Below are 125,127 nucleotides of genomic sequence, written 5' to 3' on the forward strand. Positions count from 1 at the left end.
AAATTATTTTGTCCATTTCCCCAAAAGCCAGATGCCTTTCCATTCCTGACAATCAGTGAGCGTCCCTGGGGACACAGAGTCCCCTTAGGCACTCCCTCCCATTCCCGGATCTACCCACACACCCGTGTATCCAATCTTCAGATCATTTAAACCCACGTTGCTTAGTCTTACATCACACTTGGGGGAAGAAAGCACATCAACTTGAGGAAGGCACCTCTCTCATAGCCAGCACTTTTCAAAGGGACAAATTACTCATTCTAAATCTCACGAGAGGGAAAAGGAAGACTCAGTTGGAGACAGAATGGCTTTGTTTGGCTCTTGTCATCTGTCATTCGCCTCCTCTTTCCTGCTCTCAGGTACTTCCCAAGATTAACAAATGAACCTGGAGTTCCCACACCTCTCTGCATCACACCTCTCCGAGCTCAAGCAGAACCTACCAGGCAACTAAGCTGCTCGGCATGCAGTCACCTATGGGTCCTGACCCCGCCCTCTGGCTGCTGTGTGAAAGAGCAATACGTGGGCTTAGTGCAGTTTTCAAAACTTCAAGAGCTGTCTAAGCTCCTGTGTCCCCCTTGTCTCATTCCCTGTCCCAGGGAAAGCTACTAAGATCTGGTGAATATTTTACAAACTAAAAGATGAAAAAATCTGGGGTTGGAGAGATGAATCAGTGGTTAAGGGCACTTGCCATTCTTGCACAGGACCTAGATTTACTTCCCACCACCCACCTAGCAGCTCACAACCACCTGTATCTGCAACTTTGGGGACTCTGGAGCCTCCTTTGACCTCTCCAGGCTCCTGCACCCTGTGCACATGTGCACATACACATAAATAAAATGCATATTTTAAATAATAATAACAACAATAGTAATAAATAAAACCCTGGAAGGAACAAGGTAGACAACACAGGGCAAAGTGGGGAGTTAGATGAAAACGACCCAAATGGAGGATGATGTCATACAGGTGAGGCAGGTGCAAGATAGAATGAAGCCTGTCATTGGACAAGAAGAGAAAGGATGGGTGGGAGAAAAGTTTGAGGGAAGAGGAGGAGATTGGAATGGGAGGAGACTGAAGGACACTGCAAGAGAAGCCGCGGAGAGAACATGGAAGCTTACGTTAAGATTCCATTCTGTATATTTATAGGTTATTATGAATATTCTTAAGGGATGGATGTGCATAGGGCTTTGTATGTTTAGGTGGTCAATTATATCTTATCAGTTGGGTCAGAGGTTATTGTGTTATGTGTTATTTCTTGTGTTCTTTCTTGAGTTTTGTGTGGTAGCAGAGACACTAGGCCTCCACGGAGTTGGGATGTGTGTTTCTGGCAAGATATCTACCAGATATCTTGGAGCACTACAGTGCCAGACCTAGCAAGGTAAAAGACAGCCTTTTTTATAATTTTACAATAACACCCAAACATACGTGTGACATGTGAGCTACATTGCAATATTGGCTATGTTCAGGTCAAGTAGGGTTGTGAGAGCTGAGCAGAGAGAAAAGCATGTTCTGAGGAGACTGAGGACACTGGACACTTCTCTGAGAAAGTGACAGGCCATGGGCAGTGGGAAGGCTATCCTGATGAGAGAAGTGAGTCGGAAAGGGTAGGCAGCCTAGAAGCAATCACTGATGACAGGAAGCAAACAGGAAGTGAGACAGCGATACTGAGCAGATGGAAGGCACCTGGGGGGAGGTGATGGAGCCTCTGGGCTCTGCAGTAAGCCCTGGAACCTTCATGCCTACAGTTCCACCCGAGTCCCTGTCAGAGGGAGCCTCTAGACCCTCTAAAGCATGACTCAGGAAGCCTTCTCGGTCCTCCCATACCTCAAGCAGAAACATTTCCCTCCTTGAGAACCCCTGCACATTTCTTGTTCTGGCTGCAACCCCTGCACATTTCTCATTCTGCAATCTATGCAGTGACTTGTGGGCTTCTTCAGCTGTGTTCCCCTCACTTAACCTTTATAAAAACCTCCCATTGTCTAGAATTACCATCTTCACTTGCCAAAGGGAATGAAGAGGCAGAGGCAGTCGCTAAAGGTGACTCAGCACCTTGGAAAGCGCAAACCCCATCCTTTCCCCTTAGTCGGGACCATCTGTGGGTATGTGCATCCACTATCTGTCTGTATGTGAATGAATGAACCATCTTAGTACGTATGCCTCGCCTCTGGACTGCCGGCTCTGTATTCACAAGAACAGCGTCAGCCTCCCTTACACACCACCTACAGCAGAGCTGGCTCAGCATCCATGGAAAAATCAAGGCTCAAGCTTGCCAAAACCACACAGCAAATCAGGATTGGTGCTGGGTTACAGCCCGGGTCATCTGACTCCGAGACAGAACCTAGGCCTTTAGAAACTAGAGTCTACTCCTTTCCTTGTAACTATCTAATTATATACCTACTAATCCTATTACATTCTGCGTGTCCTGAGCCTTGAGTTGGAAATCCACTTCAGGGCCCAGGGACTGCCAACTCCACCTACCTGCTCACAGCAAACAAACGAAGTTGCTACTCAACCTTCAGCCCTGGTAGATTTGGTTTAGGGACTATGCCTACAATCCAAAGGTCAGCCTGGGGTCACTAGAGAGGACACAATCATGCATGGAAACCCAAAAAGAAAGGATGGCATGGTGTAGATGTGATTTGTGGAAATAGCTACAGAGCCAAGACCTGCAAGATAGAGACAGCCTGAGGGGGACAGGGAAGGGGAAGCCTTTCCCTCTGAAGAAAGGGAACAGCAAGAATAAAGGCTCAGAAGTGGAAGAGAGAGGAAACTGTTCAGAAGCCTGCAAGTTTGGGGTGATCGTAGTAAAAGCATGGAGCAGTACAGGGATAGAGGGGGAGAAGACAGAGTGTTAACTGAGCAAAGCCAGTCCTTCCCACATAAGGAAGAAAAGTCACTTCAAGTGAGGGGAATAGAGTAAGCTGTCTTTTCTCACACTCTACACATCCTTCTCATCTGGAGAAAGCCCAGGACAATCTGAATCTAGAATGCTCTCCCCAATTAAGACAACAGCCCCATTCAAAAGACTTCTGCTGCCCATGCCTGTAAACAGTCTCTCTCTAGTTCCTACTCTAACATTCCTAAGGGCTAGTGTACACCATAGTTCTGATTACACAGCTCAGTAAATACATAACAGAATGGGCAAGAATGCAATTTTAATCTGCAGTCTTTCCAATTGGCCTAGATAAACAATGGACATGTTTCTAAGATAAGAACATTCTTTCAGTTGAAGAAAAAAATAAGAAAAAGAATTTTGAGATAAAATTACCCTGTCCGTAGATTAGCTGTGGACCAAGCAAACAATGAACTGTGATGTTTACTTCCCTCCTCCCCTCCACATCCCTCTCCAGCAGCTAGTCCTGTAGGTCTTTTTAATCAAAGTGAAGTTTTTGATTTGAGAATTCAAAAGCCTAAGCCTGAAGATTTGAAGCATAAGCCCAAATATCAGATTTGGAGAAATGTACGCTAGATTGGAGCCACTTTCCCACGGATAAAACCAAAACAGAACTTAATGCCCAGCAGAGAGAAGACGAAATGAAAACCAGTAAGACCAAGAGAAACATTCTTACAGTGTGTGTGTGTGTGTGTGTGTGTGTGTGTGTGTGTGTGTGTGTGTGTGTGTGTGGAGCAGGCTCAGGCCATAGACACATGACAGTTAGATAGACGGTGGCTGGGAAAAGAGTCCCCTGGAAGGTTTGCTCTCTCATACACCGCAGCGCACATGTCCCCCTGAGACCTCTGCTGCAGGAGGACCTATACCTGGCTTTTCTGTTTAAGCTAGCGTTCCTCATCACGTGGCACTTAGACTACAAAAGCAAGCATCCAACGAGAGAGAGCCTAACAGAGACCTACTGTGACAGCATAGTCTCAGAAGCAAGCAGTATCACCTGGGCCTCCTGTGTTTATTAAACGCAAACCTCACGGAGCATTTCATACCAAAAGAGGGACAGGACTGAGCTCAACCCCCATTTAAGATTTCTTTGTGTATAAGAGTTTTGCCTCTGTGCATTGGCCTGATACGTGTATGTCCGCGGTGTGAGTGCCTGGCACCCATGAAGGTCAGCTGTCAGGTCCTCTAGAACTGAAGTCCCAGATGACTTGTGAGTCATAGTGTGAATGCTGAGAACTGAAGCCAGAGCCCCTAGAAGCATAGCCAGTGCTCTTGACCTCTGCGCCATCACTCTAGGCCAGACCTCTTGGTAGGAAGAGGCCAAAGAAATAGAGATGGGAAGGGTGGTGCTGGTTTTCTCCGACCACACAGTGAAACAGATCCCAGATGATTGTCTTTGAGAACCAAAGGGCACAGTGACCTCAGAGAAAGAGGACTTGAGGAAACCTTGCCATGAGTGTCGGTTTGCTTGACTGATACCACTTAGACAATGACTTCCTGCCCTGGTGCCATGACCAATCATCCCAGAGCATCCAACTCTGCAGCCTTTGGCTTCCACTGGTGCATACACATTTGCTTTAAATCTGAAAACATGTATGATACCCCAGAGTTCATCCCTGCAGGAGCAGACAGGCAACTTGGAGACTTGAAATATTCTTTAGAACTGACTTAGAAACTGGCTGGAGCTCTGCCACACACACTCGGGGGTGGATAATGGTTTCCCAGTGTTCGAAATCCTAAGTTGGACATCTGTCAAGAGCACAGGGAAGTGGAGAGTGAAAAGCAAACTTTGCACTTTCTGTAAGAAGTGCGCAGCATGAGAGAAGCTGTCAGTTTGTGGGGTGAAGAGTGACAGGGTTGTATGGTCTGAATCAATGGGAAGGACATGTAAGTGTGTCCCATGAAGCAGAGGTGTCTTGATGCACAGCAGAGGGTGCCTGCTGGGGAGTAAAGAAAATTGTCATTGTAGACCAAGGAGAGCTAGAGAAAGGATGCACCAGTCTATTGGCAGATGTCAAATTGAGTGTTTTCAACTGGTGTGTGTGTGTGTGTGTGTGTGTGTGTGTGTGTGTGTGTGTGTGTGTGATGGTGTGTGTGTGATGGTGTGTGTGTGATGGTGTGTGTGTGTGTGATGGTGTGTGTGTGTGATGGGGTGTGTGTGTGATGGGGGTGTGTGTGATGGGGTGTGTGTGTGATGGGGTGTGTGTGTGATGGGGTGTGTGTGATGGTGTGTGTGTGTGATGGTGTGTGTGTGTGATGGGGTGTGTGTGTGATGGGGGTGTGTGTGATGGGGTGTGTGTGTGATGGTGTGTGTGATGGTGTGTGTGTGTGATGGTGTGTGTGATGGTGTGTGTGTGTGATGGTGTGTGTGATGGTGTGTGTGATGGTGTGTGTGTGATGGTGTGTGTGTCTGATTGTGTGTGATGGTGTGTGTGATGGTGTGTGTGTGATGGGGTGTGTGTGATGGGGTGTGTGTGATGGGGTGTGTGTGATGGTGTGTGTGATGGGTGTGTGTGTGTCTGATGGTGTGTGTGTGTGTGAGAGAGAGAGAGAGAGAGATGGTGTGTGTGTGTGTGTGATGGTGTGTGTGTGTGATGGTGTGTGTGTGATGGTGTGTGTGTCTGATGGTGTGTGTGTGTGATGGTGTGTGTGTGTCTGATGGTGTGTGTGTGTGTGTGATGGTGTGTGTGTGTCTGATGGTGTGTGTGTGTATGATGGTGTGTGTGTGTGTGTGATGGTGTGTGTGTGTGATGGTGTGTGTGTGTGATGGTGTGTGTGTGTGATGGTGTGTGTGTGTGTGTGTGATGGTGTGTGTGTGTGTGGTGGGGTGTGTGTGATGGTGTGTGTGTGATGGTGTGTGTGTGTGTGATGGTGTGTGTGTGTGTGTGTATGTATGTATGTGTGAGGGGGGAGAATATTATATATCCCTGGACTGACAGATACTACTGCATCTCAGCAGCTAGAGGTCAGAGGAGCAAAGTCCAAAATCTTTTCAATCTCTCTGTAGAATATGATGTCCACCAATATGTATTCAAAGAGCCCTTAAACAAGAAAGATTAAAAAAAACAAACATGGACTGGAGCACCCAAGATTCAGAATCTTGTGACTCCACACATTCTACAATGCAAATGCTGAAGTGTTTCTCTGAAGAAATCGTCATTAAAAATCCAGGCAGTCATGGCCCATGCCTTTAATCCCAGCACTGGGGAGGTAGAGGCAGGTGGATCTCTGTGAATGCTAGGCCAGCCTGGTCCACATAGTGAGTTAGTTCCAGGATGGCCAGGGCTATGCAGAGAAACCCTGTCTTAAAACAACAACCAAAAAAAAAAAATTAGAGTGAGACAGAGACAGAAAGAGCCAGAGAGACGCACTAAGACAAGCAGTGGGGAAGCTGCAGAATACATTAAACGTTTGGCCAAGAAAATGGAGGAAGCCAGAGAAAACTGCCAGGAATAGATTGGGGGGGGGTATAGGCTGCCCTCCCTGAGAGCTTCTACTTCAAAGTCTGATTCCTGTCAAGAATAAGTCTCTAAGAGTGACAGACTTTGGAGCGCTCACTTAAACAGGATGCCTTCATCAAATTCTTCTGTAAGGGCTCATCAATCTACGCAGAAAAAGAGGCGGGAAGATTGTAAGAGCCAGAGATTAAGGCTGACTCCAGAAAACATCTTCCAGACATAGCACAATGCCACACATATGAACTCAGATACTATGGCAGCCCACACAGGGCTTGCCTGCAAAAGTTCAAGGCAAACACGGGGTCCCAACATGGAGAGAGGGAATCAGATTAGGATCCCACGCCTAATCAAGAAGATTATGTGCCACTGATACTTGATGGCAAAGGAGAAAAAAGCAGTTTGCGCCGGCGGAGTCTCACTGGTTATGGAAACCACACTTCAGGGCAGGCCCCATGCAAGGTGGTGGACAGCAGCACAAAGCAAACTCAACAGTATCTTTGTAGATTGTTTTTGTCTCACTTTGCTTTGTTCGGGCATTTTTCTTTTAACTTATTGGCCTTTGGCTTGTGTGTTTTGGTTTCCATTTCTATGTTTTTTTGTGCTGAGGGTGTGTGTTGTGTTTCTTGTTTTTCTTATTTTGTCGTTGTTGACTTTGTTTGTTTTTAAAGAGAAAGAGAGGGGCATGGAGTTAGATGGGGAGGTGGGGAAGATCTGGGAGAAGTTAGGGGAAGGAAAAGCACAATCTGAATATGTTGTATAAATGTTTTTCCATAGAATTAATAAATGTTTAAAAGTAACAGATAAATGATAAGATCTAAAAGCAAAGACGAAACAAAACTCCTGAACTAGGATGTTATAAATCTAGCCAAAAGGCCTTGGCTGCAGAAGTCGTATGACCTATTAGGAAAGCAGCTGGCATTGTTTTGCTAAACAGATCTGCTTCTCCATAACTACATTGATGTCTGTGGAGGAGTGCTGCTGTCAGCTTTGGTCAGAGGGCTTCTTTGCAGTCCTCAGTGGTGATTGCAGAGACTGGGCCAAGTACAGATAACAAGTTGAATGAGTACCCAGCCAAGAATTATATAGAATTAATAAATGTTTAAAAGTAACAAATATGATGAAGCTAGAAAATGCATGCTGAAAGAGACCGGATATAGATCTCTCCTGAGAGACACATACAGAGCATGTCCAATACAGAGGTCAATGCTAGCAGCAAACTACTATGAACTGAGAACAGGACCCCCTTGGGGGGAATCAGAGGAAGTATTGAAAGAGTTGAAGGAGCTTGCAACCCCATAAAAACAAAAATGCCAACCAACCAGAGCTTCCAGGGACTAAACCACTACTGAAAGACTATACATGGACTGACCCAGGGCTCCAACTGCATAGGTAGCAGAGAATAGCCTTGTTGGGGCACCAGTGGAAGGGGAAGCCCTAGGTCCTGCCAAGGCTGAACCCCCAGTGCAGGGGAATAGGGGGGGCCAATAAGGGGGTTGTATAGGGGGCATACCTGTATGGGGGAGGGGGAGGGGAGGGAGTGGGGGCTTATGGACAGGAAACCGAGAAAGGGAATAACATTTGAGATGTAAGTAAAGAAATATATCTAATAAAAAAATTTTTTTTAAGTAACAGATAAACAATAAGATCTAAAGGCAAAGACGAAACAAAATTCCTGAACTAGGATGTTATAAATCTGGTCAAATGGCCTTGGCTGCAGAAGTCATATGACCCACCCATCCAAGGATCAGGGAACTGTGCAGGAGAAGAATGAAATAAGGGATCCATGGAGCATGCTGAGTTCTGCTCCTGACCCCATGGCAGCTGTGAGCACCTGCACAACATCTGCATTAGATTAGGTCCTTCAACACCTTGTCGTAGAGGAGCACTATTCCTTCAACACCTTGTCGTAGACGGAGAGGGCTCACGGAGCACTATTCCTCCCGGAGGACTTCCATGTAGTCAACAGCTGATGAAGGGGAGATGATTTCTTCAGTCACAGGTAAGGCAACCATGCTCCCTTAAGCAATTCTTCAGCCTTGGTCCTGTAATCAGCACTGAAGAAACTCTCTGGGTCGTGAAAACTTTAGAAAGTAAAGATATGAGAGAATTACAATTTTTGATCTAAAGAAGTGAAGGCTGCAGGTCCTGGGCTTCAGACATACGTTGTGCCACTAAGTCACCAACATTTGTTCTGAGTCTCTCTATGAGGAAGGAATAATCCTCAAGAACCAGACAGCCTGGGCCAAAATTCCAGGCAAGCCATACGCTAATGCCAAGGCCACAGGCAACTGACAATCTCCGAAACAGATTCCGTCTGGGAAACGGAGACGGGTATCCCTGTAAGGCAAAGTTGTTTAAAGTTAAGGTAAGTTATGACTTGGACCCACTGTGTTCAGTAAATGTCGTTTATTATCTGCCTAAAACTCTGCTGAAGCTCAGCTCTCAGGAGAAACCGAAACCAAGCCACTGAGCGAGATGTTTCCGTGTTTCAATGCTTCCCTCTGCTGGCTGACGGGAGTAGCTCCACGGGGAGAGAGGATGCTGAAGGCAGGTGTAGCACATGCAGTCCCAGCAGTGTGGAGGTTCATGCAGCCTCTGTGAGCCTGTCTGCCTGGCTGTAAGAATCGTGTGACAATCCCTACTGTATTTCAGAGTTGCAATGAATCCTAAAAGACCATGCCTCTGGGACAGTTCCCTAAGCTTACCTCAAGTGCTTTGTGGTCAAGTACTTTGATGCTGGGCACCCAAAACCCCAAGGAGGAGCTGCACATCAGCAGTTCCTCTCCAGTGGAAGAGGAAAGTTTTTGTCTATGCCTATATCTTGGAGTATTTCTCCTATATGTTCCTTTAACTGTTTCATACTTTGGGGACTAGCATTAGACCATTTTGAATTCGTTTTGGAGGAAGGTACTTTGTTTGGCAGAGATGCTTTGTTTTTCTAAGAATGAGCTAGGATTTGAGTGAGAACTTTCACCCGCAGGTTCACATACTAAAAGACTTGGTCCCTGCTGGTGATGCTATTTGGGGAGGTTATGGAATCTTTGGAACATGGAACATGGACCATTGCCACAGGAAGTATGTCATTGGGGGTGGGCTTTCAGTTTATGGCATCACCTTACTTCCAGTTCACTCTCAGCTTTCTATATACAGATGGAGATGGATGTGATCTCTCAGCTTCCTGCTTTGGCCGTGTGCTGCCCTGCTTCCCCTGCCTCCCCTGCCTCCCTACCCTGCCTCCCCTGCCTCCCCTGTCTCCCCTGCCTCCCCTGCCTGCCCTGCCTCTCCTGCCTCCCCTTGCCTCCCTACCATGCCTCCCCTGCCTCCCCTGCCTCCCCTGCCTCTCCTGCCTCCCCTTGCCTCCCTACCATGCCTCCCCTGCCTCCCCTGCCTCCCCTGCTTCCCCTGCTATTATCAACTCTTCCTCTGGAACCAGAAACTGAAATAAATTCTTTCTCCTTTAAGTAACTTCCAGCCCTAAGAGTTTTATTACAACAAAAAGTAACTAATACATTTGACTATCTCATTTTCCCAGCATTTCCAAAACATTGAAGGCACTATCTTTTCTTTGATGTATGTTTCTGATGTCTTCATCAAAATTATATGGCTAAAAAGTCCAGAATAGATGGAGGCTGGGTGGTCTCAGGCCACATCCTGACTGAGGAGCTCTTGACACTTGCAACCTTCTGGGGAGAGAGAATCACTCTTTCTTCTTTTCCCTTTTTAAAATGTGTGCCACCAGCAGATTTCCCATGCTCCAGTGGATAGTCCCACACCCCAACATCCAAGCACAGTGTGCACAGCAGTAACTGGGGCTTAGTGGATTATTTAAAAGAAAAAAGAAGTTGGGAGGTAAATGTTTGGGGAGTTTGAGGGAAGTTGGGGAAAGTGGGAGGTGGATATTACCATATATATACATCTATATATAATTTCTCAAAGATAAAGAAAATTACTATTTTAAAAATTATGAGTTTAAGGCTGGAGAGATGTCTCAGAGGTTGAGAGGACTGACTGCTCTTCCAGAGGTCCTGAGTTCAATTCCCAGCAACCACACAGTGGCTCACAACCATCTACAATGAGATCTGGTGCCCTCTTCTGACATCTATATATGTGGGACATTGTATGTTAATTAAATAAATAAATAAATAAATAAATAAATAAATAAATGCGTTTACAGCTGTGTGGACTTAATTTTAATTTGGGGTCTTCTATGCTATTCCATTGATCCTGTGTTTTAACCACTACCATGCTGGTCTTATAACTGTGGCTCTGTAATATAGTTTGGAATCAGTTATTGTGATGGCTCCAGTCAGTATTGTTCTTTTTGCTCACAATTGCTTGGGCTATTCAACCTTTTTGTGAATTCATATGAATCCTAGAGATTTTTTTCTATTTTATAAAGAATGTTATTGGAACTTTGATGATGATTAAAGATTAATATCTAGAACATATAAAAAAACTAAAAAAGAAGAAAAAGCACCAGAGCTCAAACAATGCAGTCAATAAATAGGCTATTGAAATGAACAGTTCTCAAAGGATGAAGTGCTAATGGCCAATAGACATGAAAAAAAGGTGTTCAACATTTTTAGCAATCAGGGAAAGGCAAATTAAAACTACATTAAAGTTCTTTCACCTCAGTCAGAATCATTGATAAAACAAACACTGGCAAGAATGTGGGGGAAAGGCAAGCCTTCTACACTGAGGATAGGACTGTAAGTGTTCCAGTCACTATGGAAATCAAAACTGAAAACAGAACTGCCATATGACCAACTATACCACTGCTGAGTCTATACCCAAAGAACTATAAGGCAGCACACATAGCTATGTTTATTACAGCACCATTCACAATAACTAAGGTGTCCATCAGCAGATAAATGAATAAAGGTTTTATAAATATACAATGGCATTTTATTCAGCCATGAAGAAGAATGAAATTATGTCATTTCCTGAAACATAGATATGCCTGGAAATCATCGTATTAAGCAAGTTATGTCCAACATACAAAAAAGACATGTCTTTCTTATTTATAGCCCTATAGACACATCAAACCAGAAGGGAGATTAGAAGAAGGGGGAGACTCTCAGAGACTGGGAAGACTAAAAGGCAATAATGGCAGAGGGATGAGTAGTCAAAACACATTATATACTTGGAAGAAGTTGTCTATATGAAACTCAACACTGAGTACAATAAAAAGTACACTCATAACATATTTTTTAAAATTTAGAGCAAGGAGAGAATCTGGAAACAATATTTAAAGATTTCATCTGTAACAGCAAGACCATTACTGTCTCTTCCCAACTAAAAATATGCTTACATCTTAACCAATAAAACTATCACAGCTTAAAACGTTAGAAGTTTAAAATGCACAGTACAACTAATCTATTAAGTGTCCTCAGCTGAGGTTTAGCAGTAAAACACACTACAGACTACTGGCTCTTAATGCTCATGATCCAATAGCTGACAGGGGCTGGAACTTACTGTGACTACCTGTTATCAAAAGAGAATATGAAGCCATGCAACACAATCGCTGATATGATCCAAGCTGGATTCGAATCACTCTCACAACACTCAAAACTCAAAACTCATCGATTGGACTATCCTAGCCTGGCAACTGTCTGTATAAAATAAGTAGGCATTAATATAGAACAAGCTCATTAAAGATCTACAGACAAGTAATTACACTGCAGTACTAAGAAAAACTTCCGAAGTTAGCCAAGTCACCAAAGCTAACACCAATAATTATAAAAAATATATGTTTACCCTTAGGTAACATGTCACTGATAACAACATTCCTGCCTGAAAAGCTGAACCTGAGTCAGTTATGAGGACATAAGTAATGGTTGACAGGATAATAAATGACCTGAATGTCTTACAACCAAATTAAAAGACTTGTTTTTAAAACCGTTAGCCTGTACTTTCAAAGATATCCTCGTAGGCTGGAGAGATTGCTCAGTGGTTAAGAGCACTGGCTGCTCTTCTAAAGGACTCAAATTTGATTCTCAGGACTCACTGTGGCTCAAAACCACCTGTAAATCCAGTTCCAAGGCATCCCATGCCCTCTTTTGGCCTTGGCAGGTACCAGGCACAGAAGTGGTACACAGACATATATGCCAGCAAAACACCCATACCCAGAAAGTAAAATAAGAATAAAAAATTAAGAATCTATCTCCAAAGCCAAGCCTTATCTGGATCACTAACAAGCTGGGAAACTGTTCCAGATTAAAGAAGAAAAACAGAGAAAGCAACCTAATACAATGTGTGATCTTTGATTGGATTCCTAAAGGACATTAATGGGACTTGGGGGACATATTAAAGGGTGGTAATGAATCAATGATAAATTTCCTGAGTGTAATCATTGTTATTGTCATTCAGAAGAATGCCCTTCTACATAGTGGAAATTTCACAATTTAAGAGTTAGTCTCAAACAGTTCAAAATAAAATAAGATATTGGCATTTATGTGCAAATAGAGGGCTAAATAAAATGTTGCAAGAGTGTGTGGGTGTTGATTTTTACTCTTGTAGACGGGTTATAGTCCTAACATTTTCAACAATAAACAACTGGAGGGGGAACTATACTGATAGATATTCAGGAATGATTAAATAAATGAAGACATTTCTCTTGGGTTCATGAATAGATATACTTAATATATGTAAAAAAATTACTCAGTCTGAACAGTAGAAAAATGAAAGTCTAGAACTCCAAAAATTTCTTGTCTTTATTCATCTTATAAAGATTGAGAAGAGTAGCAATTGTTGGAGACTCTAAGTTGACCATTCTGTTCTACTATATGTTGTGTTGCATGCTGATAAATAATTTATTTTCTTATAAAGTTTAATTAGCACTAGCTAAATATTGCAGACACTGTGAAAAATAAAGTATGAAAGTCCTTCAAAAAGCTATTAATAGATCCACCCTATGACCCAGCTATATCACTCCTGGGAATATACCCAAGACTCTGCATCCTACGACAAAGATGCCTGCTCATCACGCTGTCCATCACCGTTCTATCCACAACAGCTAGGAAGTGGAAATAGCTATCAACTGACGGACAGATAATGGAAATGTATCACCTATATAGAATAGAATTTTATCCAGCAGTAAAGAAAAATGAAAACTCAAGATGAATAGATGGAACTAGAAAAATTATACTTAGTAAAGTGATCTAGACCCAGAAAGACAAACACCCCATGTCCTTACTCATATAGAGATCCTAAGGCCAAAGCTTTAGGGGTATATGTGTGTGTGTGTGTGTGTGTGTGTGTGTGTGTGTGTGTGTGTGTGTGTGTGTTTAACTAGAAAGGAACCATGAGGGGCTATCTTAAGGAAGAGGAAGTGGGAAATAATGGTGAGGGAAGTTTAAGTGGAGAGAGAATGAGAGACAGGAGAGTAGAAAACAGAGTTGGGCAGAGAAGGGATAATTAATATTAACAATGCCTGAAATGCCATATGGAAACCTGGTATTTTATAACTTCATACAACAGAGACATTTTTTTACTTATGAGCTTAATTGGAGTTACCCTGTATGTAGGAATAATGGTCTTCCCAGAAGCCATAGATTAATAAATGAAGAAACCCAATGCCAAGTATGGGATAAATCTCTTTGAATTATTAGTCACGAATATCTCAGAGACCACTCCTCCAGAACAATATAGACTCTTGCCACTGCTCTTGATTGCTCACTAGAACTAGATAATAAAAATTTATTCCTGAAAACACTGCACACCTTGATCACAGAAGGCGAAGAAATCAAAGTAGCACTGTCTGCAAAGTTTCCTCACCACTGGCTAACTTTCATAGTACCAGAGGTGTGATATAGGCTGGTGGGAGAGAAAACTCACCAAGAATCTTTCCCAGCTGTAATCTACAATAACAATTGGCCTGACAAGATATGCACATGAATGCAATAGTAGCACTAATGTTATAGGAGTGACCAACCATGTTCTGTTTGGATTTAAGGCCCTTTCCACAAAAGGGAAAGAATGTCTGGTACTGTAACTATGACTGAGAACACATGTCCTGGGATCCCATATACCCCAGGGATGAACCTGCTACTGTTAACTTGTTAAATGCACATTGTTTCAAAGTGTTGTCTAATTTGTACCTCTACACCCAGAGATAAGTGCCAATTCTCAGACATCATCAGAGAAGCTTCTGTAGTGAATTCTGATTAATATAGGAATGCAAAAAAAGTAAAGTAAAAGGTCAGGAATGAGGACCTATAGCATCCTCAACTACAAGTAGGGCAACTGTATCACACTCTCTATCATCAAAGCTCAGGAAACACCATAAAAAGGGAGAGGGGTTGCAAAAGTCAAGAATAACTAGGATAAAGCAATATTCATGGACAGGACAGCACCAATTCTCTCATGAACTCAGAGCAATTGTGGTTGCCTGTGTAAGGTCTGCATAAGTCCAAACCAGTCAACAATCCAGCATGGAGGCGAGAGAACTCGTGAGCCTACTAAGGATCTATGGGTAGTTGATGACTGCTAGGGGATGGAGGACCTGTCTTTTTCTAATGGATGTGGTCCCTGGTGGGTAGACCACGCTCCTGTGGGCAGCTTCACACCCATGTATAAAGGGTTGAACAATTCTTTTTTTTAAGAAGTCATGAAGTGAAGAGGCAGGTAGATGGTAGATGGATCCAGGAAGAGTCAGAGAAAGGAATGGGAAGTGAATATGATCAAAACACATTGTGTGTATTTTGTATGTATAAAATTCTCAAGGAATTGATAAAATCGTATACTTTAGGGAATATGTACAATCATACTTTAGCTGGACAACTTAAAATAGCAAAATAGGGACGTTATTGTCCATTGACATGAAAATAGTGATATATTTTCCACAGAAGAATATTTTCATATCAGAAATAGTAAATGAACTATATAGCCCACACAACTTCATAAATCTTGGCAATATTTTGAAATAAAAATGCAAGTCACAGAATAGTGCATACAATGAGGTACTCTTTTACTAAACTTCAATAGCACCTAAAAATCAAATACAATATATTTGCATGTATTGCAAATATAATATTAAAGCATATAACATATAATATAATTATATATTTATGGTATATTTTATAATTACATGTAATATATTCTAATGTGTTATATATGAATGTATAATATAATTTATAATATAATATATATTATATAATGTGTTCTGTAACCCATTCATATAATTATATATAATGTAGTTATACATAATTATAATTATATACATATACCTTTTTAATGAATGAAATTACAAGTGAAAACTTCAGGATGGGAGCCGTGTGGAAAGGTGTTGAGTGCTCAAACATAAATGTTGCGCGCCCAATGTCTCGCCAGTAAGAACGACTCGCGGCAACAGGATTCTTCTGCGAACAAGCCTTTACTGTACAGCTCTCTTGAACAGGGACCCCGAGCGGCAAAGTCGCTCGCCTTATATACACAACAGTATGCTAATAATCTCTCAGGGATTGGTGGGGCACGGATCACCCCACTATCACCCCACTACTTGTCCTCCAGGGATTGGCGGAGAATGAATCACCCCACTAGCATGGTACCGCCCTCATTAGCATATTAACGGCCAACTGACACCAGGTGCAAAAACCGCACATGTGCAGTACCGTTATTCACCACTGGAGGGCGCCCTACATCTCATTATCGTACGGCCACCCTAGCAAGGGGACAAGCCTGCACATGTGTGGTAAGTTGTTGACATCCAGACGAGGCTGGATGTCGGCGCCATCTTTGTTTCGCCGCGCCGCTCCCTACACATAAATATGACTGATATTAGTTATTGGGTCAGGTGGACGTGAGTATATGTGTGAGAGGAAGAGATCTATGTAAGGACTAGTGAAGACAACTTCAGGAGCTAAGATTACAGATCAGCTAGCTTTGTTCATAATGTCAATTAAGTAAAAGAAGCAAAGAAACCTCACCAACTTTGGAGGATCTGAGGAAGTGCACCAAAATAGGTGCACTAAGTTTAGTCATAAAAGGAAGCATAAAGAGACTTTTCAGGAAAAGATAACATACAGGGACAAAATGTCCGCCTGCACCTATGGGTGGCTGAAAATGGCTACTGAGCCAAAGGGAAAGTAAGCATCATGCGAACAAGACTAGTGGTGAGGCAAGCCCTGCCTTGCCTCCAACAGAAGCCTCAGTAATAGTTGGAGCCTAGGAAAGTGACTATATCTGAGTCCTCTGGTTCCCTTTCTCACTCTCTCTGACTAGTTGGATTCCATCAAAACAACTATGACCTTGGAATGTGCCTAGAAGAGAGGCCACCACAAGTACCCCAAGTCTCTAAACCATTTTTGCCAGGTCCTAAAGTCTCTGAGCAATGCTAGACTTGTTGATTCCTTGCCAGTCCTGAGATCTGAGACAGGATTCCAGACTTGCCCTCAAGAGGTGGAGATAGAATCTACACGTCAGCACCATGGACAGCTCCCTCTGGGCCTCCCGAAATCTCTACAGCAGAAACCTTTCTACCCTTTCCTAACCTAGTATACACTTCCCCTTGCTTCTTCCTTGACCTTCCTGCCAGTATGCAGGCTCTCCCTACCCTACTCTCCACCACACCTTGTATTGCCAGAGCAACCTTCCTAAATTGTTCATTTGACCACAATTCCATAATTAGAAACTTCCACGATGCCCTAGCTTAGTAGCCAAGGCCCAGTATAAGATATCCCTCCCTTATTTCCAACATTGTGGATAGCCTCTATTCCTACAGAGTTTTGTTCAGGGCAGAACTTTATATTCTACCTCTCCCCCCTCCCCTTCCCCTTCCCCACTCCCCCTCCCCTCACCCCTCCTGCCTATCCCCTCCGCTCTTCCCTCTCCCCTGTCCCCTCTCCCTCCTCCCTCCTCCCTCCTCCCCTCTCCTCTGTCCCCTCTCCCTTCTATTTTTGCCCTCTCCCCTCTCTCCTGCCCCCTCTCCCCTATTGGTCTCCCCTCCCACCCTGGTTCCCAAGCTAACATTGGGAGATTCCCTGGACTCAATTCTTAATATTTTTTTCGTTCTATTTCCTCTCCTTCCCCCAGTGATATCATCTACTCCTGTGGATTTAAACGTCTCTTCAACCTAAGCCTCTGCCCTGGACATCAGATTGATAGATCCAGTTGGAGGCTCATTGGTGACCTCAACATTAACATATTGGTAATAAACTGGTTTGGTTTGGTTTGGTTTGGTTTGGTTTGGTTTGGTTTGGTTTGGTTTGGTTGGTTTGTCTTATGGTAGTGATTAGGAACTTAGTAGTTTTGAATGGGATCTGTGAGGACAGATTCCTTTGGCTTCTTCCTAGTCTAAAAGAAAGTATTCTTTCAGCATTCAGCGGTCGTCTTTGGGTACATGTCCTTTATCACACTGTGAAACTTCTCTTCTTCAAAGTTATCAACTGCTTTTCAATTGTTTCCTCTTTTTTTACATGTATTAGAATGGTTTTATTGTTTTCCTACATGCAATATAAATGAGTTCTTTTGATTTTCAAATTTTAACTCCATCTTTCATTTTTACTATTAACCTTATTTTGTCCTGATGTAGCCTTCTATATATTGTTTTGTGTCCTTTTCATAAGAAATATGGCCTCTAGTTTTCTTCTCTTGGAATGTTTTTCTCTGAATTTAGTATCAGGTTAATATTGGCCTCAAAAAAATTAGGCTGGGACTATAGCCCCCGTGGTTGAGTGTTTGCCTAGCATGTGTGAATGTGAGGTCCTAAGTACAATTATACACACAACAACAACAACTTGGAAACATCTTTCATGGTTTTGTTCTTTGTTTTTGTTGTTATTTGAAGATTGGGGGAAGAAACTTTTGGTATTAAGTACACTGAAAGGAGCAGCTAGCTGGGCAGTGACGAGAGTGCTTCTCACCTCTCTGAGTTTCATTTTCCATTATCACTTGAGGAGGTGAGTTTTGATAAGAATCTTAATAATAGAGGGTTACTGAAGTCACCCATTCCCTCTGCCCACCCAGGAAGCTTTAGTAATCTGTGCTGTTCAGAGAATTTGTTCATTTCATCTCTAAGCTGTCAGAATTATTAGCATTAAATTTTCCAAGAACGTTTTACTGCCCTTTGCCTTTCTGAAGCTTCAGTTATAAACACATTAGAACATTCCTACTGTCCTGCAAGTTCTGAACCTCTGTTCTGCTGGTGGTGGTGCTGCCACTGTTTCAGTACTACAGATTCCATATTTTCTATTGCTGTTTCCCAGCTCACTGATCTCTTCTTCATCAGTGTATAATCTTGACTGGATCTTTAATCAAATGTTACATCAAGACTTGCACTCTTCCCAGAAGAACTCACTGCCCTTCTTTTCTGCTTGGTTTTTCTAATTCTCATTACTTATGTATTTATCCATCTTATTTAGTAACCATTTCTCTCTGTTGGAATGTGTGCACCTCGCTGGCAAGAATCCTGTGTGGTTCTTCTACCTTGTAGCCCCAGAACAAAGATTATATAAGCTTAGAATATATTAAGTAACGAATAATTAACAATAAATGTGACCACTTGAAAGCCTTCCTGATGCCATTCCTAGCTTTTCCATATTTTGTATCATAGTGTTGGTCATACTTTTATTGTTGGTGAATATCTTGGCTACTTTGTGGGTTGTCCTTTCTTCCACCCCTTTTAACTGCCTAGCACTAGATGAAGAGACAAAAGGAGAGAGAGGAAAAGAAAGAGATCCCTGAATAAAGTCAGGAGTCAGAAAGGGGACAGCATCATCGTTAGATTATTTCCTGCTGGTTAGGGCATTGAGCTCCTTGGGGCGAGTTTGCTCTTCACCATCAGGACATCTAATTTCCTCTTGTTGCTTCTTCTTTGTGCACAATCACTTAAACCGTGACCACCAACAACTAACAACTAACCAACTACCCTGCCTCTAGGGCCCTAGTATTTATACATTCTCTGAAAAGTCTCCGGAATTCCAGATGCCACACAATTGTAGAACTGTCTGTAGCTGGAAAAATCATACCCCTGCTATAGCACAAGGCAAATCATAGTCTGTTGCTATGGACAATCTGAAACTGCCCCATGACCCACATCTGGGATTAAAATGAAACATATATTCTTGTATTTCTTTGTTTTCCATAGAAACCAAAATTCCAAAATTGTCACTACCCCTCCCCAACACATGTGCACATGTACACACACACACACACACACACACACACACACACACACACACACACACACACACCACTGTCCTCTGTGGTGAACCCACTGGGAGGGTTTTCGTTGAATGTGAATAGTTCTTTCGGAGGCATGCAGTTGCCCAGAAAAGCAGAAGAGGGCAGCAGAGGGCTGTCTTTCCTGCCTTTCCTGCCCTCCTGACGCCAGTCTCCTGGGTCAAGAGAAGACATTATTACATGGGGCTGGAGCTTAGACCCACAAAGCCATAGTGGTTCCCTCAGAAAAGAACTCGGGGAGCCCAGGAGATCCCCCACACTGCCTTATTAATTCAGTGTCTCCCACCACTCACTGTCACCCACAAACGTCATTCAGGCCACCACCACCCCAACACACACACACACACACACACACACACACACACACATACACACACACCACCCACATACCACACACACACCAGAGAGGGTGGCAGGCCCTTCCTCAACTAAAAGAGCCCATTTCTAACCTATTCAATCCCCTTTTCTCTAGCTTGTGCCAAGTTCCCCGGTTCAAATGAGATTCTCCAGAAGTCTGTTTGCCTCCTTCTCAGCTCACCAACTGTAGCTAGCAAACCCCTTGGGGACCTTTAATGCCTGCCACTTCTATTAAACTCTCGCCACAGGCACTACCAGGAGAGGAACACTGCTAACCCCAACTCACGGAGCAGGAAACAGGCTCCAAGAGGAAAGAAGAATGTGCCTAAAGTCGCTGAGATTAATGCCCGGTGCTGTTCACCATCTGTAGTCCCAAGTCTCAGTAGATAAGCCAAGTGTGAAGGCCAGACAGGTTCGTTGGAAGTCTTGATACAGGTCCTTTTCTCCCAGAATTATTCTCATCCTAAAATAGGCCTAACCACTCTAAGCTCTCTCCCTCTCCTCCCTCTCCCTCTCCCTCTCCCTCTCCCTCTCCCTCTCCCTCTCCCTCTCCCTCTCCCTCTCCCTCTCCCTCTCCCTCTCCCTCTCCCTCTCCCTCTCCCTCTCCCTCTCCCTCTCCCTGTGGCATTTGCCCAGAGGTTGCAAGGCTAGGCTTTACCTGCATCCAGAGAGCACATGCAGGCACCAAGTACTTGTGTACTCAGCACAGCACACAAGACCTCACAAACAAGGAATAGCTCATTTGGAACAATATGTGGCTGCACAAGTAGATGGAATCCTAGGATCGACAACACCCGGGAACTCTTTAGTCTCATCCACTCCAACTACTCCCTCCAGCCCCTGAGATTCTCCCACTGGACTCTGCTCTAGATGCCAAAGACACAGTTAACAGATGAGGAAACCACAGTGAATGCCAATGGCAGGCACAGAAGCTTACAGGAATTCAGAGGAGATTGTGCTAGAACAGGAGAATCCTGGCTGGGCAGCCTTCATCTTTGCACACAATAATGCTGGGAACCAGCTGCTTCTTCCACCTGTCTGGGGTCCATGGGAGAAGCCATTATTTAGCTTCTTGTTTGGTCACTTCAGTCCCTCCCCTTCCCGGTGTCCTCAAGCCCATCATCTGGGTAGAAGATGCAGCTGTTGGCATAGCAGCAAAAAGATGCGGGAGCTTGGGGAAGCCAAGAGGCGGTCCTAGAACAGTAAGTGGCTTCGACTGCTGGTATCTTTCCAGAAGAACTGCAGATAAAGGTGCCAGGCAACAATCTCAGCAAAACGTCAGGCTTCAGAGGCAGTCAACCACTGATTTGCTGTGTGTCCCCAGACAAGTCTTTTTCCATCTCTGAACATCAATTTGTGTCATAAATAGGTCATGTTTATGTGATGAAGAGTCACTTCCTGAAGTGAGACTTGACACAGAAATGTCTTAATACCTACATTCCTCTTTCTTGCTTCTTCCCACTTCTACCAACATCAAAGAATCAACAGAGACAATGCCAAACAGATTTTGCAGCAAACAAAAGTTGCTCCTTCTGTTGGGTAAACAGAGATGTAACCCTGCAATGGAAGCATCATCAAAATCACGTTTGATGAATGGGCAAAATATTTAATAATTTATAATCACATTAATGGAGCAGCTGATGTGTGTGGACATTTATAATGTATCAAGCACACAGCATTGACACAGCTACCCTGTGTCACCAGCGTGACGAATGTGTGACCAGCACAGGTACACAGAGGACCCTATACTGGGGACTTATTTTTCTGTATCGGCCATCTTGAAATTCGGAATCACTAGATCTCTGAGTACGTTTTGTGTGTGAAAATAATGGAGGGTTATTATTTAAGGCCTACGCAGAGACCTGCCACTTGTCACCTCTAAACCTCCACCTCTCTGAGATCGATTGGCAGGTGCCTGCCTGTTCCCTGCTCCCCAGCCGCTCCCATCTTCCTGATCCTGTGGGGCCTCACTACAGGAACTGGGAGAGAAGGAGGGTGTGTCTGCCCAACCACAGGACAGGGTCCTATAGCTATCCACCCTCTGTGTGCACTTCATATCACCAGGACAACATTAAACAGAGAACAATAAACAGTTTAACAGCCTGAGAAAATTATAGCAAGGGGAAAGCTTGTCTCCCCGTTTTTTTGTTTTTTTTTTTAAACTAAGGCCTGCCTGAAGTGAAAATGCATTATTTCTAATATGTAATTATACCTAATCATAAGTTCTATTAATTAAAAGTACTTGACGGGGGCTGGGGATTTAGCTCAGTGGTAGAGCACTTACCTAGGAAGCGCAAGGCCCTGGGTTCGGTCCCCAGCTCCGAAAAAAAGAACCAAAAAAAAAAAAAAAAAAAAAAAAGTACTTGACAGAAATAGAGTCTGAAGTTCAGAGAGGCTCGGTGATTTGTCTAAGATTACACAGCTAACAAGTGACAGCATTTGGATAAAGACATTGGTACTGGGGAAAAGGTTTTAGAGTCTTGAAGAGCTTCAGCCCAGGAATTAGGAGCCCTGCATCCAACTTCATGACCGGAATCCTGAGCACGTTGCCCATTCTCATCTTTTCCGAATGAAACTCCTCCAGGGAGTCCTCCAAGGTAGCATGGTTCTCAGGCATGACTTTAACTTGCACAGGCTGTGATTTTTGACTACAATAACCCTGCCCCTCCCTCACACCCCTGAAAACTGACAGAAGCTTGTAGCAGATAACAGTCACCCACCCTACATGACACATCATGGCATTTAAAGAATTCTCATGTCACTCCCCCATCAAGACAGTGCTAAGAGGAGCAAGGAAAATTAGCATTGCCACTTTCCAGACAAGACTGTTGAAGCATCAGAGCAGCGATGTCACCACCACACACGCGCATGGCTTTTCAGACAAGCTTTAAATAGGTCAACAGGGTTCCAGAGGATCAGGGTAACAATATGTGCATTCCCAATGGAGAAGCAGCCATCGCCTCAAAAGTCCTAGGGAAGCAGGGCAGCGCAGACCCCTCGGGAGCCCTGGCCTTGATGGTGTTGGCTTGATCCCTGGACTTGAGGGTCCCAGTTCTGAGAAAATAGACCAGAGAAACATCCAAGTGCTCCTGAGGAAAAAAACTACCAGGTATACAGTGTTTAGAGGGTGACTCAGCATCCTGGGGGATGTTTGCCCAACATTGAGGTGTGGTCTCCAGAACAGAGATAGAAGACCAAACAGGCAGAGAAACCAAAAGCAATCTCAGCAGAAAGACTAGCTCCACCAGCAGTGAGGGCGGAGGGTGGTGCATCCTTGGCCCTATCCCATGGAGCTGAGATCCTCATAGCCACCATTCCCTTGGTAAGGATGTAGCATCTACAGTAGAAAGATCTCCCACCCTGAATAGGTACCTCTCTTGCCTGTGGATTGTAGGGACCATAGGTAAGGTGTGTCTATGAGATGGTTCATGAATTTGGTAACCTCATCTATTCATTTCCAGCCCACCAGGAAAGCACCAGGGCAGATCTGACCAATAAAACTGTTTATGATGACAGAATGATGCTTTTCTACAGCCGCTAGCCACATATGGCTACTGGATAAGGAGCCAGTGGTGCCAGGGGGACAAATGGAACATTTTACAGAGCTAAGTGAGACATTTACCTGTACATTCGGCATATACGGTTCGTAGCTTCTATGCTTGGTTGGTGCAGCTCTAGAAAAAAAAAGGGACAATAAAAAAAATGGAGCATCCGTACCACGGCTCCAGGCTTCAAAAGCATCAAGACAGTCACTGTCTCCTACAAAGTAGATGTCTATTTCAGATACAGAGTGTTGAAACAACCCCAGGAAAGTCAAGCAGCTGCCTCTGGACCGAGCTGGAATTGCAGGCAGGATTAGATCTCGTGGCCCTACCTCTGTGCTACATTGTTCACGTAGGTGAGCATGCCGTCACGTATCTACCCGGTGGTTGTAATTACCACTGGGAAATCAAGACACACACCTGGGCTTTAGGTGGGTGTCCTCAGGCAAAGGCAGCTCGGTGCCACAGTGAGAATACAAAGATTTAGATCCCTTTGGTTTCCTGCCAGGTAGCTCCAAGCACCGTGTTATAAATATCATTGACGTCTGCAGAGTCTCCAGTTTATATTTCAGGCCATAGTTCCTGCCCAGAATTCCCTATGGAAATACCAAGCAGCCTACCGGATTCCAAATTTGGATATCAAATTGGCTTCTTAACCTTGTCCCCAAACCTTCCCAAGTCTGGACAAATGACAAGGCTCTTCTCACTGCACCATTCCAAACATCTGGGGTCATCCATGGCTCCTTTTACTTCTCTAAAAATTTCTTTCCTCTAATCCACTGACAAATATCATCAGCTCTGTCTACAAGAAGCATACAGAACACTAGCCCTCCCCACTGTTGCCACTCCCGTCTGTCCTCTTTGTCTCCATCCAGACTGAAGAAATTCTTGGCTCCCTCTCTTCTTGCGGTTTATTTTTCCAAACAGTAGCCGGAGTCATCTTTTTAAAAATAACTTATTTATTTTTAACTTTATGTGCATTGGTGTTTTTCCTGCATGTATGTACGTAAAGGCATTGGATCCCCTGGAACTGAAGTTCTGAACTGCCATTCGGGTTCTAGGAATTGAACCCAGGACCTCTGGAAAAGCAGTCAGTGCTCTCTTAATTGCTGAGCCATCTGTCCAGCCCCTAGAGTCATTTTATAAACTGAAAAAAAAAAATCGTAGTATGTTCCTCAACGGTTTCTCAAACTCGTATAAGACCCAGCAAGGTCTACTTCCTATCGTCTCTATAACTTCATTTTCTACCACTTTTTTGCCAAACCAGGTCTTTCTGAGCACTCCTTCCTGATACCATTGTTTTGCTCATTCCCTGGCTTCCTGGGGACCTCTTTCCAAACATCCCTTTATCAAAAACAACAGGCACCCCTCACCCTATCTTATTTTGGTTTCCCTCATAATATTCACCCACTTGTACCGTGTAATATATGTGCCTATTGTTGTTTTCATGCTCAAGTACAAGCTGGAGTAGATGAGAAGGTAAAATAGAGAAAGCACAGTTGAATTTGAATTTCAGATAAACAGCGAATTATTTTTCAATATGAAGTTGTCATAGATATTGGAGAGAGCTTATAATTTAAAAAAAAAAATAGCTAAACCAGGTGTGGCGATGCACGCCTTTAATTCCAGAACTTGAGACCGAGGCAGGCAGATCTCTGCAAGTTCAAGACCAACCTGGTCTACATAGCTAGTTCTAGGGCAACCAGAACTACATAGAAAGCCTCTGTCCAAAATAAAAAATAAAAATAAAAAAATAAATCAATGTTAATCTGGTATTTGAACTTTACTACTGCTCTGTATTTTATTTGCTAAATCTGGCAACTATACAATAAGGCAAACACTTTGGTTACTGTGTTTACGGCAGCATCCTCAGAGCTAGAAAAGTCTTGAAATGTCACTACCAGTAAATCTTTGTTGGACAGATGGAGGGAGGGAGGGAGGGAGGGAGGGAGAAAGTATTCAATTGGGCCATTAAATCAATGAGCCTTAAAAGTTAGAGGGATGGGGGTTGGGATTTAGTTCAGTGGTAGAGCGCTTGCCTAGGAAGCGCAAGGCCCTGGGTTCGGTCCGAAAAAAAGAAAAAAGAAAAAAAGAGAAAAAGAAGAAGAAAAAAGAAGAAGAAGAAAGAAGAAAAAGAAAAAGAAAAGTTAGAGGGATGGCGTCTTTGAAGAACTTCTCAGAAGGTGGAGCCTCGGGTGCCAGTCCCCGCCCCTGCTTCTCTGCAGGTAAAACTCCGCCTCCGCTCTAGGCTGCAGCGGTCAGCCGCGGTCCTACTGGGGGCGGAGCCTACTAACTAGGACTCCAGATCCAGCCCGGCCAGAGCCGCGGCCCCTTTAATTCTCCACCTCCCCAGCACCGCTGTCGCCCTCTTGCGTGACGTCACCCTGGAGCGCCCAATGGGGGCGCGGTTTACTGGCAGGCAGTGCCCCGGGCCGCTGCCAAAGGGGAAGTGAGCTAAGGCTGGAGCTATGGCCCGGGTTTGGAGCCTGCGGCCGCCGCCGCAGCCAGCACGTCCAGAGAAGCCGCGGCCGGAGCAGGGGCCGGAGACGCGGCTGAACTGGCCGCGGCCCCTGTGAGTTGTGGAAGTCGCCGGTGGCGGAACATTTGACACTTGGAGCACTTCAGGCTGGTGGAGCGGTGGTCACCCCTCATCACTGCGCCCCCTCCAGGCCCTAGCAGTAGGGCTGGGATTTCTCCAGGCTCCCGCTCCGCTCTCACCCGTCTCTTCAAACTCCGTACCGAAGCCACGCGAAGGTGATCAACCCGAAACCCAGCGGGCGTCCTGGCCTGGGCGTTTTCTAGGCGCCCAGGCAGTGTCGGTGCTCTCTCCTGTCACCACCTCTTCAGTTACGGATTAGCGAGTTCCCACTGCCTGCTCTGCAAAGTCTCCTCGCCTCTCCTCCCATTCAAAAACATTTTTATTTTCCTTCTGCATTGGGAATCTTGTCCCAGAGATCCAAAGTACCTTAGTTTTGTGTATCTTTTCCCAGCTTCTGGAGCACTCCTAGAAATATTGGCTGCCTACACGACTAAGACTCTCGTGCTTGACTTAGTGGGTTGTTTTTGTTTTGTTTTCCTTTTGACAGGTAATAGTTGTTTCAGGAAGTTATCCATTTGGATCGCCAGTTCCTTGGCCATCTCTATGTAACTCCCCCTCCCCACCCCCCATCCATCTGAGCCCAATTTCCTCTGGGCTCCATTCTCCAGCCCTAACTAGATCTGGTCAGTCCCACCTCTGGGTGGGAGTGATCAGGGGGCTCTGGCCCAGGATTTCCAACCCTGGAAGGCAGCTCCAAGTCAGCGAGAGAGTTGGGTTTTGGCTACGAACCTGGCAGCTCAGGAGTGGGCCCGCCACTCACCCCCCACAAAAAGATGAAAAAGCGCAAAGAACTCAATGCATTGATCGGCTTGGCTGGTGACAGTCGGAGAAAGAAGACCAAGCAAGGCTCAAGTAGCCATCGCCTGCTTCGCACTGAACCTCCTGACTCAGACTCAGCGTCCAGCTCAGAGGAAGAGGAATTTGGAGCAATTGGAAATCGCTCTCGTTTTGTCAAGTGAGTGTAGCAGTGGAGAGGGCTGAATGCACTACTACCAGCCAGGCAAATAGATGAAAAGGAGGAGTCCTTAGGAAGAAAACAGGAAGTAGGCCGTGGAAAACAGAAGGAGAAAGAGTGTTGGGAGAGAGCAAGTTCTAACCCTAAATAAAAAGTAAGCAGTCACTCTGATGTCTAGCAAGAGGTGGAAGTGTGAACTTGTGGAATGGGCCCGTAGCCCAAGAAGGAATTAAAAGGTTGCTAATGGAGACAGACAGCAGCAGAGAGGCTTTGGGGGCTACTTTTTAAAAAGTAGGCCAAGGGACCTTCAGACCAATAATTTGTTTTGTGTTTCCTTAATGAGCTTGGTTATTGGTGATGGGAGAATATGGTGAAGGTCATACTTATGAACCTTGCAAATACATACAGGATTAGGGTACAAGGGGTGGGGGGAGCAGTCTTTTTCCCAAACCAGTTTCAGGTAGAGCAGCCACTAAACAAATGAGCTTTGAGGACTGGGGGGATTGAGGGGTCAGTTTGTGAGGTAGCTGAAGGAAACCTCAGACATTTGGACCTGTCAGAGACCAGACTAAAAGCTAAGGGTCTGCTCAGTTGTAGAGAGAGACAAGTGGTCAGGCAGAGGGCTTGGGTGCCAAAAGAGTTGATCTTTTAGTGTGTTCAGAATCTGTGTCGTTTGGTTAAGACTTTGGTTAGTTAAGGGCATTTCCAGGTTTGTGTTACGAAGGTCATCTGACAAAGTGTGGGACTTGAGAGTTGCCCCGCTGCCTTAGCTTAGAACTGAAGGCTAGGTGAGGTTTAGTGTGAAATCTAGTGTGTTTCTATTTCTGTCCTCCCAAGGCATTAAGTTAAAGAATATCAGGTGACCACTTAAACCAGCAGATCTTGTTTCTCTCATTCCGTTTGCAGTAAAACTTGATCAAGAGTTTGTGAAATTTCAATAAATGAGACAAGGTCTCCTGAGTAAGTGAGCATGTATTAGAGGGGTGGGGGGGAACACAGTGCAGGGGTAGAATTCCACAGAACCACTCATTTTTACCCTTCTTTCCATCCGTTCTTTCTTTTTATCTTAGTACTACTAAGGATTGAGCTAGGTTCTCACTCATGGTAGACAAGCACCCTCTCTCCCGCCAAGCAAGCATCCACCACCACCATCTTGTAAAACAGGATTCTAGTAACTTGCTCAAGCTGGCATAGAATTTAGCAATCCCTCTTCCTCAGACTCCCAGGTACTTGGATTGCAGATGGGCCACTGGGCCCTTCTTGTCTTTTACACTTCTCAAACTGAGTTCAGCTCCAAAGACCACCTTCCTGGATTGACAGCAGTGATCTAGAGCCTACAGGCACTTCCTGTGACCCGAGGGAACTCCATTTCCCGTGCAGTTTGAAACCTTTGTACCCAGAAGAATTTTTCACAGGTCATATGCAGTAATTTTCAACCTCCTCCTATTAGACATAAGTGTCTTATCCTGTGATCCTTGGTAAATTCGTTGGTCAATCATTAGAAAAGATAATCGCATAGCAACATACTGTTGCTAATAAAGCTGTTCACACAGCTACCTTCTCACTCAAGGGCAAATGTGTTCTTCTGACAGGGGAGACTATGTCCGATGCTGCAAGATCTGCTATCCCCTCTGTGCCTTTGTCATCCTCGCAGCCTGTGTTGTGGCCTGCGTGGGCTTGGTGTGGATGCAAATGGCTCTCAAGGAGGATCTGGATGTCCTCAAGGAAAAATTTCGAACAAGTAAGTGGTCAAGTGTTTTTTTCAAGTTTTGGGAAAAACTGGGCCCATGCTGAATTACATAGGAATTTGCCCATTCTGGTAAGCAGTTACGCATCTTGTTCTGTACACTATCTTAACTGTCAGCTCAACCATAGTAACACTTGTTTTTCAATCCATAAACAACTCAGTGGTTATTACCACCGGACAAGTAGCATCTGAAATTACGACACTGCAGACAACTCAATGTGAAGGGGAACAACTGTAGGCCAGAAGCCTGATTAGACTCAACCTACAGCCTAGCCTAGTCACAGAGTGACTGTTGAAATGCCACCGTTTCCTTCTTCCTCGCTGAGCCGGCCATTAAAATGTGGAAGCATCTGTCAGATGACTTCCTCTTTCGAAACACTGTGTAGGAACATAGGAATGGACAACAGTCACTCTAAGAGCCACCATTTACAACTGTCTGCTTGTGCCAATTGACCAGTAAATTGTTCCCAAACAGCCCTCTAACATAGGCATTATTTTTGCTCTCACCCACTCCCGTGTGTGTGTGTGCGCGCGCGCCTGTGCAGTGGTTAAGATGAGAATTACTATTTGTGTTCTTAGAAGAAGCTGGGCGGGCCAGATGGTTCAACAGGTATAGACACTTGCTGCCAAACTTAATCACCTGAGTTCAATCTCAGAGATCCACATGTGCTAGAAGGAGAGCACTGAGTTGTCCTCTGACTGACTTCCACAGACATGCTGTGGCATGTACACACACGCACACACACACACACACACACACACACACACAAATACACAAATACACAAATAATAAATCAATGTTTGAAAAGACAAGCTTAGAAAAGTTAAGGAGGTTGTTTACCAGTTAAGTATATAGAGCTGGGATTTACACCTGGCCCTCTTGCCCTTTATCTCAAGTCCATATTTATAGCCACTGCTGTACTGCATTACTGCTCCAGTGCCTATAAAAGCTTCATGAATGACTACAAGTGCCCACAAATTACTCCATGTCAGCTCAGATCCGTAGCTATAAAAAGCTTAGTAGCTGCTGGAAGAGCTGGTTTTGTGCATGTGTATGTTTTGGTGTTCGAGCACAGAGCAAGAACAACAGGTAGCCAGTAGTCTCCTTCCCACAGGATGCTTGTTTGTGCCATCTATTCCAAGGAGGAAAAGCTTCAAATACCATGAACGTCACCATCTTAAAAGTTTTAAGGAGCACTTGATCCTTTGAAGTACGTTGCACATTGCTGAAGAGGTACACTGAGCATAACAGTTCTGGCCTTGAACCCAGCAGAGCCAATGGTCAGACTTGTCTCATGGGGCTTTGTGCTTTAAGAGACTTCTCAACTTACAAAATGTCATATATTCTAATTACGAAGTTTAGTTCTATACATCCAAACTACTTTTTTTCCTGAAAGACATGTATGTATAGTGGTTTCAACCAGGTTTAACTAACAATTGATTTTCTTTTTAAACAACAGTATAATTTTTGGTTCTAAGTTTCCAGAATTAATTTTCTAAGCTAAGGAACCAGTTTCAATCTAATCACAGACCTCAATGGTAATAGCACACCAGGAAACTGACCACAGGCTTCCCAGAACTATGGGAAATTCCAAAACCAAAATTTGAGCTCTCACTTTTCCTCTTAAGCCTAGAAAATCACACCCTGCCGAGGCGGGAGGATCAGTCAGCTTCTCTTAACCTACCATCATTCAAGCTTTGAAGGTGACAAGGACAGCTGCTCCTCAGAGCGTGTCTCTAGGGATAGTGCTTTAAAAATCTTTTAATATTTACTTGTGTTTTCTTCTAACTTCCTAGTCCAGGGATGGAATTGGGTAAATCCACAATTCTTCATCAGAATCATCCTGATATATATGATTGAATCAAAGTACAGCACAAAAAAGAGACAACCTGCAGGGTTTCTCCCTGTAGTTCTTGTTTTTGCAATATTGCAAATATTTTCTGAGCCTGTATTTTCTTTGTATGCAAATTATAATCGTAATTTGGAAACAGTGTTGAACTGTATGTGACCACTGAACATACCTTTCTGGCCTATGAATTCTCCGTAATTAGTTGAGCTTCTTAGGCCTGTGACACACCTTGTTTTGATCACATACAGCAATTATATGTCTATATATTTCATACATTGTTCAGTTCTACCCTCTAGAGATCCCTTTCTGCAGCTATGCTGGACCTGTATTTACAGGATACCAATGTAGTTTATTCCTTAGCTGAGCTCACCATGGATTTCTTTGTTTGGAAAATGTAAGACATGTAGTAGGCCTGACAAACGGTCGATAAATACTTGTTAAGCATTTGTTAATGCCAGTTCCTAAAAATAGTATATTTGAGGAGATGAAAAATAGTATATTTGAGGAGATGCTACTCTGTCCATACACCTGGGCTGTGGGGCCAGCTTGCTGTCATTGAGGAAGATTTTCCTGTAGTCAGAACTGTGTTTGTCAGCCAGCTGAGTAAAGCAGGTTTGGAATTGTCAGTCTGATTGCGTGGTTGGCTCTGGTTTGCCACAATAGAAATGTCAGTGGCCACTGAGATCATCCAGAGGGCAAGGGTTCTTACCACCATGCCTGATGACCTGAGTTCAGTCTTTGGAGTCCATGTGGTGGAAGGAGAGAGCCACGCGTATGAGTCATACTCTTACCTCTGTGTCCATGTTACGGCACACAAACATCCCCAGCACCACGTGCATACAGAAGCTCACACACACAAGAAAGAGAAAGCAAGCAAAGATAAGCAAGGACTTCATGAGGGAGGGAAGACTATAGTCTGGCCTGCTCAAGCTGGATTACTCTGGACTGACTGCCCCCTAGTTCTGGTTTAAAAAAAAAAAGGAAAGGAGAGTCATCTTGACTAAGTGGAGTAATTTTACTACGTTTAAATAATCATATTTTTAAAAACTATCCTTGTACTTCAAACACATCTCAGTAAGTTAATTTTTATTTCTTATCGAATAAAACAGTGGAACCTAAAAGCTCAAATAAGACCACCTGCCTGCTTGACTTGAATGTTTTTTGAGAAATCAGTGCCTCCTGTTCCTCATTTCAGTAATTTTTCCAGGGAAGCCAATGAAGAGCAGGAGTGCTGGGGACCTCAAATGGAAAACAAAGCTTATGACGTGCTTTTTCTTTGCAGCAAGAGTGACTTGATCCTTGAATTCAGAGACCAGCTGGCCTTCAAACCCCCTTTTTAAAAATGCGTTGCCTGCATGTATGTGTGTGTGAGGAGACTGGGTCCTCTGGAGCTGGAGTTACAGGCTGTTGTGAGTTGCTGTGAGGGTGCTGAGGATTGAACCTGAGACATCTGGAAGAGCAGCCAGTGCTCTTTACTACAAAGTCATTTCTTCAGCCCCCTCCCCCTTTTTGTAATGTTGTATTTTTATGTGTGGGTGTTTTGCCTGGATGTGTTGGTGCACTGTGTATATGCAGTGCCCCTGGAGGCCTGAAGGAGGTACTAGGTCCCCTGAGCTATAATTACAGACTCTTGAGCTTGCATGAGGATGCTAGGAACTAAAGCCAGGTTTTCTGGAAGAGCACTTCTAGAGGAGCAGTCTTAACCACTGGGCTACCTGGCCTTGGAACTTCTGTGAATGATGAAGCATTAGAGAAAAAGGAAAGAACTTGGAAGAGAAGGAAAGTACTAATCTGTCAGGCATCTCCTTTCCAGGTAAAGTATTGGTTTGATATTTTTGTACAAAATGTTAGATGCTTTTGTGTGACTGCAGTACAAAGATGTGTCACTGACATCTTAGGCATCCTTAAAAAAGTGTCAGTCCTGTGGGCACTCAGTTTGGCTGTTTATATTACTCACTATAAAATTAGAACAATCACATCATTCTTTCCGAGCCTCTATTTTCTTACCCACACATGACACGTGAAGACGTATTTTTGCCTCGAAAGCACTTTGGTCATTACTCTGTTATGTTATAGTAATCCTCCCTTCGCCTCTAGACAGAGAACTTTAGGGTCTTTTCTATACAGCGGTGTCAGGTAGAGAGCTGGCACACAGTAGAGGCTCAGTAATGTGTCATTTGGTGATAATTACATCAAAATTTATTATAAATTATGGGGGTAGTGTATGAATACAAAACATAACTATTGACATTGTGTTTGTTGTGTTTAAAGAGTGTAGAAATTTTCATTTCCTAATTGTAAAGATGAAAAAAAGAGAACTAGGTAAATTCTTTTGAGATTCAACATATTAAATTTTAAATGAATTGCTTTCCTTGGTGAAAGAACATGAATAAGTAATTGTAAGTTGTTTGTTTGCCATACTTCCATTTCTGTAACGAAAGTGCCTCAGCTTGGCTTCTCTCTCCTAAAAAGCCCACATCAGATAGTGATTATGACCCCCTCTTGGCTGGTAGACTCCTCAGGATCCAGCGTGTCCTCAGGGCTCACCAGCATCATGTGTGCATTAGTTAATAGTTGTAAGTTGTAAGTCAGGTTATTTATGTCTCTGTCTTACTTCTTTCCCACTTCTAAGTCCTATTTATTGCAAATAGACTTCAGGAAAGAGAGACCCTCCCTGCTGATGGTGTTTGACCACCTGAGTATGGAAGGCATTCATGGGTCGGGCTTTTCTTTACAACTGAGCTGAAACTTGATAAGCAATTCAGTGACACAGAGCTGCATTCGTTAGAATGAGTAATGAAATGTTCTTACTGACTGAGACAGATGTTTTCTGCAAAGCATGTGTAAATCAAATGCCACACTAAAAGCACTCAGAAAAGTCTGTTATTTAGAATGCAACCCTATGGCAGCAACTTTTGAAAAATAAATGAAAATACCTAATTTCATTATTGTGAATTGTTCCATAGTGGGCTTGCTAAAAGGGATATCGCCACCACCCTCAGTTTTCGTGAGGCCTTGTTATTGTTCAGTGTGCTGGCTTGTCTGATGTTTTTACCTTCTGAATTTTCTTGGTTGGATTGAAGAGGAGAGTGATGTACTGAGACGTATGGTTGGGAGGTCAGCAAAGACCAGGTTTATTTAGGTAACAAGTATTTACGAAGTGCTTAAAATGATATTCTAAGTGCAGATCATACAGAAAGGGACAAAACCAAGTCATAGAGCTCACATTTTATTTTATATTGACCCTGTATGCCAGTTTTGGGACACACACACACACACACACACACACACACACTAATCAAGAAGTCTGTGACCTGAAGAAAAATGATGTAGGTTTTATTCTACAGGAGCAGCCATTATCAATATTTTATTTTCCATTAAGAGGAAAAACTGCTTTTTAAAGGAGGAAGAGAGTGCACCCTCAGCCTCTGCCTCAGGCCTCCGGTCCCTTAACTACGCAGGAATTGTTTCCAGAGTCCAGATGCCCCCTGCACCTCAGGCTTATCTTCTGCTTCATCTTGAGCTTTAGGTGGTTAAGAAAAAGCTTTGTGGGATAATCTTATTCCTCATATTAGTATTTGAATGCCCCCTCGCAGTCAGCCAACTTAAAGTAGAAGAAAATAAGCATTTAGAGGTAGTTTGTAACGGCACCTTGAGCATCTGTGGGATAGGCGTTGTAAGTTTAACTGACTAATCTGAAAGCTGGTCAGACATTCATTCATCACCGACTGTATGCCTGGTTAAAAGTGTTAAAGATGCACATTTACATCACAGTGCTGCCCTGCCTGCACTTTCCTCTCTCTCAGTGTAATTAGGTAACTGAATTAAGTCATCATCGTCCCAAATTAATTCACTAATTATTCACTAATCTCTCTTCTTCCCTTCTTTCCTACCTTGTGATTGCTTTTTCCCCCTATTTTGGGACCAGAGGGAATATAATCTTTATTTACAATTGTTCTTATTTTGCTTTCAGTGGAGTCTAATCAGAAAAGCTCATTCCAGGAAATCCCCAAACTTAATGAAGAACTTCTCAGCAAAGAAAAGCAACTTGAGAAGATTGAGTCTGGGGAGCTGGGCTTAAGCAGAGTCTGGACCAACATCACAGAAATGAATAAGCAGGTAGTGAAAGTGTGACTTTATTCCTGTGTAAGCTGTGGAAATGAATTTATATTGGTTGGTGAGCATTTAGTATGAATTTATAAATTCAAGTTTTGTCTTTTTAAGTTGGAATTTACAGTGATCACATGTTAAAATAGTAAAATAGCCAAAACAGAACAAAACAAAACACCTACTATTTGCCTAGAGTGTAATGCATTTACCAAGTATCTAAAATTTTAACCCTTTCTGCACATGAAGAGTTCCACAGGGTAGAACATTATAAAGGGAGTTATGAGTAACTGAGTCTTCTTTTTCTACAGAATAGTATAGGTATCCAATAAGAAGGTATGCCATGGGGTTGGGGATTTAGCTCAGTGGTAGAGCGCTTGCCTAGCAAGCATAAGGCCCTGGGTTCGGTCCCCAGCTGGGGGGGGGGGGGGGGGGAAGGAAGGTAGATGCCCGAGGCAAGGCTGTAACCTATTGTCATTAGATGAGTTTGTTTTGTTTATGAGTGCTTCCAGACTCAGAGGGTTAGCACTGGATATAGTGCTGTGGATGAATGGTCGGGGAGAATGGCTTAGGGCAGGTGAGGAGTATCTGACTCTGGCCAGACAAGCAACTCTAGGGGAACCCATTCAGCCTCAGAGTTGTCCGGAGCTCACTAGGCATTGCTTCCAAAAGAAGGAATCTACCAGAGCAACTGTGTTCATTCTAAGGATTTTTACAAGGTTCTCACACATGTAGAGAGTTGTAGTTACTATGGGATCCAAAGCCCATTGTCAGGCTTGCATTCTGGATTGATCTTTGTTGTTGCTGCTGCTGTTTTAGTTTGGCTTTTTGTTGTTGTTTTCAGTTTAGTTAGGAAAGATATGGTCAGTGAAAAGAAAACTCAAGTACCAAATAAATACACATGCAAAATGCTTAATTAGGTTGTCATCTTTATTGGGATTAAGAGAACATTCTCTTCAGGATGGAGTCTAGAATGAGTCAGTAAGAGGGAACACTGTTGGAAGAACAGGCTTGTAAATATTTATAAAGTTATACCTTTCAGCCACATTTTGGGAATAGGATAGTTCAGTATTTAAGGCTGAAATTCAGTGGTCTAGGAAAATAAAATGTCATCTGCCTGGAACCCACAGTAAAAATGCCTGCATTTCCCAATAAGTATGTGTAACAATGTGCAGTGGTGTGAATGTGTCCCCCAGTTCATGTGTCAAGTGTATATGGAAGTGCAGCCTTTCTTGGGTAATTAGCATTTACTCCAAAATGGTTCCAGAAGAGAAAGAGAAGCCCTCTGACACACACGTGTGTTCTTATCACATGCATGTGATAGCCTGCACTATGTAAGGCATAAACCTCCTCATTAGACGCAGCCGCGTGTTCTCAAATGAGCTAAATAAGCCTATTTATAAGTCACCCACTCTGTGGTATTTAGCTGTGGCTGTAGGGAGTGGACTAAGACACCATAAGTAGCTAAAATGACATTTTATGAAAGTAGTGGCTCACTCGGAATGTTCAGTGCCTTATGACATTCCTACTTTCCTTTGGGGGCTTCATTTTATTTTGGTTTTGATTTTGAGACAGTTTCATTATGTAATCCATGCTGGCCCGAACGCTAAGATGATGGGAGCCACCACACCTGGCTCTGTTCATTTCTTTTATGCACAAAGAATAGAATCAACTGTGGCCCAACTTCCACAGCAGAGGAGCAGAGTGCACAGAGATGACATCAGGTGGGAGTAGCACAGCTCTGGAGGAAGGAACGTTCCTCCTTGGGAGTCTGTGGATCCCACTTGGCAGAGCAGGGTCAACCATTCTCAGACAAGGATAAGGTTGCTTTGCATGGAAAGACAAACATCAACTGTCTGTCTCCATCTCCTTCTTACACATTGGCATTCTAAGACCACTCAAAGAGAAAACTGGCACTTGTGTGCTGTAAGACGTCCTAGGACTTTGTATATGAACCTGGAAGAGTTTAGACTAAAACTCTTTGTAGATTAGTAGCACCAAACTTTGTGAGATGCGAGATTGATTTATTAAAGCCAGCCTAATGCAGAGGAGTCCTCGGCTGTCAGAGACCCAGAAGGATGGATGGCGGTGAAGTAGAGCTAAGCGTCTTCCGAAGGGAGCTTGGTAGTTCTCCAAAGTTAGTGCTGCACATCTACAGCCCTATTCAAGTCAGCAGCCAAAATGAGCCAAAATAGAAATAAAGGTAAAAACAATGCTTGATTATGCTTCTGTGGCTAGTAGTAATTGTCAATTCTGGTGATTCTAATAGCAATTTTAAACAACTGAAAGATAATTAACCCACAAGAAAATGTATTCTGTCACTTACCAAGAACTCTTCCTACTGCCAAGTAAGCTGAAGTTAATTCAGGCTGGGAAAAGGGCCATCTGGTTGAGAAAGATAAAATCCAACTTTTCCTTAAATCTTTAAGGTGGTACTCGAATCTTCATTTGCACTTTGTTTTATTCATGAAACCTCTGGTACTATGCCTATTCCCTCCTGACCGCTATAAGACACCCCCTTCTGTAGAGACAAATGTTTACCAAGCTGTTTTTATGGAGCCGAAGCCTTTGATTGAGCCTCCGTCCATTCAGACTGCTCTAACAGAAAGCCTTAGATGAGGTAGCTTGTCAAGAATGGACTTTATCACTTGCAGCTCCGGAGGCCCAAGACTTCAGGATCAAGATGCCATCAGATTTGGTCTCATTGTCTGCCTCATACATGGTCCCTTCTTGGTGTAGCTTCATTAGCACAAGGGGTGAAACGGCTTCACTGGGCTGTTCATTAAAGTAGACTCCTCTCTTAGCCTGCCTGAAGGACCCCACCTTACTGCCACCACACCGGAGATTTCGAACATGAAGCTTTTAGGGAAGCACCAACATCAGAGTACAGTAATTAGAGCCAAAAAGATGCAGTTCCTTACCGCAGTGATCTTATGGATAGACAGAAAATAGGAAAGTAGGCAGCTTGACATGAGGCAGGTCCCTACGGCTCAAATGCTGACAGCATACTTCAGTGACGATCCAACCCAGACTGGGATCAGCTTTCCCAGAAATGTGCTAAGTCTGAAGGGGAAGTGGACCAGGTGGACCCTGGAGAAAGAGAGAAGGTTACTCTCCACAGGACAGTGCAGCTGATCCTCATAATCTCATCTACTTGCTAAAACCTATTTGTAACCTCGGAATGTGTAAGCATGAAGCTTTTCAATCATCCACTGATGCGTGCACAGCAACAATAGCTTTTGAGTCACACTACAGACACTGAAAGCTGGAGCACCCTGCCTTCTTGTTCTCTTCTCATACTGTAAACAAGTGGGTTTCTAGGGTGTATTTTATGTCCCTTTTCACATTTTTGTCCTCTGTGTTGGTGATTTCATTACTGGGGGCTTCCTTCAGTCATCACTTTCAGTGCTGCTGGCTGTGAGTTCAGTCCTAGTCAGCAGTGTTGTAAAATATGATGTTTACACAGGAACACGTGTAAAACAAGGTTATATATTAAATTGATGAGTTACTGAATATGTGACAAAGAGCTCACAGGAACCTAGCTCCTACCCCTAGGAACAGTGTTTAGCATTCATTAGTCCAGCATTTGCTAGCTTTTCAGTAGATAACTACCTAATGACAAGAATGGACTACCTTTGTAAAACAAAAGGTAAGTGAAAAGACTTTGGATCAAGGAAATTTTAGTCCTTCCTTATAGCCCTCCTTGGGCCCAGAAAGAAGCCAAAGATAAAGTAAATCAACAAGCACTGTTATCAAGGACCTTTGGTGCCCTTCTGTAGTTCCTTCTGAGCACCTGTATGACGGTCATTTGCATGTGCATCTAATTGCATCAGGAGCAAGTACACTGTACTCACTCAAGCTGGTTAGAAAAACCTGGGTAGTAGTGATAACTGCTTACATTAAATGTTTCCTTGTGCACGCCACTCTGTTAGCTGTACTGCATATATGACCTCCTTTCTGTGTCCTTAAGTCACATGAAGTAGTGAGTGGTACACCCAGTGCAGATAAGAAAATTGAGATTTAGGGTTGGGGATTTAGCTCAGTGGTAGAGTGCTTGCCTAGCAAGCACAAGGCCCTGGGTTCGGTCCTCAGCTCCGAAAAAAAAAAAAAAAAAAAAAAAAGAAAATTGAGATTTGCCTCTTGGGGGTTGGGGGGTGGGGCATGCCTTTGATCCCAGCGCTTGGAAGGGAGAGGCAGGCAGATCTCCATGAGTTCAAGGCTAGCCTGATCTACAGATTGAGTTCCAGGACAGCAAAGGCTGCACAGAGAAACCCTGTCTTGAAAAACAAAGCAGACAGACAAAACAAACAAAAAGAAAAAGAAAGAAAAAGAAAATTGAGGCTCAGAGGTAAAGGAGCTTACCCAATTGACAGCTGTGTATCAATCTAGCATTGAAGCATTTAAGTCTTGGGAGCCTGTTTGCCTTCCATATTTGTAGGCGTAAGTAGGGCCAGGTGCACCTTTAATTCCAGCACTTTGGAGCTAGAGGCAGGAGAACCTCTTGAGTGTAAGGCCAGCCTAGCTTACATAGCGAGTTCCAGGACAGTCAGGACTGTGTAGAAAAACCCTACTCAATAATTCATCATTTGTAATTCTGTTTGTGTAACTTTTTCCTCACTATTTAAAGAACATTAAATTTAACCCTGAAGAAAAAATAGCATTTCTGCTTTTGATGTATAAAATTTTATATTAAGCAAATAGTCTACAGTGGCTTTTTCTACTTTTGTTGATTAAAAAAATCATAGAGTATGCATAGAAGTTATAACTCATCTTTTGGCTAAATGTGATTTTTTTCCTTAGTGGTTACTCGGTTTTTATTGTCTTCAGATTGTAAAATGTGACATTTGTTGATAAGTTCTGTTGTAATGCTTGAATCCAGTCTCGCATTCTAGAATCTCTGTTGAGACCAGAGATCATGGGAGAAAACCCCTTCTCTCCAGTCCAACTGTATATGTATGTTTACTGTAGTTTCCCACAGTGTGGCTCTGCTGAAGAGGGGAGGTCTGGAGGGTGGCCTGTCTTGGTGATATAGGGGTGTATAACTGAGCTGGGACCAGTCTGCGATCCAGCTGACACGCTAGAGTCTAGAGTCCAGACCTAAAGTGTTTGTGACGCAGAGAGAAGGCCTAGCCTGCTCCTCCTGAGTTGGCTTTTATTACTTCTCTAGTTTTAAGTGAAATGGCAGCTTCCAGCAGCCACACCGGCCTTCTCTGAGACCATAATGTTCCTAAGATAATTCTGACTAGCTCTGCCATAGCCTCAAGATATCGGAGTACCTGACAGAATGGTTTCTACCTAAATCACTCGGAGCACAGTGTGTTATTATCCCTTTAGGATCCATCTGCCAATTGTCAATGAAAGGAGTGTATTCACGTGTGTATCGTGTCACATAATAGGGCATGTAGAATAATCGTAAGACATACCCAGGAGCTGTCCCTTCCCTTCATGTTCACACATAGTTGTCTCATGTCAGTGATATGCTCTACACTGCCTATGTAGTATAAAGCTCTAATAGCTTTTAATATCATCAGCTTATGGATTACACGAGTGCGTATGTAAATAATGGAGACATCCAGTATGTGGCATACTACAACGTCCTGTGTTTACTGATTATATCTACTGATTATACCTAGTGATAAGCATTTAGATTATTCTAGTGTTTTGCTGGTACAAATAAGAAAGACCCGTTGTGCATATTTCTTTGTGCCTGTGAACAAGTAATCTTCAAGATAGGTTTCTGTAAATGAAGTTGCTGAACAAAGAATATAAACATTCGAGGGCTATTCTTTCAGAACAGTCCTTTTCCAGTTAAATCCCTATGAGCAATACATGAGAATGCCTGTTTCCTTGTGTTCTTTGAAGCCTCAGTGTTATCCATAGCTTCTTAAAGGAATGGAAAAAAACCCACAGCCTCCCTGATACAATTGCTGCGGAAACAAGCTTTCTAAAAGTATTTCCAGTGTGGGCTGAGTCTCACCTTTTTGTTTTCACTGGATAGAGTTAGAACACTGGTGAGTGGTCTGTGTCTTGGAGAATACTTACGGAGGATGGCTTGTGTAAGTGCGCACTAAATCTCACTCCTAAAGAACTGCCACTGGTTAATCACTGTACTCAGTGATGTGCCAAGAGCTGCGTCACATGTGTCCTTTAATTCTTGTAACATGTGATTCATCTGTTGCTGGGTTACAATTAATCTCCAAACTTAGTGGCTTAAAACAACAAACCTTCATTATCTCACACTTTCTGTGTGCCACACACTGTGAAGCAGCTTAGCAGAGTTAAGGCTAACTCCCTAGGGCTGCTGCTAAGGTGCACAGAGAAAATGACAAATGCCACGATTCTGCTGTGTCTCATCCTCTCATGCCTGCCACAGCTTGACCTGCAGCAAGTGCCCAGAAAGTCGGATGTCTGGTGGAGGCCACTCATTACAACTACTGGTCAGGCCTTTGTTCTCGTCCTAAAATGTAGACTAAGAAAGCAGTCTGGTACCCAGACTCTTTGAAGAGTGTTTTGAATCATACTTCAAGATTTGTTGGAATGTGAACTTGAAGCCTGAAATGGCGTGTTACTCAGGTTCCCCCAGTCCCCATTGAAGACAGGAATCCAGCTACTTAGAAGCCTACCCCTAAGTAGCAGAAAGGAAGCCACATTTTATTTTTATTCAGTTTCTGTTTTAATACATTCATTGCCTTCTTCAGTGAGTCAGTGGGTATTTATTGAACTCCTTCAGGGTACAGAGTAATGCTGTGGTTGAGCTATTGAGTTTGAAATATTAATCACATTATTAAACCAAAACCAAGTCCCCGAGTAGCTGAAAGTGCTGTTCAAGTTGTCAGGATACCATTCCTGAGGACTATATTTTGTGATGATGGGCTTTTACTGTATAATGTACGTTCCCACTTGGACAGGAACAAAAGTTCAGTTAAATAACTGAGGTGTTCTATTTTACCAAAGTGAAGTTTTGAAGTGGCCCTTGGTCATCAGTCTTTTCCTGTTCAACTGTTGAAGGATGGTGTGGTAGTCACTACATCTTTTGAGTGATTGAAGGGTTTTGCACTGTGCACAGCTAGGCCCAAGGTAAAGAATGACACAAGGCTCTGCCTCTTCGGCACCAGTACAAATTGGGCAGGGAAATGGGGGCTTGTTGCTGCTTCCTACTGTATCTTAGCTCCTCTCACATTTCCTCTACTCTTGTGAGCTGACAGGTACCCGACACTGTGAACTGTAGAGTTTGTGAAGGAATCATATACTCTACAAATTCTGTGTTCATTGATTATTAATCTTTTTCAGATTTCTCTGTTGAGTTCTGCAGTAAACCACCTAAAAGCCAATGTCAAGTCAGCCGCAGACTTACTTAGCCTGCCTAGCACTGTAGAGGGACTTCAGAAGGTAAGTGCTGCGTTTGTGCCCTAAGATCACCCTGGTGCTGGAATTCTGGCACCTTGAGCGTTCCCTTTGCAAACCCGGCGTTTGAAATCACCTGCTCCTAAAGAACAGTGTTATGTGGAGGACAGACTCTGGTAGTTAGGCCCTTCGTTTCAACAGGTTACTTTATGGTTCAGACAGTGTTTCATTTATCTGTCTAGGTTTCAGAATTGCTCTTCTGGGACCACTGTGTTAGCAGGTGATGGTTTACATTTCAGTTTGTTGTTCCACTTCATGAGCCCGGACTGGACCCTGCTTTTCCATGATTGGAAAGGAGTTAAGTTGTTTGTTTTGTTCCGTTCCTTAAAGATGATCTAAGATGGGCTGGAGAGATGGCTCAGTAGTTTAGAGCACTGACTGCTCTTCCAGAGGTCCTGAGTTCAATTCCCAGCAACCACATGGTGGCTCACAACCATGTATAATGGGACCTGATGCCCTCTTCTGGTGTGTCTGAAGACAGCTACAGTGTACTCATATATAATAAATAAATGAAATCTTTTTAAAAAAGATGATCTAAGATGAATGCTGAAGTTAAAAATTAGGGAGAAGGTTGTGACAAGGGTACTTTTAAACACTCTGGAGTATAAATCGAAAAAAATTTGGTATTATTTTCTAAAGATGTTTGTGTGCACCATAGACTCCAGGGCTCTGTGCAAAGAGCAGTTCAGAGTTTCTGTTTATGTGATCCCCGGTAGATGTAGCAGACAAGTACCAGCTGAAAGGATGAGTACAAAGAATGCCTAGAGCTGGACAGGGAGCGAAAAGAGGGTGAGGGGAACAAGGCTTCTCACTGAACACAGAACCATCATCCTCACAACGGGAAATAAAAGAAAGGTTTTTAGGAATAAGAGCCCCCTGCACAGTGAATTTTAAATCTAAGATTCATGGCTTTTAAAAGTTAGCTTGTGATGTTTGATTCAATTATATGCCAGGCTCTGTCCATAAATGTCTAAATTATTATACAAAGTGAGAAATTTCTAAACCACAAACAAAAATAAAGCTTGGTGTTTTGCAGCCATAACATTGTGTGCTTAGTCCAGGGAATTTGCTGCCTGTTCAGTACGGTCATCTGCTCTCAGAGTCTACATTAGAAAGGTCGAGGCAAGTTTAAAGAGGCAGATTCTTGCCATTGCTCCCAAGAATCAAGCAGGAAAAGTCAGGCCTCTCTAGCTTTACAGAGGCAAACCTTGGCAGCCTTGCATTAAAAAAGGAAACTGGCTTGTTCTTGTTCTCTTTTACTCAGTAAACACTCGTGGAGCTTTCTCCAGTGTGTACCAGGCACTTTGCAGTGGGTAGAAATACTAGTTTCAGACTTTTATTCCAGGATTTACATGAGCTGTCAGCTGCTTTCCTAAAAACAACCCTAAACAAGGGCTCACTATCTTCCTGTGTCCTGACAGGCTTAGCCAGCCAGCCAGCCAGTGAGGATTCTCAAACAGTAGGTGTCTTTGAGTGCCTGTGGCTTTTTGCAACAACAGGGCTTACATAGCGTAGTAGCTTGGAGACTACCCCAAATGTTATCTCTGCCATCCTGCTGGCACTGCTTTTATTGCAAATATGATGTGCTTTTGAAATGGTAATTCAGCTCCAAAATTTAACTAGCTTTCATTTATGTCATGTAATTTTTTAAATATTGAAAGTGTTGTCATCTCCTGTTCTCTTTAAGTTCTTGTTTCAGTATAATTTTAGAAACTTGCACTGGAGGCTGGGGGCGCAGTTCTGTTGGTGGAGTGCTTACCTAACATGCACAGAGCCCTAGGTTAGATTCCCAGCAGCACATAAAACCAGTTGTGGCGATGTAGGCCTACAATCCCAGTACATGGAAGGTAGAGGCAGGAAGAGCAGAAATTCAAAATCATCCTTGAGAATATGGCAAGCCTCAAAACAATAAAATAACTTTGGTTAAAAATACTAATGTTTCGGGCTGGAGAGATGGCTCAGTGGTTAAGAGCACTGACTGCTCTTCCAAAGGTCCTGAGTTCAAATCCCAGCAACCACATGGTGGCTCACAACCATCTGTAATGAGATCTGATGCCCTCTTCTGGTGTGTCTGAAGACAGCTACAGTGTACTTAAATATAATAAATAAATAAATCTTAAAAAAAAAAAAATACTAATGTTTCGATATGAATTGTCATATATAAAGATATAAAACCCACCAAATAATAACATTCTTTTGGATTTTTTTTTTTTTAAGTAACTAATGGAGACTGAAGAGATGGGTTATTGGTTAAGAGCACACATACTGCTCTTGCCAGGGACTACCGTTTGGTTCCTGTGACTCTAACTCCAGGGGTGCAGTGACCTCTTCTGGCCTCCACAGGCACTTGCATTCACATGCACATACCCACAACATATACTCATGCCTAATTTCTTAATTTTTAAAAGATGACTTCTGAGTCATGCCCTCTGTATACTTCGGTTCTTTAGAACTAATAAGAGCAAAATAAGCAGCCACCCTTACCTGTCTACACTCACTGCCCACAGAATTCTACTGCCAGCTGGATTTCCTAGAGCCAAAAATTACACCTGCCCAATTTTGCTCAAAAGAATTCACTTAATATTCCTGACTGTTAACAGTCAACAGCATTAGCTCCGGCCATCTGTTTGCCTGCAGAGTTTTAATACACGTAACTTAAGGGTGGGTATATTATCCATGAGTTCCAGACTTTATTATCTTTTCTTTTCTTTTGTTTTATTTTATTTTATTTAGTATTTGACTGTTATAAATATTTTTTAGGAAAATATCTTTTATTTAGAAAGATTGTTGTTTCCCTTATTTGAGAAAATAGCTTAACTTATATTTATATATGGGAAAATGTTCATATAAAGAATGAATGTTTATGGTTTTTGTTAATTGCTTCAGTATAAGTTACATGGAATTTATAGTTTAAATATAGTTGAAATAATTAAAATATTTATTTATATTCAGTTACTGTTTTAGTGTAAATTAAAATCACAGCATGCCACTATACTGTCATTAAAATGGGCAAAATTTTTAAGTTGACAGCTCGTGTGTTTTGAATCTACAGAGTAATATGAGCGGGGCTGTAAGACGGCACAGCCATTTTAGACGGTCACATGGAAGTCCTTTAATAAGTTAGGTGTAGGTCTGCCATGTGATCAGCCTTTCCTCCATGTATTGTGGTGATGAGAAACTGAAGGCAGGTGAGGGCACAAGTCCACATGAAGACTACCTCGTGAATGCTTATAGCAGCTCTATGCGTTCAGTGTCAAATACTGAAAGTAGCCTACCAGGGACTAAGCCACTACCTAAAGACTATACATGGACTGACCCTGGACTCTGACCTCATAGGTAGCAATGAATATCCTAGTAAGAGCACCAGTGGACGGGGAAGCCCTTGGTCCTGCTAAGACTGAACCCCCAGTGAACGTGATTTTGGGGGGAGGGCGGCAATGGGGGGAGGGTGGGGAGGGGAACACCCATAAAGAAGGGGAGGGGGAGAGACTAGGGGGACGTTTGCCCGGAAACCGGGAAAGGGAATAACATTCGAAATGTAAATAAGAAATACTCAAGTTAATAAAAAAAAAAAAAAAAAAAGAAAAGAGAAAAGAAAAAAAAGATAATAAATTTATGTAACTCTTTGAAAAAAAAAAAAGTAGCCTAAATGTCTCCTGGCCATTGAGTAAGCAGTTGGTGACACCATGCCGATCGTATGTAACATGCCAACCAGCTTAGACATAAATGAATCTCAGTTGTACTTGGTAAAGGAAGACATACTAAGCCATCGTAGAAAATATATGCTCATTGTTCCCTGTATGCAAAGCTCTAGGAAGTGCAGACTGACATATAGAGACAGAAAATGAGTAAATGGTTGCCCTGGGTCGGAAGGGGGAATTACAGAGAGGCATGAAGGAACTGGGGGTGGGAAGCAGTGCCTGTTGCTTCTGTTATGGGAATGGTTTCACGGGCTTCTTATACATCTGAGTATGTGCATAGACTGCACGTCAGTTATGCTTAATAAAGCTCTTCAGTGGACTCATATTCCTACATTGTTTCTATGCAGAGTGTCGCTTCCATTGGCAATACGTTGAACAGTGTCAGCCTTGCTGTAGAGGCAATACAGAAGACCGTGGATGAACACAAGGCCACCTTGGAGTTACTGCAGGGCAGTGTGGTAAGACCTGTAAACACTATGGGAAGACAGCGTGCTCTGGTCACCCTTTCCTGTGACCGTCATGATACTAATTTCCCACTGCGCTGAGCAGACGCTACTTTACCTACTTTAAAAAAAAGTAGTGTGGACTCATTGGTCTGCAGTCCGTAAGTCAAACAGTTAAGGTAGATGAGATTAAAAGCAAGGTCTTTTGTAAACATGGTATTGGAGGAGATACTCACAGTACATTTTCCAAAGGTGGGGCAGAAGGATCAGAGGATCAGAAAGGTCTCTGGAAGGAGGAGATGGACATTGAAAACTGTCTCACTTATCGCTGCAAAGCGAGCCACTCCAGGAAGTTGTTATTTCTCACTCTCTGAGCACCGGGGATGTGAGCAGCGCTTTACACCCTGGTGCCGAGAGTCCATCTAGAGCATCTAGAGGAAGAATGGTCATCTTAGGTGGTCCAGCTCCCTCCAGGAGTCACTGGAATGCAGCCATATATATGACCTAGACCACATGGAATCCATCCTGCACCAGCCCCTGAGATGAGCTCAGGGAACCCACAGAATAGGGAGAAGTAAGACATTTTTCTTTTTTCAACCCCAAAATTTGAGGATGACTTGTATAACAACAAATAGCTTTAGTAGAAGCAAAGACTTGCCATTTCCAGCCACCTCAGTCTCCTCATGTAGCCCCACAGTCATCCAGGCTAAAACCTCCTTATAACAGCTCCCTGAAGGATTTATGAAGGTAAGGAAAAGGGGCACAGCCTGTGCTGTCCTGATGGAGAAACTAGTTGACTTCACACTGTAAACTTGGCAGTTTGTACCAAGAAAGTTGAACTGCATTTTCTGAGTTCCAGAAAAGGTGTTCATGTCTTCAGAACCAGTGCTCGCTGTTAGCAAGGCACTGTTGTTACACCAAAGGGGCTAACCCAAAAGTTTCAGTGTAGGCATCCAGACACCTCGCTCCTGACTCCATCTGCCATTACAGACCACTGTAACTCATAACAACACAGACCTTCCAACTTAGCACTCCTCTGTCTTGGGCATGATCTCAAATGATGAGCCATTTCCTAAAATACTGTCTCCTAACTGAATGTTTTCTGCTTCCTAGGACCATTGGATGTTACACCTTTTTCTTTTTTATCTTACCTTCAATTTATATGAAAGCAAGGTTGATAAATGTCTAGGATTTCAGGTTTTAAGGAGAACTGTTTTGCCAATTATAGTGTTGTAATTGAGTCAGTATCTACTAATATAATTCTTCCTACTAGCACACTGTACTAACCTATGGTTGTGGGCTCAAGGGAATCAGTGATGCAGCTCTTCCCAGTAAAGGATCAAAATGTGATATACTTGGGTCTCTACAGAGACTAGAGCAGTGGGGAGCAAAGGGAAGAGAAGAGTAACCCTCCAGTGTAGATATCAGCATACCTGTAAGGGAAACCCCATTGTATGTGCATTCACTGTCTGTGAATTAGATTAGATTATGCAGTTTCCCTGCAGGATAGATAATGAAAGAGAGAGAGGAGCTTCTGAGAAGTTCATTCCATTAAGAAACTGAAAAATATACTAGGAGAAGCTCTAATTCCTGGCTATTCTGGCTGCTGCTATCCAGCCTCTGCTTCAGGCCGGGTACTATCAAAAGTCCATGATACCTTTGACACCTTTCAGATGGATCAAACTATAAGTTTGGGAGAACTACTGTAGAATAATCTGTAGCTACATCCTGGGAAGACAGGTGTGTTCCAGGACCATCCAAGACAGTGAGTAACCTAGTAGTTAATTGACTGTTGCCTGTATACTAATTTGATTTGTGTTAACATTTCTTAAAGGAGACCAATGGAAGCAACCAAATCATGCCATCGCCTCCGCCTCCATCAGAACTTGACAACAGAACCCACAGTGAAAGTGCAAAACAGGTACCTTTTGCTTGGGGCTGTGGTGTAGACAGGCTGAGGACTGTGGGCTTCGCACTCAGTGCTCCAGCAGGCACCTCAGCGGGGGCCTCACACATCAGCCCCTGCCTGAGAGCTGAGCAGCAAGGGATACGTGCTAGCACTGGGGATTCTCTCTTCTGAATAGGCTGCTTCCTCCCCTGTGTCAACCAATGGAGTAAATTCCTTTTCACATCTTAAAAGCTATAAAACGACCAGACTATCCTGAAACTATGACAAATAGCAACCAGGGCAAGGGAGGGACGGGTGCAGAATCTAGGAAGACAGCAGCTTCCAGCCACAGAGATCTCTGAGACTGTTGAGAAACATATTCTTGAAACTTAGTGTTTTCTAAAGCCTGAAGACAAAAGGCAGAAGAGAGGGACAGGAGGGATACTGGGCTCAGAATGTCAGATGGTCATTAAAGAGAGTAAAGGAAATCTCTAAGGATTTCTGCCCTAAGTTTAATGTCTTTTAAAGCCTATAGTCATCATTCCCCTTTAAGTAGTAATCAGTACTACAGATGTCAGTAAACAGAATTGAGTCCTGTACTAAATAATGCACTACTTGCTCTGCTTTTGTTAATGGCCAATTCAGTAATTGGTTTTGTTCCTACCGTAGTTTTGTTCTGACCAATTAGGCTAATGGGACTTCAGTTAATAGCCTACCAGCAAGTGAGTAAATGTTGGGAAAATAATTCCCAAACTCACCACTTTGAAGGCCCAGAGTGGGAGCTTGCAGAGAATTCTCGTCTTCACCCTCCTGTCTAGCTGAAACCAGACAGCCCAAGAGAGGGGATAGTGGGAACAGCTGAGAGGAAGAACAAAGCAAATCTAGACACATGGTGGTCACAGCCAGGAGAGGTACCTCACCTCCTGTCCTGCTTGTCTAATTGCAGTACCAGGTGGGTCCTACAACTCAGTTTATTTCCAATCTAGGATATCCTGTACCTGCACAACTCCTTAGAGGAGGTCAACAGTACTGTAGTGGGATACCAGAGACAGAATGACCTTAAACTCAAGGGGATGAGCGAGACCCTCAGTAACCTGACACAGAGACTCGACCTGATAGAAAGTGATGTGGTTGCACTGAGCAAAGCAGAACAGAGAACAAACGTGAGCTCCAGCATGGTAAGCTTTTCACATCTGCTGTGACATGTTCTGTGTTGGTGTGTGTTGTCTGTGCATAGATGATCCTCCCCATCATCTGAACAGTAGTGTGCCACACTTGAGAGACTGCACATTTGATTTGTCCTTAACTTACATCTGCTTTAATCCATAGAACAGCTCTGAAGTGAGTAGCACAGGATTTAGAGTGTGTGTTTGAAAGGGGTGATATCAAGGGTCAATTCAAACACATCAACTCACTACAGCTTATTGGCAGAACAAGTCTCTTTCAGTGTTGCCAGTGGTCCATCAGGTAGGGACACGGGCATGTATTTCCTTTTCTTTTCTTTATCTCATCAGGTGTTAGAAGTGATGAAAGTGATAGATACAAAAATCTTGGGCCATTCTTTTTAACCCTGAACTTGGCTTTCAGATTCATCCTGCTTCTGTCTGCATATTAGAGGAAATCCTTTGCATATAATGTTAGGAAACTCATTTAAACAGATGAAGTTGCTTCTATAAACAAACCCAACCAATTAGATCACACAGAAAAAAAACATGAAAGGAGAAAGGGAATCAGTTGGGAAGAAGGAGATTAGCAGGAGTGGGAGGAACACAGGGTTAATGGGGGAGTGGATTGAGGTGATTATGATAAATATATTCTGTACGTGGATAAAATATAATGAAACCCATCATTATATAAATTAATATATGCTAATAAAAACATTTTAAACAGATTAATTCAGAGTAGCTCAGCTTCCAAGGTTAATGAGGTGTTTTCTGTGTTAGAGAACTGAGTGACCCACTAAGTCACTGAAGTGAGCGCTTCTGGTTTTCACGATCTCATGAATGGAGTGTTTGCCTTTAATCACACTTCATCTGTACCTCATGCTGGGATTCATGGGGATCATTTCATTAACAGTGATAGGTCTCGCTTTTAAAGGTTATATATAGAGCAAAGGCACGTGTACATTTTTGATGGGAATCATACTTGTAAATTCGAGGAACAGCCAAAGCTGGGAGCTAACCCACTCATGAGATGGAGCCCTAGCACAGAGTAAGAAATGTTTGAGCTGGCTCTGCCGCAGTGAACCTTGGCAAGCTGCCTGAAAATGGCTTTGAAGGGTTGGGTAGAAAGACCTGTCCCCTTCTGCCTGGTCCTCCTGCTTTACAAGAGTGTGTAATTTACTACAAAGCTGTAAAGATTAAAGGAGTCCTAGTTTTTAAAGCCCTTTTGAACTCGCTAAGCTAAGTAGGGGCTAAGAACTTTGGGTGATTTGATGAATAGTGTGCCTTGAAGGATTTTCAAGGCTTATTGTGAAAACTTAACCCGTCATACCCCTTGCTGTCTCTGCTCTCCCCTTTTTATTTTTATCCAGCAAAGAAAATCAGTAATAGTATCCATCTGTCCTCCTATTTCTTCCAACAGCATCAGACCAAGCCTGGATCCTGGGAGAAGTTACGTTGCCTTTTATACTGCAGTTTTAACATTTGTGAATAAAACATTTAGAAGCCTTTATTCCACTTTGTCTCCTTGTGCCCTTCCCCATTCTCTTCTCTTCTCCCACTCCTTTACCATTTGTGTTTAAAGTGGTTCAGAAACCCTTAAATAAACATGAGCAATTTGTTTAAGATGTATTAAGTGTCAGGGGTGGAGAGGTAAAGTGGATGCCACACAAACATGAAGACCCAAGTTCAGATCCCCAGCACCCACTGTGATCCAGACACAGTGGTATGAATCTGAAACCCATTTGTTCTGGGATTGAGCAGAGACAGGCTGGCGCGCACATGTGTCATTTAATTGATGTCATTTAAGTTTTAATGTCTCCTTTTAACCTTTTCTCCTATTTTTTTTCCCTCTAAGATGGGTAATAGGGCTGCCAGTCTGAAAAGAGAGTCTTCGATGACCAACAGAACTGATGCTGTAAAGGCCCAAAGCATAAAGGTAAGGAACAGGATACTTCTGTGAAGTAAAAGCAAAAGAATCAGCATCTATACATACAACCAGCCATCCCCTCTAAAAGGGGCACTTTGATCTCCTGTGACAAACTCCAAGACAGAACAATTAGTAGATTCAGGTATTGGTGAATAAATGAATATCACATCAGTCACATACCTTGTACTAAGTACTTCACGAGGAGCTGGATTGGCCACAGTGAATGAGACAGATATGTGACCCCTACTGTGGCAAGGCTGAAGACTGAACAGACAGTCATAAGTCTGATAAGTGCTACACTGGAAAAGCTAGGGTCTAATGAGAGCATTAAGAGTGATCAGGTTGGCGCTCCTAAGGAAACAACTATTAAACAGAGACAGTTATTGTCCTAGTTTGCTTTTGTTGCTATGATAAACACCCTGACCAGAAACAACATGGGGAGGTAGCTTATTACACTGCATGAGTTCCAGTCCATTATCAAGGGAAGCCAAAGCAGGAGCTTGAAGCAGAAACTGTGGAGGAAGAATGTCACACTGGCTTGTTTCCTCTGGCTTACTCAGCTCCTGTTCATGCATAACTCAGGTCCACCTACCTAGGGATATTGCTGCCTCAGGGAGCTGTGCTTGCCTATGTCAGTTAGCAATCAAGAAAAAGCCCATGTACAAAGCCACAAGCTGATGAAGGCAGTTCCTCAAGTGAGGTTCCCTCCACGCCTTGACACTAGTTTGTGTCAAGTTGACAAAAATTAATTAGCACAATTATTTAAACTGACAATACGGGACAGAGGCATAGAAATGGTGTCCATCTTAAAAATCATTTCACGTTTAAATTGTATTCTTTACACTTTCATAATCCTTTTAAGCCCTGCTGAGATAAAGGGAGAGCCAGGAAGATTGTGACAGAGTTAGTACAGTCATCTGAGATGCACACAGTGTTTGAGTTCAGAGGATAGGAAGGTCGTAGGCCAGGAACTTAGCTAAAGCCGTATTCTAGAAGTTTTTGATGTAAAGCTTTCTAATTTTACTTTTTGATCCTTATCAAATTTGTATTGATGCAGTATAAGGTGGGCTTTTATTGAGCTTTTAAATTGCTTTTGCACTTTTCTTAAACATCTTTTAGGAAATGACAAGAACATTTTTAAAACCAGATTTAAATGTTGAACACAAAAATGTAACAGATGGTTAATGTTAGAAAGTAGCAGTGATCTCAACAGTAATTCATATCTTAACAGTCATATCAGAACACAGGACCACACTTCTGCCTAAATCTCTGGCTTTCCTTTTAGATCCCTTGTGTTTTATAACTGTCATGCCAGTCATTCTCCTCATGTTACCTCATCAAAGCATCCCAACCAGATTCAATTTCTGCTGTCAGTGAGCATTTAGTATCCAGGTTTGTTCATGTGTTCATATTGGGTCTCCCTAAATAAACCCAGGAGCCACTATCTAGTAACTATTAGAATGTACCAAAGATAGAAAGGGGGCGTGTAAGCTCACTGACGGAGGAATAAAATGCACTGATGCTCCTAAACATAGGACCAGGCTGTACAGTAAACAGATGCCAACCACAGGAGAACCAGGCTGCTCTCTTCTGCTCCTTTACAATTAAGTCTGTTGTTGTATACACCATCCTAGATAAAGCTGAAAAGAAGGCCATGTGTGGATAGGGAAGGCATTAGACTCAAGTAACAGTTCGAATTAGAAATATTACAGCTCCTACTTTGTGTCTCTGACAGTCCTTGCCACCAGTTGGATCATTACAGTGGGGCATTGGGTGAATCAGGGGAATGAATACTTATTGTTTGATTGAGTTCTGCTGGGTTTTGTTTGGCTTTTTTTTTTTTTTTATGTTTTCCTTCGGATGACATGGTCACAAAGTGATAAGAAATATCCAAGGCAGTTTTTCAGTTAGTGTAAAATAGCTCCAGAAAACAGTGTGTGTTCCCCCCACCTCACCCGCGCCTCACCCCATCATTTCCGAAGCAGGTGCTATGCAGGCACCTGAGTAAGGGCACATTTTCTTTTCTGCTGACACATGCATGCCTTCCTCTATCAGTGGACTGTTCACAGTGAAACAGGTCATAGAAAATGTAATGTCCCCGTAACGGTCCAGCTTTAAACCCAGCTATACACTTATCAACACTGAGCCCCAAAGACAGCTCTAGTATTTGTTCATCTTTTCATTGACCTTAGAGGGGTCTGGGTGAAGGTCAACTTACATGCGATTGTGTTTTGGAAATACGGCAGAGGCTCCAGTGAGGTGTAAACACCACCTTAAACCTTATCTGATCTTTGTTTTGGGCAGAAAGAAGATAATTCAAATTCTCAGGTATCGGGGCTGCGAGAAAAACTGCAGCTGATCAGTGCTCTCACAAACAAACCCGAAAGCAACAGGCCTCCAGAGACCACAGATGAGGGTAAGCAGCTAGCCGACTTCTGAATATTTCACGCAGGCTTGGGCAGCCTGTCTCCCACACAGGGAGTAGGGCCGATGTCCGCCAGCACTGATGGAACGGAGTGAGTGATGCCTGAGCGCACCGAGCTGAGGCTGATGCACCTCGCTTTCATTTAGCAAAAGCCCATTTTGTACTTGATTTGTACTCTAGTCTATTAAGGGGAGAACGGGTAATGTTTAGCTGGAAATAGACTTCTCCATGCTGCCTGCATCCAATTATAGGCAAAAATGTTACTGTCATAGCTTATATTAAACCAGTCCTAAATGTTGTGTTTCTGTTACTGCGAGTGCATAAAATTTACTTAAATATTAGTTCTCCCCAAAGTCATTAACAGGTAATGATGGAATTCTTCAATTTGCAGGCCACTTGGCTTTAGGTAAGGACATACTAATCAATATTATTAGATGCATTAATTAACAGCTACTGATTTAGGACTATAACAAGTAACTGTGAGGCTATAACAAGATACTAGTGAATATTGGCTTTGACCTCCCTGGCTCAAGCATTCTTCAGCTTTGGAGATGTAGAATAGCTCCCCTCAGATTCTCTCCTGTGAGAAACAGAACTATGCTAAAGGTCTTCTAACACTGGCTGCATCTTACTGTATAGCATTCTCATGGAATCGTGGCCCATGCCCCAAGATCAGACTTAATTGCCTATTTCCCAAGAAGGCAAAAGACTTATCCAACTCAAGTCCTAGCATCTGTCTGAATCAGGGCTTCTATTCCTGCACACATCATGACCAAGAAGCAAGCTGGGGAGGAAAGGGTTTATTCAGCTGACACTGCCACATTGCTGTTCATCACCAAAGGAAGTCAGGATGGGAACTCACACAGGGCAGGAGTTTGGAGGCAGGAGCTGATGCAAAAGCCATGGAGGGTGCTGCTTACTGCCTTGCTTCCCCTGGCTTGCTCAGCCTGCTTTCTTATAGAACCCAAGACCACCAGTCCAAGGATAGCACTACCTACAATGTGCTAGGTCCTTCCCCCTTGATCACCAGTTGAGAAATGCCTCATAGCTGGGTCTCATGGAGGCATTTTCTCAAGGGAGGCTCCTTTCTCTGTGATAACTCCAGCTGGTGTCAAGTCAACACATAAAACCAGCCAGTTCAGCATCTAAGCATAAATGATAATCAAACAGGTAGAGCCTAAAGTGTGGCCAGTTTGGGTTTTTTTTTTGTATTTTGTTTTGTTTGTTTGTTTGTTTTTGAAATATTTGCAAGTTATCATTGAATTGCTATTCAAATCTAAATATAAAAATTCATTCATGTTTCATATATACATTATCCATATATATATGGCCTGGTGTTAATTTTATTTAGTATTTTTAGGTCACCTTTATTTGACTACGACCCATCACATGAAGTCATAGGTGGAATTTTCCTCTGAAAGATTTGATTTGGGGCATTTCAGATTAGGTCTACTCACGCTGTACCATGTTCTGCTTCAGACCTTAATGTAGTCCTGACCCCTTTCACTCGTCCACACCCCTTCAATCTGTACCTGAACAGTATACTGCTTCTTTAACTCTCAGCAATTTCTCTTAAATTAAATATACCTGCTATGGTACTAAAAGGTACCATACTAATTTAATTTGGTTTGGAGTTGATTGTAATAAAGGTGTATGTGTTTACTACAGAGCAAGTACAGAACTTCACATCAGATCCTTCAACATTGCCAAAATTCTCACAGTTTCTTGGAGACCAAACTGAGACCCAACTAAAACCTATCTCCCTGCCTGGGATTTCTAGCATCAAAGGTAATGTTATTGGTGGAAATGTTCAAAGTTGTAACTGTTAAAACTTGTTATTGTTTTTCTTGTTTAAAAATAAAAGCATATTGGGGCTGGAGAGATGGCTCAGTGGTTAAGAGCTCTGACTGCTCTTCCACAAGTCCTGAGTTCAATTCCCAGCAACCACATGGTGGCTCACAACCATCTGTAATGGGATCCGATGCCCTCTTCTGGTGTGTCTGAAGACAGCTACAGTGTATTCACATACATGAATTAAATCTTTTAAAGAAAAAGAGAGAGAGAGAGAGAGAGAGAGAGAGAGAGAGAGAGAGAGAGAGAACAAGCAAGCAAGCATGCATGCATATCTAATGAACTGGAGAGATGGCTTAGGTGGTTAAGACTTGAGTTCAGTCCCCAGAACCCATGTGAAAAAAGCCAGGTGTGGTAGTACACTCTTAAAATTCCAGCACTGGGAATATGGAGACAGGTGGATTCTTGGGTCTCAGTGTCCAGCAAGCCTAACCCACTTGTTGAATTCTAAGCTTAGTGAGAAACACTTTCTCAAAAACAAAAGGGTAAACAGAGGCTAGAGAGATAGCTCAGTGCCTAATAGCACTTACAGCCTAATGCCCTAAGGCCAGTCCACGGATCTAACATAAAAGCAGAGAGTTGAGTATGAAGTTGTCCTCTTACCTCAACATGTGACGTGTACACCCACACCCACACACATCATACACAAACATAATATCCATTTTAAAAGGTGAATAATACCTGTGGAGTGACACCTGAGATTACCCTCTGTCCTCCACATGCCTGCAAATACACAGGAACACACACACACACACACACACACACACCTACACACACACACACACACACACACACACACACACACACAATTTACATCTAACATTGTTGGGCCAGGTACAGAAAGCTGCCTAAGTCTAAACAGCAGGGAACTAGTTGAGACAGAATTCAAGTTAAGGCTGACTCCAGAGCTTCCATATTGTCTTTCTCTTAAATGTTGTTTAAGGTCTTCAGCCATTCGCTAAGTACCCTCCAGACCCCATGTCAGAGAATGGAATACACTATAAGGTACAGTCTCGGCCAGACACAGTGGCATATGTCTATAATCCCAGCTGAGGCACAAAGATAAAGAAATTGAGGCCAGCCTGTGCTATATATAGTGAGATCGTGTCTCCAAAAATGTCCCTTTCTTTCTATAAGGATAGGTTGTCTGATGCAGAGGACAAAAAAAGCACACACAATTCTTTTAGATCAGCAAAACAAGTCGAAGTTGACTGCCTGCAACAGGCCCTCTGGGATTCTGACAGTGAGCAGAGTAAATATTCACACAAAGACTGTAAGTTATACAACAGTGTTTGCCTTGTTCCCAGGAGTGTCTTCTACTCTCCATTGTGATGTTTAGGCTCCTGGTTGTCTCTTGCTATCTGGAAAGTCACCCAGGTCTGACCACATACCTTCTACTTGGTTCCTCACTTGGGTTCAGATGCCATTGTATGTTATCTCCCCAGTCTAGAGCAGGCGGGCGCTTCCCGATTGTGCTGTTTGGTTTGCTCCTGTTTAGCATATGCCACTCTGCTGAAATTCCCTAGGAAGAAACAGTTCAGCTTCCATGAGTAAAGTCTGTCCTGTTCACTCCCCAGCCTGCAGCAGGAGCCTCGTAGACACAATTGTGTAACTGAATGACTGGGCTGTGTATTCATCCTGCAGTTAACGCTGAACTGCACTGCCTTTCTCCTTGTCTGCGGTGGCTTTCTTTCTGTTCTGGAGGGGAAGGAGAATCACTGTATTTACTCTATTAACAAGAATTTCCATCTAGCGATTTGGTGTTGGGAAGAAGCACCCCATCTGCTCCCTGGCACAGGGCACTTCTGAGGTCTGTCCCAGCAGCTGCACTGCCAGGCCTGTGGCAGGCGGGAGGAGGGCTGTCAGGAATTTATAAGAATCCTCAATGGAGTGATCGTGCACAGAAACGGTTTTTCCTCCCTTCAGCACATTCATTCTTCCCAAGTACCAAACAACAAGAGTCAAAGTGTGATCGTGAATAAATGAAGAAAAATAATCAGGAGAGCTTTTAAAGAAACACAGACAGGAGGCCTTTGTTTCTTCGGTATTATAAATCTTTTCAGTGAGCATAAGAACTTAATCAAGTCCTTTTTATTTTTTATTTCTTCTATAATTCTTAACTGTGTGTGCACTCTCGAAGGCCAGAAGTGTCAGATCCTGCTGGAGCTGGAGCTGCAGGCAGTTGTGAGCTATCTGACAAGGAAGCTGGGGAACCGAACTCTGGTCCTCTGGGAGAGTAGTACAAACTCCTGACCACTGATCCATCTCTCTGAAACTCCTTTTGGATTTTTTTGGGTTTGTTGGTTAATTAGTGTTTGTTTAAAGTATTTTGGCTTTTTGCATTGGTTTGTTTTGAGACAACCTCATATAGCCAGGTTGACCTCAGTACTCTGTATACTTGAGGCTGGTCTTGAACTCTGGATTACAGGCATACACCACCACCCCTGGATCAAATCCTTTTTAAATGTTAAAGGCTTTTGTTGGAAACTTTCTAATGCCATTGACTAAAATAGTATCTTAGTTTTTTTTTTAATACAGATTAACAGGTGGCATTAACCACCAAAAGATAAATACACAGAGGCAGAGAGTCCTATGGTTCTTTTTTAATGGAAATACATTTATATTCTGTGTGACCATTTTAAACCATGTAATTGAGTGGGCCTTAGTATATTCTCACGGTTATACAGCCATCACCTTGTCTTAATTCCATAGCCTTTTCATTGCCCTAGAATGAAGCTTCATACTCATTTAACAGCCTCCTGAGGCTGGCCAGATGCCTCAGTGCTTGGCATCAAGCCTGACACCCTGAGCAGGAGCCACATGACAGAAGAAAACCCACTCCCATAAGTTCTCCTCTGATTTCCACATGCACCTTGCTCTGTAAACATGTACACATACAAAATAAATGAATAAATAAATTAACAAATAAATAAATGGGAGAAATTTTAATTGCTCTCCAGTTACCCCTACTGTCTCAATAAACTTATGTATTTGGGATGTTTCGTTTGTAGAAATGGAATCATACAATCTGTGGCCTTGTGTACACTTCTTTTATCATAGTGCTCTTTTCATATTGTGGCATCAAGTAACACTTCCTTTCTATGGCTGAGTAATAGTCCATTGTATGCTATACTCACACTTGGTTCATCCATCCATCAGTTGATGCATATTTGGGTTGTTTCCAGGTTTTTGTTTTTTTTTACAAATAATAACACTGCTATGAACATGAGGGCATAGATTTTTATAGAAATATATTTTTCTCTTGACCTAGTGCCTAGGAATAAAATTGCCAAGTCATACAATTCCTGAATGGCCAAACCGTTGTTCAGAATGTGACTTCCAGTTTACATTCTCGTTAGCCCTGTAAGGACTCATCCCTTTCCCCACATCATGATTGCTGCCTGATGGTGGCCATTCTGGTGATCATAAAGTAATCTGCAATCTTGACTCCTTATTTCTTTGATTTCTGAGATTATAGTATAATTATATCAACTCTCCCTTCCCATTCTTTCCTCCAAACCTTCCCATATGTGTCTCCTTGCTCTCTTTCATCTCCATGGTCTCTTTTTCATTGATTGGTATGTGTGTGTGTGTGTGTGTGTGTGTGTGTGTGTGTGTGTGTGTGTGTGTGTGTGTTTACATATAAATGCATATTCCTAACTATAACCTGCTCAATCTGTATAATGTTATTCATATGTTTTCAGGACTGACCATTTGTTATTAGATAACCAATTGGAGTGCTCTTTCCTGGAGAAACTATTTTTTCTACTTTCAGCATCTCAAAGTTGCCTATATATAGTTTTTTGTGTAGGGTTGAAGCTTCATGGGGTTTAGCCTGTCCACTTTGGTGTATCAATTGTTATTGTCCTTGTTCAGTTCATACTTAGACAGTCATGTAGGTATGACTTTTACAGTGTTATCTTCTGACATTCCTAAGGACGAAGTCTGAGTGCACCCCCTCCCCCCCAGTCCTCTGGCCCTTACAGTCTTTCCACCCTATCTTCTGTACCCCTGCCCCCCCCCGTCCTCTGGCTCTTACAGTCTTTCCACCCTATCTTCTGTACCCCGCCCCCCCGTCCTCTGGCCCTTACAGTCTTTCCACCCTATCTTCTGTACCCCCGCCCCCCCCCGTCCTCTGGCCCTTACAGTCTTTCCACCCTATCTTCTGTACCCCCTTTCCCCCGTCCTCTGGCCCTTACAGTCTTTCCACCCTATCTTCTGTACCCCCCTTCCCCCGTCCTCTGGCCCTTACAGTCTTTCCACCCTATCTTCTGTACCCCCTTTCCCCCGTCCTCTGGCCCTTACAGTCTTTCCACCCTATCTTCTGTACCCCCTTTCCCCCCGTCCTCTGGCCCTTACAGTCTTTCCACCCTATCTTCTATACCCCCGCCCCCCCCCCCCGTCCTCTGGCCCTTACAGTCTTTCCACCCTATCTTCTATACCCCCGCCCCCCCCCGTCCTCTGGCCCTTACAGTCTTTCCACCCTATCTTCTGTACCCCCTTCCCCCGTCCTCTGGCCCTTACAGTCTTTCCACCCTATCTTCTGCAGCGTTTCCTGAACCTTGGGTGTAGGAGCTCTTTTATAGATGCACCCATTGGAACTGGGCTCCATATCTCTGCATTTTGATTGGTTGTGGTTTTCTGTAATGGTTTCTGTCTGTTACACTTAGCCATAGATGTAAGGACAAATATTTTAAATGTTGTTAGGATTTAATCTGGTTGGTTCTCCTCCAAGATTCATGACTTCACTAGGCCTGGGTAGTTGGCTAAATTTCCAGTACTAGACACAATTTACCTCTTAATTTAAGTAGGTCTTAAGTCTGATTAGAGAGCTGATGGTTACTGCCAACATATGCATGGCACTACTGTACCCTTGGGTTATCATGCCATGCTGGCTGTCATTGTGTTTCACAAACACCATATCCGTGTAGCACTCTTGGTTGCAACCCTCCTTTGGAAGCTTTATTGGCCCCTCTGGTACCAAAAAACCTAGTCCTTAGAGCAGAGGCCTTCAGGTCAGTTCCAGCTCAGGGCCTCTGACTCTGTGTCTCAAGTGCATGGTGTCTTCACAATAGGAACTTCACTTTGCACTCTGGGAGGCAGCCAATGGCAGTGGTAGCTGTTTTGGAGAGTTTGGGGGAGCATCTTGAACAAACCTGATCAGACTTGTGTATTATAGGAAGGGTTGTTGTTTTTTTTTTTAGGCAAATAGTTAATAATATGATTCCTGTGACTTTTCAGACATCCTTACCTCTTCTGTGTTTATCTCACTCCCAAGTTCCTGACTCTTCCACTACTTAGTTTCTAGATCTAGACAGATAATGTTACATAGTAGAAGGATCCCCATATAGGTAATATGAAAATTTATAACCAACCATATTTAGTACACTTCAGTGCTCTTCAAAGTTGGTTGATTGCAGTGAGAATGTTGGCTTCTTTAAAAACACAGAAACATTATAAGAATTATAATATTATAAGAATTATAATATAAGAATTATAAGAATAGGTTTTTGTTTTCATTCCAGGTGTGGGATGTAGGGCTGCTTCAGACTGTCCACAGCAGCTGACTATGATTTGCCTCATATTCTAGCAGAGGCATAATTTTAACAACTACAGATAGTTTCTTTGATTATGTAACATTTGGAATTCTGGGGTCTCTTCAAAGGCTGTATAAATGCTAGGCCCCCAAGAGGCAGGCTGGGTTGTTGGTTATTGGTCACAGTTGGTCTCTGTTGAGTAGCCAGGCTCAAAGAGGAAACAAGAAAAAAAGAAAAACTAGGTGTCTTGACAGCAAAGATCAAACTTGTCCCAAGGATATCGACACCCCTAATCAACAGGAAGCAGTCTAAGGATAATGTTGCCCTCTCTCCTCTCTGTCCTCTTTTTCTCCCCTATCTACTATTAGGGGGTTGGAAGGGTGGAGGATAAAAAAGTAGCCACAAAGAAGCTAAAGACTGGTTACAGTTGATCGTTGTGTTTTATAATTGTCAGGACTGAGAATGTCACCTCCCATAGATTTGTAGTACAGAATAGTGAAAATATCCCTAGAACCATTTCAGAAATTGAAAACTAAGTTATCAATGGGTAGCAGTTTTGAAAAGTAAATGTTCTAACAGTGCAACCAAAAGATGCACTGATTTGATACAGGCTAAGAACAGTGGCAAGAAAATATTGAAAGTCTTTGTCTTCTACAAGCCATTATGTTTCTAAGAGAAGAGAAAACTTGGTATATACAGTAAAAGCACTGCAATTCACAGCACATAGTAGACGGAAATCCAAAGCAAAGTGCTTCAGGCAGCGTTTGGTGCATGCGGCATGAGGGCATATGCACTGCAAAGTATATGCTGTGTGTCAGCACGACTGTGTGCAGCACAGGCTAACACTTCCAGAACACCTCAGACTTGTTAAGCATATGATTCTTACTTAATGTTTGGTCACAAATGAAATCTTTTACTGTTGCCAAATATTGCCCCAACATGCAGGTATATAACTCCCATATGGGTTTGCATCTCACAGTGTAAGAAACTATGTATGCAATATAGTATTCCTCTCCTTCTTAAAGGATCAAAATTATCATTCTCAGTTTTTTCTCCTTATTTTGCATCTGTGTGTGTGTGTGTGTGTGTGTGTGTGAGTACGCACATGCGTGCGTGTGAGCATGTGTTGGGTGTATGTGTCTATATACATGTTTACAAGTATGGGTGTGGATTTTGTGCATGTTTACATGTGTGTGTACTTGTACACATGTATATGTTTGCACGCATATTTAGTGGTCCCACACTAATGTCAGGAATCATCCCCATTGCTAGTCCTGCCTTACCAAGTCAGTCTCCCAGTCAAGCCCAGTGCTTGCCGGTAGGGCTAGTCTCAGTAGCCAGCTTCCTCTAGGGATCCTGTCACCACTTTCTGAGGATAGAATTACAGAAAGGTCATCATGCCTTCCTGGCATTTGCATGTATTCTGGGGATCCAAACCTCACTCATGCATGATCACAAGCACTTTAACCACTGGGCCAGAGGGGGCTTGTTTTTGGAAGCTAAAAGAGGGCATCTGATTTCCTGGACCTGAAGTTGCAAGTGGCTAGGAGCCAAGCCCACCGTCCTAGAGGAGCAGCCTCTGATCACTGCGCCATCTCCCTGCCCTACCAGCAAGGTGAGAGAGTTGTTTTGCAGGGGAAGGATTTGAAATAAGGTCTCGCCATGTAGCCTGGCTGGTCTGAACTTAACTATATAGATGAGGCTACCCTCCAATCTACAGAGATCTGCTTGCCTCTCCACCCACTCCCAAATGCTGAGATTAAAGACCTTCAACACACCTAGCAAAGTAGCCTTTCTTTTAATGTTGTGAAGTCAGCTGAAGCTACTTTTAACCATATGCATAAACATACTACATGTCTGTTTTGTAATTCTCGTTTAACAGATCTTCAGGATTTATTCCACAAGACTGGTCAAGATGTGGATGGGATGCTGACCTACCAGGAAATCTGGAATTCCCTAGGTTCTGCCATGCCAAGACCAGAACACTTGAGAGCATTTGATTCCAATGGAGACGGGAGATACTCCTTCCTGGAGCTAAGAGTAGCTTTAGGTATCTAGTCCCATCAGACATAAATGATGGATGAAATGGATGTGCAGCCCGGACTACCTAAAATCTACTTACCTAAAAAGGAAAAAAAAAAACTCTTAACCAACTCATCAGTCCTCCAGCCCTTCATACTACTGTAGCAAACACATTGTCACCTTTTAACTTGTTTGAAAATGCTATTTAAAAAAATTATTTTTTTAAAAAAAATTTTACTTAAAATATGATGTTTGGAAATCTATGATTTCATGAAGCCAGTGAGATCTTGTAACTTAAAGTTGTCAGGAAAAAATAATAAAGCTCTCTTCTCTTTCCTGTTTTTGAGGGGAAGAGAATTTACCTTTTAAAGCTGGAAAGTGTGTGTGTATAGAGATAATAAGTCACTGTTTATATTTCATATGAATTTGCCTTAAATTAGCTGCACTTTATAGAGCCTCAGAATACGTCTTTTCTTTGAAAGAGGAGTCTTTTGTTTGTACATATGTAAAATGAAAGATTGTGCATATTGCATAGACAGAAGGTTGGCTTTGAACAGAATGAATGGATAACTTGTTATGAGTAGTTGACAGTCTGCTCTGGGTGGCAGCTGAAACTCTTCACATCTCCTTAAGGCAACCCTCAGATGCCTGGGCGCTACTATAGGGTTGAAGCTGGGACATCAGTTCAGGTATGGATGCTATGCAGAGGGTGCCAGTTCTGAGCTCAGGAACATCAGATTCCGGGCCATTGCTCCTATTCCTAACCTAAGAACCAGAGAAGTCTTACTGGGATATTCCTCATTTTTAATTATCTTTGAAGGTTTATGAGCATAAAGTTACTCAGTGGGAAATTGCTTTCCCATCAAGTAAGCGAGATTGTCTTCTCTACCCACCCACTCCAGACTACCTTAAAGTTGTGACTGCCTACCTTCTGCACCATGTCCAGTCTGGAATGGGAAGGCTCATGTCCTGGGTTGCTATGCCCAAGAGCTAGTTGCCCAGAGCACTAGAGAAAAGCTCTGAGTTTTGACTTGGGAAACAGTACCTTTAGGGATTTTACCTTTAGGATAACCAAGTACTTGCTCTATTTCTTGGCAGGTTGCCTAAAGCCAAAATGTAGTCAGATGAAACACGAAATCATATTCTTTCCTCATTGTTCCCTCAGAGGGAGCTATGGGCTTTCTGTCCAGAGGATGCCGCATGGAGCAGGAGCCTTCTGGTGATGGGGTCAGTTTTCCCAGGTCTAAAGGCAGGTGTCATGCTTCCCCTTTACATGCTTTGTGGGCAAGTCAGGAAAGGTCTGACTAGAAGGAACTCGCCTTTCACCAACATGTTGAGAACACTCAGTGTTCTTAGGGGTCTCGGGGCAACTCCAGTAGAAGACCTTACAGAACCACACATTGCTATAGCCAGTCAGGGAAACACTGGGGATGCTGTTGTGATAGTATAGATCACTCCTACCTAATTTTGTTCAAGTTGCCCTGTCAGCTGTGGATACACTCTGGTATCCTCAAACCTTTAAAGACATTTGTTTTTCCCTTCGCCTTGCTTTGCTTTGCTTTTTATGTTTTGTTTCTTTTTTATGATATTCAGTTTAGTGTTGTTTTTTTCTAGACGTATTAAAACTCAGCGAAGGCAAGATAAAGTTTTCCTGTGCGTGCGTCTTCTTAGCTCATGTTTCTTTCTCTCTAAATTTGTTGCCTTAATGTTTACCTTGCCCATTTATGCTGTCACCTTCTTAGAAAGGTTAAAAGTACAATTCAACATGATCCTGGCTCTTTAAGTAGCTCTTGTTCTTCTTGCTGCCTTCCGTACTCCCCCTCTTTTAATATATATATAATATCTCCTTACAGATTTTGTAACAACCAAATAAGGTCCTAGCAATAAATTGAATTATTCTGCTATATTTGTATATACTGTACCATAAATAGTATGTCTGTACCTGGAAGGTATTTTTTTTTGAGAACTGATTTATATGAAATACACTGAGGGTAATGAAGCTTGTCCTTTTTAGTTTCAAGTTCTTATTTGTAGGCAGATGTTTTCAAGACACCTTAACTCTTTGTGGTAGATGCTTTTCAGTGAGGAAACAGGATTTGTTTCTTGGTCTCTCTTCTGGTTTTTCCATGTCAAGTCTGTCTGCCAGCATCACCCCTGAGCCGCATGATGTCTCCTACCAAATTACCCAAAGGTAGCCATAACTGTTTTCTGACCTGTTATCCCTTCTATCCTGCTTGTGGCATTACCAGATCTGTGCAGAGGTGGGCATCCTATTCTTCTTTGCTAAGAATCGGACAGACTTACTGGCTTAGGAGCCCAAAACCTATCAGTCAGTGAAGACTGGGTCTTCATTTCTTTATTGTCTTAACTTGTGCATCCAGTGCCTTGTGTTAGCCAAGCTTCACCAGCCACAGATCACCTCTCAGAGACGAACTCCATAGTAGTGGTTGTGAGTTTGGCTTTGGATTTCAATACTTTGGCCTTATCAGTCAGTAGCTCAGAGTAGTTTCTTTAAGTGTTGCTCTTCGGCCCTTTGCTTTATTCTGTGCACCATCCAGCATAGTATGTACTGAAAGACCATCCACAAGCCAGCCATGGCAGTACATCCCTGTAACCCCGGCCCTTGGGAGACTGAGGCAGGAAAATAATGAGTCCAGTCTGGGCTACATAGTGAGATCTTGTCTCAAAAAAGTACCTGGCTTAAATATGACTGCAGTGACATTCAAGCGGGGAGCAGAGCAATGGATGCTTGGCACTTAAGAACGGGTCTAATGCAGAAGAGCTGAGGCAGACAGCTCACCTCTCAGCCAGCTCTTTTTCCTTCCATTGCAGTTTGCTCTCTACCGTTGCTGGACCCCATCAGCCCCCCTCCCTGGTCCCTGGTCACAGTTGAAGGTTTTGACTGTGATGGGCTCACACTCATGATGGCCTATTGAGTTGTTTTTAGTGACACCTTTTGCTTGCTCCACACCTCATTGGCCTGCTTACCAACCATCTAGATGTGGTCCCTTCTCTCATATTCAAGCCAGAACACATTTGGGTATTCCTGAGACTTTAGAGGGCGCGTATTGTTTGTTATATAAACCTAACCTACCTTGTTTTCTCATATTAAGAACTGTAAATCTACTTTATATTAATGGAACTATTTTGGTAATATATAAGCAATTTTGGTTCTGTTTAGAGAGCAGATTCAAGGTTTCCATGACTTCATTTGAGCTTTACTTATTTCCTTCAATATAGCCATTTTAATTTATCTAAATAAAACATCTCCTTTCTCTCACTGTGTCTGACTAAAATCTTCCCTGCTCCCCTGACAATTAAAGGGGGAAACCTGCCTTAATCTTTATTTTAGTGGACTGCTGCCTACTTGCTCTTGAAATTAAGGATGGAGCAAAACAGTATCAAGAATCTGCCTTAGATGGGTTGGGGATTTAGCTCAGTGGTAGAGAGCTTGCCTAGCAAGTGCAAGGCCCTGGGTTCGGTCCCCAGCTCCAAAAAAAAAAGGAAAAAAAAAAAAAGAATCTGCCTTAGAATTTTGTCCAGGAGGCTCCTAGACTAACAACAACAACCAAAGGCAAGAATTGTCGCTGCCACTGGTTGCCCACCAGACCCCTCTGTCAGACCTTTGCTGAAGACACCTCATCCTCCTGTTCACAGGACAGAAATCAAGCTGGAACTGGGCCGGGAGTTTCTTTCCTGATGGATAGCCCTCATAATGCACGAAGGTCTCTGCAGGCTGCTGGGGGAGAAAGGCTATTAATGGACATCTGCAGACCCTGTGTGCAATACTACTGGCCAGCCAGGCAGGATGTGCCGGCTGATACAACAGTAGCAGCTCTTACAGGGATAACTAACAGCTTCTGTTTGGATTTGAGGCCCACTCCACACCAGGGAATTCACAACTAATACCATATTCCCAATCAAAAGCCTGTGGCGAGGATGGTCCTAGGCCACACTCCAGAGACCCATAATCAGTCACAGTGAGGGTTGAATGTCCGTCCTAAATGAGGCATTTATGTATCCCCTCCAGGTCAAGAAGTAGAAGAAAGGGCAGACAACATAGGAGCTGCAGGAAGTCGGGGAGTGGTGTAGAATACTGACTGAGCTGGTGGGGCTCTTGAATTCTCAAACCCACGGTAGCAGTGACTACCTGCATAGGACTGGGCCTGCCAACAAACATCTTGTCGTGTCATGGAAGGAGCTCCTAGACTCCCCACCTCTCCCTGAGGACTTAAATGTATTAATGGGTGCTGTGGGAGGGAGAGTCATTTTGTAGCCACTGGTAAGCGACCCTAATGAAATTCAGTGTTTGATAGGTTTTTGGGTTTTGCTCTTTCTAAAAAAACAGGAATGCATTTCAATGTTTGACCTGAAGCAAAGCGTGCAGGACTCAGGCTTTAGGCATATTCAGGATAAGAGGAAGCAGAAGCTGAGGAATGAGCCTGCTCTGGTGTCCATTAGAATCTCCATCTAGGACCGTTTTATGTATGTGTTCAGATTCTATTTAAACAGCATGATTTTTAAAAAAATGTTCCATTGACTTAGGGGTGGAGGAAAGGGTTTAAAATCTATTGCTAGAGAGTTTGTATAAAAAGGACTGGGCTTGTCTATACACAAATTAACTGTTTATTTACCAAGTTCTGGGAATCCCCTTGTCTCTCCCTTCCTATGCATACACAAAGTCTGAGTGGCCCTTCCCCTCAGGGAGTTTATACATAAAGTTTACACCATTTACAAATATTGGTTTGGCTCATTTTCTTAGTGGAACGAGGTCTGGGAATACATAGTTAAATGGTAGAGCATTTGTCAAATGTGTAAAACTCTGTTCAATCCCCAGCACTAAGGGAGAAATTCCTATTTTGGCTGAGCCAGTCCTGCTAATCTTAAAACTGGGACCAAATAGGCAGTATTAATAAGAATAATTGTTCAAGAGGTATTAACTTTCCCATGTAATGGACCTTTACTTCTGAGGAGCCATATATATCTTTTTTTTGGGGGGGGGGGGTTCTTTTTTTCGGAGCTGGGGACTGAACCCAGGGCCTTGCGCTTCCTAGGCAAGCGCTCTACCACTGAGCTAAATCCCCAACCCCGAGCCATATATATCTTAAAGAACGATATAAATGATGCTGGAGAGGTGGCTTAGTGGTTAAGAGCACTGGTTGCTTTTCCTAGTGGACACAGGTTCAATTCCTAGCACTCACATAGAGGATCACAATTGTCTAACTCCAGTTCCAGGGGATCTGGTACCCTCTTCTGACTTCCATAGAGGATCACAATTGTCTAACTCCAGTTCCAGGGGATCTGGTACCCTCTTCTGACTTCCACAAGCACAGACATATGTGAGAGCAAAACATCCATACACAGAGAGAGAAAATGTAAAGACATAAGCAATAAAGCCAAGTATGGGGACACCAACCTGTAATACCAGCACTCCCAACACTGAGGCAGGAGCATCAGCAGTTTAAGGGCAGCCTGACATAAGTTCCAAGCCAGCCTGGACTAAAATAGTGAGCCCCCATATCAGAAGAGAAGATGGGAGAAAAGAAAAGACAGGATAAGATACAAACTGTAGGTATAACTCTAGACCAGTTTGCCAGTCAAGTTGATGAGACCCCTCACACGCTGATGCTTTTAGCCAAACTGTTCTAACAAGACAACTCTAAGTAAAGACACCATGGGGTATGGTAGAAATACTGGAAATTAGATGCCAGAAAAATGTGAACTGGAAAGCTAGTTGTGGAACAACGAAGGCATATGCCCTGGAAACCCAAGTCTGCATCTTAACAGGAGTATCAGAACTGCCATTTGGCATTGTTCTTGGGAACATTATAAATAAAGGACAAAGACAACCATCTAAGAATCAATACATGGCAAACAACAGTTCAACTATACCATACTGGCATTCGTTAGACCTGTGACATAGCCAGTGTGGGCCATTGTAGCTCTCAACGACTGTCCTCTTCTGTCATCTGCTTCCCTCCTGGTGAACAGCAGTGCCTGGAGACCTGGGTCAACCTGGCACTCATTCAGGCTAAATACTGGATGAAGAGATCTTGATTTCCAGCCACAAGTATTGGTTCAGTGTCTCCCAAATGCTAACCTCCAGTTCCCATATGCAGTGGTAAAACTCAGAACCAGATTCACTTATAAAGCACCACAGTCACATTGGCTGTGACAAAAGACATTGCCCTTCTAAGAGCAAATGAGACAGAGGAGAAACTTGGACTTTATTTTTTTTTTTTAAGTCTGTGGCTTTAAACCTCTCACCAGGTGGCTCTGACCTCCTTGTCAATAGCAACTCCTTGAGGTTATCTCTGTTTTCTACCAAAGGCAGCCTTTGGTGCTTGCAGCTTCCACCCTCAATAAGAGGGAACTACAGCTCTGAAGCAAAAGGCTTGGCATTAAAGCAGTTTGTTCCATGGGCTAGTGTTGGGAGGGAACGGAAATGAACATTCCTTTCAGGACTGTTGGCCAAAGGGTAGGAGACAGAGTGATTCAACATGGGAGGCAGGTGGCAGAGAGATAGGGCAAAGGGCACCTCCTGAAAGATGGGGAGTGGGAATGGGGAGTCAGTCCGAGGCTGTGGCATTGTTGAAGACAGGGGCTGCTTTGGAACCGCCAAAACATGTTGCAAGAGACCAGAGGCTTCACCTCCGGGACTGCTGTCTTGTAGAGCGTAGTTCCTGCCTTCCGAGATATCCAACTCCCACAAAGATTCTGGATTCTGAACTTCCGGCTCAGTCGTGGTGACAGCAGGGGGAGGGCCTGTGTTAATGACTACATTCATGCCATGGTAACGCCGCTTGTTTATCCAGTACAACAGTGGGCTGTAGGTGAATGTGGCAGCTCTCATCACTTCCACCCACTGCTGGGCACGTTCTTCTCTTTGCAAGTTCTTCTTCCAGTGCAGAAAGATTATGCAGCTTCCTATTAGCACAGAACACAGCCCCAGGAATCCAACACACAAGGAGATCCACACTAAGGCAGTGAGAGAGAGAGAGAGAAAGGCTGGCTGGCTGAAGTGTCTAATATATGGCTGTTTCTCAGCCCCCTTCTAGGCCTCTCCACTCGTCACTCTTCCTGTGCTCTCCTCCCCTCCTTCCTCATTCTCCAGCTCAACACTAGACTTCCAGGTTCCTTAAGGGATCATTTTAGCTATTTACAGAAAAGAAACACTAGGTCTAGAAGTGGTAGGGACTCAGCCTCCCAGAAGTCCTTAGTTTCTGGAAAAGATTATCATCTAATTGCTTAGCACTTCAAGCAGCCACCACTCCTCCTTCCGTGCAAAAGATTCCCCTTAGCTGTCCTCATGCCCAAAGGCACAGCATGTGAGGCAGGGACTAGAGGTGCTACACTTACTGCCAGAGAGGCTTGGGTCCTTTTGGGAATCCATAAAGGTCAGTCTTGGCCTCCAGCCTATCACTCTGGGGAGAGGAAATTCACACCTCTCCACCAATAGGAGTCCTCAGAAGGCCCAGGCCTCATTGTTCTCTAAAGGAAAGGTCATCAGGTTCTGTCCACCTGGCATTCCAGGGCAATGTTTGTGGAGTGATCCTGTTAATGGAAGGGAGGAGCCCACCTAGTGACATCTGGTAGACAACATCTACTGCTACAATCAAAGACTGGGGCACCAGGAGAGTTCTCTGCCCTCTTCTTCACAGTGAACCCAAAGAGCAGCCCCAGGGCAGGGCCTTGGCATTCTCAAGGAGCTAACCACGCGGTTGGTGATTATGGAAACACCACTGGGTACCTTCCCTGGTGTCGATTGGGACAGAGCACACAGAGAGCATTGGGCATGTCTTCCCTCAGCAAATCTTGGACCAAGCTGTCAGAAGAAAACCAGCTCAAGAGAGCCAAGTGGTCAGTGCCTCTTTGGGCTCCTACAATCTCTTTTATTTCTACTTTCCTTCCTTCTTTCAACAGGTCCTGGCAAGTGTTCTTGGGCCCTGCAGGAGCTCTCCTCTATCTGTTCCTGCATCCCACTCCTGGCTAACCTCCTTCCTTTATCCTACATACTCTATTCCCTTCTGACCAGGCCATCAGACCCCCTACACACACACTAATCACCTTGGGAATCTTGCTTATGGGGCTTTCTCCCTCTGAGGGCTTCTCTTGTTTTACCACTGAGTACTGCTAATCCCCCATATTTATCCAACTATCTATCTATCTATCTAACTGCCCTCCCCCCTCTCACACACACACAGAGCTCAGTCCTGCTGTGTAACAGTCATTTCAGTTCTCTTCCCAGAAGAGACTTGAAGCTATCTAGTCCAACTACGTTCAGATGTCTGAACCTTGTTGGTTCACTGGCAACCGATCCCTCAGGATTGATTGGAGCCAGAGTCTTGCCCATTACTAAGATCCACTTATGGGTAACTTAGTTAGAAAGCCCTTGGGTGTTATGTCTCAGTCAACTCTCAGGGAGGCACACCAACCAGTCCTAACTTGAAATCTTACCATTTAGTTTTTCCCCTTTTTATAAGTCTCTCATTGTGACTTGAGGCACTCTTGGTTTCTTTTGTATCTCTGTGACCCATATACCAGACGAATCAATGTTAAGAGGGAAGGTTTGATTTAGCTCCTGTTTCAGAGGGTCCCATAGTTGCTTAGTACCATGTGAGTGGGCAGGCCATTATGGCGATCAGGGCCAGAGCCTTCAAAGTCCTATCCTGTGTGACCTTCTTCTGCCCAACCTCTTCAGTTTCCACAGCCTCCTAAAATAATGCCATGAGCTGGGGACCAAGTGTTCAAAACATGAGCTTATTGAGAACATTTCAGATTCAAACCAGAGCAGGCACTATTTACAGAGTTCTTCCCAGAATGCCTTTCCCTCGGCTCCACCTTACTGCCCCCTGCTTTTCCTTTCCTTCAGCTGGTGCCTTCCACTCTCTCCTGGTCTCTAAGTCTTGGCATGCTCCAGGGCTCAGTCTTTAGCATTCTATCTCCATTCCCTTCTCAGTGGACTTCTCCACATTTATAACGTTAAAGAACACAAATAACGCTGATAATTCACAGCTTTCTACTTCCAGCCTGGAATATACCTCAGAACTTTAGATTCACATGCCCAACAGTCTGGCTGACATCTTTCCTTACCTACCTATTAAGTTATACTTAACTTTGGGCTTTAAGGTGGGACAAATTACTCACCCTTGGAGGTGTCCATATTTGTTCCACACACTCCAGGTTCCAGCAGTCAGAATGCTCCTTTGAAGAGTGGTCCTGTTACTCCTCTGCTTGAACTTCCTATCTCACTCAGATCCAAGGCAGTTCTTAACCATGACCTGAGCGATGTAGCCACTCAACTCTGGGTTGTCTCTACCTCTGTCCCCTTAGCCATGGGGATAAGCTCTTGTTATTTTACAGCACTATAATCACTTCCCATCTGCTCCTCCCCTTAGCTAGTCTGTCCCTGCAGGCATCCATACAAGTCATTCCCTCACCCCATTCTCTGATCTCTCTTTGCTTTTCTACATACAAGTGTTTTATCTGATTCCACTAAAATGTAAATCCCAAGGGTTTATGTAAACATGGTGCTTACATTAGCTACTTTGCTCTTGCTGTGATAAAAATACCACGAGTGAGACAATTTATAGATGGAGGCCTTGTTTTGTTTGTTTTTGTTTGGGGGGGTTGTTTTGTTTTGTAGGTGGTGGGGCACGAGGGCAGGTGGCTGGGTCAAGAAGCTGGGAGATCACATCCTCATCCAAATGCATGAAGCAGGATGCAGTGCCTGGAAGTGAGGTAAGTCTACAACTCTCAAAACTGACCCTTGTGATATACTCCCTCCCGAAAGGCTCCTCCTAAAGATTCACAGCTTCCCCAACAGGGGAGCAAGTGTTCAAATACCTGAGTCTAGAGTCTATGGGAGACATTTCTACCTCAAACCACCACAGATCTAAAGTTTTGGATAGTTATAACTTCTGTAAGAAGTAGAATGGGAAGGGTTGGGGATTTAGCTCAGTGGTAGAGCACTTGCCTAGCAAGCACAAGGCCCTGAGTTCAGTCCTCAGCTCCGGGGGAGGCAGGGAGTATAGGGTGAGATAACATGGAGGACAGAGTAAAATTAGACTATAAAGGGGGATGGGAGAGAGATGGCTCGGCAGGTTAAAAGCACTTGCCATGTGAGCCTGGTGACCTGAGTTAGATCCCTGGAAACTGGAAAGGAAGGAGAGAGCCTACATCACAAAATTGTCTTCTGACTGACACACGGGCTCACCACACTCCTATACAATTTTTTTTTAAAGATGGGGAGGTTCATCAAGAAGTTTCTCTGAGGTGCTGAGAGAACTGAGTTCCAGATGAGGAGGAAGCAATGCATGCCTGCCTGAGCAGAGGAAACAGCACATGGAAGAATCCTGAGCCCACTACAGACCAGGAAAGTCAGACTTCCATAATCTCCCTCTGCATTGTCCCAGCATCAAGAGTCTGATGTCTGAGTGCAGTATTGAACAGTTTGGAGTCTCTGTTCCTGCCTCAAAAGGGGTCCCTATCACCCAAGGCCCAGATAAGAACTTCCATGTGATTGCCCTTATATAAGGTCTGCTTTTGCTGGCAGCAGGTGAGATATCATTCATTGTTCCTAAGCTCAAGTCTGGTTCGGCAGGAGAACGTTTTGGTCGAGAAGGGAAAGCATTCTAAGAATAACAAAAGAGCCCGAATAAAGACTTGTCAAGGACAATTCCCTGTATTTCTGGGGAAAGTAGTCCAATTGAATGCCAGACTTCAGAGGCATTGCGTTTTTAAAAGGCTCAGCTCTTAGGTGGAACTTACTACTTTAATGGTTCGCAGCCGGCTTAGCTTCTCTGTCTGTAAAATGAGGTTAATATCTACTTCATAGGGTATGAGGCCAATGGAACCTTCTTCAAATAGAAACCGATAAAGAGAAACTTCAGCTATGATGTTCAAACATCCTTTGCAGCTAAAGAAACTGTTACAGCTAGTGCCAAGTAAATTTAGAAAAGGGGCAGGCCTGGTGAGAACCCGAAGATGCAAGCCAGCTTTCCAGAAGAAGCCTGGCGCGCAGAGGCTGCTGGTCGGGGGTAGGGGGTGGGGTGAATCCGGGCAGACTCCCGGGAGGAGACGCGCCACTACACCCACAGAGCGGGTGGGCTGAACCGAGAGCCGCCAGCCCTAAGAGTTGCTGTCCCTGCTCCACTCCAGCACCCGGAACCTTGAGCACGCGGAACTTCGGTGGCGGAACTCGGGCCTCGCGGACTTAGAGGGCGATGGAGCAGGCGCGCGGGCCGGGGGCCGAGGCTGACGCGCCAGAGGAGGAGGAGGGGGAGGCGCAGGAGGCCATGGCGGCTGTAGTGTCCGCTGCGGGTGGAGCGTGCCCCGCAGTCCTGCAGGTGGCCGGCCTCTACCGAGGCTTGTGTGCGGTGCGCAGCCGCGCCCTGGGGCTGGGGTTCGTGTCACCTGCACAGTTGCGCGTGTTCCCGGTGCGCCGGGGCTCGGGCCTGTCCTCCGGGGGAACAGACGGCGGTGGGGTCAGCGAGCTGGAAACTAACCCTTTCTACGACCGCTACCGCGACAAGATCCAGCAGCTGCGCAGGTGCGGTCCTGGCCGGGTTGGGGGTGGGGACTCGTGGCGTGCGGGCAGAGCTTCCGGAATGCGCTACTGTCCTGCATGGTGGGCTGGTACTGTCCCCACTATACCAATAGTTTGTTTCCAAGTTCAGAGAGACGAGGTCACTTGCCTAAGGTCACACCTCTGCAGAACCTTTGGATCATCGTCTTTGTGCTTAGTTCTCAGAACGCTCAGGAAAACTCTTAAAAGAGCCTTGTGAGGAAGGCAGCTCGGAGAAAGTTATCCCCTATCTAGAAAGGTGAAAATGAAGTCTTCGTCGAAGGCATTTGTTTGATTTGCTCAAGGTCAAAGTCAGTGGATACCTGCCCGAGAGATCAGGTTCACAGGCGCCCTGATTGCATGGACAGGAAACTGGGAGTGCCGCAAAAACATAGTGTTACTTTTGTATTGTCCATTGAACCCTTTCATTAACATAATTTGGAATCTGGAGAGAGGTAGAGGTTTGCCAGAGGTCACACAGTTGGTTAGGCTTTATCTAACCGAAACCAGAGTTCCTAAGGCTTCAGCTTCCAGAAGGTGAAACCTGGAGATGGAAGGGGCGTGGTTTAGTGGAAGAGAACTTGCTTGGTATGCACAGGACCTTGAGTTCTGTTCCCAGCACTGAAGAGTAAAAGTGTGGTAGGGCTATGGCTGTTAAGGTGAATATAGTGTGTGCCTACTTCCAGGTAGAAGGATGAAGGTAAAATGGAAAGGTGGTCTGAGAGAGTTCGGCACTATAGAAAGGCAGTTCTGAAAGGAAGCCACACGTCATGGGCTCTAAGTTCTCTGTATTTTGTCCCACTTTAATTCCACTCCCTTAAGTTCTTCGTCTTCACATGGGCGGCAGCATCCTCTAACTAGCATTTATCGATTCTAGCCTTGGAACCCTCTGCCTGTCAGTTTGTCAGGAATATAGTGAACAGCCATACTTTTTGAAGCAATGATGGAATAAACAAGTGAATATTTTTGCTCTCCTTCAAACATTAGATATTCTCAAATATTTATCATTTTTAAATAGTACTTGACCTGCAGTCCTCTCCACTATATCTCTCTGACCCTTTTACACACAAGCGTCTCCAAAGAGATGTCTCCTCACACTTAGTACTTAGCAGTTCCATTCATACCTAATCAGGAGCCAATAATGGCCTCTTTCCTTAATAGGTCATTCCCATCAACATTTTACACACTGATATTTCAGAAAGTGAGTTTTCCAGAATGCCCCATTGAATTCTTCAGTGTCCAAACTGCTCCGTGTGCCACATAAAGACTTCACACACTAGTCCCCATCACTCTCTCTAGACCAATCTGGTGCTAAAACTTCAAATAGTATGGTCTAAATCTAGCTCTAAAATAATTGGAGGAATGTGTTCCAAATATGAGAAATAACACAAAAGTACAGTCATGAAACCACCTCAGTCATTTAAGGATGTTTGAGCAGATTTTTGTTATGGTTATAATTATCAGCAGTGCTTGTGTACATATTTACAGATCTGTCTCTACAACTAGATAGTACGTTTCTTGAAGTAGGAACGGTGTATTAGCTATTTTCTATGCCAGAACTCTGCTGCCCAGGGCGCCCCTGTTTTCTATGCACTCACCATAAGCAAACTCAAATACATCTGTACTTACTAGCTGGGCTGACCCAGTCCTTCCAGATGGAAAGAAAAGATCAGCCTGTCTATATAGTAATGGAAAGAGTGACATTAAGTGTCACATCCAAACAGTTTTATGGAATAGACTGTACCCTATAATGTCTTGACTATGAAGGTCTACCAAAGGGTTAAACAAGATATCCTTGGCTCCTCACCCATAGTCTTGTGTGTCTCCCAGCCAAGTAGCTGGAGTTCTTGGATGATGTTTTCATATCTGAATACGAAACCAAGCATCCCATGGTCAGCTGCACATTCTGAAGTATTCTTAGTGACAATGGCCACCTCAGCCTAGCCTTCAAGCCTGAAGAGCATCCCCATTTTAAGATAAAAGATGAATTCTGATGTTCTGTCTGATAGGTCAGGGAGATACTCAGGTACTAAGTCTTCTTCCAAAGCATCGACTTGGAGCACAGGATCTAGGGTGGGTATAGAGGGAGACATCAAAACTTAGATATATATTCCAGTAAAACCTTAGCACCTAGTAGGCATGCTGTAGGACTCCTGCCCACAGAGGTGCCCCAGCAATGTGACTTTAAAGTATTCCTATCTTGAGTAGCTGCCAAACCTGAGAAAGCAAGCCCTACGTCACCTGAGGGAATGGCCTGCAAGAGAAAAGAGGAAGAAAACAGCGATGTGCTGCTGGTCCCTTGAGGCTTAACTTAGTTGAGTAACTGGCTTTGCTCTCCACTGTCCTGACTTTCAGGCTTCTACCCAATTCTTAACAACTGAACACAGACCCTTTAGCCTCGTGGTGCCTGTGTCTCTTCTCTGAGGAGGTAAAATGTGGCACTTCCTTATTTCAAAACCCAGAAAGGCCTGGTTGCTTTACCTTTATTTACCTTTTGTCAGGTCTGACCCAGCTGCCTTTGAGTCCCGCCTGGAGAAGCGCAGTGAGTTCCGAAAGCAGCCAGTGGGGCACTCCAAACAAAGTGATTTTATCAGGTGTGTGGAGCAGAAGGTAAGTATGGACCTTGGGGTTTGGTTGTGTCTTGTTGTATAAGTTCACTAGCCCTTACCCTTGAAGTATTCGCCAGTGACCAGAACGTCTCATCTTTACTCATTCTATGTCAGTAAATGTGTGCCCTGTTCTTGCTGGACAAGACCCTGTAGTCATGATGGAATGTGAAGGAAGGAAAAGAGAGTCTCCGCTCCTAAGAAATGTAGTCTAGGGATCAGGGTGCACATGGCACCAAGCTGTAAGGAAGCAGGGAAATATTTTCAATGGAGGTCCTGGGTTTGCTTTTTTTTTAAAAAAAAAAAACAGAGTCTCACTGTCTATCTCTGGCTGGCCTGGAACTTGCCCTGTAGACCAGGCTGGCTTTGGACTCATAGATTCTCTTGTCTCTGCCTCCTGAGAGCTGGGAGTAAAGTTGTGCACCACCACACCCAGCAAGATTTTTAGGAGGAGGAGGAGTAGTTATCTGTGTGTGTATGTCTGCATGTGAGGATGTGCACATGGCTGCAGAGGTAATTGAGTTTAAAAAGTAGAGGTAGAGTAACTTACCTGATAAGAAGATAAGCTTTTGAACCACATGCCAGCGACTGAATCATAGCTTTCAGCTACCAGCTAGGTAGTTATAGGCAAATCATGCAGCTTCTCTGTGCCTCCGTTTTGCCTATTTGTGAATTAGAAATAATAATAATACCTGCCTCACAAAGTCATGCCAAAGATTGAATGAACTAGTGCATGCTCTTCAGCACCGTCCCTAGCACATAAAAAGAGCTTGCTATATCCTTAGTCCCTGTGGTCCTTGAGCACCGGTGCTGGGGAAAGCATGTGGAAAGCTAGCAGTAATAATCTGACCACAACTCATAGGAGGAACTTTTGCATGGCTACTCAGAACACATGTCTATGTTATAACAAACAAAAACTTTTATGCAGCAGTGCTCTTGTGACGTGAAATACATTCTTCTTCTATGTTTAGTCTGGTTCTCACTCTGTCTCATCTGGAACTTAGAAGGTAACCCTCGTGAGCTCCCAGTAACCCTCCTATCTCAGCCTCCCATGTGCTCGAGTTGCAGGTGTGAGCCATCGTGCCAGGATAGTGCACTCTCACTTCTCACCTCCTAAAACATTCTGGTGACAACCCACGGAATCGGTTTTACAACATAGTTTGAAAACTTCTAATCTGGGAGGTGCACGGAACAAATTCTGGAGAGACTCGAGCCAGGCTAGACCCACTTTCAGTTGTTTCTGGCCCTTTTAGAGAGGAAGTGTATTAGCACATTTCTGTGACAGAAACAACCTTAATGAGGAAGGGTTGGTCTTTGCATATCGTTTCAGATTTGTCAGTACATCATGTCAAAGAGCATGTGGTCTCAGGACACAGAAAGAAAGAGATATAGAAAGAGACCAGAGTAAGACAGAGAGCCCTAAGAACACACCCTGACAACACACTTCCTGCAGATAGGCCCTGCAGCCTACCTTTTGTTACTACTTCTCAATATCATATTATAAACCCAACAAAGGATTCATCTGTTTATTAGGTCAGAGCCCTCGTGACCTAATCATCTCTGGCAGTACCTCACAGACTTATCCAGAGGTGTATTCCAGATCCCCTAGGCACCTCTCAGTCCAGTCAGTGTGCTATATAACAAAGGATTTTAACCATCACAAGAAGTCTATCTAATTAATAGAGAATCTGAGACCTCAGCAGGACGCTAGTGTGCTGAGGACACCTATCACTAGAAATGCAACTATCAACAGAAATAATCCATTTCAGAAAACACATCTCTCCATTTCCCCTCTAATCAGTGTCTGGTGGGGGATAGGTCAGAGGGCCAAGCACATCCTTCTAAGTGCAGGTGTAGTGTGAACTATACTGGGAGTCAGTGTCTATTAACACCCATTCTCATCTCTAGATCTCAGAATCCCAGCGGAAGGAAAACTGTCCTATCAGCAGTAACTCTAGAGCGTTAGAAACAGTGTTTTAAAGAGTGGATATGAGTGACTTCTCAGGAACAAAAGGACTTAATGAGATGGGCTACCTCCTTGCCTTGATTCATTTTCTGTCTTTCTGTCTTCCTTTCTTTCGTCCTTTCTTTTCTTTCTCTCTTTCTTTCCTTCTTTGTATAAGGAAAGTATAGTTTAATAGTCTGTCTCATCATGTATTTCAGACAGATGCCTTGGGGAAACAGCCTGTGAGCAAAGGATTCACTAAGGACAAGGTAGGTTTGTAATTAAATATAGAAATCCAAGCCTGAAGTCATACGGGACATCTATAATAAGAGACTGCAAATTTAAACATATTTATTGTGCTCAGGGAATTTTGTATAAGGCAATTTTTCCCAACAGTAGAGATGAGAGATATTTGTCTGGATTGTTGTGTCCTTGACATGACCTCTATCTTAAGTATGGGTCTAAGGATGCTAGAAGAAATTTGAAGGAAATGGGATACATTCCTTTCTATAGAAAGAAACTTTCCAAGTCAAAGCACCACACGAAGCTGTACCTTAGTGTGCAAACACAGAGCTCCGTGGTAGAACCGCAGCCAGTGTTTCTCCCTTCTTACCAGCTGCAAAGTGCTGCAGGACTCACTGGCGTGCAGGCATCTGGGGAGTGCTTGATGACCTAATAGATATTCCCCAGGAATAGAACTGTGAAGGTCTGTGTGGGAGCCGAGACTCACATTCTCTGAGCGTGAGTGGTTCTTGTACCTACTGAAGGTCTGCTTCACTGTGCTGACATTCTTTTCCACCAGGCTTTAGAGCTAAGCTGGGGTCCTTGTTGTCACCAACTGTAGATGTTAACTGCTATCTCTTTTTTCAAGACTCTCAGTTCAGTCTTCAATGTTGAGATGGTGAAGGACAAAACCGGAGAGGAAATAAAACAGGTAATGGATAAAAATGAGTAGGCAGGCTCCCTGAGATTATTTGCTCTGTGAACCAAGTCTGAGAATAGAAAAAGTCAAGACATTTTTCTTACACATTTTTCTATCCCAATAATAAATAGTCCTAAGGGACAAAAGTGATGAGTCACATAAATAACAGAGACATTAAAAAGTGTCTTTCTTTGTCTTGCTTTTATATGTCTAATGGCTTAGTTTTACCCTTTCATTTTAAGTCGTCAGAATTCTATACCTGGCCTGTACTACCTTTCCAAATAGGGTCCTGGTGGGATGGTGGTGAGCACAGCTGCCATCCAAGTAGCTTTCCTTTGCCTTATCTTAGCTGAGTGCCCTTAAGGTTCTGCTTGCCCTACAGAGAAGATAGTGTGCTGTTTAAAGCAGAGACTGTAGAGCTCGGTGGCACAGGCCTTTAATCCAAGTACTCAGGAGGCAAAGGCAGACAGATCTCTGTGAGTTCGAAGCCAGCCTGATCTACATAGTAAGTTCCAAGACAGCCAGGACTGTTGGTTACACAGAAAAATCCTGTCTCAAAAAAAAAAAAAAAAGGAAGAAGGAAAGAAGACTTTAGAAATGAGCTGCCGTTTTTAAGCCCTAGCTCTACCACTTATCTGACTGGCAAGTTAATTTCTCAGAGCCTTGGTTTCCCTACTGTAAAGTGGTAACAACTGCATTCCTACTTCTCAAACTATTTGAGAATTAAATGAGTTAACATTTGAGAAGCACTTAGAACGAATCCTGGCACAGAGTAAGTGCTGTAGCTGTCTTAAATGAAAACATACTGTGTTGGGAACTTGTTTGCAAATGTCCAGTGACAACCCCTCCCCAGCCCCCATTTTCATTTCCTTGGCCTTTGTGACCTAAGGACCTTCCATAGGCATTTCCTAGCCAGCTCTTGAAAGCCTTCGTGATCCACGCTGCCTGCTCTGTCTTTCTGTGCGCCTTGATTAGCATTGCTCACTCCTATTTATGACAGTAACTCTCGTCTCTTTAGCCTGTATGAAACTGTTCGAGGGCTCCTTACACTTCCATCACATTTTAGGTTTATGTGCTAATTAGCAGTATAATATTAAAGGAATAAGAAAAACAGGCAGGCATTTTGCTTGTTGCTTCATAGGTATTTCTTCATTAAATTCTAATGTCCACCCTTCAAAGTAGATGCTGTTATTCTCAATTTAAAGACATGGGGTTAAAAAATAAATATTTATGTAAAACAATGTTCTAAACATTGGTAATTATAATTTTTTAAAAAGAAATCAATCACCTCTGAAAAAATATTCATTATTTACATCTTACAATATCGAATTTCAGTCAAGATTTAGTTCTTTGTCTAAAACTAACCAAATACCTCTCAAAAATATACAAGTTCACTTTTGTCTTTAATGATAAAATTATATGTATGTGAAAGATTTATTTTGAAATATTTTTTATAATTTAATATCAGTAAATATTTGATTTGTTTGCCTAGTTTATGTTACATATACCCATAATCATTTCTTGGACAAAAGGAAGTCACAGGTAGAGAAACCTTAAGAAGTCCTGGTATAAACCAAATTCCCTCCCCCACTGCCAAGCAGCACTGAGAATTGGACCAAGACCTCATGCGTGCTAAGCACATGCTCTGCTGCTGAACTCTATCCCTAGCATCACAGGCATCTGATAGTGTTAGATCGCAGGGCATTGGCGATGGCATAGATCAATATCCTGCCTGCAAAGGGCTTGAAAACTAGGGAAGGAGGTGCATTCATCCACCATAGGCTGGCCTTCCACATCAGTCACTAATCACGAACACACTGGAGGATTGGCTCAGCCATTAAGAGCACTATTTGCTCTTGCTGAGGACCAAGAGGACCGAGGTTTGATTCCTAGCATCCACTAGGTGGCTCACAACCATCTGTAACAACAGTTCCAAGAGATCAAAATCTCTCCTGACTTCTTAGGGACATAAATGTGGTACACATGCATATGTATGTGCAAGCCACATAGTCATATACAAAATAATAAAATAAAAAATGTAAATGTGTTTTTTTAAAACAAAATGCACCATATTCTTACCCACAAGCCAGTGTGGTGGAAGCATTTCCTCAATGGAGGTTCCCTCTTCCTAAATAACTGTGTTCTGTCACATTGACATAAAACAAGCCAGCTCAGTCTCTAGAGAGATACGAAGTAGACAATTCATAGGAAAACTTCTGACTGAAATGATGAAGGAAAGCTACTTTCTGGGGGAAAATGCAGATAAACTTAGCCTTGATTATTAGAAAGAACTGGTAGGGAAGGTGGTCAGAGATAGGAAAAAGAAAACTCCAGTAAAAAAAAAAATAGGAGTAAAAGCCTTTACATAGAACATACCTATGAGCTGAGAGATAATACTGAAGATATTATATATAATATATTGTAAAGACAGACCCCTAGAAAAGACACCAAAATAATCCTCTTAATGTAATAAAACTATGGATGTTCTTCTTTTTCCGCTTTCTAATTTTATACTGTGTAAACCTGCTCACTACTTTTGGGTATTTACATCATGCCAGGCAGAGAGGTTGTGACCGCTCTGTATCCTAGTCAGACAGCAGATATCTGTTCCCTATATGTAGGACTTCCTGGAAGCAGAATTTTAAGAGCCATCTGTAATAAGCAATAAAAGCTAACATTATTTTAGTGTCTACTCTGCCAGTCTCAGTTCTATCAGTTCATTTAGTCTTCACACCAGTCCTATGAGGCTGGTGTCACTGCTGCTTTATCGATGTTGTCTAAAACATTTCAGTGATTTGCCCAAGGTAGAAAAGCTAGTAGATGGTCAGGGCTAGGGTTTGCGTCCCACGCCATGACTCCAGGCCCTAAACTCTGAAGGGCTTGCATTCTCTCTCTCTGAGAAGGTCCGCAGTTGGCTGGAAGGTGTGTGGGAAGAGGATAGAGAAACTGTGGAAACCTATCACAAACAAGATAAATCCTAACAACAGTAATTTCAGAGGTCATAGAAACTAGTTCTTTGACAAAGCTGATTCTGTAAAGGTTATTTTATTATATGTGTATGGGTTTTTTGCCTGTATTTATGTCTGTGCATCATCTGCATGCAGTACCTGTGGAGGCCAAGAGTGAGTGTCAGATTCCCTGGAACTGAAGTTACAGATGGTGTGAGCTGCTCTCTGGGCAGTAGGAGTTGAACCCCAGTGCTCTGCAAGCCATCTCTACAGCCCCTGTTGTTATTATCAGCTGACTGTGTGTGCGGGGGTGGGGGTGTACACATGAGTGCAGGAGCCTGCAGAGACCGAAGATATTGGATCCCATTGGTCTCCTGGCACTGGGGTTAGAGACGGTCAGTCATGAGCTGCCTGACATGGATGCTGAGAACCAAATTCACATCCTTCAAGAGCAGTAGATGTTATTAACCATTGTTAGCCATCTCTCCAGCTCCCAGAGTTGATTTTTAAGAAATGAACAGTTTAGGGCTTGGAGAGATGATTCAGGAGTGAAGAGAACTTTCTGCTTTTCTAGAGGGTCTGCGTTCAGTTTCCAGCATCCACATAAGGTGGCTCATAACTGCCTTTAACTCCAGCTTTAGGGGATCCAACACCTCTTTTGGCTTCCAAGGGCATCTACACACATGGCACACAGAGACATAGATATCTACTCTAAATAATGAATCTTAGGAGGCTGGAGAGATGGCTCTGCGGTTAAGAGCACTGACTGCTCTTCCAGAGGTCCTGAGTTCAAATCCCAGTAACTGTATGGTGGCTCACAACCATCTGTAATGAGATCTGATGCCCTCTTCTGATGTGTCTGAAGACAGCTACAGCGTACTTACATATAATAAATAAATCTTTAGAAAAAATGAATCTTAGAAATTCTGGTACTGAAATTTTAATCATATGCTAGTTGTAAAAACATTACAGTGGAGTTTTCCTCCCTATTATCAGATAGAATATACTCTGAGGATGAAAGCTATCCCTGTATCTTGGTATACATTGAAAAGGTAACCACATTGCCACAGGTCATTCACTTGCTTGTTTGTTTATTGCAGATTTGGCAGCAGTATTTTTCAGCAAAAGACACTGTCTACGCAGTTATTCCTGTAAGTAATTGGAGGGGAGATAGGAGTGTTTCAGTGTGAGGCCAGGGCTCCAACCCTCTCAGGCAATTGCCTTTACTTTTCCTCTGTTTATGATATCTCAGGAACTTACACTTTACAGCTCTAAGAGTTTTATTATGCCCTAAGCAACAAAGATTGGAAGCTCTATATGGTATATTTATGACTTTTGCTTTCCCTTTTTCTGGTTTAGAAATGTTTCCAAGTCTCTAACCAGAGAGGCTAGTGTAAGTTCATGATTCTGGCTGATTTCCAGATGCATTTCATTTTCATTTTCCAACCAAACTGGGGAGTCAAGACACTGCCACAGCACAGCTTCCTTCCCTTCTTGTGTGGATGGCAAATGCTGAGCTGACCTGGAGCCCTCTGGGCCTCTTCCCAGCTTTTCTCCTTAGTAAGCGGCACTTTCTTGGCTTTACCTTCTTGGAATTGTTTTAGAGGTGATTGCTGGCCATTGCTTTACCATAAGGCCTATGATTAAGAAATGACATGGCTGTCTTCTCTAGTTAAAACTATGTCTTACTCTAGACCAGACATGGTGGTGCGTACTTTTAATCCCAGTGTTTGAGAGGTAAAAACAGAGGCAAACAAATCCAGTTAGAGGCCAGCCTTGTCTATATAGCAAGTAAAAAAAGAAAGGCAGAGAGAGAGACAGACACAGAGAGATTACCTGTTGCCTTAAAGTTCACTGAAGAACACAGCTGTATTCTGAGACACTTACACAACTATAAGATTCAAGAGGAGACCGCACACAGAAGAAGAGTTAGGCCAGGCCTCTGGCTGTGAGGAACTCTCTGTCCTTTGTCTGTCCTTTAACTTCTTATACATCTGTGCTCTCACCTCCATGAAGGCCACGACCTAAGCAGTCAGTGCTTGTTAGGTTTTAGATCTTTCATACCAGCCCATTGAGCAGGCCTTCTCAAGTCTCCCTTGAGTCACCCGGTTCCTTGGAGACTTTGAACATTGGAGCACTTAATCTTCACACATAATCTGTAGCAATGAGCAGCAAAGCATGCATCAGGCTTTCCTGTGGTTTCATTATAAGAATGATTTGTAAAATGATGGAACTCAAAAGCCTGTTTCATCCATAATATAATTCTAGAATTCAGTTCTGGAAAAAAATCCAGTGTGACTATGGCTTTTCATATTTTCCTATTTGTGAGTTAATTTTATTCTTTTTTAACTTATAGAAAGAGAAGTTTGATGTGATCTGGAACCGGGCTCAGTCCTGCCCAACAGTAAGTCTGTACTGACTATATAGAATTGCTTATAAATACTACCAAATAGTCGATTTCAAACCAGTTCTTCTCATAATTAATGCTCTATTAACAGTGGTCCTCATATGCTAATCATATTGATAAGTGATATGTTTATTCTTATAAATGGCCTTTTAGCACTCTGCTATATATTAGGCCTTTTAATCTACAGTCTATATACATATGAAAAGGCACCATACAGCTAGTGTAATGATACATGCCTTTAATCCTATTCAGCCTGGTCTACATAGTAAGTTCCAGGCCAGCCTGGGCTATATAGAGAGACCCTGCCTCAATAAATAAATGAAGGAAGGAAGGATACTAGAAGGCCACTTAAGACCATAATCTTCACAACCTCCTTTAGGCTCCTACGTTTTCTTTACAGTTTTGTTAATGCTATTCTGATAATATGTGCCAGAAATAAACTAATGTTTTGATGCTGAAGTAGTGATCTACCACACGGTTCCAGGGAAAGGGAGTGAATAGCTGATGTGACAGCCAATTTGTCAGCAATGATTGTTAGGGTTTTTCTCAAACATTGCTTGCAGAAAATACCTTAGCAAATCAGAGATATATATCATACTGGTGGGCTGGATAGCAATATTGCTAAATGTCAGTTCTCAGATTTCATCTCTGATGCATTCCTTCTTAGATGGGTTGAGAAATGTGCATGGGTTTGTTATTCTATCACATAGTTAACTTCATAACTTCATCCCATAAAGCCAAGCATTATGGGATGGGGATATAACTCAGTTGGTAGGTTACTTTACCTAGCATGCACAAAATCCTAGGTTCAATTCCCAGTACCCCATCAACTGGGTATGGCAGCACATGCTTATTCCAAGTACTTGACGTAGAGGCAAGAGATTCAGGAGTCAGGTCATGCTTTGCTGTATATAAGTTTGAGGCCAGCCTGGGATACATGAGACGTTTTCTTTAAATTAAAAAAAAAAAAAAAAAAAAAAAAAAAAAAGGAAGCCAAAGGAAGGAAAGAAGGAAGGAAGAGAAAATTAAATATGCAAGCATTAAAGAAACAGAGTGCTACTAGTGATTAGACATTGAAGAAATGACTTCATTTATTCACCTGTCTGCTTGTTTTTCTGTTTCCCAGTTTCTTTGTGCACTACCAAGAAGGGATGGTTATGAGTTCTTTGTAGGACAATGGACAGGTACAGAGCTCCACTTCACTGCACTTATAAATATTCAGGTAGGTGACGTATGTCCTACAAACACATTGTAAGACTAGAACCCCTCCCTGGGGTTGGGGTCCAGAACTCCGCTGATTCCAACAGCGCCTGCTGCGCCGAGGATGAATTGCCATCATTGCGTATTGGCTGGCTTTCTGGGCCTCAGTACCAGATGTTTGAGTCAGAACCCCTTTCTCTAGCTTCACTCTCTTTCATCTCCTTCCACAGCCTCTGTGGCATCTGTTGTATGTGTCTAAACACAAGTGGGTCATTTTAACCCTAGCTATAAGCCCATTGAGGAATGCTTCCGTGTCTTACCTTTTCCAAAGTGCTAGATGAATAGTTTTCATTTCATTAATAGTCGTTTACTTGCTTTCTTTTCTTCTTTGTTTTATTTCCAATAATAGAGTAAAAAAATAGAGCTCAAAGTACACGTGAAGCTCTTTACAAAAAGAAGTCAGTATTTTAATTCATAGTAACTAGGATTGATGTTCCATATTTGGAGCTAATATCTGTTTTTGTTTTTGTTTTTTTTTTTAAAAGCATGTATTGTTTTGGCTTTAAAGTTGAGGCAGATGGCACAGAATAAAATGAAGGACCACGCTTTTGCATTGTAGTTTTGTAACTTGCTGAGCATTTGCAGTATTACAATTTGTTTTATAATTTGCAGAATGTTAGCATTAGATGGATATTATGCAGTAGGTGTTTTATACTTGTCACTTAATCTTCTCAAATATATCATGAAGTGGCTCCTGTTACTATTTCTATCTACAGAGAAGGTGAGCTTAGGGAAGTTGGTTTGCATTACTAAGTAGTAAACTATGTTGAGTCCGGGTTGTCTGACTCCAAAATCTGTAAGCTTAAACACTGACCATTGTCTTGAGAACCCTGCAAGGTCCTATGAGAAAAGGACTGCCCCAGTGGAGTTCATAGCTAAGAATAAGAGGAGGGTAAAAGTATAAACGCACAGAGGAATTGACAGATACCAAATACAGAGTAGATGCTGACTCTAGACTAGGACTGGAAAGAGGTACAGAGGGATCCTCATACTGCATGTCTGCCCTCGTTTGCTTTCTGTTGCTGTGATAAAACACCATTCTAGAAGCAACTTCAAGAAGAAAGAGTTTATTTGGGCTTACAGTTCCAGATTGGGGCTCCGTAATGGCTGGGAGACATGACAGCAAGTAGCCAGTGCAGGAAGCTGAGAGGTCATTCTTCAACAAGCATACAGTGGATAACGCACTGGAATTGGGCGAAGGTATAAACTCTCCTGGGCGCCTCTGCCCCCAAGATATACCTCCTCCAGCGAGGCTCCACCTCCTCAAAGTTCCAGAACTTTCCCCAAATAGCACCACCAACTGGGCAGCAAGTGTTCAGATACCTGAGTTTTAGGGTACATTTAACCATTGTAACCACCACAGTCTCTAATGTTTTCTTCCTTATATGGGTTGAGAGGTGTTTGTCTGTTTGTTATATTATCATGTATGAATTTCATAATGAACCGTCAGAAAGTCCTTCAGAAACATAATGATCAAAATAATTAGTATGTATTAGGGTTATGCCAGAGTGATCATTATGTTAGACGTGTGGTGAGAGAACTAAGAGGATGAACTGTGGAGAGTGCCTTAGCAATAGTTCAGTATGTACTTAAAGGATGCCTGCTGGAGCTCTAAAGCTGAAGCCCAAGGATCTGCTTGTAATATGGTTGTTTGCTTCTGTGCTATGTAAAGGCATTGGCTTTAAATTCAGCTTCTCTTCCTAGTCTAGACTTGAGGTCTGGTGACTTTGCTGATCATTCTTCATGAAGTTACACTTTTGTCATTTTTCTCTCCATTCTGCCCCAACCAGATAATATTTTAAAGCCACACAATAGAAATCTGGCTTGTGCACAAACTGTCCAGTGCTTGCTCTGGCTTAAAAGAGCTCAGACTTTAGAGCTGCCACAGGCAATAGATGAAATGCGCTAGTCTGTAGAAGTAGCAATTACACCAGCACATCACTTTCTTTAGAACTTCGCTTGGTAGCTGCCTGTACCATTTTGTTTTTAAATGTATGACTACAATGAAGGATTCACTGCCTTCGTAAACATTTCTGGGAAAAAAGCCAAATCTTTTCCAATTGAAGACACAAATAACACCATGAAAACTGTCAGTTCACTGTGCCTTTGCAGGCCTGACCTTGCCCCTACATACCAGTTCTCTAACTCACCAGCACCCAGGGGGCTGTTAAGAGCTAGCATTTCCTCCAGACTCTGTTGCTTTGAAATTGCAGTTCGTTGCTGTGGTGCCTTATTGAGCTTTGATAAGTGTTCCTCCATGCAGACCCGAGGGGATGCAGCAGCCAGCCAGCTGATTTTATACCACTATCCTGAACTTAAGGAAGAAAAGGGCATAGTGCTGATGACAGCAGAAATGGATTCCACATTTCTGGTAAGACTCTCCACTTGTCTCTCTGAGTTTACCGAGTAGGCCTGTAGTAGTACTCATTTCCATGCCTCAGGTTGAGATCAGGGAAAGATGCCTGTGTAGTTTGTTTTTCATGGTGGAAAACAATTTTGTCTTGCTTACATGTATCCAAGTTGAAGTACAGTTATCCACAGATAAGTAAGTGTTTTTGTTGTCAGTGGTATTTTGTTTCATTTTACTTTTTAATTGTGTGTGTGTGTACATACACTTTGGGAATGGGGCACATGGCAAGATGCCTGTGTAAGGAGTCAGAGGACAAGCTCTGGAGGTCCGTTCTCTTCCTGCCACCATCTAGCTTCCAGGGGTCAAACTCAGGTCATCTTGCAGCAAGCAACTAAACCCACTGAGCCCTGGAAATGGTTATTTTATTTCACACAGGGACTCACTATGTAGCCCTAGCTAGCCTAGAACTTGCTAAGTAGAGCAGATTGGCCTCAAACTCACAGAGATCCACCTGCCTCTGTTGGAATGCTGGGTCGAAGATGTCTGCCACCATGGCTAATGCTGAAAATCGTTTCATTCTCATTTGATCACAGCATCTTACCTGCCTTAAACTCTGTTGGAGATAAATTTTCATTTAAACTGAGATGAGGTCGTTTATAGTCATTACACTCATTTGATATAAAATATTACACATTTTATTAAGGAAGTATGTATGTGTTTGATTACGGATCATAACACAAAGTTACATATTATCTTCACCTATACCTATTAAAAATCCAGTAATACTGAAACCAAGACACATCTGGCCCTGGAGATTTCAAGTAAAATTACAGACTCATAGGTGACTTATGAAGTGTGGGATGAGCACAGAGTCTAAAGTAATCGTTGTGTCTTTATCTTCCTCTCCACTGTTCATGGCTATATAACATCCACCATGGGACTTCCTTTCCTCCTTTTCCAGTTGAACCATAGAATAGAACATCAGCCACACGCCCATAGCTGATGATGCCCATTGTTTTCCCGTGTGTTCAGGCACCAGAGACAGTTTTTTTTTTTTTTAAAGATTTATTTATTTATTAAGTACACTGTCTCTGTCTTCAGACAGACCAGAAAAGGGCATCAGATCTCATTACAGATGGTTGTGAGCCACCATGTGGTTGCTGGGATTTGAACTCAGGACCTCTGGAAGAGCAGCTAGTGCTCTTAACCTCTGAGCCATCTCTCCAGCCCCAGAGACAGTCTTAGGTCTGTCTAAGGCTTGCTTATTTCAGTTCCATCTGACTGACAGCAGTTGTGTAGGACGCCTTCAGAAGACTGGGCACTGTAAAGCCTCTTCCTCCATTACAGCATCCACTTATGTTTCCTCTTTGTCTTTTACCAGCTGCATAGGGAGAAAGAAATGGTTTCCCTAGACTACTGTCTCACAGCAACAGTAGTCTCCACACTGGAACACAGTGGGGACTCTGCTTCCCTGACTGTTATTCCTGCCCAGTCTTACTTCTCTGGATATTTCCTTCCTCCTAAACCATGCAACATTTAACTGGAAGACACTGATCCCAGAGTCCTACTATAATATGCATTTGCCATCAGTTGAAATAAAGGCTGCAGAAAGAGTAGTTTTGGGTGGAAAATCAAGATCTTACTTTTGAAATATTAAATCTGAGATGTCTAGTAGCTATCCATATAATGCAGTCAGGTAGATACATTAGCCTAATGTTCAGAAAAGCTGTAGTATATAGATTGTATGTAAAGCCACGGACTGAGTGAATACCAAGAAAATAAATGAGGGTGCAGAAGAGAAAAGTTGTAAGAACTAAGTCCTAAAGGGATGAGGAAAGGTCAGCAAAGGAAAGTAAGGAAAATCACTAGAAATGAAGGTAAAATGTTGTAAGCAACAGGGAGGGTTTAGTCGGCCAATCTAACCTGCTTATAGGGCAAATGAAATAAAAGACTGAAGTTTTACAAGATTTATAGACATGGAAGTGTTTGGGGACCAAGAATAGTTTCAGAGAAATGGTGTGATTATAAGCATGATTAAATTTAAGAAAGATGGGAAGAGAAATTAGAAAGGGCAAACATTAACTTTTTCAAGAGAAGGAAAGTAGGGTGTTGCATGGAGGAAACAGCAGTTGGGGACAAGGTTGTCTTTTTTTTTTTTTTTTAATAATTTTTTTTTTGGTTCTTTTTTTTTTTTCGGAGCTGGGGACCGAACCCAGGGCCTTGCACTTCCTAGGCAAGCGCTATACCACTGAGCTAAATCCCCAACGACAAGGTTGTCTTTTGTTCTAAATATTGGATAAATAATATGGAAATCTATGGTAGGGAGAAGAATATTAGCCATCTAGGAGAAAGAAAAGGAATCATATTCTGGGTGAGCAGGTCTGGAAATGAAGGCATCTTTTACCAGGAGTTTAATAATGGGAAAGTCAGGAAATGAGGAGAGGTGCGGGGTAGTTACATGGATAGAGGTAGTGCAGAGGTGCGGGGTATTAGAGGATAGAGGTAGTGCAGAGGTGCGGGGTAGTTACATGGATAGAGGTAGTGCAGAGGTGCGGGGTATTAGAGGATAGAGGTAGTGCAGAGGTGCGGGGTAGTTACATGGATAGAGGTAGTGCAGAGGTGCGGGGTGTTAGAGGATAGAGGTAGTGCAGAGGTGCAGGGTATTAGAGGATAGAGGTAGTGCAGAGGTGCGGGGTAGTTACATGGATAGAGGTAGTGCAGAGGTGCGGGGTGTTAGAGGATAGAGGTAGTGCAGAGGTGCAGGGTATTAGAGGATAGAGGTAGTGTAGAGGTGCGGGGTAGTTACATGGATAGAGGTAGTGCAGAGGTGCGGGGTAGTTGGAGGATAGAGGTAGTGTAGAGGTGCGGGGTAGTTAGAGGATAGAGGTAGTGCAGAGGTGCGGGGTAGTTGGAGGATAGAGGTAGTGTAGAGGTGCGGGGTGTTAGAGGATAGAGGTAGTGCAGAGGTGCAGGGTATTAGAGGATAGAGGTAGTGTAGAGGTGCGGGGTAGTTACATGGATAGAGGTAGTGCAGAGGTGCGGGGTAGTTGGAGGATAGAGGTAGTGTAGAGGTGCGGGGTAGTTAGAGGATAGAGGTAGTGCAGAGGTGCGGGGTAGTTAGAGGATAGAGGTAGTGCAGAGGTGCGGGGTAGTTACATGGATAGAGGTAGTGTAGAGGTGCGGGGTAGTTAGAGGATAGAGGTAGTGCAGAGGTGCGGGGTTGTTAGAGGATAGAGGTAGTGCAGAGGTGCGGGGTTGTTAGAGGATAGAGGTAGTGTAGAGGTGCGGTGTTAGAGGATAGAGGTAGTGCAGAGGTGCGGGGTAGTTACATGGATAGAGGTAGTGTAGAGGTGCGGGGTATTAGAGGATAGAGGTAGTGCAGAGGTGCGGTGTTGTTAGAGGATAGAGGTAGTGCAGAGGTACGGGGTAGTTAGAAGATAGAGGTAGTGCAGAGGTGCGGGGTAGTTAGAGGATAGAGGTAGTGCAGAGGTGCGGGGTAGTTGGAGGATAGAGGTAGTGCAGAGGTGCGGGGTAGTTAGAGGATAGAGGTAGTGCAGAGGTGCGGGGTTGTTAGAGGATAGAGGTAGTGCAGAGGTGCGGGGTAGTTAGAGGATAGAGGTAGTGCAGAGGTGCGGGTAGTTACATGGATAGAGGTAGTGCAGAGGTGCGGGGTATTAGAGGATAGAGGTAGTGCAGAGGTGCGGGGTAGTTAGAGGATAGAGGTAGTGCAGAGGTGCGGGGTATTAGAGGATAGAGGTAGTGCAGAGGTGCGGGGTAGTTACATGGATAGAGGTAGTGCAGAGGTGCGGGGTATTAGAGGATAGAGGTAGTGCAGAGGTGCGGGGTATTAGAGGATAGAGGTAGTGCAGAGGTGGGGGGTTGTTAGAGGATAGAGGTAGTGCAGAGGTGCGGGGTAGTTACATGGATAGAGGTAGTGCAGAGGTGCGGGGTAGTTACATGGATAGAGGTAGTGCAGAGGTGCGGGGTAGTTAGAGGATAGAGGTAGTGTAGAGGTGCGGGGTATTAGAGGATAGAGGTAGTGCAGAGGTGCGGGGTAGTTACATGGATAGAGGTAGTGCAGAGGTGCGGGGTATTAGAGGATAGAGGTAGTGCAGAGGTGCGGGGTATTAGAGGATAGAGGTAGTGCAGAGGTGCGGGGTAGTTGGAGGATAGAGGTAGTGCAGAGGTGCGGGGTAGTTACATGGATAGAGGTAGTGCAGAGGTGCGGGGTATTAGAGGATAGAGGTAGTGCAGAGGTGCGGGGTATTAGCGGATAGAGGTAGTGCAGAGGTGCGGGGTAGTTACATGGATAGAGGTAGTGCAGAGGTGCGGTGTTAGAGGATAGAGGTAGTGCAGAGGTGGGGGTAGTTACATGGATAGAGGTAGTGCAGAGATGCGGGGTGTTAGAGGATAGAGGTAGTGCAGAGGTGCGGGGTATTAGAGGATAGAGGTAGTGCAGAGGTGGGGGGTTGTTAGAGGATAGAGGTAGTGCAGAGGTGCGGGGTAGTTACATGGATAGAGGTAGTGCAGAGGTGCGGGGTATTAGAGGATAGAGGTAGTGCAGAGGTGCGGGGTATTAGAGGATAGAGGTAGTGCAGAGGTGCGGGGTAGTTACATGGATAGAGGTAGTGCAGAGGTGCGGGGTATTAGAGGATAGAGGTAGTGCAGAGGTGCGGGGTAGTTGGAGGATAGAGGTAATGCAGAGGTGCGGGGTAGTTACATGGATAGAGGTAGTGTAGAGGTGCGGGGTATTAGAGGATAGAGGTAGTGCAGAGGTGCGGGGTAGTTACATGGATAGAGGTAGTGCAGAGGTGCGGTGTTAGAGGATAGAGGTAGTGCAGAGGTGGGGGTAGTTACATGGATAGAGGTAGTGCAGAGATGCGGGGTGTTAGAGGATAGAGGTAGTGCAGAGGTGCGGGGTATTAGAGGATAGAGGTAGTGTAGAGGTGGGGGGTTGTTAGAGGATAGAGGTAGTGCAGAGGTGCGGGGTAGTTACATGGATAGAGGTAGTGCAGAGGTGCGGGGTATTAGAGGATAGAGGTAGTGCAGAGGTGCGGGGTATTAGAGGATAGAGGTAGTGCAGAGGTGCGGGGTAGTTACATGGATAGAGGTAGTGCAGAGGTGCGGGGTATTAGAGGATAGAGGTAGTGCAGAGGTGCGGGGTAGTTGGAGGATAGAGGTAATGCAGAGGTGCGGGGTAGTTACATGGATAGAGGTAGTGTAGAGGTGCGGGGTATTAGAGGATAGAGGTAGTGCAGAGGTGCGGGGTAGTTACATGGATAGAGGTAGTGCAGAGGTGCGGGGTATTAGAGGATAGAGGTAGTGCAGAGGTGCGGGGTAGTTACATGGATAGAGGTAGTGCAGAGGTGCGGGGTAGTTACATGGATAGAGGTAGTGCAGAGGTGTGGGGTATTAGAGGGTAGAGGTAGTGCAGAGGTGCGGGGTATTAGAGGATAGAGGTAGTGCAGAGGTGCGGGGTAGTTACATGGATAAAGGTAGTGCAGAGGTGCGGGGTAGTTAGAGGATAGAGGTAGTGCAGAGGTGCGGGGTGTTAGAGGATAGAGGTAGTGCAGAGGTGCGGTGTTAGAGGATAGAGGTAGTGCAGAGGTGCGGGGTATTAGAGGATAGAGGTAGTGCAGAGGTGCGGTGTTAGAGGATAGAGGTAGTGCAGAGGTGCGGGGTGTTAGAGGATAGAGGTAGTGCAGAGGTGCGGGGTGTTAGAGGATAGAGGTAGTGCAGAGGTGCGGTGTTAGAGGATAGAGGTAGTGCAGAGGTGCGGGGTATTAGAGGATAGAGGTAGTGCAGAGGTGCGGTGTTAGAGGATAGAGGTAGTGCAGAGGTGCGGGGTGTTAGAGGATAGAGGTAGTGCAGAGATGCGGGGTATTAGAGGATAGAGGTAGTGCAGAGGTGGGGGGTATTAGAGGATAGAGGTAGTGCAGAGGTGGGGGGTATTAGAGGATAGAGGTAGTGCAGAGGTGCGGTGTTAGAGGATAGAGGTAGTGCAGAGGTGCGGTGTTAGAGGATAGAGGTAGTGCAGAGGTGGGGGGTATTAGAGGATAGAGGTAGTGCAGAGGTGGGGGGTTGTTAGAGGATAGAGGTAGTGCAGAGGTGCGGGGTAGTTACATGGATAGAGGTAGTGCAGAGGTGCGGGGTATTAGAGGATAGAGGTAGTGCAGAGGTGCGGGGTAGTTGGAGGATAGAGGTAGTGCAGAGGTGCGGGGTAGTTACATGGATAGAGGTAGTGCAGAGGTGCGGGGTGTTAGAGGATAGAGGTAGTGCAGAGGTGCAGTGTTAGAGGATAGAGGTAGTGCAGAGGTGCGGGGTATTAGAGGATAGAGGTAGTGCAGAGGTGCGGGGTATTAGAGGATAGAGGTAGTGCAGAGGTGCGGGGTAGTTAGAGGATAGAGGTAGTGGCAGCTTGCAGAAGTTCTTGCCAAGTTGTTTTGTTTTGTTTATGTAAAGAAAAGCCATCAGTTCAGGGTAAACATAGCATGGGGTTAGATATTTGAGTCAAAAAGAGATAGTATGCCAGACCTTTAATCCCAGTACTGAGGAGGAAGAGACAGGTGGGTCTAAGACCAGAGAATAAAGCTGAGTAAAAAGGAAAATGAAAAGGTAAGACACCAAGAACAGTGAACTTGAGTTGCAGATGTCTCAGATGATCCTGGACAGGACGTCATCATTGATGGCAAAGTGTGTGCTCTAAATGTGACACAGAGGCTGTACTGTGCACTTAAACTGGTGTTGGCTATGCTTAAATGAACCCTACAGGTAGATCACAGGAGACTTTTTCTTGGTTTGTTCTGTCTCACCACTTCACTCTGATAGTCTCAGACTGATGCAGTCTATCATTAAGGTTTGGAGGGGTTGTTTTGTTTGGTGGGGGCTTGGAGTTTTTTTGTTGGTGGTGGTGGTGGTGACTTTTTGGCTTCATTTGATGACATACCAGATAATACTTTTCCTTGTATAAACCACATTGACTGTGATATCCCAGCATACATGGCTCAGCAGATAAAGCTACTATCACCAAGCCTGATGAGCTGAGTTCAGTCCCCAGGACTCACATAGTAAGAGAAAAGAGCTAACTCTTGGAACTTGCTCTCTGACCTCCATTGGATGAGCCATGGCACAGCTGCTCACATACATAGACACATAATAAATTCATAAGGGAAATGTAATTTTAAAAGATGTGCTTTATTATTTTTAGTCATGTGTGTATATGTAGGCCTGAGTGGGAGTATGTGCATGTGAGTGCAGGTGTTCTCAGTGGCCAGAGGCGTTGGATATCCCAAGAGCTGGAGTTGCTTGTAGTTTGAGCCACCAGACCTGGATGCTGGAAATTGAACTCAGGAATAACACATGTTCTTAACCACAGCCCACCTCTCCAGCCCCAATTTAAAAGTAAAAGGTTTAAATGGATGCTCTGTAGAAGAAATACAGTATACAAAGACAAGAAGCACAGCCATGGTTTTTATAAACTTATCCACATCATTTTATAACTACATATGGCAGACTTTTCTCCCAATGCTAAGAATTCAACATAGGCCTGGCATTTGCCAAGGCAAGTCCTTTATCACAGAGTTAAGTCCCGGCCCACACAACATATTTTGGGCAGTAATTTAAGTGTATTTTTTCCCCTATATTTGGGTGAGGTACTTTTGTCTGTAAAAGCATGGTAATAATAGACAAATATTTCTGGCCAGCTAGAACTGTAGAGTATGTAGAAAGCAGTAGTTCCTTCAGTCAAGTGTTTCTTCCTTTCACTCCATTTACTGTTATTGTATGTGTGTGTGCACATGATGGGAGGAATTCTAACCACAAAGCATGTATATGGAGATCAGAGGACAGCTTTGTTAAGTCAGTTCTCTCCATCCATCTTTCCTTGAGCTCCAGGGATCAAGCTCAGGCCTAAGGGAAGCGCCTTTACCAGCTAAGCTATCAGCAGCCCTCAGTTAATTCTTCCATTAGGTTCTAAGGATATTACCCGTGCATCCCCCTATATCCCTCCTGTCATGCTGCTCACCGTTTCCTTACGATGCCCTTTCTGTGCCTTGGAAATGATCATAAATGGTTACATAACAGACTGCTCCACGTTGTGGTGGACTACAATGACGAGCTTTACCTCACAGCTTCTGTGGAACAGGGTGTTCCTGGCTCCAATCTCGTGAGGTTGCTGTCAAGATGTCACTAGGACTACAGTCACCTGAAGGCTGACTGGGCTTTAGAGTCCCCTTGTTACCTGTACACATTGGCTCTTCTTTGGGGCTACTTGAATGTCCTCATGATATGGCAGCTTTCCCCAGAACAAGTGATTCAAGATATATTCTTTTATGTTCTAATAGCAAGAGCCATTCCCAATCATTTCCCCATAGTCTAGCTGCTAGAAGCAACTCATTAAGTACAGCCTCACACTAGGAATGGAGATTGAACTCTACCAAAGGAGGAAGGACCATGATAATTGTGGACATTTTAAATCATCACAACTGGCTTTGCCATGTTTTCCTGACTGGGGTGCTGTCAAGAACAAGATAACAGGTTGTATTCAAGTATGTCTAATTAGTCAATAACTTAGTACTTGCAAACTTATTCTTAGTGCTAGGTAACTCTTACCCCTCTTGCCAGGATGTAGGTAATGGTTATTTAGGAACTAAACTGAGACATTGTGAACATTTGAACTAACTTATCAGCAAAGGTCATGTATAGGAACATAAAATAAGTCATGATGTCTGTATCTTTGAAGAATTTATATTAGAGAATCCAGACCAAAAACTGACTAATATAAGAGAAGATGCTGACAGTGGTAAATAAGATGCCTTGGTTCCGTGGAAGGAAAATCTACCCAAGACGTGAGAGGTCAGGGAGCCAGGGAAGTTTTCCAGGAGCAGTGACTCCGCCACAGAACTCAGGCACACAGCTTCGGGGCTGTGCAGGGGGTGCCTCACTGCTCTCGTTGCCTTGCAGAACGTTGCCGAGGCGCAGTGCATCGCCAATCAGGTTCAGCTCTTCTACGCCACTGATCGGAAGGAGATCTATGGGCTAGTAGAGACCTTTAACTTCAGACCAAATGAGTTCAAATATATGTCTGTCATCGCTGAATTGGAGCAAAGTGGACTTGGAGCAGAACTGAAATGTGCCCAGACCCAAGATAAGACTTAGAGATATCTGGATTGGCCCTTCACAGTGCTGACTCAGTCCTGGATAGCCTGAAGCCCACCCACGCCCTTGAATTCCAGAGCTCAGCATCTGCAGCAAGCAGTCTGTCAAGAGTTACTGTGTGTGCAAGAAGTGATTGTGGACCTGAACCCTACTACTTGATATTCAGGAACAAAGATATACAAATATTCTGATAATTACCTCTCAGCATAAGGGTTCCTGTTCAGTGTTTCTGGCCTTTAGAATGAGAAACATTCAGAGATGCATATGACTATTGGCTGGGTTTTATTTCGTGTAATAGTGCAGTTGCATTCTGGCCGTTTTGACCTCATAGCTCCCAGTTCTGCGTCTTCATAATTGTATGTAGCAATAAGCTTGAAGATCCTAGAGATGTTGGCTTTATGGACTCTTTCCATGCACCAGTGAGCTGGCTAAAACCATAACCCAAAAATCTGGCCAGACTCTAATACAGCCAGCGATTCTCACCAGAATAAAGACTTGTAGATGCCCCTCCAGAGTTGCCTTCAATGTAACTCAGTGAATTACGGGTATACTCAAATAGACAGGTACAGTGCCTGCATACTGTTAAACTTTAGCTTATGGCCCTACTCCCTGAACTCCGCCTGTGAGAAGCCAATGAATCACTACAGTGTAAATAAAACCTTTTTCTAAGGAGATCATTAGATTTGCATGATTAAAAAAATAAGTGTAATGTGAATTGGGTTCAAATGTTCCCAGATTGGACATAGGGAATGCAGCAATAAAATAAGTCTCGTTTTCAGTTCCTGTTACACAGAATAGTGGAAACTAAGCTTTATACTGTTGGTGGCATCCATGTCGTGGGTTAATTTTATCAGAACTTGTCTTGAGGCTCAGTGATTTCTTGAAACACCAGAAATAAGCAAGTTATTCCCCAGCACCAGAAGCACATGTCGCTTTGTGGCTCCAAGTTCATTGGTGAAAAAGGATGGTAGGTCCATACCAAAGCCCTGGGTGTCCCCCAGCATTATTGGCTCTCCCTGTACCACACCTGTCATTTGGTCTTAATCTGCCACCAACTGATCTTGTTGGATGCCACCAAATACTGTGAGTAGAAACTTAAGTAGTGTTTTCAATTTATTGTATATGTTCTTCTTTACGGTTGTTTTGTTTTGTTTTGTTTTGTTTTGTTTTTTAGGGTAGGCCTCTCCCAAAGCGTTTTAAGTAGGGGTGGTAGTTTGAATAAAAATGACCTCCGTAGGGTCATGTATTTGAATGTTTAGTTGCCAGGGAGTAGAACCATTTGAAGGTGTGTGTGTGTGTGTGTGTGTGTGTGTGTGTGTGTGTGTGTGTGTCTGTCTGTCTGTCTGTCTGTCTGTCTGTCTGTCTGTCTGTCTGCACCTGCTTGTGGTCCGGATGTATCTCTCAGCTATTTCTCCAGTACCATGCCTGCCTGCTGCCATGCTGTCTGCCATGATGGTAGTGGACTACGCCTCTGAAACCGTAAGCTAGCCTCCAATTAAATGCTTTCTTTTGTAAGAGCGGCCTTGGTCATGGGATCTCTTCACAGTAATAGAACAGTGACTAAGGAGGCTTGGCCATCCCATTCTTTTCTGAAGCGAGAAACATAATGTTTACTTAACTGAAGAAGCTGTGCTGTATTTTGGGCTTTTCTAAAGGTTAAGTTCATCTCTAATGCAGCTTCTAGACCCCACTATGGTCTCAAGTGCGCATTTTGAGAAATTTGAGTCCTATCAACCCTGCCATTTTCCTTAAATGCCTTTCAAGCTTCTGACCGATATATGTGCCAAGATTCTTAGGCATTTGGTAGGGTTGTTTTTGTGGGTGTCCATTTATGTCTGTTTTCTCTCCAGATAGACCCAGTTCTTAGCCATAGAACATTTCCATGATGCCTCCACTAGATGGTAAAAACATGAGAGAAAAAAAGAACTAACCATTTATTTCATAGTTCTTCCCAGCTTTGCCCTCAGTCCCATCTTGCCAAAGAAGGACGATGCTTCCACTGGTAATTATAGCAGACATGACTAAAGTACCATCTGAATGTTGCTAATATTTATTTTACTAAAGAGAGCTAGCAAATAATAAGTGAAAATCCCAGCAGTTAGTCTATACATTTGTTCCCTGACTCCCGAATGGTGTTTCTAAGATGGTGGTAGGCTTTGAAGCTTGTTGAATTGGTTCAGATATCACCGTTACTTTCATTAGCTTGTTAATGACTAATTACTTTAAGTCTTACTTTTCTTCTGAACATGAGGATGATCTCTACCTCATAGGATCATTGTGAGACTCCAGTTAGCTTATATACAGAGTAAGTGGATCTAGTCCATGCCGAGTTCCTTCCTCTCCTTCACTTCTCTGCTTCATTAAAGACCAATACAGGGTCCCGAATTATATTCGGGCCCTGAGTTCAGTTCCCAGCACCAGACAGGAAGGAAGTTAAGTCAGCATTTCAGATGTACAGACCACTCTTCCTTTCCACTTAAACAAGTTCTAACTCACTGATTCTTAACCTGAGATACAGTGGAATCACTTCAGAGCTCTTTAAAATGCAGTTCCGGGGCCCTGACCTGCTGAATCAACTCGTCCCAGTGCCGAACAAAGCACTGGGAACCTACATTTTAGTATGCGTTGTAGCTAACTCTGATGTAGGTGAGTGGTGAGCAAACCATTGCCTTACCTGTTCCTTATAGAAGTGTCCACTAGGGTTGGGGATTTAGCTCAGTGGTAGAGCGCTTGCCTAGGAAGCGCAAGGCCCTGGGTTCGGTCCCCAGCTCCGGGGAAAAAAAAAAAGAAGTGTCCACTAGATGGGTCTTTCTCACCTGCAGACATTCACATGGGATTTAGATTCTCTGTTCTCTGTCTTCCTGATAATCCCTATTCCTGATAGTTCCAGTGTGCCCCACTTACAGTGTATTATATTTTCTTGGGTGTGTTTACCCCACTAGACTGTGAGCTCCTTGCGAGTCAGGATGTATCTTTATTCTCAGTGCCAGAGACATGACCTGAACCACAGAAGAAACTCAACTGTTGAACAAATAAATGATACAGATTTTAACCACAAGCTCTTACTGACTGCATTTCTCTGTTAAATCCTATAATGTTGTGGTTTGAATGTAAGTTTCCCCACAGCTCCCGTGATTGAACCTGCGGTCCACAGCTGGCAGCACTACCTGGGGATGGGGGGTATGAAACCTTTAGGAGGTGGGACTTCACTGGCAAAGGTAGGTCAGGAACATGTCCTTAAAGGTTGTATAAGATCTTCTAATTCAAGATGACTGTTCAATATGAACAAGCCTTAGCTACCACTTCCCACTGCCATGAACTTTGCCAGGCCTTCTGAGCCATGATGGACTATGCCTGCTGAAAGCAGGAGCCCAAATGAACCAAATAAGCTTGCTTAAGCTGTCTGTCAGGTGATTGCTCACAGTGCCACAAAAGTAACTAGCAATACTCTTGGAACTTGTCTCCCCGCCCCCAGTCTCATCTCTTTCCTCCCACTCTGAGTTTATTTTTTAGTACAAAGAATTTATAGGTATGGGTATTTGGCTGTGTGTATGTTTGCATGCCAATGAAGGCCAGAGAGGACGTTGAATCCCCTGAAACTAGAGTTCCAGATGGTTGTGAGACTCAGAATCAAACCAGGTCCTTTCAGCCAGTGCTCATTTAACTACTGAGCCATCTCTTCAGCCCCATTGCCTTCCCAATGTTCAAGATGGCCTCCTGTAACCCAGGCTGGCTTCATCATATGGCCAAAGCTAGCCTTGACTTCCTGCCTGCATCCCCTCCTAAGAGGTGGGATTCCAGGCATGCACCTTTACTGGAATTACTGGCTTCTGTCTCTTAGGTGGTAAGACAGTAGAGCTGGTTTAGTGCTAGTTTAAGCCCTGGAACATCACACATGCTAGGAATGCATTCCACCATCTCCGTGGCTGTAACAACTCAGCACCTCCTGCTGTGTTAAGCTCTGCACATGGGAGGAGGAGGTGTGATCCTTGCCCCAAGCCGTGGATCTACCACATGTGTCTTGCCTCTGATTCTGAGCCTTCTAGAAGCTGTCTTGCTTTGCCTTGTTCTCAGAATATTCATACTTGTTTCTCTTTGAAACTTAGCAGGTAGAGCTAGTCCCTACAGTAATGGCATCTTGTTCAGTCTGAAACAAGCACAGATGCCCACTCCCACAGGCACTTGATAAAACCTTGTTTCCTCGACTACACTTACCAAGCACCTCTTTTTATACCGAACACTTAGAGTGATAATATAGCAGTGGGCAGGACCAAGGGGGCCTCTGCTCTCAGTAGCTTATATTCCCATAACAAAGACAAGAAAGTAAACAAGTAAAATTATCTCATCGGATACCAGCTATGAAACATAAGGGGAGTGAACACAGTGGCTTATGGCCAGGAAAGCCATCTTTGCGGAGGTCATTTGATCTGTGAGCTGGGGAAAGAGTACCAGGTAAAGTAAAGTGGTTATGAAGCTGTTGAAACACAAGCTTGCTTGTTTCTGGGCATAGGTTTAGTTCCTGCCCTTGAGCATAGTTCAAGCAAGACACTCACATGCCCAATGAATACAAGGCAGTGACCAGTGCCATCTCAGAGAAGGGCAGAGAGGGCTTGCTCCTTTCTGATGTAGCAAGAGATGCAAAATTTGCTAGAGCATGGTACCTGCCAAGGTGGTAGTTTATGGTCTAATAGAAAATAACAGGTAAATATTATTAAAGCATATATATATACAACACAAAGGAAAGAGTGAAAGAGAGGGACTTTTCATGCAGAAAATAGATCCTGTGAGCCCAAACTGTCTTCTGATTTACAGTGTGTACAGTAGCCACTAACATTTCCTGGGCCTTATGTGCCAGACACTCCTTCACGTGGATTATCTTAGTCCCACCTATGAGCCTGCTCAGTAGGGAAATGTACCGCCCACCCTCCTTATACTGTCCTGCCCTCCCCCACCTCCAGCTCAGAAGAGAGCAACCTCCAGTCACCCCACACTCCAGCCACAGCAGTAAGCTCAGTTATCCAGAAGGCACGGGTGGTAGCAGAACCAGTCCAAAGGAACATGTCTGCCAACTCTCCTGGTGATGAAAGAACACCTTGAGCGTTTCCAGAGACACCCTGCTCTAACTAGGAGAGCCCTCCCAGAGCACAGCTTGTATAGCAACATGGTGGCAGCATTTTTATCCCTGTCTGCTAGCAAAGAGACCTCAGGCACAGGGAGAGGTGACTTAAAGGCACCTGCCTACATCAGGAGCCATGCCGAGAAAAGAAGACTGTCTGTGCCCCAGACTTACGGCTTTTCTTTGTTGTGTCTGCTAAGCACATCTAATCATGCAGGGTTACATCAAGGCCTATCTGTCTTTGCAAAACAAAAATAAATAAATTAATAAACTTGGATATCGTTAAGAAAGAAATGGTTCCCAAACAAGCCTCCTAGGATCCTCAGAGCGTTCAGGACAAAGTCCCTTTGGATCAACTCACAAGGGCTTTCAGATCTGGTGCCTCCTGACTTCTCCAAGCTCTCATCTCTTGCTGGACTCCTTAGCAACAGCCATTTTATTAACAGTTCCCTGATCACTGTGCTCTGACTTCCTACTTCTGTCCTGGTCTTTTTGATTATTGTCTGATTGAAATGCCTATACTCCTTTCATCAAATTTTCCTGATTGTCTTTCAAAACTCCACTAAAGCATCTCTACTTTCTTTTTCCTTTTAACTTTTTATTGTTCTTTCTGGATTTCATATCATGTACCCCAACCCCACTCATTTTACCCTCCTCTCATACCTGTCCTCTACCCTTGCAACCTTCCCCACAACAGAGGACAAGAGTTCTCATTGTGGAAGCTGTAGTGTGTCACAGAGCATATACCCTTTGTCCACATTTCTTAGCTTACAAACGTTCATTGCAATGAGTCTTAAGGCCCCAGGCTTCTGCTACTCTGTCGATACTGAAGCCTCACTGGGACTCCTCAGGTATCCTGTTGATGCCCTGTGTCATGGAGATCCTCTAGTTTTGAATCTGTAGGACCAGCCCCTCACACACTACAGCAGTTTATCAATGGAGTAGATGTTGGGGTGGGCCAATTCAGAGCTCTGGATCTGGACCTGAGAGTTTTCTGAGCTGGCCAGCCTGACAGCTTGCTCAAACCCCACACCACTGGGGCAAGTTCTGCTCTCATGCCTGGGTGGGAGGGGGTGAGGAGGAAGGGTTGGGGTGGTATCTATGCCCATGCTACCAGGGCCAGTTCTACTGCACCTTAGGTGATGTACAGGACTCGCTTTCCTGGCATCTCTACTTTCCTCAAGTCCTACTCTCCCCTTGTTGCCCCTGCCTGGGTCATGTGCTCTGTTTCCTGAACATTTCATGCTCAGCCATTACAAAGATGACACCCTTTAGAGATGGAATTATATTTCTGTGTTCTACACTTGATCTTAGCCAAAAGGCCAAGAAGCGATATTTCTGTGTTCTAGTATGAAATCCTACACAGAGGTAGGAGATCCTTAAGATTCTGAATAAATTCACTTAACTCAAGCCACCCGAGTATAAGCATCTCTGAGGGCCGGTCCTGGCAAATGTAATTATGTCCCAGTCTCAGACAGTAGCTATTTTGCTTACTTATTCTAGAAGCTACAAGTAAAAAATTAAATAAGTAAAGGCAAAGGGTGGGGCTGGAGAGATGGCTCAGCAATTTAAGAACGCTGACTGTTCATCCAGTGGTCCTGAGTTCAAATCCCAGCAAAGACATGGTGGCTCACAACTATCTGTAATGGGATCTGATGCCCTCTTCTGGTGTGTCTGAAGACAGCCACAGTGTACTCATATAAAAATAAATAAGTATTTTTAAAAAGGCAAGGGGCTGTCATAAGAAACAAAAAGTCTAGAGCTTGTAAGCCAAAAAAATGGAAAGATAATGACTAACCTTTGGAATCCATCTTTTCAGAGTAGCAGCCTGGCTTGTTCTTGTTCTAGCTCACTACATCTCAACATTAAAAGAGTCCTTAGAGATTGTCCATAAAATTCCTAGAGTTCCTTAGAGGTAAGCAACCTGAGAGTCTGGTCCTTGTCCCAACTCACTCAGAGAATTAAAGTTTATTTACTACCAAGTTTAAAATACTACTGCCTGGGTACTCTTGACTTGTGGCCCCAGATCACTTATGATGTGACATCATCACCACCTTGCATTCTTATTTCCTCAACCATTTCTCACTGTGATCCAGCCACTGGACAGTTGGCGGAGAGGTGGGGTGTGGGTAGCAAACACATCTTAATTTTCGCCCTGGTACTACATAAAGAAAGAGAAAGCATAGATGTTTGCTGAGACTCATTTCATACATGACTCCAAACAGATTCTGGGTATGCTTGCTTCCATAACCTGTTTCCTTTCATTTGATCTTTGCAGCAAGACAGTAAGGGTGATATTAAATGTCCATTTTACAGATGAGAACACTGGGGAGACCACATTGTAAATTTTGAGTCAGATCTAAATTAAAACCCCAGCTTTGTCTCTCATTAGCTGTCTGGCCATGCACTCTGAGCCTTTGAGTTCTCATCTGTAAGTAAAATAATAGTCCTGCCTCCAAAGTTAAAAGATAATAAAGCAGGGTATGTATAGTGCCTAACGCTACCGAAGATGCACAGTCATAGCTAGATTGAGTCTCTGAGTTGTGCAAGGTGTACGTCTCTATAGAGGGTGGGACTGCTGGAATGTAAATTTTCTTTTAGAATCTAGACCCTCCTCTTCTGGAACATATATTTCTATTATGCTATTTCCTGTACAATATTGCCACTTTCAGAAATCCTTTTCTGGGAATTTTGAAAGGTTTGGGCCCTCATCAAATGAGGAGCAGATGTTAAGAACCTGGGGAGTCTTGAGGCTGAGTTCAGAAGCTGGAGGGGAAGAACAGGTTACACTCAGATCACACATGCTATGTTAATGCCATAGCACTCATTAGTCACCAGTCTGCTGGACCATCGCCTACACTTAGGCAAAGACAAGAGGGTAGGGAATAAGATGCAGGCAGCCCTACAGCCAACAAGCTAACATCTGGACCAGGAACTAACCTGGAACCTGGGGCCAAGGTACATCAGTTTATGTCATTATTTATATCTAGCTTATCAGAATTATTTCTGTTTACAAAAATTGTATTTATTTGATGTATCTGTGTGTGTGCCCACAAAAAGTTATGGCTTTAAAGTAAGCTGTTTGTGTGTCAAGTTGAGTGTATTGGTTGCTTTTTTTGTTGTTTATTTTTGTTTTTTTGAGACAGGGCCTTCTATGTAGCTCTGGCTGTTCTGAAACTCACTATGCACACCAGGCTGGCCTTGAACTCACAAAGATCCTCCTGCTTCTGCCTCTGTGCTGGGATTGAAGGCATCCATCACCACACCTAGCTTTGCAATGACTGCTTTTAATGTCACCTTGCAATGAGTTGACTGAGAAGCTGTGCCTGAGGAATTGTCCTTAATGCCTCAGCTGATACACCAGCTCTGAAAGCTGCCTCCTGGTAGCCAGTCAGACTGTTCAAAGGGGACGTGGGCAGAAGGAAGAGTCTGCCTTTTGCTTGGCCTTCTATCTTGCTTTCGTTCATTAACTTCTTTGTTGCTATAGTGACTTCTTTGCTGATACAAGAACCACCATCTGCAGGCTTCCATCATTAACTAAGCCAGCGGGGCTCCAGGAAGCTTCCAGTTTTCAGTACTAGATCAGGACTGCTGAGGCCTACCTCTTAGTGGACTGAGCAACTACTAGATTGTCCATCTCTTCAGTGTGAAAAGCCACTACGTGACAGCCTCTTTGATGCGAGACAATGTTGTTACTATTTAACATAAGCCGATTCCATTTTTCATAATATATATATGAATCTGTGCCAGGTATGGATTAATTCTTTTGGAGTTGCTGGCTAATGGCATAGACACCCCCAACAAGAGTACTAACTATAGCCAATGCTCTGGGTTCCCCTCCAGAGCTTGACAGTAAGACCTTGTTGCTGGAGACACCACATGTTTGAGTTATAGAGCATGGAAAACATACCAAGCCGGCATTCACCTGGAAACTTTGTCCCTGTTGGCCAACTCTCATGGGATTGGAAGGTGCTATGCATGGTACTGGCAGGGAAAGGCAGCCATGCTTACCCAGCAGCTATCACAACAGCACAAGGTCTGTACAAAGTCAAGCCAGACAAAGCCCAAGCATGGAGACGGGAAGAGGATACAAATTCCATCCCTAGCTGAGGAGCTTTGGGCAAATGATAGCTACTGGGAGAGGGAGAGTCAGTTTTCCTTAAGGATGTGGTCCCTGGTAGGTCAGCTGCTCTCCAGGGGAAGGCTATGCATCCAAGAGTCTATGGGCAACACAAACTGTATTTGATGGTGTTTTTTTTTTTAAAGGAAGAAACAATGTTGAGTGGGTAGACAAAGAGAGGTGGATCTAGGAGGAATTGGGGAAAGGCTTGAACATGATCAAAATATGTTGTACAAAGTTTTCAGATTATGAATAAAAATAAATAAATAAAACTTGATAATTGCCTCCAGGAAAGCTCTCGGGGGGGAGGGGGCGGGGGGGGGCAGGGAACACTGTTACCAGAATGTCTTAGGTAAGAACCTCAATGTGGCCTGAGAGGAAAGCAGAGGCCTTTTCAGACCCATGGGGCCCAGATGTTTTCCTTGGACAACTTTGAGAGTGGAAATGTCCCCTGGCTCATGATCCCTGGAGCCAAACACTGGGTTAGCTGTGGCTCCTGATGTGGACCTGACCCGTGGCTGTGTGGATTGGGTGTTGCCTGTACAAGTTGCTGCTCTCCGCACTTCCAGTATGCATTTGTCCTGGCCTGTGGTGAGCAAGTGTGGGGATGAGATACCGAAAGCTGGGTGGCAGCTCTGGAGAAATCGGGGATTAATGGAAACTCAGCTTCAGAGTTCATTGGGAAAACTCACACCCCACTGGAGCTGGGATTGATCTGCTGAAATCTTGTTTTCAGTTTGTCTCAGAGCAGCAGCCTGCTGTGCCCTCTGGGTCTCCTAGGAGAGAGGTCAAAGAAGATCTGAGTGTCTTAGTGGTTCACTAGAGGCCCTCTTTCCAGAAGCAAGCAGCCTGCCTCTGGAAAGCAAGTGACCCTCAGCCCTCCTTCTGTATCCTACCTTATCTGTCTTCTTTCTTCTATACGTGCCCCCCCCCACCCCGCTTCTTTCTGCCCTCAGCTCACACTAAATGGCTTTCTCCCTTGGGTGCTATTTGTACATTGTGTGAATGTGATCGGTCCCAGAAGATTTTAATATCAAAAGACTAGAGGAATCTCAATGGGGTCAAAGTTACTGAGGATGACAGGCGTACTTAACTCTGTTAATTGCTTTACCATGGACCTAGGCACAAATGACTGTATTATCTTCTTTCCCAGGAGAACATTCCTGGAGTGTCTAGCCCTCTTTCCAACCTCCTCGTGTGTCATTTGAGACAGCTCTCTAAGCAATGCATTTACTAAATGCTGGGGTGGGACAGGTCACAAGTGCAGGCCCTGTGACCCAGCCTGAGCTTGAGTCCCAGGTGTGCATTTCGGGCTGTGCTTCTAAGCCAAGTCATTTCCTCTTTTGAAGTCAATATTCACATATCTAGACAGATTCAGAAGTGACCAGAGTATTGAAAGCACTCCATAAGACAAAAAGTTCCTTCTAGCTCTTAGTGTTACCATGGGGTTCCCAGGGGTGTAAAATAAGTAAGACCCCACTTGTAAGGGTTTATAGAACAAAAGGGAAGATAATGGGGGCACATCTGCAAAGCACCAAGAACTCTGTATCAAGCGTTCCCACAGAAGAGGCTGTTTCTAGGTAACCGAGGCTATTCAGGAAAACTCTTGGAAGAGAACACACACACTTGGACCACTCCCCGAGCTGTTTTCATGCAGAACCTCACATGCAGCCTTGTGACAAGCCAGATAACAAGTGCAGGAAGTCACAGGCTACACTTGGCATGGAACCAGACTTCCTGGGGTACAGTTGGGTCTCCACCAAGAAGTGAAGCCCACCACTGTCAGAGTTGCTGCCGCAGCTGACAGCGTTTTTCCATGTCCTGAAAGTGGCATCAGGAGGGGACACAGAGAGCTGTAGGACAGTTTGAGACCATATCCAATGTCCTGGTCCTGCTAGTGAAACTACCTTTCCTATTTCTCCATCCCTCCCTCTGAAGGGAGGACAAACTCCCCAGGTTGCCAAAGCACCAGTATATTAAAGTTTTATGATGTTGTTGTTGCTGTTGTTGTTGTTGTTTGTTGTTTTGCTCTATTTTGATTTTATTATTTAGCAGTAGAACAATCCATATTCCCCTGTGCCTCAGTTTCCCCTGTGCCTCGGTTTTCTCAAGTAAGTCCAGATTATTGGACTAAGTGACATCCCAGGACCCTTTTCTGTGAGCCACACACTTCCCTGATAATGGTCACTAATGTTCCAGTCTCAGTGTTTTGAACTAGATGGTGAGATGACTAATCCAATGAAAGTTCCACAGAAGACAGAGTCCCACCAGGTAAGGACAAAGTGTGCTCCTAATCCATTACAAGTTAGGACCTCTAATAGCCCTTGGTAAGCACTTGTTGAATGAATAAACGAACGGCAGGTGCACTTCAGGAGTGGATGTGCAGTTTACATCCCATCATACTCTCTAGATGTTAAACCTGCATGAAAGGAAGCCATGGAAGGAGAGAGTACTGTGGGAAAGTCCACTGAGGTTCTGATGGACTTTGAACTCTGCTTTAGGCAGGCGTCCCCAGAGGCTGCAGTTGAGGGAGCACAGCAGCACAGGAGGGGATGGGATTGGACATTTTGTGTAGCCTGTGGGCTACATTTTGTGTACCATGGAAAGCTGAACCTGGAACAGTCCTTCCCAACTGTCACCTCCACTCCCAGGGTGTGAACTAGCCCAAGGGACTGAAGGAGACAGTGTCTCCCAGAGCCATGCTGAGGTCCAGGGGACTATGCCCTTGTCTCCCTTATATAAACCGGGCTCCTATCAAAAACTCCAGAGACCTTCTTCCCATAGAAGAAGACCTTAAACTTGGAGAAGTGAAAGCTGTCTCCAGCTCAAGTGGGGGGAGGGGGGAGGAGTTGGGAGGGAGGAGGACTTTGGAGCAAAGAACTCAGCAGTCTGAAGCTCTGAAAGGAAGTAAGACCCTAATAAGATATCACAGGGCTGCTGACTCACTTGTGCTTGCACATCTCCCTTTCAAAAAGAGGCAAGGCCAGGGAGGCACCGTGACTGGCAGCTCTAAAGTGCTAGTGTCTTCTCACATCAGCCTGAGCTGTGGCTTCTGCACCCCAGGACCCCAGGACAAGCTCGGCTCTTCTGCACAAGTGCTTCGAAGGCAGCACCTCTGAAGCATCCTGGCCACTGCCCTGTGTGTTTGCAGGAGCCACCACGTTTGCTCCAACAACTCGGCAGTGGGGCAGATGCTGTTGCTATTTTAGAGAAGGGGAACTAGGCTCAGCAGGAACACGTGCCTTGTTCAAGGTCACACTAAATCTTACTGCATATCCTTGTCAATCCTGTCGTCGCTGGTCACATTTCACTGAACTCTGTCTTCTTCCAGCTAAAGAAGGCCTCACCCCAATTCTTCTGATTGTCAGGTTTCCACTCAATAGGCCAGGATGAGCAGTCCTGCCTCCTGGGAAGGGCAGAAGCTGATTTAGAAACTGCAGTGAATGAAGAGAGGGTTAGCCCTAAAAGGCTCTAACAGATGCCAGATGCTTGGTAAAATGAAGTAGATGTGCTCATTTCAGGAGGAAGATGGGGACCTTTCCTGGCATGGGAGGGGCTGGGAGTCCCCAGGAAGAGGCCACTCTATCTGGGTACAGGCCTAGCAGGATGTGGCCGAGAGCAAGTTCTGATAAGGCATTTGGAGAAGGCTTGGTGTGGCTACAAGTTGCCTTGGTGGTACAAATGAGGAAACTGAATCCCAAAGAGGGGACAGGGCTTTCCCAGGACACCAGAGGGTGCAGTGGAGGAAGTAAGGACAGGAGTCTAGATCTCTTGAGCACACCAGTGTAGTCACTTGGAGCTTCCTTCCATCATGGAGATGGGAGAGCACACAGTGTCTTAGATCCTTTCTGGCTTCCACCAACCTGAAGAGATGGGCCCTGTTGGAGTCCTCTAGTGCCACTTGTCACATTTAGGACACTGTGAGAGGGAATAGTGACTTACAAGTATAGATGTACAGTGAGTATTGGACAGTTACAGTATACCACCAGAGAGGGTGAGACTAACCCAAGGTCACACAATAAATGCACAGTAAAGCAGGAACTTGTCTGCATGGTCTCGGTCTTCTCAGCCTCAGAAGGGCCTCCTGAAAGAATACAGCCCAGACTGAGAGTGACAGGGAGGGGTATGGGCACTAAGAAACCACACCATCTCTCTGTGCTGCCCCCACTTCAACTCTTCCTACCTCCTGCCCTACAGACATCCGAAAGTCTGCAGATAATCCCGGAATGTCTAAAATTCCTTCAGAATGGATCTCCTACATTTCCCACAGAGTGAGAGTCTTTTCATTCTTCACTAAATTCCTGCCTTTCCTATAAAGCCTAACTCAGAGGCACAGAAAATGACCATGTGTAAAGCCACAGAGGAAGTCGTATCAAATTCCAAAGAATTTCATAGACCAAGATCTCTGACCACAAGGCAATGTAAAGAGAAGTGAACAAGAAAAACATAAATAACCCTTCCTAGGATGAGAAACTAAAGTCCCACTTCTAAATCACCCAAGAGTTAGGGAGAAGAAATTATGAACGGCACTGGTGAAATATTAAGGGCAGAATGATAAGAGGAGCTCAAGCAGTTTCTAAGTCATTTCCTCTGTGACATCATCCCTGGCCCAACACTGTCCCACCAGATCCTCCTCCCACCTCTGCATCCAGGGGGCTGACCTCTGGGCTGTGGCAACAGGTTCCCTTGTCCTTGGCTTTTAATGGGACTTGGCTATGGGGAACTTGGCCAAAGGTGAAAAGGAAATCAGAGGGAAATGAAGCCCTTATTGACCAGTAGTTTTTCCCTCGATTGCTGTGATCTGGGTATGGTCTCTTCCTCAGGCCACAGAGCCTTCTCATATCTCCTATTCCCAGTGTACCTCAGCTTAGGGTTGCTAACAGCGATCTGCAACCCCTGCTATCTCATTGGTGATATAGTCTCTACATGGCTTCCCTACAACTAGCTATACCTATATGCAGCGCTACTGTTAAAGTCTCCCCAAAACAGTCAGGGTGCTCTGGGTTTCCTGTGGACATCCCCACCCTTGCCTGTGGACCACGGTGCATGGTGTACCCCATTTCTATCTCTGAATGACTAAGCTCTGACCCGGTCACCAGCATATGTTGTGTTCCAGCTGCTGACCTGTCAGCACCTGAAATCGGTGACTGACTTCTCATCTTGATCTCAGTGCACTGTCACACTCAACAAAAAAGCATTATTATGTCAAATCAATAGTATATCAAATGTGAATTCCATCAATATGTAAAGGTTTATAGAAAAGTTGGGACCGATTAAGACACAGGCACAAAATAGTGGAGAATTTTATGCTGGAACAGAAATAAGCCCTTAGTCAAAGAATAAGTCCTCAGTTCTAACCTAAAATCTTAAGGATCTAAAAAGTGTGTTCTCATGTAACCGAGAAAGCAGGCTGAGGCCCAGACCCAGGGAATCCAATAGGACAGTTGTGTCACAGTAAAAGGCTCCAGCAATTCCTCAGTCACTCCTGCTCACGGTTCACGTCCTCCTCCAGGATGTCTTCAGCAGCCCAGCTGCCTGCCTTGGCCTTCAGTGTTACTTACTTTTCAGGCTGTGACAACTCAGGAAAAGTGTTTCGTTTTGGCACAGGGTTTGAGAGTGCAGTGGTGGGAAAGTATGTCAGGAAGAGCGGCTCTAAGCTGTGGCAGCAGGAGCCTGAGGCAGCTGGTCAAGAAACTAGCCCTTGGGGACAGTAGGACACACATTCAAGGAGAGTCAATCCTCCTCAGTTAAGCCCCCATGGAAACACACAGTCCCAGAGATGTGTCTCCTTGACAGTTCTGAAGCTAGTGAAGTTAACAATGGAGGTTAACCATAACACCCACCTAGTCTAGAAAGTCTCCAACTTGCCCACCCCAGACAGAGCCCGAGGAATGATTCCGGGGGCAGAGCCATGCTAGGAATTGAGCACTGATGTGGGATATCAGCCTGTTTCCAGGGGAGGAGTCCAGGTAAAAGAGTGGAGAATGCAGATCAGGTATGCAAAGGTTTGAAACCAGATGGAACAGGCTGGGAGAAAAGCCACTAAAGAACAATAGAGACAATGGAAGATAGGAAATGGGTAGCTTTGGGTGGTGTGAGAGTCTATACAACCAGAAAAAGTAGGTCCCCCGCAGGTGCAAGGAAGGCGGGGTCTCTTTTCAACATTCCTTGGGAAGGCGAGTGTAGGAGTCAACCTTCCTGTCAGGAGTGACCTAGTCCAGATTCCCACCCACCTTTCATTCATTTATTCATTTAAGTGGGTTTTTTTGTTTGTTTTGTTTTGGTTTTGGTGGTTGTTTTTTTGTTTTGTTTTGTTTGAGAGAGGGTCTCACCACCTAGCCCCGGCTAGCCTGGAACTCACAGAGATTTGCCTGCCTCTGCCTCCCTAGTGCTGGAATTAAAGACATACGCCATCCACCACCAGCAGCTTCCAGTGGTGAGTGCTGAGTTGCTGTGTGTGGCAGTGGGCTGACGCTGAACATACAAGCTGCTAGGAACTTTTATTAGTTCAGAGACAAGTAAAGCTCAGATAACTGCAGGAGGGCTAGGAAACCATTCACCACAGCGTTTTTTCTTTCTGCTTCAGGAGGAAGCTGAACTTGTTCCCATTCTATAGCCTATGAATCTGAGGCTATCTCCTTAGGGAAGATCCCGGCGGTCCTTTGGGGCGGCTCCTCAATTAGTCCTTTGCCCTCAGGGAGACAGTGAGCCAGATCAGACTTCCCACTTCCCGGAAAGGCTAGAGAGAAGAGTGTGTATCCTGGGTCGGGGGAGTCCCTTTCCCCGCCCCTCCCCGCCCCGTGGCCGCGGCGTGGCTGAGCCCGGGGCGGAGCTGGCGTCTCCTCGAGCACTGGCGGCGGGACGACGGCCGCGGCCCAGAGCAGACTGGTGGGTAGACGCTGAGACCCGCCCGGCGGGGGTCACAGGCAGGAGGACGACCCGGCGCGCTGCGGTGTGGCCGCAGGGACAGAGACCCGGAGCTGTCCACTCAGACGGAGCGGGTGAGTGAGCGCCGCGTCTCTGCGCCCCACGCGGCCCGGTCTTGCTTCCACTTTTAGTTCTTCTTGGTTCTCGCGTAGCACCTTCTGGGAGCGACCCCGGCCCAAAAGCAGACTGGCCACAGTCCTCAGCCCAGGGTCCGAGGCTCACAGAGCCCGAAGTCCGGAGTGGGGGTGGCGGTTGCTGGTGGGGGGGCGTGTCTTCAGGAGCGGAAATGTCAGCCTGGCTCCTCTGGGTCCTAGGACCTGTTTGGCCCTAACAGCTGAAGATAAGGGGAGGTTCTTAGGGGCTCGCGGGAGGTGGGGGCGGGTCTGGCTGGACAAGCGCTGTGTCTTAGCTCCCGCTTTTCTCTGAGAACCTCAAACTTAGATCTTGTCCCGCAGGGCATGCTAGGCTAGAATTTTGAGTTCAAACTGGGGCCATCTTCTGGCTGTTTCTAAGCCAGGCTAAGAGAGGAGCAGGTGTGTCTCTCTGGTTGAGGGCTAGCTAAGAGAAGTGTCAGTCAGCCTGTGCTCTTCCGTCTGGGAGGATTAAATGCCTGATCACGGAGTGAACAAACCACCCAGTACTTAAAGTGGAGGGTCCACAGGGAAGGGAAATAGAGGCTCTGTAAGAAACAATTTCAGTGATGAGGTGAGGCTGGGAGAGGATAGTCATAAGACGTTGGATGGAGCAGATGCTCTCTTAGCTTACTCACCTCCAAGTTTACTCTTTCTAGGAAAAGTCCTGGGCCCTAAAGTTGTACACCAAGGAGGTGGGGCCTCTCTACTCCCTTCCTCCTTGATTATCTACACCAAGCCAGTGGCCAGACAGCAGGAAAAGGGAACTTTGTATCTTGTCATAGGCTGAGTCCCTTTTTATACCAACCTCTACTTCTTATAACTTGCGGTGCAAAGTCAGGCTCCTCAAATCTTCCTCCTAGGCCTCAGTTTCTCCATCTGTTCATGTGGGAAGCACCACTTGACTTCTTAAAGACTTTTATTCATGTGCGTGTGTGTGTGTGTGTGTGTGTGTGTGTGTGTGTGTGTGTGTGTGTGTATGTGTGTGTGTGTTGTTGTTGTTGTTGGTATGTGAGGGTTGGCATGCAAGGATGGAGGCCCAGAGCAGGTATCAGTTCTTTCCCCTCACTCTCTGTTTATTGAGGCAAGATTTAATTTTAAAACTTAATTACATTTATTTATGTGCACACACACATTTATGTGTGCATTACAGTGCACACGTGGAGGTCAGAGACAGTTTGTGGGAGTGCTCTCCTACCATGTTGGTCCCAGGAATCAAACTCAGGCAAGCAAGCTTACCCACTGAGACACATCACCAACATATCACCAGCCCAAGGCAAGATCTTGCTGAAGCTGGGGCTTCCCAAGTCTGGCTAGTCCACCCAGCCAGCTTGCCTCAGGGCTTTCCAGCCTCTGCCTCCTGAGTGCCAGGTTACAGCAGGCTGCCATGCCTTGTCAGGCTTTTCACAGGTTCTGGGGATCCACACTGGTCTTTATGCTTGCACTGCAAGCACCTCACCCACTGAGCCATCTCCCCAGCCAACTCTAAGACTCTGGAGTCTAAGCTTTTCCCAAAGCCTAGTCACCAACCTAAGTCCTGACTTAATGTGGAGAGGGGTAGGAACAGAAACAGTCAAAGAGAAGCCCACACAAGGTTGGGATCTGGAGGAGGCTGCTGAGAAGGAAGCATCCAGTCAGATGGAAAGAGAAAGCAGAAACCGACCAGCAAAAGGCACACAGGCAGGAGAGTGAGGACATGTTTAGGGATCAAGGAGAATCCCAGGGTGGCTGCTGGAGACAGGGGGATCAGGCAAGGTAGTCTGAGGAGGCCAGAACCCCCACTGATTGCAGCAACTGATTTTGGAAGTTCTGCCTGCCCCAGGAAGACAGCAACTGAAGTGTACAGAGCTCTCATTCAAGACATTCAGATCCCAAGCTGGCATTTCTTTGGGAAGAAGTTGGGAGGCCAGGATAAATGAGAGGACCTTCTGTGTCTTCGAGCTTCTCCCAAGAGGTCAGGAGCTCTCTCTACTGTCTGCCTGCTGTAATTAGAAGGGAGAACTCCTGTTCCAAACATTTCTGTAAGTTGGATTTGTTGCCAGAAGTAACCTCCTCTATGCTCCGTGCCTTTGGTCACCCTGTCACCTTATTCCTTCCCTTTCTTCCCCAATCCTGCCCCAGCAGTTTCCAGTGAGAAAAGGAACTGTGTCACTGTCAAGCCAGTAGGAGGTGAAGGATAAGCTTTGCCTACCACTGTCTCAAGCCTCATTCTGTGCAGAGCTAGGCTCAGGTCTCAGACTAGCCAGAGCTGGGGGCAAGCCAGAGTTCCGCATGGAGCCTGAGCTCGCTTTGTAAGTCTGGGGTCAGGGTCTGGGGTCAGGGTCTGTGCTCAGTTTATAGCTGCCCCAGGCAATAGCTCATGTATGTTGGTGGGGGAGATTAAAAGCCTGAGCTGCTCAGAAACCTGTAGGGTGTTCAAGGATTTGCATGGACTAAATCCATGGTGACACAAGCAAGCTAGTTTTGAAGCAGGGACAAGATCCTAGGACTTCGGGGGACTCCAATGGATACTCCCTGAAGTCTGGTCTGAGTCTGGGATCCTTCCATTCTAAGGGGTAAAGCAAACATCCAGAGAGTCCAGTAGGATGGGTCTGGCTGTTCTTCCCCAGTCCCCATACTAGGCATGTTGAAAATCCACGGAGTGTCTGTCAGGTGCAAGCGGAAGGCAGCGCTCAGACTGTTTTGGAATTGAAGGAGGTTAGCTTTGAGGAAAGGAACTCTAGTGTCTGTCAGAGGAAGTAGCACTCTTCTAGGCCTGCCACCCTCCCCTTCCTGCAGAGCCTGCAGCCACACTTAAGGCCACCCAGCTGGCCTTGTGAGGGCCCTTTCCTCTTTCAGTGTAAAGAAAAAGGAAAAGACATTTTTTGGAAAAAAAAAAAAAAAAAAGTCCCTTCTGCTCCCTGGGAATCCCCGGTGACCGGATGGACTTCGGGATATCCCAGTGGAAATCAAAGCCCAGGGTGCATGGCCTCCCCCAAGTACAGTGCAGCCAGGCTCTCTCACTACATGACTGGCCTATGGGGCTTCCTGAGAACATCTTGTCTGGGGTCCCTGTTCCCTGGCCGGCCTGCGAAAACCTCTGTCCCTTCTGTAAAGTTCAACAGTAAGTCCTGTAAACACCGGTTTGGAGCCCAGGGCACACCCTCTGCAAGATTCAAAGAAAGCAGGGAGGGAAGTAAGCCGAGTGAAAGGCGTGTGGAAGCGCTTCAGGGGTGGGGCATGTGGCTAAAGTAGTCCACAAAGGATTAGACAATGCTGGGGATGAGGGAATCGGGGAGGTAAAGAAATTGTCCCCAGGCTGACAGCTAAGAAAAAGGATGTGTTGGGAAGCAAAACCCTCTTTAAAAGGCCCTGAACTACTTCCCCTGCCCCTGTCTCTGGCAGGGCATCTTCAGGTCCCTGTGCCTAGACATCCAACGTTACCTGCCCAGCCATGGCCCTGTGTCTGAAGCAGGTGTTTGCTAAGGACAAGACTTTCCGGCCCCGGAAACGCTTCGAGCCTGGCACACAGCGCTTTGAGCTATATAAGAAGGCACAAGCTTCGCTCAAGTCCGGCCTGGACCTGCGGAGGGTGGTGAGGCTGCCACCTGGTGAGAGCATCGATGACTGGATCGCTGTGCATGTGGTGGACTTCTTTAATCGTATCAACCTCATCTATGGGACCATGGCTGAGCACTGCAGTGAAACCAGCTGCCCAGTCATGGCTGGTGGGCCCCGCTACGAGTACCGCTGGCAGGACGAGCGTCAGTACCGAAGGCCCGCCAAGCTCTCAGCGCCCCGCTATATGGCATTGCTCATGGACTGGATCGAGGGTCTCATCAATGATGAGGATGTCTTTCCTACACGTGTTGGTGAGCACTGGTGACTGGAGAGTTAGCGTAGCCAGGGAGGGTCCTTCCTGTATAGTGGAAGAGGAAACTGTTTGAGGCAGGATCTTGGTTATCTGCCTGCCATTTGGGGCATGAGTGTCCAAAGCATAAGTGTTTCACTGTGGACTATCCCAGCATGTCCACAGGCATGGTTTCTTCTCTCTCTGGAACAAGCCACAGACATACTGTTGTGCTTGGTCTGATCTTGCTTCCACCTCTCCCATGAGTCCCTCCTGAATCCTAGCTCCAGGAAAGGGAAGGATTAGACCCTGGATTGGCCCAAAGGGTATCATTCCCTCAGACTTGGGGCTCCCTAGTCAGGTCCAGCCCATGGGCCTTTTCTTGTCTCAGCTGGGCTTGGGCAGGTGAGGACAGGGATAGGAGATGAGTAAAGTTACCCTGGCCCAGGGTCCCCACCCAGAAGCTGAGCTGTGTTCATCACGGAAGCTCCACCTGCAAACTGGGTCCCAGCACCCGTCTGGGCTATAGGGACTCAAATGGGTGGGGCAGATGGTCAAGCCCCGAGGGAAGAAGTCTGAATGCTGAGGAAAGCTGGGCACTGAGTCACAATTCAAGCACCGAGCCCCTCCCCAGCTGTTGCTGCCTTTTCCAGAGTGTTGTGTGTAGCAGGTACCTTCATTTCACACAGGAGCAAACTGAGGCCAACTGTGGGATCGTGCATTGAATAGAAAAGGCCTCAGAACCGGAACTCAGTATTGTGGGTCCCAGATGCCATTGTCCAGATAAGTAGGATAGGAGTGTAGGGACTAGGTTGGGTTCTCAAAGAGGCAGGGGAAAGGAACTGGAAAGGAAGGTGTGTGGAGGTGAATGAGCCAGGGCTCAGTCTGATCCTGGCTCTAATTTCCTCTAGCCTACATCCCTGGGGTGTGAGCCCTGAGTAAACTTTTAACTACATGACCGGTGATTTTGTCATAGCAGAAATGAGGGTGTAAGCCACTTGTATCTCTGCCCTGGATGTGGGGCGTGTGCACACACTGCCTTTCCCACACCTCTAATGGCCTTTCCTGGCCAGGCAGGATCTGTATCATTTATCTCTGAGAGGCACTACTGTACAAAGAGATTTGAATCCTGCCTCCAGTTTGTACTAATTAATAATTGTGGGCCCTGAGGCAAGTGGCTTCACCTTTATACATTACCTGCATTTTATCAAATCTAGAATGACGATCAGAGCCATCAGCACAACTGGAAAGAGCAGAGAGCAGAGGTACAAAGGGCCCAGCTCAGAGCTGGGCTCACACAAGGAAAGTTCTATATTATGTTACTGAGTATCTGAAGGAATGAATGATATCTGAATGAATGATATCTGAAACAGTTCCTAAGTGTTAGCATGGGGTGGCGGGTAAGCCAGCTATGAGAACAGTAAGCAGCAGGATTGAGCATGTGGCTGGAGAGGGCAGTCAGGATTGGCTCATAAAGGCTTCACTCCATGCCATGCTGGGATATTGAGACTTAACTCTGAAGGGCCATGTTTTTAATTAAGAACTGGCCCACGTACTGACAGCCTCCCAATTGGACTGTACAGGAAAAAGTGATGTGCTGATGTGCATGTCCGTATGGGTGCTCAGGCTTCTGGGGAGAGGTTATGCCATGGTTTTTATTGTGGTCTGAGGCAGACTGGCCAGCAGTAAGCTTGCAAAGTTCTGCTTTAGGGAGTGGAGAATGGGTGGGTGAACTGGGTTATAGCGGGCAGAAGGTATTTTCAGATCCGCCCTTCTTTAAAAGGAAAGATGAAGACTGGAGTTGGAGCTCAGTGGTGTGAATGATTCCTGGGTCCAGTTCCCACCACTCCCCCCCCCCACCCCAAAAGAAAGGTATAGAAGCAGCCAAACTCTTTTTTTTTTCTTTTTTTCGGAGCTGGGGACCGAACCCAGGGCCTTGCGCTTACTAGGCAAGTGCTCTACCACTGAGCTAAATCCCCAACCCACAGCCAAACTCTTGCTCTGCCTGTCTGTGTCCTGTGCTGAAGAGGGGTAAAGACTGCCTGTGGGGAGGGGCAGAGTTTTGCCCCTAGGATTTTGATTCCTCTTCACTCATCTCCATCCCTAGGAGTTCCCTTCCCCAAGAACTTCCAGCAGGTCTGCACCAAGATCCTGACGAGACTCTTCCGAGTCTTTGTCCACGTCTACATCCACCACTTTGACAGCATCCTCAGCATGGGGGCGGAGGCACATGTCAACACCTGCTATAAGCACTTCTACTACTTCATCCAGGAGTTCAGCCTGGTGGACCAGAGGGAACTAGAGCCGCTGGTAAGGCCATGTCTCACTACCCTTCTCTGCCAGTGCTCTCTCTTGATCCCCAGATGGATATATGAGGGGAGACAACTTGTCTAACAGTGGATTCTGTACTCTTACAGAGAATTCATGGAGATGTCAGTGTTCATGGTTGCAGCTGAGGTTGGGGAGGGGTCAGACTCAGTAAACCCCGTGATTTGACAAGGAGTTGCCCGTCGGCAGGCTGAGGTCAAAGTAACCCTTCCTTACTTTGTGTCTCTACAGAGGGAGATGACAGAACGGATCTGTCACTGAGTCCAGATCTGGATGTTGTTGCCTCTCAGGTGGACCATCTGAACACAGCGCAGCTGGGAGAGGGGACCCTTAGGAGCCTGCTGGCAGAGAAATGTGAAGGCCTACTGAAGAGCAGGCACCCTCTCTAGACCCAACACCTCTGGACTTCTCAGAAGTCTGTCTGTGTGTCCCAGAATGCATGGAGAAGGGAGGACTTCAGGTGGGCAATAGAAGAAAAGGAGGAGTTTAGTCCCTCATATTAAGTCCAAGAGTAGGGTGAGGCAAACAGGTGTCTGTTCTGATACTTCATTTCCACCCTACCATGACGGGTCCCAGATCCATCGGGGAAGATGGATGTGGCCGAAGTGATGGCAAGAAAATGATAGAGTGAGTGCCTGTACCTGAGCATGCAGGTGTGTGTGTGTGTGTGTGTGTGTGTGTGTGTGTGTGTGTGTGTGAGAGAGAGAGAGAGAGAGAGAGAGAGAGAGAGAGATTGGTTGTGGGATTTGTCTGAGAGATCCAAGTCCTTCCAGACACATAGTAGGCCCTCATGATGGATGGATGGATGGATGGATGGATGGATGGATGGATGGATGGATGGATGGACAGGTTGACTGTAAGTCCATGACCATTATAGGAGTAATGACAGCTTAGTGACCCAACCCTGACCGTGTGTACAAGTGTACAAAATGTGTGTGTGGATGGAATTATACCTCTGAATCTTCTAGACTGCCATCTCCTACCAACATGAGTCCCTGGCATTTGAGTGGAGGTTAGACAATGCAGCTTTGCCCTGAGTTCATTAGATCTCTGACCTACCACCATGTGGCTGATTTGCTCAGCCAAGGATGTCTATGAATTGTCAATTCACTCATCTCTGCCTCCAGAAGGGCCTGCTATCATTAAGCCTCTGAGCCGGGCGGTGGTGGCTCACACCTTTATTCCCAGCACTTAGGAGGCAGAGGCAGGTTGGATCTCAGAGTTCGAGGCCAGCCTGATCTACAGAGTGAGTTCAAGGACAACCAGGGCTACATAGAGAAACCCTGTCTCAAAAACAAACAAAAAAGCCCAAATGGTAAGCCTCTCGAGGGTTGGGATTGATCCCTCAGGGTCCCATGGATTTTAAACTTGGACACAAGATACTTCGATCTCAAACCCAGAACCTACTGACATGACTTAAGGCCAGCACAAAATAGCCCTCCAGACCAGGAAGCCACTGGAACTTGAATTGGAGAATCCAGAGTCTTTTCTTCTATCTCAGGAACTGAGGATCATGTAGCTGATGGAGACCTTCCCATCCTAAAAACACCTGCCTCAGCCCAACCTCCTGATACATTCAAGGCTTCTTGAATTCCAAGCACATCTATCTGAGGGGCTGGGATCCTCACTCAGTAGCCATTACTCAGTATCTCCATGCTGAGCCTTATACACAGACTCACAGGTAGGGGGACTGGCAGAAATAGGTTTTGCCCTTTCAGAGCCTGTATCCCCAAAGGCCAGGATGGGAATAAGAAGTCACACAAGAATATTGTCACTGTCTCTCAGCTTGCATCAGAGGAAACTGAAACCCGTTAAAACTCCAAGGCTCTTCTTGACTTCTACTCTCAGGCCTTCTGATTGTGACACCAAGATGCACGTGCAAAGAGAAGTCGTCAGACACTCTCCGGGACACAACTGTTTCTGCTTTGAGTAACGATTTCTAGCCTGCTGCCAGGAAGCCCTGCCACACCCTGCGTTTGGCTAGAGTTGGATGCTGAGGCAAACCTCCAAAACCAGGCCCCTTCTTATGTCTGAGGAACTGCCTTGCCTTCCAGAGAGACAACTGGGGCTCTCTAGGGCAACAGGACCTGGAATGTCCCCAAGGGAAACATGCTGGCCTGCAGCCTTGGCAGTGTCTCAGAACTGAGGACAGTAGGAGATTCCCCCACGATGGGCTGCAGAATATATTCTGAAATCTAGGCTGTGAAAAGGGACCATAGGGGTGGGGAGGGAAATCTATTTTTGTGAAAGAGGAAAGATTTTGCTATTTTTTGGTAAAATAAAAGATACAAACTAAAGCAACCACTGGTGGGAAGCAGTGTTCTGGGTGCCACATGGGTCTTTGCGGATCACAGGAGAGACCACAAGTGGGACTAAGAAGGCATTCTGTCCTAAACTCCTAAACCATATGAGCGCAGTCATGACTGACTAGCTTCCCAGTGTGAGGACACCCAAATACTCCCAGGGCTCCAAATTGTAGACTAAGCTAAGTTAGAAGCTTGAGCAGGGGATGGGAGGACAGTGCAGGACTTTGCCTTCAAGGTACTCATTGGGAGGGGGAAATCTTTCCTTGTTTTGACACTGGCAATCCCAGTTCATATTCATGGTGGTTTGGAGGAACCGATGGCTAAAAACATAGTAGGAAATACAGCCACAACTCCAATCACAGAACAAGAAACCCCTTTCAGTCCAGAGCATCTTCCCCAGTAGACAGCTAGAAGTCACTGTCCCCAACCACAGCCTCCCAAGTAGGAGTTAAAAGCAGCTTGGTCCTGGAGATTTAACAAAGGTCCTCTTATATCTTCAAAAGAGCCAGCAGGGACTCTACCTAGGAGGCAGAGACCTGAGCTCCTGGCCTTCCCTCTGTAAATCACTTTCTATCGATTGGTCAGAAGTGGTAGGCCAGCAAGATGGCCCAGTGACTAAAGGCACTTGCTTCCCAATGTTGTAAGCTTGATGACCTAAGTTCAATTCTCAAGACCCATGTAAAGGGGAAAGGAGAGATGCCACTTGTCCTGGGTGCCCACTCACACATGTCACATGCAGTCGTAATAATTTTTTTTGAGGCAGGGTCTCGTCATGTAGCACTAGCTAGCCTAGCGCTCACCCTGTAGACTAGGTTGGCCTCAAACCCACAGGGATCCACCTTCCTCTGCCCCCGGAGTGCCATGATTAAAGGCATGCACCTCCACACCTGGCGTAGATACCATTTTAAAGTAGAAGTGGAGTGAGGTCTGAGCTCTAAGCTCCTTCATCTTCACCCTGTGAACAGACATGATAATAACTCAGCAAATACACACCGTGTCTCAAGTGCAGATGGGAGTGCTTGACGTAATCAAGTCTTTAGTCAGCTGCCTGGCTTTCTTCCCAGTCCCTAGTGTCTGCTCTAGAATCTGGAAGACTCTCCATTTTGCTTCTCCTTCTAATGCCCAGAACCCAGTGTTCTAAAAGGGTTTTGTTTTCAAACCCATTACAAACCAATAAATATCTCTTCAGTCATTAGACAGTCCAACTGTTAGAAAGTCCATGTGCATGGTGGAAGTAAGAGTTAGATTTACCTCAAATTTGAGATGTCTGGAAATGTGTTAGGAAGGACATATGTGCACACACACACACACACACACACACACACACACACACACACTTGCTTTGAGAGGCTGAGAAGGATGCTCTCACCCAAACAGGCAAAACCTAACAAAAGCAGTTTCCCTGGGAAGCCAGGGCTTTGTTGTCTTGTTGGCTCAGGATCTGCATCAATTTAGGGGACAGGGGACAGGGAATACCTATCCTCTCCACCCTGGGACAGAACATCCCACAATGAGTAATGATGCTGGATGACCTGTGGCTTTCATGAGCCTTGTGGCCCCTTTTTATGTTCGCTGCTGCCCCTGTATGGAACTATGGGATGTGGTGGAATGGGCCAGAGGAAGGTCTGAGTTCTATCTACATGGTTTGCCCTCCTTCCTAGGAGCACCCCAGAGCCTTTATCCAATGTTAATTAACCACCACGGTTGCCATGGGGAGGGAGGTAGTAACTTGAGAATCTGGATCCCAATATATGCCTGAGTGACTCAGGACTGGTTGGCTGTTGAGAGTTGAGGAAAAGGCTAGGAAAGGCTGTGAGGACATGAAGTTTGGTGGGCCTGGAAGGTTATAAGATGAAAGTAATTGCAATATCCAGCCTTTGAAAATGACTCAAATTTGGAAAGGAACTAAATACAAAAGCTTGGAAAAAGACGCCCCTTTCCAAGTTTCATCTAGATTGGAAATCTAGCAAAGTCTTGAATATTTCCACTTCCTTCCCTCATACACACAGGCCAGAAGAGGGAATTAATGATTTCCAGATGAGTGATGGGACACTCTTTAAGCCCCTTACTCACCAGACCCTAACAACAATACTGAATAGGATAGGGAAGTTTACTTCACCACACAAAGGAAAAACTGCGTCAGAACCTGAAATGAAGCCAAGCACCCTGTC

General features: G+C 44.5%; 4 protein-coding genes and 1 long non-coding RNA gene across 12 annotated transcripts; 4 read left to right on the forward strand and 1 right to left on the reverse strand.

Moving 5' to 3' along the window:
- The first annotated feature begins 15,767 nt into the window (after window positions 1-15,767).
- LOC134487082 (uncharacterized) lies at window positions 15,768-20,384 on the forward strand. The gene is made up of 3 exons (XR_010066794.1): window positions 15,768-16,033; window positions 17,374-17,488; window positions 19,994-20,384. It is a non-coding gene; the product is annotated as an uncharacterized LOC134487082 (long non-coding RNA).
- A 5,457-nt stretch (window positions 20,385-25,841) lies between these two features.
- Window positions 25,842-64,648, forward strand: Efcab14 (EF-hand calcium binding domain 14). Of its 3 annotated transcripts, XM_039109592.2 has the most exons (12): window positions 25,843-26,974; window positions 28,567-28,715; window positions 34,545-34,690; window positions 41,969-42,067; window positions 46,131-46,241; window positions 48,061-48,147; window positions 49,101-49,292; window positions 51,133-51,213; window positions 53,509-53,620; window positions 55,298-55,417; window positions 62,900-63,067; window positions 64,138-64,412. In XM_039109592.2, exons 1-12 carry the CDS (start codon window positions 26,793-26,795, stop codon window positions 64,260-64,262), a joined length of 1,572 nt encoding a protein of 523 aa, XP_038965520.1. In that variant the 5' UTR covers window positions 25,843-26,792; the 3' UTR covers window positions 64,263-64,412. The 3 variants fall into 3 exon arrangements, with proteins under 3 accessions (XP_063143471.1, XP_038965520.1, NP_001100147.1); NM_001106677.2 differs by having other exon boundaries at window positions 26,410-26,974; window positions 62,900-64,648; XM_063287401.1 differs by lacking the exons at window positions 62,900-63,067; window positions 64,138-64,412 and having other exon boundaries at window positions 25,842-26,974; window positions 54,021-55,391.
- A 4,594-nt stretch (window positions 64,649-69,242) lies between these two features.
- Window positions 69,243-73,286, reverse strand: Tex38 (testis expressed 38). 2 transcript variants are annotated; one of them, XM_006238719.5, is made up of 2 exons: window positions 72,187-73,286; window positions 69,243-70,017 (listed from the first exon to the last, which is right to left on the reverse strand). In XM_006238719.5, exons 1-2 carry the CDS (start codon window positions 72,200-72,202, stop codon window positions 69,413-69,415), a joined length of 621 nt encoding a protein of 206 aa, XP_006238781.1. In that variant the 5' UTR covers window positions 72,203-73,286; the 3' UTR covers window positions 69,243-69,412. The 2 variants fall into 2 exon arrangements, with proteins under 2 accessions (XP_006238781.1, NP_001103036.1); NM_001109566.1 differs by lacking the exon at window positions 72,187-73,286 and adding an exon at window positions 70,399-70,431 and having other exon boundaries at window positions 69,246-70,017.
- Window positions 73,287-74,097: 811 nt separating this feature from the next.
- Window positions 74,098-101,257, forward strand: Atpaf1 (ATP synthase mitochondrial F1 complex assembly factor 1). Of its 3 annotated transcripts, none has more exons than NM_001107959.2 (9): window positions 74,098-74,590; window positions 77,107-77,215; window positions 79,375-79,425; window positions 80,028-80,090; window positions 84,127-84,177; window positions 85,383-85,430; window positions 86,560-86,655; window positions 88,957-89,064; window positions 98,005-100,155. In NM_001107959.2, the coding sequence occupies exons 1-9, from the start codon at window positions 74,265-74,267 to the stop codon at window positions 98,197-98,199; spliced, it is 1,047 nt and encodes a 348-aa protein (NP_001101429.1). In that variant the 5' UTR covers window positions 74,098-74,264; the 3' UTR covers window positions 98,200-100,155. The 3 variants fall into 3 exon arrangements, with proteins under 3 accessions (NP_001101429.1, XP_038965916.1, XP_017448873.1); XM_017593384.3 differs by having other exon boundaries at window positions 74,570-74,590; window positions 77,107-77,199; window positions 98,005-101,257; XM_039109988.2 differs by lacking the exon at window positions 98,005-100,155 and having other exon boundaries at window positions 74,265-74,590; window positions 88,907-89,009.
- A 12,605-nt stretch (window positions 101,258-113,862) lies between these two features.
- Window positions 113,863-122,951, forward strand: Mob3c (MOB kinase activator 3C). 3 transcript variants are annotated; one of them, XM_063287733.1, is made up of 5 exons: window positions 113,863-114,436; window positions 116,316-116,514; window positions 117,878-118,344; window positions 120,430-120,632; window positions 120,882-122,947. In XM_063287733.1, the coding sequence occupies exons 3-5, from the start codon at window positions 117,927-117,929 to the stop codon at window positions 120,909-120,911; spliced, it is 651 nt and encodes a 216-aa protein (XP_063143803.1). In that variant the 5' UTR covers window positions 113,863-114,436; window positions 116,316-116,514; window positions 117,878-117,926; the 3' UTR covers window positions 120,912-122,947.
- Window positions 122,952-125,127: the final 2,176 nt, after the last annotated feature.

The sequence above is a fragment of the Rattus norvegicus genome, chromosome 5 (assembly GCF_036323735.1).
Source record: "Rattus norvegicus strain BN/NHsdMcwi chromosome 5, GRCr8, whole genome shotgun sequence".
Classification (NCBI taxonomy): domain Eukaryota; kingdom Metazoa; phylum Chordata; class Mammalia; order Rodentia; family Muridae; genus Rattus; species Rattus norvegicus.

Bases quoted from the DNA above. Each gene is read 5' to 3' on its own strand.
- Mob3c (XM_063287733.1), top strand. From the start codon at position 117,927: ATGGCCCTGTGTCTGAAGCAGGTGTTTGCTAAGGACAAGACTTTCCGG. The intron at 118,345-120,429 runs GTGAGCACTGGT...CTCCATCCCTAG, and splicing joins TGTCTTTCCTACACGTGTTG to GAGTTCCCTTCCCCAAGAAC. The intron at 120,633-120,881 runs GTAAGGCCATGT...GTGTCTCTACAG, and splicing joins AGAGGGAACTAGAGCCGCTG to AGGGAGATGACAGAACGGAT.
- Atpaf1 (NM_001107959.2), top strand. From the start codon at position 74,265: ATGGAGCAGGCGCGCGGGCCGGGGGCCGAGGCTGACGCGCCAGAGGAG. The intron at 77,216-79,374 runs GTAAGTATGGAC...CATGTATTTCAG, and splicing joins TCAGGTGTGTGGAGCAGAAG to ACAGATGCCTTGGGGAAACA. The intron at 79,426-80,027 runs GTAGGTTTGTAA...TCTTTTTTCAAG, and splicing joins AAGGATTCACTAAGGACAAG to ACTCTCAGTTCAGTCTTCAA.
- Efcab14 (XM_039109592.2), top strand. From the start codon at position 26,793: ATGAAAAAGCGCAAAGAACTCAATGCATTGATCGGCTTGGCTGGTGAC. The intron at 51,214-53,508 runs GTAAGGAACAGG...TGTTTTGGGCAG, and splicing joins TAAAGGCCCAAAGCATAAAG to AAAGAAGATAATTCAAATTC. The intron at 63,068-64,137 runs GTATCTAGTCCC...ATTTCTTGGCAG, and splicing joins GGAGCTAAGAGTAGCTTTAG to GTTGCCTAAAGCCAAAATGT.